Consider the following 144,179-nt stretch of genomic DNA (forward strand, 5'->3'; position numbering starts at 1 on the left):
CCCAGACCACCTCAGAAATCGCCTCAGACAGCACGGATACGCCCTCGACGACCTCACGTAGGATGGACACTACGACCTCATCATCGCCTGGCACGTGTTCGATGGTGCAGGAACGTCCAGAGATGGAATTGGAGACATTGGCAGCGAATTTGGTTCAGCGACGAATCTCGTTTCCAACTTCAAAGACACGATGGTAGGACGAGGGTCTATAGACGGAGAAACGAACGTTACGCCCGTAATTGTGTAGTTGAAGCGGACAGATTTGGAGGGGAAGTGTGGGATGGTATGGGGCCATTTCTTACAACGGAGAAGCGGACTTGGCGCACGTCCGTGGTAACCTGACTGCAATTCGGTTACAGGGATGAAATTCTGCAACGTCATCTTTACCTGTCATCAACCCTCAACGTCACGTGTTTTCCAACAGGACAACGCCAGACCGCACGTGGCTCTCGCATCACGATGGATTACCTGACGAATCAGAACATCACAGTTCTTCCCTGGCCTTCAAAAACCCTGATTTGAACCCAATAGAGCATTCGGTGGGACCAGCTTGGAAACGCGTTCGACGTCGTCAGCCTCAACCCCAAACGTTGCAACAACTGTCTCAAGCCTTGCAGGAGGAATGGAGGAGGATCCCCCAAGCACGGATTCAAAGACTGATCATGTCCATGGACAGGAGGTGCCAAGCTGTGTTGCAAGCTCGAGGTGGTCACAACAGGTACTCGACCTCCACGCCATCTGTACGCCCGGTGCAATGGTTTCAGAGACAATGATAGCTGCATGTTGTAAAGCTGACTCTTGACAACATCCATGTGAAATTTTACGTTCGTGCGATCATTAGTTAAAGTTTTACCTGGAAACAAAATAAAGCGTTTACATTCCTGAGTTTTCACCTGTGCGTTTTTTTTTTGCAGAGTATAGATATGCTACTTCTGCGACCGCGTGGTACATGACGATATATATTTATACATCATCATTACTGTATCTCTAGATCTCTGTAGGGCTTCTGTGACAGGTGGAGCTGTACAACCCATGTCAAAGAAAGATAACTACGGAAATGAATACAGTTGTTTTATTTCTTTGGATATTTTTGATGAAAGTTAACCATTCATACATATATGTCTGTCTCGATGTTTAGAGTCGTTACAAGTTGTTGGATGACCGTAATGTACACCTGATAGTGGAGCAACATCATACCTTACAATTTATCGTTTAGCATGCACTTCGCTCTTCCAAAGTTCCGATCATGCGTAATAAGATGTTCCTGTTTGCTCTAAACGAACGACAACCATTGAAAGTATACTTAGTTCTTGGAGTAATGATAAGTGGTATCGTGTAGCGAATGGCGGGATTTGTGCACATATTATGACGCTGTCATTGTCATTAATGCCAAATATTGGGTTGAATTTCTAAAGGTCACGAGATACAAACAAATTCGATCATCGATTTCTACTTGTGTAGAGAATCAATTTAAAGCCTTGACGGAAAGTCACCTTCAATACACGAGGAATATATAGTTGTTTTTCAAGACTGAAGCATACTTCGTTTTCTGGACAGAGCCGTCTTTTCGGTATTTGTGTCCTTCTAGACTTCAATTTAGATTCGTTATTCCAATGTCAAAATGTTAACACTTTGCATAATAAGTGTCCTTACACAGTCACACACATACAGCCTCCCACAGCCTTGGCAGTTTGATCTGGCAAGACGAGTAGCAAGAAATCAGCGAAGATATTAGATCGGCGGCCATTTTGAAATTGTTTTCTTGCAAAGCGGACAGCTAAGCAGCGATGTTAGGGGAACAGGTGGAAGGTGTTACTGGATGCAGCCTATGCACCGTCCTCCATTTGTTCGGTGTTCTAGGATTGTATCGGAAAAAAAATCCATAAAGGGAATTATAACTTTAAGACAATATGCCCCGCAGCAAGACAACGAAGTTTTTACAAACCAGATTTATTCATTGAAGAACTCACGAATCGATGTAAAGGTATACAGGGAGCACAACGCAGTGGCGAAACGGATGATCATATCCTGACTAATCTTCGGCTTCCTTTTTCCATGATCATGGTCAAGGTCGGGACACGACTGCTAAAAAAATCGCATTTCGTTGTTCAGAGCAGAATAATTTAACCGTGACAGGATCCGCTGATTATCACTGATTCGCTTTGATCCTAGGTCTCAATGCCTATGAGTTTGGCCAAAGGTCCTCAACCTGCTTCAATTAGGACAATTCATAGGCTTACCCTGGCATGTCTTGTAGAAATGCATATTCTGCTTCAATATAAAAATACAAAAAAAAAAAAATCCGAAATAAAAATCACAAACTAAACTTCCCGACAGTGATCGGTAGAAATGTGTGTATGTGTATAGCAACGTTATAAAAACGTTGCAAGGTTGAAAACTCGTTCCGAAACACTGCAGTGTTAAAAGAACACTAGATAGGTGTAACTTTGATCAAACACAACTGATAACTGAAGCTCTCTTTCTACCACCAACACAAATCAGATAAAAGAATAAACATCGTTGTAAGTGCCCTGCAACACTTGCCGAGGCGTTTGTTACAACTGTACACATCATATCACATCACATCACATCAATGATGATTCGCTCCTTAACGTCTTGTTCCTCGCATACAAACCGTCAATCAGATTGACTTTCACAGCACTCCTGCTAGGTAGTTTCTATGTTTGCATTCTAAAAGAACAAGTAATCATATAATCATTGTCGATAGCAGATGCTACTGTTACGTCTTTTCCACCTAGCAGACAGGTATGGTACCACTACAGTGGTATTTCACATCTCAATCTAATTTACATTAAAAAACCCCATCTTCTTGCAGCAGCTGAACCCCCCTTTTTTTAATCACGAACAAACTGTAGCGAAAATAGGGTGAGTTGCAAGCAAATATACTCATGTCAATAATGGTTGTCACCCCCCTCAATTTTTTTTATTGGTGTGGGGTGTGTGGGGGGTTGGGGTGGAGAGGGGGGTGACAACCATTATTGGCATGAGTATATATGAGTTTCAAGCAAACTGTAAAATGTAGCGCCTATAGGAAGACTGGTCATTTTCCTCTGTTGCACAACCCTATTTGCGCTACAGTTTACAATTTGCTTGAAACTCACACATAGGAAGACTGGTACTTTTTCTCTCTGTTACACAACCCTATTTGCGCTACAGTTTGCAATTTGCTTGAAACTCACACATAGGAAGACTGGTCATTTTCCTCTGTTGCACAACCCTATTTGCGCTACAGTTTGCAATTTGCTTGAAACTCACACATAGGAAGACTGGTCATTTTCCTCTGTTGCACAACCCTATTTGCGCTACAGTTTACAATTTGCTTGAAACTCACACATAGGAAGACTGGTACTTTTTCTCTCTGTTACACAACCCTATTTGCGCTACAGTTTACAATTTGCTTGAAACTCACACATAGGAAGACTGGTACTTTTTCTCTCTGTTACACAACCCTATTTGCGCTACAGTTTACAATTTGCTTGAAACGCGCATATAGGAAGACTGGTACTTTTTCTCTCTGTTACACAACCCTATTTGCGCTACAGTTTACAATTTGCTTGAAACCCACACATAGGAAGACTGGTCATTTTTCTCTCTGTTACACAACCCCATTTGCGCTACAGTTTACAATTTGCTTGAAACCCACATATAGGAAGACTGGTAATTTTTCTCTCTGTTACACAACCCTATTTGCGCTACATTTTACAGTTTGCATGAAACTGAAATATAGGAAGACTGGTTATTTTTCTCTCTGTTGCACAACCCTATTTGCGCTACAGTTTACAATTTGCTTGAAACTCTCACACATAGGAAGACTGGTACTTTTTCTCTCTGTTACACAACCCTATTTGCGCTACAGTTTACAATTTGCTGTTTGAAACTCACACACATAGGAAGACTGGTACTTTTTCTCTCTGTTACACAACCCTATTTGCGCTACAGTTTACAATTTGCTTGAAACGCGCATATAGGAAGACTGGTACTTTTTCTCTCTGTTACACAACCCTATTTGCGCTACAGTTTACAATTTGCTTGAAACCCACACATAGGAAGACTGGTCATTTTTCTCTCTGTTACACAACCCCATTTGCGCTACAGTTTACAATTTGCTTGAAACCCACATATAGGAAGACTGGTAATTTTTCTCTCTGTTACACAACCCTATTTGCGCTACATTTTACAGTTTGCATGAAACTGAAATATAGGAAGACTGGTCATTTTTCTCTCTGTTGCACAACCCTATTTGCGCTACAGTTTACAGTTGCTTAAAAACTTGCATATCAAACATTATTATTGACCAAGCAGGTCACAAGACACACGTTTTATACACTGTTAACGTCTACCCGAAAACAGAAAATCGTTATAACATATTGTTGTACAGTCTACACCAGCCACACAATACCTACATCACAAATAGGTGGTCAAGGAATAACCCCATCGTTCAGTGTCAAAGAGTTAAAATCAGCCCAACAATACCCTTATCAGAAATTCCTATGTAGTCCTGTCCTACTGCCCATTATCCTTATCTAGCTGGGATATTGCTAACTAAGCACTATCCTTATCACACATTATTATAATGACTTCCCCGAACTGAAGTCCACATCAGCAAAAATAACTGAGTTGATATTAAATGTACGGATTTTTTTTGTTTTGTTTTGTATGTTTCATAACGAGCTTTCCAATTGCAGGTCGCCATATAAAAAGGGCGATAACTCTAAAACATCATCGCGTTTATTCTAATTTATATTGCTGGAAAAATGAAAAATGAATTTGAAGATTATTGGGATTTTCATTCTTGAAAAACAGACTGTCTTGTGGTCGTGAGTTGGTTCACTATGTGTGATGAATATACACAACAATGTTCACAATCTCCCTCACGTCATTAAATGTGATCATCCAGTCCTCTCAAGCGCTGATAAATATGAATGAGTTGGTATTGTTTTACGCCGCTTGTATGAGACTCTTGAAAACCGGGGTTAGCATTGGTCTTAGGCAATCCATACTTGTCATTCTCCGTCGTATCTGATGTGCGTATCGTGCTTGTAAATTTGGGAACAATAAAAAATGTTTTTAGAAAAAGAAGAAAATTCATACTTATTGTAAGGGGCTATATAAACGGGTGGTCTGACTCGCTTACTTGTTTGATGTCATCGCAATTGCGCACATTGATGCTCATGATGTCGATCACTTGATTCTCGAGACTCGAATAATGACAGACCGCCGTCATGTGACTTGATTATGCAGCGTTAATCACCAAACAATGAAACAAAAAGGTTAACATAATTTACGCCATAAGCATTATAGGTAAATGCAACCTATAGCGAATTATAAATGGACCTTTAATGGTGTATGTTTTTGTACCTCAATCGACACTATTTACTTGTATTGCACTTCTCTTCATAAGACGTTGCACTTACTGTTTCTCCATATGTGTCTTGTAGGTCAAACATGGTCAAGTACATGTATAGACTACCCTTTTGTTTTGCACTGTGTACAACCAATGAAACAGCCCTACCCCTCCCCTTATCGAGGCGATATGTTTTGCATAAGATGGGTGCGTCACATGTTGAAAAATATCCCTGCATATCCATAGTCACACAGAGCACATACTGAGCTTTAATGATTTATTACTGAGAAAACCATTTTGAACAGAGAGTTTTCAGACCTGGCAAGTTTCACAGTACGACATTCTGCGTGATTTTAAGGCGCTTCAAATAATTTCGGACAGGTTTTGGACACCGGTCAGTAAAATCAGTAAGAGATATCGCGAACTTGCCTCTGACGACCTGAAGCATGGTGATGCGATGATCTAAAGTACGTAATATGATGTAAAGAGGATATTAGCATTTAAGCATGAGTAGTTTCTAAACTTCCTCAAGAGGAGATGTTGCGTTTAGACAATCTTGCCATAAATTAGAATGGTGGAATGCTTTGTGACGTACATACTGGAGGAAAATAATTTTACAAAAGATCGCTACATACTGGATCGCTACAAATGGCATCTGACCTCGGTAACACTTGATACAAACAACTCTATCAATGCTTTAGAGTTAGGTGTCATCATGATAGCATGATGATATTGTTAGAGATGTAGATTGCAAATGTTCGTTATTGTTGAATTGTTATCCTGGAGTATGTGAATATTAAAATCGCCAGTAACAATAACGAATTAATTCATAAAGATCAATAGCATTGCGTATTGATTGATTTATTCAATTCCAATATTGAGTGTTTTCATCGGTAATATGTTCCAGATTTGCATTTAACCTGTATCCATATGGCCTCAAGCCCGACACTATTTACATCAGTTATTACTTTTGCACAGGTGTTATTTTAACAGACTGTGGTGATGGAGTAAGGTAATTCACACTCCAGGACAGGAAATGGTTTTCAACAGATATTATATCCATAATATTTCCAGCCGGGAGCGTTGGTCAGTTGCTCCACAGAGGGTTTTAGCTTATATATCATCTCGCAGGTTCCCGTTGACATCTCGTAGTTCAAGCCGAGACAGCGGATGTTCCGGTGGCAGTCACTCGCGCATTCAGCAGGTGAAAGTACGGTGACGAACTTGCTGGCGTTGTCAGTCATGAACCGTTTTCCTACTTCCGCTTTGAGACACTGTGGACCACAGTCTGAAACATTGTGTGTTGTACAAATAAGTAATTAATCGAATCTACACTTTTCTTTTCTCCTATTATTTGCCCAACTTTAGATAGTTTTTGTGTCCTAAGAAACAATTTTTCATGTAGCTCAACGGCTTGTTTCTGGAATATTATCCTATCAGACATTTGTTTAATGGTATTCAAGAATGCTTAAACATTAACGTTTAAACCTTCAAAAAAGGGAGACCATAGTACCATAGATAAAACAGTTCCTTAAAATCGAAATTGTACTGGCACATTTTAGAGTGAGTTAAGTTTTACGCCGCTTTTAGCTATATTCCAGGACTACCAAGGCGGGGGACTCCAGAAATGACCTTCATACATTTGTACCCATGTGGGGAATCAAACCCGGGTCTTCGGCGTGACAAGCGAACGATTTAAGCACTAATCTACCCCACCACCCCAGTACATTTAGGGGCGCCATAGGACACGAATAATAATTCAGCTTGAGATAGAGGCTAACTACAATTAGCAAGATAGAAGGGGCTATTTGTTCTGTACAAATGTAGGGTAAAAGTGGCGTAAAACCTCACTCACTCACTCACTCAAATTAATACACACCTGATTTTATTAAATTCCCTCTGACAGCAACTTCACACATTGTCAGATATTCATCTGTCCCGGACACATGGACTTTTCGGACTATGAAAAATCGACCAATCACAGGTGCGTCACAGGTCAAGGTCACCTGCGCACCAACTGTTCCAGGAAAGGCCGTACAGAGTTCCGCTTGAGGGATTGGTAAAACAACCGGCAGTTGGCTTCCCACTTGAAGAACTAGGTTTTGAAGACGATCAGCTGTTGGGGATGAAATAAATTATTACGTTAAAAGTAGAGAATATATTATCTACTTTAACTCGAATCAGGGCGCAGGAAAACCCGGGTTCGACACCCCATAGTACGATGTGTGAAGGCCATTTCCGAAGCTTAAAACAAGATGTATATAAAAGAGATTCCTGTTTTTAACAAACACAACAATACTTTTTATGTAACATTAGTGCGCACAAAGCAAATGTGTATGGTGTTAGTTAGGCTAGTGATTCGAATGTCGTTCGTAAGAGTTCGCTTGAGTGTTAGATTCCCCAAATAAGTTCAATATTCGTGATACGGTTGGAATATTTATAAAAACGTCCTGAAACAGAATTTGGACCCGAAAGTTTGTTTGAGACGGAATGAAAACTGGAATGTAAAAACAGAGAAATTTCGAAAAAACATAATCCAACGATACTACAGTCTATAGTTTGAAAACAGTTCGTTAACAGTTTAAGGTAAATGTCCAAAACACAACCGAAATAGCAAAATACACGAGAACACCATCGAATATTCATTTCATTTCCAGATTGTTTTGGGGATGTAGATTAACCCAGTGGTTAAATCGCATGTGCCCTTCACAAACCCCGGGTTCGATTCCCCTACATGGGGACAATGTGTGAAGCCCATTTCTGGTGTCCCCCGTCGTGATATTGCTGAAATATTGCTAAAAGCGGCGTAACTTACTCACTCACTCACTAGTTTGCTTTACATAGGTATGTGCTCTATTTACCCCGGCAAATTAGTAGATCTAGGGCTGCTCCTCTTCTTCCCCAACCCCCTCCTTCTCCTCCCCGCCCCCACACACCTTCGCCCCTTACCCCAGGCTCAAAAGTATGTGGTCTGTCTTTAAGTCACTGCTCACCGACAAGGTCTCTGTTCCACAGTGTTACATTGGTGACATCGTAGACATCTACAAACTTCGTCCCCCTTCCCCAACACCCTGCTCAAAGTATGTGGTCTGTCTTTAAGTCACTGCTCACCGACAAGGTCTCTGTTCCACAGTGTTACATTGGTGACCTCGTAGACCTCTACAAACTTCGTCCCCCTTCCCCAACACCCTGCTCAAAGTATGTGGTCTGTCTTTAAGTCACTGCTCACCGACAATGGCTCTGTTCCACAGTGTTACATTGGTGACATCGTAGACATCTACAAACTTCGTCCCCCTTCCCCAACACCCTGCTCAAAGTATGTGGTCTGTCCTTAAGTCACTGCTCACCGACAATGTCTCTGTTCCACAGTGTTACATTGGTGACCTCTGTACACATCTAGTAAGTCCACCAACCACCACGTGTTCACGTTGCTAAAAAAGCGGCGTAACTTACTCACTCACTCACTAGTTTGCTTTACATAGGTATGTGTGCTCTATTTACCCCGGCAGTTTAGTAGATCTAGGGCTGCTCCTCTTCTTCCCTGACCCCTCCTTCTCTCCCCGCCCCACACACCTTCACCCCTTACCCCAGGCTCAAAAGTATGTGGTCTGTCTTTAAGTCACTGCTCACCGACAAGGTCTCTGTTCCACAGTGTTACATTGGTGACCTCGTAGACCTCTACAAACTTCGTCCCCCTTCCCCAACACCCTGCTCAAAGTATGTGGTCTGTCTTTAAGTCACTGCTCACCGACAATGGCTCTGTTCCACAGTGTTACATTGGTGACATCGTAGACATCTACAAACTTCGTCCCCCTTCCCCAACACCCTGCTCAAAGTATGTGGTCTGTCCTTAAGTCACTGCTCACCGACAATGTCTCTGTTCCACAGTGTTACATTGGTGACCTCGTACACATCTAGTAAGTCCACCAACCACCACGTGTTCACGTCGCCGGTGATGGTATGTGTGCAGGAGTTGTCTTCTAGTCTACTGTTGGTGTTGCCGTCAACTGCATTTCCCGCACTGGTGTCGTAGTTGAGGTAAACGTATGTAGAACTCTGGTAGGCCACCTTGTGTAAGGCCACGTTTGAACCGGTAGCACCTGCAACAGAGTGATGTCTGATTCAGTTTGCTACAGGTGAGGTGAGGTGAGGTGAGGTGAGGTGATACTTCTTCTTCCCCTCATTTGCCATTTTTGAATGATAACAATAAATGCTGGACAGCTTCTTTATTACAGTGGGGGCGACGTTTCGGTATTTGTTCTAACGCAATGCCTCTCAAAGATGCCCTTTTCCTTCACCCGTGGTTTCTAGATATTGGGGACATTTCAACAATCAGACAGATTTGAATGTGGTACGTTTATATGGGTAACCAATCAGGGCCCGGTTGTTCAAAACTCGGTTATCTTTTAACCAGCCGTTAAGTACATTTAACTGACTGTTACCTAATTACAGAGGGTTGTCTTGTTGTTCAAAACTCTGTTAACTTTTAACAGGCTGTTAACGTGACGTTAAGTTAACACACCTAAGGACCGCCGCTAACTTTTTAACAGTGTGGTTAACTAGCAAATGGCGTTCATGGCTAACACTGCTTTCATGAGGCCAGTTCAGCAAAGAAAGGATAGGGTGTATCGTGGACTGGACTTGGATATTGGAAATTATTCTGACGAAGAGTTACATACGAAACTGTAACTATGCACATCATAGGAACTAAAAACATGTACAAGTACATGATGCCTACGTTTCATTTTTAACACTTGTGGAAAGGTTTATATGTGCTTTACCACACTAAATGTGTGAATTTCTTCTGTAAATATTATTCAAACAAACACTTTCAAAGAATATAACATGTACACCCTTTAACCACGTATGATATGATATTGAACAAGGCTAAATGTAGATAAATTAAATTAGTTTCATGAAAAAAATATCCAAACGATTACATTATGATACTGAAAGTGTAATGGGCGGGATATGGTGATTGTGTATACTCTTATTCTACCGACCTTCACCTCAGAGAAATTGCCAAATACACTCCCATTTTAAGAAAGAGAAGAAGCCAGAAATGCCGATTATTACCGCTGTCGTTCTGCGTGATTTTGCGTCAGTCATGGCGTCACGCAGCACAGAAACTTGACAGTTTCGTGTAAACACATCACATTCCTGTATTGTATCTATTTTTAATTTCCTAATTCTTGCTACTATGCTCTTTCCATGCAAATGGGTGTCTGAAAATTTGAGAAAATGCTACACAGTGTAAAGTCTGAAATTTTCTTTGTTACATTTCAAACAGGTGTTGTCTTTCGAGCACAGCATTTCTTTCCACCCCCAATATCTTTCGTTTCAATTTATCTAGACACTTGGTATTGGTGACAAAGACCAGTTGTAATTAGATTCTAAAATGTATGAGGAATTCAGTAGGGCTGGGACGAGTAGAAAAAGTGGAATCGAGTACCCGCATGTACTTACCCGAATCAGAATCGAGTATACCGGAAATGTAAGAAATACATTCGGGTCAACTTTCTGAATATTCAAACACGATTTGACAGAGATTATTATAGAAAACTTGAACAGTTGGTAATAAGACATTAAAACTGACCTCAAGCTATTTAATTTACGTCTGTTTAACCAATATAGAGAGTAACACCATTACTTACATTCCTCGTTATAACAACGAACGTTTCGTTCCTGCTGCTACTGTAACTTAACTACTCACTGCTCATGCACAGATAAATTACAGTCATTAAAACTATGCTCCATTAATCGGACAATACCAATGATGTAAAAACCCGTGAATTTCCGGGTTAGAATATTGATCTTCAGTAACCCATGCTTGTCGTAAGAGGCAACTAACGGGATCGGGTGGTCAGACTCGCTGACTTGGTTGACAAATGTCATCGGTTCCAAATTTCGCACATCGAGGCTCATGTTGTTGATCACTGGATTGTCTGGTCCAGACTTGATTATTTACACACCGCCGCCATATAGCTGGAATATTGCTGAGTGCGGAGTAAAACTAAACTCACTCACTCACTCAATGATGTAAATGTGTGTTACGTCAAAAATGAAAAAGACAAGCTATTGTCTGCCCTTGTCATTACAGAGCTCTCTCCCTTTCCGGATACTCGATTCCTAGAAATAGGACTCGATTCCAGCTGTACCCGACCCGGATTCGAGTCGCCGCTGAATATGAAATATAAGTGATGTAATTGGCGTTTCAATACCGGCCTTCGCGAAACGTGATTTTGTAAACACTATCCAAAAGGGCGCAAAGTGCACTTGGGCGTTCGTGTGAGTGTATTATGAAAACATCTGAACACGATTCCGGGTTTATCGGCAACGTTTCAGAATTATTAGTGATTTTATGAAAAAACTGATATCATTGTTAATTAATATGCTATTTTTGAAAGTCTATACTCCAAGTAATTATCCGATTTTGTTTGGATATGTCCGCCTGGCAACCCTTCCCATAGATAGATCTTAATTATATTTTTACTAATCATTTCGGCAATAGGCCTAATTTCTTTTTCATTCTTCGAATGTTTTAATTGAAGCAAATCATCTTTAATGCTATATAAATTGACGAAAACTCGCAACTGATGTGTAGGAAAATAAACAAAACATTATTATGTATCTATTTCTGTTGTGAGTGATATGCAGGCCTACTTCGTTGTCACTTTGATTAAATGTTATATTTAAAAATCGATACCTTTTTCTCACAGCGAACACAGTTCTATCTCTTGTCATATTACACGATAATATTTCGAATTTTTAACTTATTTTATAACAATATCTGAATGCTAATGTTATACACTGATAGGTTCATAGAAGGAATACAATGGCACAATAGTATTTCTCTGCCGAATCGTTGCAGCGTTCTATAATACACTTATGAAATATAATACGTGTTTTCCGTCCTTGAAGACATTGGAAGGAACTATCTATGCATTAAATGGAGGTTCACCTGATTAATGAGTATCGAGGAAATTATGTTCATCTACTACAGCGTTCCATATACATAGGCGGATCCAGAGGGGGGGGGGGGGGGTGCAGGGGTGCGCACCCCCCTTTTGTCCTGAAAGTTATTAAATGACCATTGAAACTCTCGTGAAAACGGGGGTGCACCCCCCGCCCTTTCCAAAGTTTGTGGTGGACCTATGATCGATATCTCACACTAAGATGATTATGAAAAGAAAGTCTTTAAAACCGCCAATCCATCTCAACAGTTAACTGTAATTTCTGAATACAACAGTCTATAACATTGATATCAAAGGGACAGCAGTGCCATATCTCTTCACGACAATAATCATTCAACAATATTTGGCGCATACCCTAGAGTTTTCAGCTAGTCAGGTGGCTGGTTTGCCCTTACACCAAATCGCTTGGTCTGACTTGGTCCATGTCCAGGTGTTGTGCATGCACCAAAAGGTTCACAGTCCAAAGCAGGCATTGTCACTTCTCGCTCGCCTTTCGTTCTGACCAGACGCACCAACACATCGCTGCTGCGAATAGTAATAACTGGCTGCATTCTTTATAACTGGTCTTTCATCTCGGTTCTCGAGCAGTATAGACCTTTGACAATTGTTTCTAGGATTTCTCATCCCAGTGTTGCTAGTTCATAATTTCATGATAAATCAATCATTTTTGGATTAAATTTAATTTTCCATTTTCTAGTTACGTTTCCAAAATAGGGCTTCATAGTTCGTTTTCATAGTTGTCATTTTGTTTCATATAAATTTAGTTTCAGCTTACAGATGGTCAATGTGCTATTGTGTTCAGTCCATAGGTTTTTTCCGATTTGCAATAATTTTTGTGTACCTGTTGGTTTTAAATTTATCTTGTTGACTAAGTAAGATTGTTACATGTAGAAAACATTTTATTATGGACGACCAGAAGCGTGTGGTACATTACCAGCGGCTGCATTCAGCATTAGTTAGTGCAGCCAAACAAGGCTGGGAATGTTTGAGGTTTCAGTTTTCTCTGAGGTCGCAGAGTATCAAACAGTTCTATTTACCTGATCAAGTACCAAAGTGTATAAAGTTTGCTCGCGATTCCGTGGCTGTCGGTCTTTATCCAGCTGATGTTCCGACATCTCGACATCCAGTTGCATGCATTGGTGATGGAAATTGTCTCCTTCGAGCCTTCTCCCAACAACTTTTGGGTGATGAAACTCACCATCTCGAATGCCGGGTGCGTATCATAAATGAACTTGTCGTGAACGAGAAGCTATACATCAACCAGTCATCACTTGCTTCTATGTCAGGTGGGAAAGCCAAGGAAAAGCAGAACTTGTTACAGTATGTCGTTGTTACCTCAGCAGCTGATGAATCACTTGTGACTTCATCTATGCAACAAACCTTTCGGAAAGAGGTACTTAACACTGTAAACAATGGACGGTATTCCTCTCTTATACACATATACGCGGAAAGCAATGCTTTTCAGCGCAAGGTCATATCGGTTTATCCCAATATTCGGAGTGTAGCAATTGATCGACAGGTCATGCACCAAACCATCACACCACTCGTTGGGGAAATAAAGACCCCACCTATCTGTATCATGTGGACCCACATGACCAGCACAGACACAGCGGGATGGAAACCTAACCATTTTGTGGCCTGTATTGAAACTGGAGAGATGGAAAGTAAGTGTGCTTTGCCAGATACAGAGTTTTCCGAAGTGAAAAGTGTGAATCTTGGTAACACATACTCAGCTGATAGTGTATTGGAAAAGGCACCCGAAAAAGGCTTCACAATGTCTGGTTCCTCACAATCCGATACCAGGGATATGAAGGACAGCAGCAGTGAACCAGCTAACAAGAAGCCGAAAATGTCGGTGCCTGGCATTGATCCAGTTGAGACGAAGAGCACGTCTGTAAGGTATGACGGCATTGACGTTGGGGATATTGTTTCAGGGAAACTTAACCTCAGTACTTTGAGAACAGATCAAAAGTACAAATACCTGAAACATCACTTTCATCCCACTTCAGAATATAATGGGTTTGTTTCGCAAACAAGAGCTCGACCACAACAGAAACGAGTAACACGTCTTGTATTCCAGCACAGCTGGTTGAATAAGTACAGTTGGCTAGTGTACAGTCCAGCAGCAGGTGGAGGCTTATGTAAAATGTGTGTTCTGTTTCCAAACCTGGGTGATGAGCGAAAGTGCGCAGGGTCTTTAGTAAAGTATCCTTTCACAAATTTGTCTAAAGCAACTGGGGAAAATGGTGCATTTGAGACTCACCAGAATACCTTTTTTCACAAACAAGCTGTTCTTGCGGCGTTGGACTTCCTACACATTTACAAAGAACCTGAAAGGTCGTTACCTTATCGGATATCTCAACAGAATAAGGAGATGTACGACTTGAACTGCCACATTCTGAAACAAATAGTTGACACAGTGATACTCTGTGGCAGACAAGGTTTGTCTCTGAGGGGGCACAGAGATGACAGGACAACAGAACAGCCAAACAAGGGAAACTTTCTGGCCATATTAAATCTACTGGCAGATAGAGATGACAAACTACGTCATCATTTAGAGTTTGGCAGAAGAAACACCCAATATACGAACAAAACAGTTCAAAATGAACTCATTGAAGTAGTTGGTGACCACATTCGCTCAGAGGTGGTCACTCAGCTTCAAAAAGAAGGGGCTGTGTTTTCTGTGATTGCAGATGAAGTCACAGATACGTTTTCCAATGTTGAGGTTCTTGGTCTTTGCCTGAGATATGTTGATCAAAATACAATGACTATCAAAGAGACATTCTGTGATTATGTACATTTAGAAAGAACAACAGGTCAGCATATTGCAGAGGCTATTTCAAAGTCACTGAAAGACCAAGGCATTGATATCACCAAGTGTCGAGGACAAAGCTATGATGGTGCATCCTGCATGTCTTCATCTCGAGTTGACGTTCAGGCTCATGTCAAAACATTGGCACCTACGGCTTTGTACACGCATTGCAACAGCCATGTTCTGAATCTGAGTGTTGCGGCTTCATGCAAACTCCCTCCAATCAGAAACATGATGGACAACATCAACCAAGTTTTTCTTTTCTTTGACAATTCACCAAAACGCCAGAGGTTTTTAGAGAGAGTTCTGAAAGCGTTTTGCACTGATACGAAAAGAACTCGTCTTTTTGGATTTTGCAAGACTAGATGGGTTGAGAGGCATGTGTGCTTTGACGTCTTTCAAACGTTGTAAAGCCATATTTGCACATGTTTTGAGGCCATCCAATATCCTCGAAACCATGCAGACATTTATCGTGATGAGAACTGGGCATGGGACAAAGAGACAACCATAAAAGCACAAGGGCTTTTGACCATTCTGAGAGATTCGCAACACATTATGGCGTTTGTTGTTTGCCCATAATGCACTTGAAGTTGTTAAACCACTGGCAGTCAAACTTCAAAAAAAGGGACAATGACATCTGCATGGCTTACAAACTTATTGACGAAAGGGTATCAATGATTAAAACCATGAGGGCTGATGTGGATCAAAGGAGTCATGATTGGTATGTGGAAGCTTGTGCTATTGCAGAACAGCTAGATGCTGAAATACGTCTTCCTCGGATTGTGAAGAGGATGACACAGAAAGCGAATGCACCATCCCAATCTCCCGAAGAACACTTCAAGCTCAATTTGATCATTCCTTTCCTTGACCACCTGCAAGAAGAGATGAACACAAGGTTCAGTCCAGAGAACCGTCCTGGAATTGAACTGTTTGGTCTTCTGCCATGTGCTGTTGTTCAGATCTACTACAGTTGGAAGCAAACCTAATGTTCTGGGAGAATGACTTGCCAATGGTGTCTTCTCTTCTGGCAGAACTCCGAAGTTGGCGCCTTCATTGGTTGTCACAGGAATACCACCCTGAAGGTGCAATCGAAAGCTTGAAATCTGCTGATGAGGATGTTTTCCCTAACATCCGTCAGCTGCTCACAATTGCCGTTACACTTCCAGTTACAAGCACTGAAGCAGAAAGGACATTTTCTGGCCTTAAAAGGCTGAAGATGCATCTGAGGAGTACCATGGGTCAGGAGCGCTTGACTGGACTGACACTGATCCACCTGAACCAGGACAAGAAAATAGTTTCTGATGAGATAGTTCACAAATATGTGAAAAAGCATCGCAGACGTATGTTTGAGAAATGCATCCTCTATCAGTAGCTTTCTGTGACACAAGTCTTTGTGTAGAGGTAACATACAAGTAACTAGTTAATGCACCTGGCTGTAACAAACTGTAGCACAATCTTATGCAGATTAATGTCTGCAACTAACCATTGGGTCACAAAGCCACAAGAGGCGTCGTGGAAGGCTGTGTATATTTGCCACCTTATCCAAAATACACATTCTAAGCTTGCCATTTGGTCTCGGGCAAAAATGAACTATGCACCCCCCCTTTTTCAAAAAGCTGTATCCGCCCCTGATATAAACCTGAAGGCTGCTTCTCACTATATATTACACATGGCTTCTTTTCCCAGAATAACCGCATTTGAGGTTTTTATTTGCTGCCAGGTTTTACTTTTCGTAAGTAAGACCTATTCCCCGGTTTTACTTTTCGTAAGTAAGACCTCTTCCCAGGTTTTACTTTTTCCTATCTCTATATTAACATCAGCATTCAAATTCAGATGATATGTTAGTGTTTGGAATCAACTGAAAAATATCCTCAAAGATCAACTTAAATGTGCAAATGTTTTCCTAGCAGGATTGGACCCGCATATTTCAGATTCAAAGGCAGACGCTCTACCTCACAGCCACTCGGCCGACAAAGAGCGGGGGTTGAATTATCTTTTTATAGTTAGGCCTCTGTCATTCAATTGATTTTACTAGCGCTTCAGTTACTGTTATGTAGCTTCATTACATGATCATCAAATTATCCATCATTGTTGGTTTATATGTATAATAAAGCAATCCTCCTCGGTTATGGTTGGGAAAGTAAGCCCTCGACCATCGGGTGGGGAGAAGTAAGACCGAGAGCGCGTCTTACTTTCCCAACCATAACCTCGGAGTCGTGCTTTATCCTACACATGATACACCTATGAAATATAATACATGTTTTCCGACCGTGAAGTCATTAAAAAGAATTATGCATTTTCTGCAGTCACTTGTGAATTGAACAAAATGAAGGTTCATCTGATTAATGAGTATCGAGGAAATTATGTTCATCTATAAATTAGACGCAGCTTCATGTTTTTCAAGACATCTTTCCGGAATATGCGTCTGTGAAGGCGTTCAGATAATGACGATATTGCACAGTATTATTCATGAGATTCCTGTCAACAGTAAGGTCGGATAATAGATCGATTTTATTCAGTAGTGTTGGCCCTGGGGCCTATAGTACAATAACAGTTTGATTACTTGCACTTTGTGCTAGTCACATATTCAGTTTCTATTGGCATTGAATGCATATTTAAGATAAAAGCTATGGTATTAATTTCACAACATCTATATTGTTTGATGTTAAAAGATTTGGCAATGTTTTGACAGACTTGGCAAATAATTAATAAATGATATTGATAGCATTTTCACGACTTGGCAGTAATGACAATTTAAGGAGTGAAAAGTGAGCGATAGGTGTTGTGGGAATTCAAAGATTCATTAAGACTGTAGCCGTCTAAGCGTAACTCTGTGTGTAATATTTATACATTTTCTATCCACGGACAACATGCTTCTAATATTAATATTATTTTCATGGATTCATCATATTTTATCTATAGCTGTGCTATTGTTTTTTCATTAAAATGTCTTTTCTGTTGTTGGAATTGAAGTAAGTACCACACAGAGCCATTCTCTTCCCACAGAGGTTACTTGTCATATCTTCCTACGAACCTCTGTTCTAATACGGCCATATTTCCCGGTTTTCGTAAAATCCCCTAGCGGCAAAAGATCGCAACACAAATTATCTCCCTTCTTTCTATCCAATCAGAACACGTGTTACATCGACTTAGATTCAACTTGACTAACACAAGCATATGTGAGGCCACAAATATCCCCCATCTGCCGGGGACTTGTGTTGATGTTACACACAAGACGTTTAATGGCTAGCTTGTCCGTTGTCAACGAGGGCGATGGAGACGCCACTGATCCGCCATAACATGACTGAGTTCTGTCTAGTAGAAACGTTTGCGCATCGCGCAAGGGAAGAGGGTTTAGTTTTCTCGAAGTATACGGAAATTACCGAGGCCTTGCGAATGATCACTTTTGAAACAACGTCGCTGATTGCACAGCTAAATCTGATTGCCTCCAATCACGAGTCTTGAACGCTCACACCATGAAAGGGCCGTATTAGAACAGAGGTTACGTAGGAAGATATGATAGGAGTAACCTCTGTGGGAAGAGAATGACACAGAGCTGGGATCATATGTCTTTGAAATATAAATTATGCAAACGGCTGGAACCTTGTGTTCCAATACAAAACGTTCGTAGCGCTACGACATTCGCATGCCTATGATAAACTATAGAGTTGGCCTCAACCATTGACTGGATTACATTCTCTTCGTCAGCAGAGAAATTTCGACTTCTCTTTTTCCTTGGGGTGCAGGCGACATTTTGCGTTTCCATTTTTCGTAAACCGGAAGTAAACAGAAAACGGAATTATGGGATATATGGAAGCTAACCAGTGACGTTAACCACACTGTTAAACTTTGACGGCGACGTTAGCTAACGGCATGACTAACCATGTTTACAACAACGCATATTTAACGTTCGGTTACCTAACGACCGGTTAAGGATTTAACCGGCCATTAGGAGTTAACCGGCGGTTACGAAAACCGAGTATTAAACAACCGGGCCCTGAACTATTTCAACGAGAAACCAACATGATTTGGAAGAATATTTCATCAATATACCAATTAGTCATACCTGTTTGTAACGGATTCCCTCTTACATCCACTTCACAGAGGGCTAGGTACTCGCTAGTCCCGTGCACGTGAATCTTACTGATTCTTACAAATCGGCCAATCAGAGGGGAGTCACAAGTCAGGTTCTCTTGGGTTCCGGCAATTCCTGGAAATCTACTGCAGAGTTTTCTGTATGCGGCCGGGTACGTTACGGGGTTGAAGCTTGTTACCTCCACAACAAGGTTCCTCAGACGTTCCGCTGTAGAAGGCAACGAGGCACTTGTATATATAAATACTGTTATTTATAACAGAAAGGTAAAATATTCCAGCTACAGTCAAGTCTTGTTAATCCGACATCGTCCGTTGCACAGCAAATTGTCGCATTAACGAGAATGTCAGATTATCGAATTCTGAGTACAAACCACGTTCATGGTCAAAAACAGGTCATGATTTATGTTAAGTGTGTGTGTAAATAAAACTAAAACAATAATTTATTCAGAGTTAGGGTACTGTATTAGCCAAGTAAGCCTGTTCAGCGATCCCGAACAAAAAATATAACTGCTGTACAGTGTGCGAAATAATCAAAATCCAGTCGGGCCTGTAAATCTCCAGTTATTGGCCCGACTGCCTTGTGAATTTTAATGGCGTCATTTTTTAAATATATCACTCTCTCCGACTTGTTAAGTTATAATACACTTTTAAATCATGCAAGATTATGACATGATAAATTATCATGGTATTTTACATTTGTAATCTTTTGCTAAATTTCTACATTCAGGTTTTGTGGACTATTAACCTTCTGGCATAGCTAGCCCGACTGGCAAGCAAAATTTGGAAACTACTTACATGAGTTCAGGACGTTCTCCCCACAACTAGTATCATTGTTTATAAACTAGTGCTGAAAAGAAAGTATACAGTGTGTTTGACCAAACCTGAAAAGAAAACAAACGGCTTCAATACACGCCCAAATACGCCGCCACATTGATGACTTAAGACGACGAATGACGTTGCCATTCCCGTAGGAGCCATTGTCCTAGGCCATTGGCAGGTGGCGCTGGTCGTCTTCTGATTTGCCGATTTAGGTAGTCCGATAAGGTTTCTATCGGATTCATGTCTGGAGAACATGCTGGTCCAGGCAAAATAACCTCGTAAGTCGTTTGTCAGTCTTGCTGTATGAGGCCTTGCGTCACGAGCCCGGCAGTCATTACTGTATAGGCAAAACCTACTCACTTCGGTGAAAATCACACGTCGCCAATTACGCATCTGCCAACCTCGCATGGCCCATGTCAATCGACGACGTCGTTTTAAAGAGTCAGATACACTCCACGGAAGGGTGGACGTGCTCGAATACCCTGTTCTCTTAGTTGCCGGTACCTTGTATGTAGACTGATACGGTGTCATTGCTGCCGTTGACGTCGCCGTTACAAAACGATTTCTCAGAAGAATTATCCGGATGTGGCGATCATCACCGGGCGTTGTCACACGTGGTCGACCACTCCTAGGCCTGTCTGACGTATTGCCTGTTTGTCTTAGTCGTTGCATCAGTCTGATGACAGTTGCTCGGGTGCAGCCGAAGGTTCTGGCAATGATGGTGTGGTTTGCTTCTTGTCTGACAGCTCTCTCTCTCTTTCGATTTGCCTCAAACGTGGCATATTTGTTGTGTTCTTTTTTACTGCTGTGTTGCTCACGTGTCACGTAGGCTGTTGTATATCGTCAGTATGCACGTGCATTCCGTGTTACATGAAAAAGTTTTGGATTTTTTGCGACGTTTTGGTGATTCGTTTACCTGTTTCACCGTTTGTTCCCGGAAAGGATTGGCCTGTACGTGTGTGGTAGTGCTCATTAGGGTTTTATGTCTTCATTTTGCATGTGAATTTTTATGAACTATTTTGCAGTGTATAGTTTCTTTTGAGCACAAGTTTATGTCAGGAAAACGTTTTATATCGGCTGAGGATAGATTAATAGAAACTATTTATCTGAGGTGATTTCATCATATGTTTGATTTTCAATTGAAAATATATTATGTTATCAATATTACATAAAAATTAACTGCACTAGCGCTGAGTCAGCATTTTAAAAATATGTCAACATGATTTTATTTCTATCTCGATTAAACACCTAATTAAACAAAAGTATAAAACACAATTGCTGATACATATCTGAGACATCATATATATTCTTGAAACTTTGCCCGTTTTGGCACAATTTCACAACATTTAAAATGGTTGGGATCATATGATTGTCAACTGATATCTTACGTACCTCAGCCTTCGTTGTACCAATATATTTTTACATAAAACTGCTCATTTTACAGGTAATTTTAACAAATAGTGAATGAGCACCGACATAATCACACTTAACAACAGTCCTTTCAATTATAAATAAACATGAGCTCGGTATACTTTCTTTTACCCTCAGTATATATAACAAGAATTAATTATCATCATAATAGCCCTCTTGTAACATCTGTTTTAGTATATGAGTCATTGTGTGTAATAAAACATCCCATCAGCAATATTATGTCCGAAAAATGCAAACATGAATTCTTAATATAGAACAAGTTTTATGGATAACAACTTCTTTATTTCGTGAGTGCGACGTTTCGATACAGATTCTTGTACCGTTGTCAAGCAAGAGTGATACATGAAGTGTAGGAGCTGCATATATATACTGTATATAACAATGAAACAACATAATAGACAAAGGAAACAACATAATTGCCATGATTGGCTAAGCAGTAAGCTGAAGAAGCCAGTGAGTACACAAAGGATAGTGAATGGAAGCCAGAGATGTAGTTACAATGAGATGTGTGAACAATAGATGCGATGTTTATACAATAGATTGGGCTTGGTGGAGGAGTGGAATGAAGTATCCTTGGTCGCGGTTGATGGTGGGCTTGTGGCGTTTGATGTGAATGGCTTCTGTGAGCTTGCGTTTAGTGAAGTCCGTTTGGTTGTTGGCGAGAATGGTGATGTCGGACCACTCTATTTGATGATTGGGGTTAGCTTTGATGTGGTCAGAGATAGCTGACTTGGTGTCGGAATTAGCAACAGAGGTGCGATGTTCTTTGACTCGGGTGTTGATGGGTCGGGATGTTTCACCTATGTAGCATTGTCCACAATCACAGTTTATTTTGTAAATAACACATTTCGGGTTGTTGTTGTCGACGGTGAGTTGTTTTCTTCCGTTGGCATGGAGGAGGTTGTTGAGGCTGGAGGACGCTGAGAAGGTTGTGTCTATGCCTGCCTGTTGTTTCAGGAGTCGGCTGATTTGGTGTGATGGTTTGCCAATGTAGGGAATGGATATCTTGATGGGGGCTGATTCTGGTTTAGATCTTTTGGCAGGAGGTGAAAGCGTTGCTTCGATGGTTCTGCTGACTATTTCAGGTGGGTAGTGGTTGCGTTCTACAAAGACTTTCCTCAGGTGTTCAATTTCTTCCTGTAGGTTTGTAGAGCAGATGTTTTTGGCTCTTCTGGTCAATGTAGAGATGACGCCGGTCTTGACTTTAGGGGGGTGGTTGGAGTTGTAGTGGATGTATTGATCCGTATGAGTAGGTTTTCTGTACACGGAGGTCTGGAGTTGGTTGCTGGAGGTGCGGGACACAAGGACATCAAGGAAAGGTAGTTGGTTGTTCTGCTCTGTTTCGATGGTGAATTTGATGCGGGGATGTTGGCTGTTGAGATGGGCGAGGAGCTGCTTTGGATCTTGCTGAGGTTGGAGGATGACGAAGGTGTCATCCACTTTGCGGTACCAGCAGGACGGTTTGAAAGGTTCAGTTTCAAGGGCCTTCTCTTCCAGGTCGGCCATGTAAATTTCTGTTAGGATGGGGGATAGTGGGGAGCCCATGGGAAGTCCGTGGATTTGCTCATAGATGGCATCGCCCCAGGTGAAGTAGGTGGAGTTGATGCAGGCGGAGGTGAGGCTGATGATAGAGTCGGTAGAGAGGCTGGTGTTGAGGGGTTGTTGGAGGTTGTCAATTCTGTGGCGTAGTGCTTGAAGGGCTTCTTCCCGAGGTACATTGGTGAATAGGTCCACAACGTCATAGCTGATGATGGGACATGGGTTGGTGATGTCACGGATCTTGCAGCAGAAGTCAGTTGAATCATTGATGAAGGAGTTGGCAGATTTACCTAATGGGGAGAGTACTTGGGTAAGGTACTGGGCAGTACTGTAGAATACAGTGTCACGGGAACAGACTAGTAGACGAGTTTTAACGGGGTTCTTGTGGATTTTGACTGTTGCTCTGGCATAAGGTGGCTGGGGGTGAGATACTGTGAGTTTACGATACAGATCTGTTGAGAGTTCATATTTATCATGCAGCGTTTTTAGCGTGGCCTTATGCTGACGGTTGAGCTTTGTAGTCGGATCCCTCTTCATCATTTGGTAGGTTGAGGTGTCATCTAGGAGGTTATCCACCATGGAGTGGAAGTGGTCCTTGTCTAAGACAACAGTGGCTCTGCCCTTGTCGGCTGGGGCGATGACAATATCAGGATGTTGTTTAAGTTGTCTGATGGCTTGTTTGTCAGCTGGTGTGATGTTTGGTTTCTGAGGCTGGGCTTTGTGGAGAATACTGGTGATCTGGTGTCGGAGGAAGTCAACCTTTCCACCGGGTGCAAGTTGTTGGAGACCCTTTTCAATGTTGGCGATAAACATGTCCGAGTTGATTTTGGGTGGTGTAGGGGCAAATTTGAGACCTTTGGCAAGGGCACTGACCTGTTGGTTGGTGAGTTGTTTATTGCTGAGGTTGACAACTGTGTTGTGGATAGTTGGTGCTGTGGATTTCTTGCGTTTGGTTCCTGAGGCAGTGAGTTCTTGTAGTTTCTTGATGTGTCCGGTCTTAGTTGAGGTGTCTAGTTTGTTGTTGGCGGTAGTTTGGGCAGTTCGTAAGGAAAGAGAAGAGTTCTGGGTCAAGGGTGGAGCTGAGGGAGGTGTGGAGGTCATTGCTGGCTGACGTGGAGGTGGCCTTGATTTTGCGATGATGTCGGATGCGTTCAGTGAGGAGTTTTGTGGAAGCTAGGTGAAGGATGGCTTTGGCTGCTGCAGACTGGATGGGAGATCGGAGCTGTAGGCCTTTAGGGATTATTTGTTGGTCACGACATCTCATCAGGAAGGTGAGGTGGTTACTTGAGAGGATGTGCTTCTTCTCAAGACGAGACAGGGAGTTGATAGTATGAACTGCCACGTCTCCATGTAGACGGTGGATAACTTGTTTGAGTGGCATTTTAGAAGTTGAGACGTACAATATAGAACAAGTTTTTATGGATAACAACTTCTTTATTTCGTGAGTGCGACGTTTCGATACAGATTCTTGTACCGTTGTCAAGCAAGAGTGATACATGAAGTGTAGGAGCTGCATATATAATGTGTACAGCTACCTCTCTTGCAACAACCGTTTTAGTATATAAGCCATTGTGTGAAGTCTATGTCCGAAGAGAGCAAATATGAATTCTTATAATTTAATTATTGAACAGTGAGTGTTAATGCGCTTTGAGCAGTATTTCGATTACATATAAACAAAAACTTAATTGAGCACCCCATGTATTTTTGCAATCATACATTTTCAACACGTCCATAAAACTTCTCGTGGTGACCATGATGGGAAACATAAGTTTTTCTGACCCGTATGACCCTTTAACTCATACAAAATGACAAAATGATTGGAATCTATGTTGATTTTATGATGATAATTGCTCATTTAAAAGAAACAGCACTGATTTTCATACAAAACCATGTCTGAACAAGTATGGCCCTGGAATGTTTAATGTTGAATTTATTGATGGGACAGTCTACACCATTCCTCGTGTGAAGCAGCTTCCAATTGGCCCAGGTTCTGTACAGGAGGATCCCTTTGTTGCCCACGTCGATCAATCATGTCCCTGATATGCTCCAAAGGGTTAAGATCGGAGGTCATTCAATCGTGACACATGTCAGGGGCCGGGGTGTTTAACTAAGTTCTTTGTGTATAGTAGCTAGATGTTGAAGGAAAACTTGATGCAACCGTCAAGTGCTTTCCCCTATAGTACCATGGAAGAGTATAGCTGCAATCCAAGAATCACAATAACAGCGACCTGTGAAGGTCCGGGTTAACATGAACCTTCAGTAACCCATGCTTGTCGTAAGAGGCGACTAACGGGATCGGGTGGTCAAGCTCGCTGGCTTGGTTGATACATGTCATGGGTTCCCAATTGCGCAGATCGATGCTCATGCTGTTGATCACTGGATTGTCTGGTCCAGACTCGATTATTTACAGACCGCAGCCATATAGCTGGAATATTGCTGAGTGCGGCGTAAAACTAAACTCACTCACTCACTCACAATAACAGCCCATTTGGGAATCGATATCATGGATTCCGGCACGGACGGGAGCAAATGACATATATTTTAGAAATGATGTGTTACAGTGAAAAATGTAAACAAAAATGTTGCATGATAATTTTGTGAAAGTCATCAAATACATGAACATTCTCCACTCACGATAATTAGCTCTATTCCAGAGTATCACCTGGGTGACTTCATACGCTGCCCGCAGGTCCACAAACCACCAGGTGTTAGTGTCATTTGTGGCGGTGGCTGTACACGAGGTGGCGTTTGTGTTACCGTCCACGGCGTTTTCAGCGCCCGTCACAGCTGGGTCCCCATACTCAGAACTTTGAAAAGCAGGCTTGTTTAGTGCCAGATTTGTTTCTGCGGAATCTGAAACTGGAAACTGGAAATTTCTGCAAATTGCAGGGTTGGTTTTTCACGTTACTGTGACATGTTCCTACTACACTTTTTTTGCGTCAATCATGAGCTTTACATAAGTGTTGCTCGATATCAATTGTGAACCCTATTTCTTTTAACAATGGTCCTCTTACGCAAACCTATCTTGGTGCTATGATAAACTCGAACACATGAGATTTAACACTTACGTGAGTGAGTGAGTATGGGTTTCCGCCGCTTTTAGCAATATTCCAACAATAGCAACATCCTTGCTGGTTGGAAGTTGAGGATTGATGGTTAGATCCTCAGCCGCGTCATAAAACTCCGCAAGTATAATGCCAAAATACTCTTCCTTACATGTACTGTTCTTTTACAGTGTAACGTCATTTTAACAAATATGATGCTATCATCGGAAATGTCGCGAGGGCAGACAATTACATATGCACACAGGGGGTAGGATAGTTGCTAAAGCGTTCGTTCGTCAAGTCGAAAATCCGGGATCGATTCCCCACGTGGGTACATTGTGTGAAGCCCATTTGTGGTGTCCCCCGCCGTGATATTGCTGGAATATTGCTAAAAGCGGCGTAAAGCTAAAGTCACTCACTCACTCAACCTATTTATGACACGTTCAGCATCATATCATTAATTTTTCACCAGCGTTCAGACCTGGTTGAAAAATGTTTACGACATCTATCTCTTTCTTGCGAAATTAACTTTTTGAAAAAAGTTCATTTTCTAAACCGATCTCTCCGATGTCTCCTGTCAATTATAGGCTCTGCGCATTCGGATCTCTTATGCCTGATTCACATTTGGCCTGCGATGGGTATACGGCGCCCGTTAACTACCCGTAGCTCCATTTCTACGTCGTAGCCTCTACGATTTTGTCAAACAGCAAAGTTTGACAAATTTGAAAAAGTCGTAAGTCCGTAGCCCGTAGGTGGCATCGCACGGGCACTGCACGATTTTTTAGTTTAAAAATATCGTACGGCGATCGTGGGATATCCGCACGGCCATCGCACGGCTACCGCACGATCAGCGTGCGGCCTCCGTACGGTGCCCGTGAAATCGCACGGACATTGTGTAGTGGTCGCACGGCAGCCGCGTAATGGCCGTGCGGCAGCCTTGCGATGCATATGGAGCAATCATATTTACTATTGGCATGTATGTGACAGGAAATATGTATAATCAGTAAATATGTATAATTACTGAAAATGTCAGTAATTATGTATAATGTCTGATTCACTCAGAAATTATATATATTATTGAAATTTTCAGTAATTATACATAGTTCCTGAAATTTAAGAAACAAAATTATACATATTTACTGAAATCATTTAAATTACTGAAATACTGATGTTACTTTTAAAGTCAGTCTGGTTTTCATAGATATGTTTTCATTTTTAGGAACAAGGTACAGCACACTGTTTTTCATGAATTTCTATTTCATTCTGTTCATGAATTTTTATTTGAACACGGGAGTGTTGAGTGACATATACAAATACACTGAATCTTTGCATTGTAGCACTTGCAGCGATTTAAGAAACAAAATTATGCATATTTACTGAAATCATTTGAATTACTGAAATATTGATATTACAAAACCAGACAGATACATGCAACTAACATAGGATTCCGTTCTATTTATTTATTTATTATTATAGGATATTTATATAGCGCATATATCCAGGCAACTAATGCATGCTCAAGGCGCTGGTATTTTTCCCCCTCGATTATTGAATGTCAATCTCAACGGCACTTCGTATCATCAATCTCTCGTATCACGTATCACCACTAGGCGCACCGAGTTATTGTGGCTTTCTAACGAGGTACCCATTCACAGCTGAGTGGACATAGACACAGTACTTTGTCCAAGTTCACTACACGTTGCTGTACCCACAACTAGATGTTTGCACGTATGCATGTGGCCACCAGCTGGTCATATACTAACGGATTCGTGGGTTCTTTTAAGTGCACAGTGCTGTGTACTGTACACTAGGGGTTGTGACAACACTGAAAGTATCTGCACACAAAGTTGACTCCAAGGTTTTTACACCCGGTCACAGGTGGGCTCGATCCGGACACCTCAACCTCGCTGGATCACTACCCTGGCGCCTTAATCAGCTCGCCCACCGCGCCCAATTCCGTTGTGTCGTGAGGCCAGGAGCAAGGAGGGTCGAGCCATGTAAGCAGCGGATAAAGTCGACTGGGCCAGAATCGGGGTATGGGCGTAACGTAAGTGAAATACAGGGCCACCAATTTTCACCAGAGAGTGATAACATACCGCTGTCCATGGATAATCGTCTTGTGTACGGAGGATGGTCATCAACATGTGGTACAACAACCCTCTCTAGGATGTCAGTGATGTTCCGTGGATACTGGTCGGATACTGGTCTTGTGTACAGAAGATGGTCATCCACATGTGGTACAACAACCCTCGCTAGGATGTCACTGATGTACCGTGGATACTGGTCGGATACTGGTCTTGTGTACAGAGGACGGTCATCCACATGTGGTACAACAACCCTCGCTAGGATGTCACTGATGTACCGTGGATACTGGTCTTGTGTACGGAGGATGGTCATCGACATGTGGTACAACAACCCTCTCTAGGATGTCAGTGATGTTCCGTGGATACTGGTCGGACACAGGTCTTTTGTACAGAGGATGGTCATGGACATGTGATACAACAACCGTCTCTAGGATGTCACTGATGTTCCGTTGATACTGGTCTTGTGTACAGAGGATGGTCACAGGCATGTGGTACAACAACCCTCTCTAGGATGTCACTGATGTACCGTGGATACTGGTCGGATACAGGTCTTGTGTACAGAGGATGATCATGGACATGTGGTACAACAACCCTCTCTAGGATGTCACTGATGTTCCGTGGATACTGGTCGGATACTGGTCTTGTGTACAGAGGGTGGTCATGGACATGTGGTACAACAACCCTGTCTAGGACGTCAGTGATGTACAGTGGAAACTAGTCTTGTGTACTGAGGATGTTCACGGACATGTGGTACAGCAACCCTCTCTAGGATGTCACTGATGTACCGTGGATACTGGTCTTGTGTACTGAGGATGTTCACGGACATGTGGTACAGCAACCCTCTCTAGGATGTCACTGATGTACCGTGGAAACTGGTCTTGTGTACTGAGGATGTTCACGGACATGTGGTACAACAACCCTCTCTAGGATGTCACTGATGTTCCGTGGATACTGGTCGGATACAGGTCTTGTGTACAGAGGATGATCATGGACATGTGGTACAACAACCCTCTCTAGGATGTCACTGATGTACCGTGGAAACTGGTCTTGTGTACTGAGGATGTTCACGGACATGTGGTACAACAACCCTCTCTAGGATGTCACTGATGTACCGTGGATACTGGTCGGATACAGGTCTTGTGTTCAGAGGATGGTCCTGTACAACAACCCTCGCTAGGATGTCAGTGATGAACCGTGGATACTGGTCGGATACAGGTCTTGTGTACAGAGGATGATCATGGACATGTGGTACAACAACCCTCTCTAGGATGTCACTGATGTTCCGTGGATACTTGTAGGATACTGGTCCTGTGTACAGAGGATGATCATCGACATTTGGTACAACAACCCTGTCTAGGACGTCAGTGATGTACCGTGGATACTGGTCTTGTGTACAGAAGATGGTCATGGACATGTGGTACAACAACCCTCTCTAGGATGTCAGTGATGCACCGTGGATACTGATCGGATATTGGTCTTGTGTACAGAGGATGGTCATGGACATGTGGTACAGCAACAATCTCTAGGATGTCACTGATGTACCGCGGATACTGGTCAGATACTGGTCTTGTGTACAGAGGATGGTCCTGTACATGTGGTACAACAACCCTCTCTAGGATGTCACTGATGTACCGTGGATACTGGTCGGATACAGGTCTTGTGTTCAGAGGATGGTCCTGTACAACAACCCTCGCTAGGATGTCAGTGATGAACCGTGGATACTGGTCGGATACAGGTCTTGTGTACAGAGGATGATCATGGACATGTGGTACAACAACCCTCTCTAGGATGTCACTGATGTTCCGTGGATACTTGTAGGATACTGGTCCTGTGTACAGAGGATGATCATCGACATGTGGTACAACAACCCTGTCTAGGACGTCAGTGATGTACCGTGGATACTGGTCTTGTGTACAGAAGATGGTCATGGACATGTGGTACAACAACCCTCTCTAGGATGTCAGTGATGCACCGTGGATACTGATCGGATATTGGTCTTGTGGAAAGAGGATGGTCATGGACATGTGGTACAACAACCCTGTCTAGGACGTCAGTGATGTACAGTGGAAACTGGTCTTGTGTACAGAGGATGGTGACGGGCATGAAGTACAACAACCGTCTCTAGGATGTCACTGATGTACCGCGGGTACTGGTCGGATACAGGTCTTGTGTTCAGAGGATGGTCCTGTACAACAACCCTCGCTAGGATGTCAGTGATGAACCGTGGATACTGGTCTTGTGAAGAAGAAGAAGAAGAAGAAGAAGAAGAAGAAGAAGAAGAAGAAGAAGAAGAAGAAGAAGAAGAAGAAGAAGAAGAAGAAGAAGAAGAAGAAGACATAAAAACAGATCAGCAAAGGTCGGAACAAGTGGTGACGTGAGAATGTCTAATTCTTGCCTAAAAAGCCACCCTACCCTCCAGATTGCACATTGGCGTATTGTTACGAGATTGTGTTTTTTGTAATTTGTATTATCATTGATTAAGTGATAGTTGTTATTGGGTCACAATGTTTAAAGTTTTGAGTGTGGGTTGTGGGTAACATTTCGTATCATATATATGTTCAATGGCAATAGTATTTTAGCGGCACGCCTTTTGAGATAGCGCTCCAGAGTTGCCTCCCTTGGCTTTACTTTCGTTTTGACAGGTCGAATGTTCGAGAAAATCGCATGAAGTTCTGAGGGGATAATGATGCTGCCCACCTTTACTAGAATGCTCGAGAACTGTGTAAGAGCTATATAAAGGCTGGTTGTTGTGTTGACACACACACACACGGACTAACACATGGACTAACACGTCATATCACTGGGATCGTGTACATCTGTCTGCCGCCATCTGCCTACCGTCGTCGTCTGTCTGTCAACATCGTCAAGACCGATTGTCTACTGACATTGTAAACAACCTTCAGTTAGTATATCTGCTCTCAATGTAAATGTCCAGACTCTGGTGAGTTAATATTTTATATTTGTGGCCCATTACTTTAGATTTGTGACTCAATTGCATTGTAACTTGCTCATTGTTTGCTCAATATATAGACCCGTGAAGATCCGGGGTAGAATAGGTCTTCAGCAACCCATGTGCTTGCCATAAAAAGGCGACTATCTTGTCGTAAGAGGCGACTAACGGGATCGGGTGGTCAGTTTCGCTAACTTGGTTGACATATGTCATCGGTTCCCAACTGCGCAGATCGATGCTCATGCTGTTGATCACTGGATTGTCTGGTCCAGACTGGATTATTTACAGACCGCCGCCATATAGCTGGAATAATGCTGAGTGCGGCGTAAAGCTAAACTCACTCACTCACTCACTCAATATATAATTGAATATTTTAGACTTGTCTGTGTTATATTTTGCTGGTTCAAATGGGATTCTTAAACCTTTTGACAAGGCAATTTATTTACCGTAACAGTATTTATGATTCAAGAATTCCAGATATCAGAGGACATTTATTTTCACTTTTGAAAAATTGACCCCAAGCTATGGTACACATGAAAAACTTTATAGAATTGACTGAAAACAAGCGTACTACTGGTCGGAAGCTAAGTGTTGTTCACTAACACAACAAAAGAACATCCGTTACAGTAAAGAGTCTACTTCTTGTCAAATCCTGAAAAAGATTTAAGCATAGTTTCGGAATGATTCATTTCGAACTAATAAAGAGGAATGAATGAATTATGCAAAGAAAATCAATTTCCAGCTTTTTAGCTCCGCCTCTTGATTGGTCTACTTAATAGGATTTGTTTAATAAATAGTCAGGAAATCAGATGGACTGTATGAAAGTGCTTTGTGAAACCATCAGTTTGTTTGCACCCCATTACTTCAGTAAAGGTGGCCGCAGCAACAACAAACAGATGTCTGCCAAATAATAATTCTTTGCTTTGTTCTTAAATGATATACATCATCACAGAAGAGACGTATTGATCTAGATTCATATAATGTGTGGATAGAATGTAACAAGAAAATCCTGTCAATCATTTATGAAACTCTTCCCGTGGATATTTCATTATCCTGCTTTTAGATCTAAATGACAATGCAAACTTTCTTTCACGTCAGATACGCTACTATCTATATAATTTGGTATTATAGCATGTAGAAAGAGTATTCACTTAAATCGCCTTTAAGTCAGAAAAGCTATGATCCATATTATCTGGTATTAAAACATGTGAAAACAGTGCACTATATGTTCGAAACAAGAAGAGTTGGTGCTGTAGCCTGGTGGTTAAAGCGTTTGCTCGTCACGCTGAAGACTCGGGTTCGATTCCCCACATGGGTACAATGTGTGAAGGCCCTTTCTGGTCCCCGCTGTGATGTGTCTGGAATATTGTTAAAAGCGGCGTAAAACTACAACTCACTCACTCACTCTTTCATTCAGCTAAAAAATGCCAATGACCATCTAAAAGCAAAACGGCCTTAAACGGGCAATGTCCCTGCTCACGATTCCTCAAAACCGGTCGTGTATATTGAGAACCACTTTTTCTCCATGACATGTTCATGCAAGTTCACAGCTAGGAACATAGTTTTTAAATTTCCCGACGATATGTTTTGACGATGTACATTCGGTCCACGTACACAAACAAGCATTAGAATGCCGAAATTATAACAATCAAACACTAATTTTTTTAAAAAATATTTGAAATTTCAAAGGTCAATAACACGCGTGCGTTTCGATTTAAGGAGAGTATATTTAGATTTTACCAGATTTAGGCAGAATGATCTGGAAAGGACTACAAGGGCCTTACTCCAGAAACATCTGCCTAGTGGGTAACTCTTGCCTCTTGTCACATTTCACCTCAAGCCTCTAGAAGACCGGCATTTTGTGTTCTCACACTTTGCTATACCCTGGTACACTCTATCTAGCCCTTTCTTCCAAGATGAATTATTGTTACTGCGAGGTGAATAATACCATCATTGTCTTTATTGCAGTGATTTATTGCTGTTATACTGTCGTTGTACTTGTACTGCCTCTTTAGTTTGTACTGCCCTAGTGATTTCTATTGATTTGTGAATTTGGGAATACAATAATTTCTTTATTACAGCATTGTTTGTGTTGTTTGTTCTTTTACGGATATCGTTTCACTTTCAACTTGGGAATCAACCCATAACAAAACATACAGTCGTTAAAATACTGGTGTTTGAAGTCAAAGTCGAGTTCTTATGTCTACCCGCTGTTTCTAATGCTTCAATGCTTAAAGCTTTTTTGATGATAGACATTTGTGTGTGTCTTTTTGTTTGAATTGAACTGTACTCAGGACAGCCACATCAGAATAACAATTCAAGTATTCACTATACAAACTGTATGCTCATAGAAACAATGCTATTAGCATCTGTTATAAGCAGTCTGGGGGCGGTGGGAAAGTCTAGAGGTTAAAGCGTTGGCTCGTCACACCGAAGACCAGGGTTCGATTCCCCCACGTGGGGACAATGTGTGAAGCCCATTTCTTGAGTCCCCCGCCATGATATTGCTGGAATATTGCTAAAAGCGGCGTAAAACCATGCTCACTCACTCGAAGCAATCTGATAACGGCTTGCCCATTATTGTCGACTTTACTAATTTCTTTACAAGGATTCTGCTATTCAGTAACAAGGCCATAGGCCCAAATACATTTCATAAGAAGAATATACGCATATAACGTGGTGGAGGTGGTTAGAAGGCTGTACAAATAATAGATATACTACAATGTTATTGAGGAACGTATAGATAGGGCATCTATAACATGTTTAGGACACTTAATTGAGGTCCTTCAATCTTTGGAATTGAGTGTATACATATGCGTTTCCTTTGTTTTCTACTATATTCATGGAAAATATTCATGTCTCAAATCACGAATCGGGCATTTAAAACAAAATGAAAGTAATCTTCAATGACCTTTGATGAGAAAACACACAAATCCTGAAAATTTCTACCAATACTCTCTCTCCTACCAATATTATTTGTATTTTTCCTATTATTATCAATGTCAATATGAGCCCTATATCTATTTAATGTACTTTCAATTAACATGGTTCCACGGAGAAGTAAGATACATAAAATATCCTAATTCGAGTGATGATCTCAGAAACCCATGCCTGGATATAGCATTGTTAAATGAAACTCTACATCTCCTTTATTGATTTAAGAAAGGCATTCGGCTCTGTTAAGAATAGTAAGCTCTGTACTTGGTTGTGCGCTCGTGGTTTAAGCGGGAAAACGTTAAGAGTCCTTGAGCCATCTGTATCAATGATCCAAACACGTGTGAGATGCAGCGATGGTGTGTGTGGTGGAAAGTGGAGACTGACCTCTTGGTGTTAAACAAGGCTGCATATTAAGTCCTCTGTTATTCCTATTCTGTATCAATGAATCATTTCTGGATATTTTAGATAATTGTAAACATGGTGTTATTCGCCACTATTGTTGATGTTTGCAGATGATGTTATACTTGTCTCTGATGCCGATACCCTTTATATATATACTCTCCCAAAAAAGAAACGCATCATGAAAATAGCAATTTCATGTAGCAATGAATTAAAACGTGATTCATTTTACAAAAGGTTTTGCTCTGTTTATGAGTCCTATGGTGTTTATGTTTTGAAACATCACAACAAAAGCACCATCCGTAAAATACCCGTCTTTAACAGCATGATTTTCAATTTCGGCGTGTAGTGTCACAGAATACACAATTCACATGCAATGCACGTGAAAGTTGGGAATCAGATAGTCTCAATGATGGGTATAAAAGGTTGATCGCTTTGTGTCGATTATTCACTGTATTTGGAATATTGTTGACGAACGCAAAATGCCACTTCTAAGTGAAGCCATCCGTCATATCGCCATTAGTTTGCTTGAAGCTGGCCAGTCTCAACGTGCAGTTGCCCGACGCATGAAGTGTTATGATGTGGGGAGCGATCACCTGCCGTAGGAGAAGTGATTTGGTGATGATCCAGTGCAACCTGACAGCTCAACGTTACTGTGACGAAATCCTACTCCCACACCTCCTTCCAATCATTGATCGCCAGAGGGAGTTGTTTCAACAGGACAATGCCAGGCCCCACACAGCACGTCACACTAGAGACTTCCTCCAGAACTACAACACCAATGTGCTCCCCTGGCCCTCAAGATCAACGGACTTAAACCCGATCGAACAACTGTGGGATGCCCTGGACAGACAGGTGCGACGCCGTAACACTCATGCCCAGACACTTCAGCAACTCGCACTGACATCGATTTCAATGGTGCACCAACGTTCAGGCCTGAAACCTACCGAATTGGCGTAGGATCAGGGTCAGTGATGAATCACGATTTCTATTGGAACGACGCGATGGAAGAATGCGGGTGTACAGAGAGACGTCGACGTGAACGTTTCGCCGACGCTTGCGTTCCCCAGGTCGACAGATTCGGCAGGGGGTAGTGTTATGATGGGGAGCGATCACACCTGCCGTAGGAGAAGTGATTTGGTGATGATCCAGGGTAACCTGACAGCTCAACGGTACTGTGACGAAATCCTACTCCCACACCTCCTTCCAATCACTTATCGCCAGAGGGAGTTGTTTCAACAGGACAATGCCAGGCCCCACACAGCACGTCATCACAGTAGAGACTTCCTCCAGAACTACAACATCAGTGTGCTCCCCTGGCCCCTCAAGATCAACGGACTTAAACCCGATCGAACAACTGTAGGATGCCCTGGACAGACAGGTGCGACGCCGTAACACTCATGCCCAGACACTTCAGCAACTCGCACTGACATCGATTTCAACGGTGCACCAACGTTCAGGCCTGGAACCTACCGAATTGGCGTAGGATCAGGGTCAGTGATGAATCCACGATTTCATTGGAACGACGCGATGGAAGAATGCGGGTGTACAGACGTCGACGTGAACGTTTCGCCGACGCTTGCGTTCCCAGGTGGACAGATTCGGCCAGGGTAGGTGTTATGATGTGGGGAGCGATCACCTGCCGTAGGAGAAGTGATTTGGTGATGATCCAGTGCAACCCTGACAGCTCAACGTTACTGTGACGAAATCCTACGCCCACACCTCCTTCCAATCATTGATCGCCAGAGGGAGTTGTTTCAACAGGACAATGCCAGGCCCCACACAGCACGTCACACTAGAGACTTCCTCCAGAACTACAACACCAATGTGCTCCCCTGGCCCTCAAGATCAACGGACTTAAACCCGATCGAACAACTGTGGGATGCCCTGGACAGACAGGTGCGACGCCGTAACACTCATGCCCAGACACTTCAGCAACTCGCACTGACATCGATTTCAATGGTGCACCAACGTTCAGGCCTGAAACCTACCGAATTGGCGTAGGATCAGGGTCAGTGATGAATCACGATTTCTATTGGAACGACGCGATGGAAGAATGCGGGTGTACAGACGTCGACGTGAACGTTTCGCCGACGCTTGCGTTCCCCCAGGTCGACAGATTCGGCAGGGGTAGTGTTATGATGTGGGGAGCGATCACCTGCCGTAGGAGAAGTGATTTGGTGATGATCCAGGGTAACCTGACAGCTCAACGGTACTGTGACGAAATCCTACTCCCACACCTCCTTCCAATCACTTATCGCCAGAGGGAGTTGTTTCAACAGGACAATGCCAGGCCCCACACAGCACGTCACAGTAGAGACTTCCTCCAGAACTACAACATCAGTGTGCTCCCCTGGCCCTCAAGATCAACGGACTTAAACCCGATCGAACAACTGTGGGATGCCCTGGACAGACAGGTGCGACGCCGTAACACTCATGCCCAGACACTTCAGCAACTCGCACTGACATCGATTTCAATGGTGCACCAACGTTCAGGCCTGGAACCTACCGAATTGGCGTAGGATCAGGGTCAGTGATGAATCACGATTTCTATTGGAACGACGCGATGGAAGAATGCGGGTGTACAGACGTCGACGTGAACGTTTCGCCGACGCTTGCGTTCCCCCAGGTGGACAGATTCGGCCGGGGTGGTGTTATGATGTGGGGAGAGATCACCTGCCGTAGGTGAAGTGATTTGGTGATGATCCAGTGCAACCTGACAGCTCAACGTTACTGTGACGAAATCCTACGGCCACACCGCCTTCCAATCATTGATCGCCAGAGGGAGTTGTTTCAACAGGACAATGCCAGGCCCCACACAGCACGTCACACTAGATACTTCCTCCAGAACTACAACATCAATGTGCTCCCCTGGCCCTCAAGATCACCGGACTTAAACCCGATCGAACATCTGTGCGATGCCCTGGACAGACAGGTGCGACGCACAGGCACTACAGGCAGAGTGGGCTGCGATTGGGCAATATGAGATTCTGAGACTTATTCGTTCGATGCCGAGGCGATGCCGTGCAGTTCTGGATGCCCACGGTGGTCACACGAGGTATTGACTTCAGCGCCACCACACGTCTCCATGTGACACTCAAACTGACTTTCCTCGAGTTGGTGCCAAAGACGGATAAGTCTGCATTCCCAGTGTGCAATTTCGCTATATTTCATTGACTCATAAAGCCTACACGATGTTTCTAAAATATACTTAAAAATACAGTTGAAATTCCTATATGCGTTTGTTTTTGGGGAGAGTATACATGCTGTATGTCTTTGTATAAAATACTTAAACTTATCGAAATGCACAGAGATAGAAACCCTAAGCGTGAGTGAGTTTAGTTTTACACCGCACTCAGCATTATTCCAGCTATATGGCTGCGGTCTGCAAATAACCGAGACTGGACCAGACAATCCAGTGATCAACAGCATGAGCATCGATCGTCGCAGCTGGGAACCGATGACACGTGTCATCCAAGTCAGCGAGCCTGACCACCCGATCCCGTTAGTCGCCTCTTACGACAAGCATGGGTTACTGAAGATCAATTCTAACCCGGACCTTCATAGGTAAGAATTCCGAAGCAGACATATTACAATCTTATGTACGATGATATGTATGTTAGTCTTTGAAAACATGATTACAAATACTGAGAAAGCGTAATACCGAAAATACAATATATGTTGTATTTAGCCAGTTTTTAAAAGGCATTGTGTATTCAAATCTGGTGAAGATATTTCTAGGCCTATGAAAAGTTCCAGTGTAAGCTGACCTAGAGATTTAGAGAAAGTTCAGGAAACGTTTCGTACATAGAAGGTGCGGAGTTGTGTGGAGATCACGCTTTACCCTGGATACTCTGTCGAGGCCTATTTTGGAAGCTTGACCACTGTTACAGCGAGGCTAGTACCATTATTGTCTTTGTTGCTGTCATCACTGCTTTTATATTACACAGACTTAATTTGTACACCATCTCTATTTTGCACCTGCTTTGTACTGATATATAATGATTTGTAAACTTAGTAATTTTTAGAATAAAATTGTTAATTATACTATATTTCTTTGTTGTTTGTTGGTTTCATTCATGGTTTAACTAGGGAATGGACATGCAACACAATTTAAACTGCGACATGGTACAAATCATCATAGTCGTCGTGATCATCATCATCATCATCAGCAGCAGCAAAGGACTGTCAGAGCTCCAGATAAGATTTAGCTCATGTGGGTACTGTACCCACTGTAATTTTTTTGGGGTGGGTATTATGAATGTTGAGTGGGTATTTCATTTTCCGTTACCCACTACTTTCAAATATGAGCGTATTTCAGTCATATTACTCACCTAAGTATTATGTCATTGAGTAAGTTTACTAAGCAGGTATGGTCTGCCTTATCTAATCAAAACCAAGTTAAACATAATGGACATGATTTCATAAAAAAGCACTCATCCCATACTGACAGTACAGCACTTGTCCTATACTAACAGTACCACTTGATAGCAATCGATGTCTTTTTCATTACGCAAGCGATTTTTATAAATATATTCCGTACGCATTTGTTTTAAACTTTTTTGCGTATCCAACATTTTAAATGCGTAATTGGCACGCAACAATTATTTTTCAATGTGTAAATGGAAATTTTCTATGCGTATTTTACCCGGATACGCAGCTAATCTGGGCCTCTGGTCATCACTATCACTTTTCGCACCTGTCTCTGATGTAGGTTTACTTAGTCTTATGCGAATGTATGAGTGACGAGAACTAACAGCAGAACGGAACAAGCCGTTTTGCGAACACGTGATGTGACTATGGTCCATTAAAATAATTCCCAAATCCGTCCAATGGAATCTAATTCTGCAGATAATCGAGACTTTCGTTGACTTTTACATGTCACTAAAGTTAACCAATTAGAAAACGACCTTTTTCTTGTCATTGCTTTCTTAAACTTGGAACCAGTATAGTCGCCTTACTGCTCCACTAATCATAACAAGTCTTTAAGGAATATACTTACAAGGGCACAGAAGAGGTACAACAAACAGTAACGCCAAGCTCGTCATCTCAGTAGGTTCCGCCAGCAGTGTTAAACGTTGCTCAACTTGCGTGGTCTGTCTGAATGATTCATTTGTCTCCTTGGAGGTATTGGGTGCGTCTCGCGATCGATCGAGAGCTCTGCGTGGATCCATCCAGTGCATTGCAGCTAACTTGATCACAGATTTGTTTGGTTGCGCCTGTGTCCGTGAATGTGAGTGCGTGCGTGCGGGTGCGAGGGCGTGCATGCGTGGGTGTGTGGAGGGGGGTGGGAGCGCCAATGTTCCATCCATATCACGACAAACAAATCAGTGATTCTGGGTCATCAGTAAAACAGGGAACAATCTACACGAACCTTACTGTGCCAGTGGATCAAATACTGTAAACCGGAAATATTCTGCGTCAAATACAAACGGTTCTCTTATGGTGTTAATCCCTGCAAATAATACAATGCTCAGCAAAAAACAACTTAGAACTGAGTTTATACTTTTGAAATCAAAGGGATTAATAAGAAACCTGTCATCCTGTATCCCTGAAACCTGTCATCCCTTTAGTTAACAATGTTGTTTTGCAAAGCCTACTACTCTCGCAAAAATAATACAGAACAGGCTGGAGGTACACTGACGCTATATTTTCAAGGCGCAGAATATTTCCGGTTTACAGTATAGTCGCACGTTACCACATGTTAGGGGCCTCTCCTGAACCGGATAAACAGAGCGAAATGTCCACCACAAGGTGAAATATGTGGTTTGAGTAAAGTAAAGGTTTTGGTGAAAAAAACCACAAAATTCGTTGTGAAAAATTAATTTCCATGAGGACACCAGAGTACGTTCTCGCTGAAAATTCAAAAGTAAAGTGGTGTCCTGGTTGATCCTGGATCACTTCATCTATGTTCAAGCTTAATCGACTTATGTACACTTCAATACGTTTAATACATTAAATTTTCCATTTTCTTGGCCTGTGCGTTCATGTTTCATTATCAATAAAACGCTTTAAATAATTCGTGAGGTCATTTACCTTAGATGCCAAAACATCCGATTCAAGAGTTGGCACTGTAATTATTCAATGAAAAAGATGATTTTCTAGGAGAGTGTATACTTGCATCATTTTAATAATATAATGATACTTGGTGTGAACTCTTGAAAAAGGACGCTATCTCCTCAAATCTGTCCAAATGTCGAACGCAGTTTGGCGCAAAGCGTTGCTGTCGACGTCGATGGACACCTTGTCTCTCATCCCAATTCAGTAGGAAACGAGATTCATCGCTTAAGCAAACGCCCATCTCGATGTTTAGAGTCGTCAAAAATGAAACAAATGAAAAACATCTGTACAACATATTGAGTAATGAGTCGTGACAAGGTGCTGGATGGCCGTAATGAACTCCTGATAAGGGAGCAACATCATAGCTGCAGTCATAATTTACGGTTTAGCATGCACTTCGCTCTTCCATAGCTCCGATCATGCGTAATAATGTGCTCCTGTTTGCACTAAACGAACTACAATCATTCAAAGTACTTAGTTCTTGGAATAATGGTAAGTGGTCTAGTCTAGCGAATGGCGGGATTTGTGCACATATTATCACTCTTTCATTTTCATTAATGCCAAATGTTGGTTTGAATGTTTAAAGTGCACTCGATACAACCAAAATCGATCATCGATTTCTACTTGTGTATTTGTACTTCTGTAAGATTGTGGCTGTGAAGCACATGTATACTACCGTTTGTAACTGATTTTATTTTATTGTTGAATGAATTGAAAGCATTGACGGAAAGTCACCTTCAACTGTTTTTCAAGATAGAAGCATACTGCGTTTCCTGGACAGAGCCGTCTTTTCGGTATTTGTGTCCTTCTATACTTCAATTTAGATTCGTTATTCCAATGTCAAAATGGTAACACTTTGCATAATAAGTGGCCTTAAAAACAGTCACACAAATACAGCCTCACTGAGCCTTGGCACTTTGATGCGGCAAAACGAGTATCAAGAAATCAACGAAGATATTCGATCGGCGGCCATTTTGAAATTTCCCACTTCTTGCATACAGGCAACTAAGCAGTGTTGTAAGGGGACCAGGTGGAACGTGGTTTACAGGATACTGCCTATGCACTGCCCTCCATTTGTTGGGTGTACAATTGTATTAGGATTGTATCAGAAAAAATGCATGAAGTGAATTATAAGTTTAAGACAATATGTCCTGCAGCAAGACAAGGAAGACAAACCGGATCTACTCATCTACTCACTCAGATTATCACTGTAGATATCAGATGCTACTGTAACATCTTTTCCATCTACAAGATAACTATGGCAACACTGATGCATTGTTTAACATCTCAGTTTAATTTACGTTAAAATTAAACCCCTCTTCATGCAGCACCTGAGGTGGTGGGGTAGCCTAATGGTTAAAGCGTTGCCCCGTCACGTCGAAGACCCGGGTTTGAATGGGTAAAATGTGTGAAGCCAATTTCTGGTGTCCCCCGCAGTGATGTGGCTGGAATATTGCTATAAGCGGCGTAAAACCAAACTCAGTCAGCCAGTCCGTCATGCTGCACCTGAAAAACGTTTGTTTTAAAGATAACGATATACGCCATTAGTAATAATAGCAACTATCATTACTAATGGCATATATTATTATATTCAAAACAAAGGTTTTTAGTATAACAGAGTATCAATCAAAACTTTATTTCCGTACAAAGGCTATCGCCCATATACATACAGTTTGATCAATTATAATACAATTTGCATATATGTATACACGCCCATTTGCATACATGTATACAGGTAATCAGAACAGACGATACAGGTTAATATGGAAAAAGTAGATAAACATATGATATGATAATACAAACGTATAATATGGTATTAAATATACTCTCCCAAAAAGAAACGCATCATGAAAATAGCAATTTCATGTAGCAATGAATTAAAACGTGATTCATTTTACAAAAGGTTTTGCTCTGTTTATGAGTCCTATGGTGTTTATGTTTTGAAACATCACATCAAAACGCACCATCCGTAAAATACCCGTATTTAACAGCATGATTTTCAATTTCGGCGTGTAGTGTCACAGAATACACAATTCACATGCAATGCACGTGAAAGTTTGGGATCAGATAGTCTCAATGATGGGTATAAAAGGTTGATCGCTTCGTGTCGATTATTCACTGTATTTGGATTATTGTTGACGAACGCAAAATGCCACGTCTAAGTGAAGCCAACCGTCATATCGCCATTGGTTTGCTTGAAGCTGGCCAGTCTCAACGTGCAGTTGCCCGACGCATGAATGTTCACCAAAGCACCATTTCACGGCTCTGGGAGAGATATCGCAGGCAGAATGCGGTAGCAGATGCCCCTCGTAGTGGAGCGACCTCGAGCGACCACTGCGGCGCAGGATCGCTACATCCGGGTACATCACCTGCTTCATCGAACAGCTACGGCGACCAGTACCGCTCGACAAATACCCGGATTGAGGAGGCTTTCTGCACAGACCGTCAGGAACAGGTTGAGAGAGGCTGGTTTACGTGCCAGAAGACCTTATTTTGGCCCTGTGCTTCGACAACAACATCGTCGACATTGAGTTCAATGGTGCACCAACGTTCAGGCCTGGAACCTACCGAATTGGCATAGAATCTGGTTCAGTGATGAATCACGATTTCTATTGGAACGACGCGATTGAAGAATGTGGGTGTACAGACGTCGACGTGAACGTTTCGCCGACACTTGCGTTCCCGAGGTGGACAGATTCGGCCGGGGTAGTGTTATGATGTGGGGGGCGATCACCTGCCGTAGGAGAAGTGATTTGGTGATGATCCAGGGTAACCTGACAGCTCAACGGTACTGTGACGAAATCCTACGCCCACACCTCCTTCCAATCACTTATCGCCAGAGGGAGTTGTTTCAACAGGACAATGCCAGCCCCCACACAGCACGTCACAGTAGAGACTTCCTCCAGAACCACAACATCAATGTGCTCCCCTGGCCCTCAAGATCACCGGACTTAAACCCGATCGAACATCTGTGGGATGCCCTGGACAGACAGGTGCGACGCCGTAACCCTCAGCCCCAAACACTTCAGCAACTCGCACAGGCACTGCAGGCAGAGTGGGACGCGATTGGGCAACACGAGACTCTGAGACTTATTCGTTCGATGCCGAGGCGATGCCGTGCAGTTCTGGATGCCCACGGTGGTCACACGAGGTATTGACTTCAGCGCCACCACACGTCTCCATGTGACACTCAAACTGACTTTCCTCGAGTTGGTGCCAAAGACGGATAAGTCTGCATTCCCAGTGTGCAATTTCGCTATATTTCATTGACTCATAAAGCCTACAAGATGTTTCAAAATAATCATAAAAATACAGTTGAAATTCATATATGCGTTTCTTTTTGGGAGAGTATATTTACGAAGTAGGTCATCATATCTAGGACACATGAAAGTAAAATGGTATTCGTCTTCTAGACCTCCGTAACAGATAGGACATGTTCTAAAATTTGCTTTAATTTTACACCATCGTCTTTTATTAAATTTTAACCTTGGTAATCCCGCTCTAAATCTAACTAAATATTTACTTAATTTATAGTCTGCAATTTCAAAAAGGTATTTCTCAGGGTTCAATAAGCTTTTGAATTCTCTATACAAAACATAACGTGTGCTATTGTCAAGATCGGATCTCCAGTTTTGTTTAAAAACATCCACTAAACGCGTTTTAAAGATTCCAATAAAACCGATTTCCAACAGTTTGTGATAACGAAACAAATCAAAATGTATAAGAAAAGAGCAAATAGCGAATTTTTGAAGTCCATGTCTCATAGCCAAGGTTATCGAGATTAAGTAACATTTCATAAGCTTTCTTTGGTATGCGATCTTCGTGCATTGTTATTATTTTAATCCAGTAGTTAAGACAAAGAACAGCTGCATTTACAAAAACAGGGAAACGGCCACATCCACCATACACAATAGCGTTAGGTGTCTGAGGTCCAACGTTTAAGTATAATTTGCAAGCCGAAACATGAACTTTCAAAATACATTCATATTTTTTATATCCTCACGTTTCTGAAGCATATAATAGGATAGATTGTATTTGACAATCAAATATTTTGAAAAAGATATCCGGTGATAATGAACCGATTTTCCTAAGGTTGCCATTTAATTCCATTAATGCTTTTTTACCACGCAAGGAGAGATCGGATAACGATTTGCCCAGGCAACATTACACGTCAATACGAAAACCGAGATACTTATAGCTATTGACTATCTATAAGTTATTACCTTGAAAGTACCATGCGTCAGTACTTACAAGTCTACCTCCCCTCCTGAATACAACAATATTAGATTTATCAAGGTTAACGTTTAAACCCCACTTATCCGAATACAATGATAAAATATGTAATTAATTTTGAAGACCACATTTAATATCTGAAGCTAAAAAATACCATCATCAGCGAAAAGTAGCATCAAAATTTCTATCATATCGGGAAATAACTGGATGCCATGTTTTCCATTTTGTGAAATTTCAATAGAAAGCTCATTTATGAACAGAGAAAAGAGTATAGGACTCAGCATGCAACCTTGTTTTAGACCAAAAGGACAGTTAAAGTAGTCTGTTAAATGTGAACTACATCTCACACATGATTTAACGGAAGAGTAAATACCTTTTAGCGCTAGCGTCATTTTCCCACCCAAACCGTAGCTTGATAACAAGCTCCATAATTTACATTTGTCTATTGAATCAAAAGCCTTTTTAAAATCTATGAAAACAACAAACAATTTTTTTCTTTTTACATAAGCATTTTTTAATAAGTGCATTCAACGTGAAATTGTGATCTATGGTAGAATAACCTCCTCTAAAACCCGCTTGAGTTTCTGATATCTTATTCATGAGAATTGTCCATTGTGTTAAACGAGTGTTTAATATGCTCTAATATAATTTTCTTAAAATACTTAACATTGAAATGCCCCTGTAGTAAATAGTTCCATCTACGCGTAGAATCTAGTAATTATCACGCGTTCTTATTTTTGTGGGACAAGCCATTGTGATACATTGATACTATATCATTGTGATACATTGTGACTTGTACAGATCGATCATGCTAAGGCTATATGCTTTACAATCGGAGAGCCATTTTACACAGTCATTGTTATATACTATTAGTCAAAACAGGCCAAGGCACGTTGTTACATAATCCAGGCTGGCCATGGTATAACCTGTTCCACAGGTTGTCATTCAGTCGACATGATGATAAACTTATCACACCTTGTATTGGCCCATTTTCTTCATGATTTGCCTGTAATTTACACAGTTCTATGGTCTACACCGGCCACACAATACACTTATCAACCATTGATATATAGTCTACACCGGCCGCACAATACACTTATCAAACATTGTTATTGACCAAGGAGGCCACGGAACATGTTTTATACACTATTAACGTCTACTCGGAAACAAAACTGTTATTAAACATTGTTATATAGTCTACACCGGCCACACAATACACTTATCAACCATTGTTATATAGACTACACCGGCCACACAATACACTTATGAAACATTGTTTTTGGCCAAGGAGGTCACGGAACATGTTTTAAACACTGTTAACGTCTACTCGGAAACAGAACTGTTATTACATATTGTTATATAGTCTACATCGGCCACACAATACACTTATCAATCATTGTTATTAACCAAGGAGGCCACGGAGAAAGTTTTATACACTGATGTATGTCTACCCGGAAACACTAAACAGATATTATATATTGTTATATAGTCTACATCGGCCACACAATACACTTATCAAACATTGTTATATAGTCTACACCGGCCACGCAATACACTTATCAAACATTGTAATTGACAAGCAGGTCACAGGACACACGTTTTATACACTGTTATATGTCTACCCGGAACCACAAAACCGTTATAACATATTGTTATATAGTCTACACCGGCCACACAATACACTTATCAAACATTGTTATTGACCAAGCAGGTCACAGGACACACGTTTTATACACTGTAAACGTCTACCCGAAAACACAAAACCGTTATAACATATTGTTGTACAGTCTACACCAGCCACACAATACCCACATCACAAAAGGTGGTCAAGGAATAACCCCATCGTTCAGTGTCAAAGAGTTAAAATCAGCCCAACAATACCCTTATCAGAAATTCCTATGTAGTCCTGTCCTACTGCCCATTATCCTTATATAGCTGGAATATTGCTAACTAAGCACTATCCTTATCACACATTGCCATAATGACTTCCCCGGACTGAAGTCCACATCAGCAAAAATAACTGAGTTGATATTAAATGTAACGTATTCGGATTTGTTTTGTTTGTTTGTTTCATAATGAGCTTTCCGGGGCGGTGGGGGAGCCTAGTGGTTAAAGCGTTGGCTCGTCACGCCGAAGACCCGGGTTCGAATCCCCACAAGGGTACAATGTGCAGAGCCAATTTCTGGTGTTCCCCGCCGTGATGTTGCTGGAATATTGCTAAAAGCGGCGTAAAACCAAACTCAGTCAGTCAGTCAGTCATAACGAGCTTTCCAATTGCTCGTCGCCATATAACAAAGGGCAGTAACTCTAAAACATCATCGCGTTTATTGTAATTTATATTGCTGGAAAAATGAAAACTGAATTTGAAGATTATTGGAATTTTCATTCTTGAAAAACTGAGACTGATCTTGTGGTCGTGGGTTGGTTCACTATGTATGCTGAATATAAATAACAATGTTCACAATCTCTCTCACACGTCACTAAATGTGATCATCCAGTCCCCTCAAGCTCTGATAAATATGAATGAGTTGGTATTGTTTTACGCCGCTTGTATGAGACTCTTGAAACCCGGGGGTAGCATTGATCTTAGGCAATCCATACTAGTCATTCTCTGTCGTATCTGATGTGTGTATCATGCTTGTAAATTTGGGAACATTAAAAAATGTTTTTAATAAAAGAAGGAAATTCATACTTATCGTAAGGGGCTATTAACGGGTGATCTGACTCGCTTACTTGTTTGATGTCATCGCAGTTGCGCACATTGATGCTCATGATGTCAATCACTTGTTTCTCGAGACTCGAATAATTACAGACCGCCGTCATGTGACTTGATTATGCAGCGTTAATCACCAAACAATGAAACATAAAGGTTAATATAATTTACGCCATAAGCATTATAGGTAAATGCAACCTATAGCCTTTAATGGTGTATGTTTTTGTACCTCAGTCGACACTATTTACTTGTATTGCATTTCTCTTCATAAGACGTTGCACTTACTGTTTCTCCAAGTGTGTCTTGTAGGTCAAACATGGTCAAGTACATGTATAGACTACCCTTTTGTTTTGCACTGTGTACAACCAATGAAACAGCCCTACCCCTCCCCTTCTCGAGGCGATATGTTTTGCATAAGATGGGTGCGTCACATGTTGAAAAATATTCCTGCATATCCATAGTCACACAGAGCACATACTGAGCTTTAATGATTTATTACTGAGAAAACCATTTTGAACAGAGAGTTTTCAGACCTGGCAAGTTTCACAGTACGACATGCTGCGTGATTTTAAGGCGCTTCAAATAATTTCGGACAGGTTTTGGACACCGGTCAGTAAAATCAGTAAGAGATATCGCGAACTTGCCTCTGACGACCTGAAGCATGGTGATGCGATGATCTAAAGTACGTAATATGATATAAAGAGGATATTAGCATTTAAACATGAGTTTCTAAACTTCCTCAAGAGGAGATGTTGCGTTTAAACAATCTTGCCATAAATTAGAATGCTGGAATGCTTTGTGACTTACATACTGGAGGAAAATAATTTTACAAAAGATCACTACATACTGGATCGCTACAAATGACATCTGACCTCGGTAACACTTGATACAAACAACTCTATCAATATTTTAGAGTTAGGGGTTATCATGATAGCATGATGATATTGTTAAAGATGTAGATTGCAAATGTTCGTTATTGTTGAATTGTTATCCTGGAGTATGTGAATATTAAAATCGCCAGTAACAATAATGAATTAATTCATAAAGATCTACTGAACTGTGCATTGATTGATTTATTCAATTCCAATATTGAGTGTTTTCATCGGATTTGTTTTTCTAGATTTGCATTTAACCTGTATCCATATGGCCTCAAGCCCGACACTATTTACATCAGTTATTACTTTTGCACAGGTGTTATTCTAACAGACTGTGGTGATGGAGTAAGGTAATTCATACCCCAGGAAAGGAAATGGTTTTCAATAGATATTATATCCATAATATTTCCAGCCGGGAGCGTTGATCAACTGATCCACGGACGTTTTTAACTTATATATCATCTCGCAGGTTCCCGTTGACATCTCGTAGTTCAAGCCGAGACACCGGATGTTCCGGTGGCAGTCACATGCGCATTCAGCAGGTGAAAGTACGGTGACGAACTTGCTGGCGTTGTCAGTCATGAACCGTTTTCCTACTTCCGCTTTGAGACACCGTGAACCACAGTCTGAAACATTATGTGTTGTACAAATATGTAATTAATCGAATCTACACTTTTCTTTCTTTGACTTCTTATTCATTGATAACTTTGGATAGATTTTGTTTCTGGAAAATATCATATCAGATATTTGTGTAATGGTAATGAAGAACGTGAAAACACTAACATGTATACCTTCAACAAAAAGGGAGACTACGGTAATTTAAATATAACAGTAACCCAATATTAATTTGAGGTGGTTTTTGTGACAAATTTCAAAATACATATGAAAAATGTGTCACCGTAAAGCTCAAACTTTATGATATCAAAATGACACGCGCAAAAGTATCCTAGTGGTGGCTAGTATGACGTCATAGCATCGCATTATGCTGGATCAGAGTTGGATCGGAATTTTATGAGCACATTTTAGAGTGAGTTTTTCCGGTCCGCAGTGGGGACCTATGCTGGTGTCATTACCAAACTGGGGTCTGGTTAAAACGTGATATTGCTGGAATATTGCTAAAAGCGGCGCAAAAACCTCTCTCACTCACTTTTATACACACCTGATTTTATCAAATTCCCACTAACAGCAACTTCACACATTGTCAGATGTTCATCTATCCCGGACACATTGACTTTTCGGACTATGAAAAATCGACCAATCACAGGTGCGTCACAGGGCAAGGTCACCTGCGCACCAACTGTTGCCGGAAAGGCCGTACACAGTTCCGCTTGAGGGATTGGTAAAACAACCGGCAGTTGGCTTCGCACTTCAAGAACCAGGTTTTGAAGACGATCAGCTGTTGGGGATGAAATATATACATTAAAAGGAGAGAATATATCATCTACTTTAACTCGAATTCGGGCGCCGGAAAACTTCTTTCACAGTATTTTTCTCAGTCAACCTTCATGTTTCATTGTAAACAGAAAATCAAAAGAAAGTGTACACTTGAAAACGGATCAGACCAAAACATTATGAACATTATCAAACGCTACTTGTCAGAAGCCAGTTTTCGTAACATTGCAAGGTTTATATTCCCATCGCACCAAACACGTTCTCAGTACGTTTTTGTAAAATGTTCGGATCGGGCTCGAACTGTGTGCAAACGGACTGGACGTAGTGGCACCTGTTTACGGTCTGTTTAAGAACTGTACGGACGGGCTCGGTCGGACTAGGGAACGTTGAACATGTCCAACGTCCTACCCGTTCTAAAATTGGACGGAGTGACTGCGTACTTAAAACGAGATTGCCCTAACTAAGAACGGAATTGCCGTACCACGAACAAAATTGTCGTACTTTAATCTTACTGGTCCGTGTGCGGACGTAGAGCAGTCGGGCATCATTTGCAATACATTTGTACACAGCTTCCACCACGTCCATTCCGTTCCCAGACAGATCTAACTCGACCGCATTACGTCAAATAGTTAGTTGCTACAATGAGCTGGTAGTGCAAGAAAGGAGGAGAGAAACAAGAACTTTTTGGGTGAGGAACTGGCTTAAACCTGAGGGGAATAGGAGTGGGACATTATCATCAACTGATGGAGGAGCTCCGTCTTCTTGGTCCACCCTTCCACTTCCTTGGAGGCATGGTGATGTCGGTGTTTCCACCTTGAAACTGAGAACGGTGAATGAGAACGGCCAAGAACGTGTGAGAACGGAGTGAGAACGTAGTGCAAATGGGAAGAACTGCCTGAAAATGAGTTTTGCGTATTAACAACGGGATACGTCTAGTTCAGAATAGATACAAACTGATTAAGGACGGGATTGAACTGCTTGAAAACGTTGTCCACACGGGACCATCGGAGTAGACGTACGGATAACTGTTTATGATCGACCAGGTATCGTAATATTTACAACAGTTACACGTTCTATGCCGTTCGAGCCTGTTTTACAATAAATGTTTGGACGGAGCAGGACGTACTAAGAACTACCTTGGTGTGACCCAGACTAAAGGTCCAAAACACAATGTAGACAACAAAATACATAAGAGCACAATCGATTATTCATTAAATTCATTTTTTGTTTGTTTCGAGGATGTAGGGTAGCCCAGTTGTTACATCGTTCGCTCGTCACGTCGAAGGCCCGGGTTCGACTCTCTACAATGGGTACAATGTGTGAAGCCCATTTTAGTGTCCCCCGCCGTGATATTGCTGGAATATTGCTGAAAGCGGCGTAAAACTCAACTAAAGCACTCACTAGTTTGTTTCACATAGGTACGTACCCTATTTACTCAGGCAGAATCGTAGATCTAGAGCTGCTCCTCCCCACCCCCTCACACAACCTTCGTCCCCCTACCCCCACCCTGGTCAAAGTATGTGGTCTGTCCTTAAGTCACTGCTCACCTAACATGTCTCTGTTCCACAGTGTTACATTGGTGACATCGTACACATCTACAACCTTCGTCCCCCTACCCCACACCCTGCACAAAGTATGTGGTCTGCCCTTAAGTCGCTGCTCACCTAACATGTCTCTGTTCCACAGTGTTACATTGGTGACATCGTACACATCTACAACCTTCGTCCCCCTACCCCCCACCATGCTCAAAGTATGTGGTCTGCCCTTAAGTCGCTGCTCACCGGCAATGTCTCTGTTCCACAGTGTTACATTGGTGACATCGTACACATCTACAACGTTCGTCCCCCTTCCCGACATCCTGCTCAAAGGTCTGCCCTTAAGTCGCTGCTCGCCTAACATGTCTCTGTTCCACAGTGTTACATTGGTGACATCGTACACATCTACAACCTTCGTCCCCCTACCCCCCACCCTGGTCAAAGTATGTGGTTCTGCCCTTAAGTCGCTGCTCACCGGCAATGTCTCTGTTCCACAGTGTTACATTGGTGACATCGTACACATCTACAACCTTCGTCCCCCTACCCCCACCCTGCTCAAAGTATGTGGTTTGCCCTTAAGTCGCTGCTCACCTAACATGTCTCTGTTCCACAGTGTTACATTGGTGACATCGTACACATCTACAACCTTCGTCCCCCTACCCCCCACCATGCTCAACGTATGTGGTCTGCCCTTAAGTAGCTGCTCACCTAACATGTCTCTGTTCCACAGTGTTACATTGGTGACATCGTACACATCTACAACCTTCGTCCCCCTAACCCCCACCCTGCTCAAAGTATGTGGTCTGCCCTTAAGTCGCTGCTAACCGGCAATTTCTCTGTTCCACAGTGTTACGTTGGTGACATCGTACACATCTACAACCTTCGTCCCCCTACCCCCACCCTGCTCAAAGGTCTGCCCTTAAGTCGCTGCTCACCGACAATGTCTCTGTTCCACAGTGTTACATTGGTGACCTCGTATACATCTACAACCTTCGTCCCCCTACCCCACACCCTGCTCAAAGTATGTGGTCTGCCCTTAAGTCGCTGCTCACCGCCAATGTCTCTGTTCCACAGTGTTACGTTGGTGACCTCGTACACATCTAGTAAGTCCACCAGCCACCACGCGTTCATGTCGCCGTCAGCGGTGCTTGTGCAGGAGTTTCCACCTATGGCTCCGTCGGTGTTGCCGTCAACTGCATTTCCCGCACCGGTGTCGGGGTTGGGGTAATCAGAACTCTGGTAGGCCACCTTGTGTAAGGCCACGTTTGACTCGGTGACATCTGCAACAGTGATGTATGATTCAATTTGCTACAGGTGAGATGAGGGGAGGTGATAAAACCGATATGGAAGGATTTTTCTTTTAGTCATTTGCCATTTTTGAAGGGTAACAATGATTATGATGGACAGATTCCTTATTACAGTGAGAACGACGGTGTAGGTTCTAGCACCATTATCAAACAATGCTTCTCAAAGAAGTCATGCTTTTTTCTTCAGCCGTAGTTTCAGGATATTGGGGACATTTCCAAGCTCAGATAGATTTTATGTGTTACGCTTACAACAAGTGCAACCGAACTGAAATATTTCAACGTGAACAGAACACGATTTAGAAGAATATTTCATCAATATACCAATTGGTCATACCTATTTGTAACAGATTCCCTCTTACATCCACTTCACAGAGGGTTAGGAACGGGATAGTCCCGTGCACGTGAATCTTACTGATTCTTACAAATCGGCCAATCACAGGGGAGTTACAAGTCAGGTTCTCTTGGGCTCCGGCAATTCCTGGAAATCTACTGCAGAGTTTTCTGTATGCAGAAGGGTACGTTGCAGGGTTGACGCTAGATACCTCCACAACCAGGTTTCTCAGACGTCCCGCTGTAGAAGGCAACGAGGCACTATTATATACTGAACCACAAAAGAAATGTCGCACCAATAGCGGTTTCTTAAAGCACAAACTTTAATTCACTCTAATGAACAATTTAAACGGAGGACTGAGTTCAAACTGGACAATTAGGAGATAAACATCATGTGTTGGCCAATTTCCGGGTGTTATTGAGTATTTGAAGCACGGGAATTCATTTGGAACCGACGGCTTCAGCCGGAGGTTTTAAAAGGAATATTTCCGTGCTTCAAATACTCAATAACATCCGGAAATTGGCCAACACATCATGTTTATCGACATTGTAAACACAAAAGTAAACCAAAAGGTCTACACACGTTTTTTGTGTCTGCACTCATTGACATCTAGTACGGGTACAGCAGTGCAATGTCATCAGCCGGCCGTTTCGGCTGTCTCCCATGGTAGCATCTGGAACTGCTCATTTGTGACGTCATTCGGACTTTACGTCACAGTATGATTTGAATGACGTCATCTCAGCTGACGATGTTACAATACAATGGTGTGAGCGATGTTTGTATACAGAGAATACTAGACGAGGTCTCATTACATACGAATTATACGAAACGAGTGTCCTTCCTATGGTATCTGACCGAGCGAAAGCGAGGTCAGATAACATAGGAAGGTCACGAGTTTCGTATAATTCGTATATAATGAGACCGAGTGTGGTATTCGATTTATTACCCACTTCTTACATGCATTAAATTGACAAAATAGCGTATTTTTGTTATTTTTTGGTTTCAAACCGAAACCGGTTTCATAAAGAGGTTGCGGAAGAGTTTTGTACTGTAGTGCAATATTTGCATGACGTCACACTGTAATGATGTCACTGCCTTGGTAACCGACGTCAGGATGCATGCCAGTTGTCATCGCCTCGTACAGCCTCGTACAGTAAACTACTCCGTAGCACCCCGTTTCTTGGTTTGCAGTTGCTTCATTCGGCTAACATCACTGGTGGAAACATTGTGTTTATGTTTTTCGACGGATATATTGTCTCAGTTCGACTCACAATTAATCAGCGACACGGCAACGTTCGCGATGTTTACATTCCCACAATGCATTTAAGTTGTAGAATGAATAAATTCACGTCTTTGTTATGAATGAAAGAATAGTTACATCAGAATGTGACCTAATGTAGAGGGCATCGGTTATCCAATCAAATTGTTAGAATCTCAGGTCAAGTCGTTACGACCTGCTGTTTCCGTCGCTCTGCAGAAGTGATGCTGCAGATGGTGTCGGTCTTGACGTTGTGATTCTACTGAAGGTCGTCCATTGTGATGAACGGTCTTGGATGCTGTTAGTAGCCTGATATCATTCCTGCAGTCGGTAGATTGACCTAACATGAACATTTAAATGATTGGCTACCCTCCGTGCAGTCTGGCTAACTTGCAATCGTCCCAAGACTTGGTTCCTCTGATTTCTCGTAAGTCGTGACATGGTGACTGTGTCAAAACAAAAATGATTTCAGGCGAGTTTGGGACTCGCTCTCATTGGTAGGGTTGTAACAACATGCACATGCTTTTTTATTTTCACGAATGTCATACGGAACTTTTTACCATGTCTACCTGTATCGGTGCGTTTGGTCGATATGCTTTTTTATCAGAAAACACACTGGTGTTGGTAATAACTGTCAATTTGGATTGAACAACATGTTTACAAATCAGTACAATCATAATATAAAACACCACCTTGTAAGAACAAAATTTTGCATTTGGTTTTGAATGGCGACGTTTTTTTGTGGTTCATTATATATAAATCGTCTGCCTTACGTCCTAGAAAAGTCATATCACACCTTCATTGATGTCTCTGCAGCGGTTGCCTGTCAAATTCCTGATTGACTTCAAAATTCTATCTGTCACCTTTAAAGCTCTACATGGACAAACACCTGAATTCCCTATCCAGTCTTCTGTGTCAGTACATCCCAACCTGACTATTACGATCCCAGAATCACCAACTACTTGTCATGCCTAAAGTTCGACTCATCAAATGGGAAAAGATCATTCCAACACGCTGCCACTAGTCTCTGGAACAGCCTGCCCACTCACATCAAGAATGTTGAATTTATGGACACATTTGAATCTTTTCTAAAACCCCACTTTTTCCGTCTTGCCTATCATTAGACTTTCTTTATTCAGGTGTCTCTCTTAGTCTGTTGTATATAGTTGTAACTACTTTCTCCTATGGTATTTTAGCGCCAAGAGCAGGTACTAGTACCTGGATGTAGCGCTAGATACAAATACACACATTATTACTACAACAAATACATTTCATACAGAAACCTGGAAGGGTCAGTCGAGTGTGATTTAAGGAGTTCAAGACATTCACCCTACAACTAGTCACATTGTTTATATGATAGGAAGATAATTTATAACAGCTTAGGATCAATAGAAACTATTTATCTTAGATGATGTTATCAGAAGTTTGCAATTGATTTGCAATTGAAAATATATCATGTTATCCATATTACATAAAAAATGAACTGTACTAGCGCTGAGTCAGCATTTTAAAAATATGCGAACGTGGTTTTATTTCTATCTCGATTTAACACCTAATGAAACAAAAGTATGAAACACAATTGCTGATACATGTGATGTGATACATCATGTATATTTTTTAAAATTTGCCCTTTTCGGCACAATTTCAATAAGTTAACAATTTCATGTTAAGGATCATATAACTGTCAGTTGATATCTTACCTAAGCCTTCGTTCACCCAATATATTTTACAGAAAATTGCTCCAGGTTAATTAAAAAAGTGATGTATGAATGAGCACCGACATAATCACATTTAACAACAGTCCCTTCAATTATAAAATTGAATAAACATGAACTGCGTTTACTTTTTATTGCTCCTCCGTGTATACTACAAGAATGAATTATTATCAAAATGTGTACAGACAAGCTTTCTTGAAGTATCTTGCAATATCTGCTTTAGTATATGAATCATCGTGTGTAATTAAACAACATCCCACCAACAATGTTTTGCTGGGAGAAAGCAAAGATTAATTCTTATAATTTAATTATTGATTAGTGAGTGTCAATGGCGTTTTGAACAGCATTTCGGTTACATAGTAACAAGATGTTGAAGGAAAGCTTGATGCAAACGTCAATTGTTTTCTTCTTTAATACCATTTAAGGGTATAGCTACAATCCAAGAATCGCAATAACAAGCCATTTGGGATTCGATCATGGATTACGGCACGGACGGGAGCTAATGATATATATTTTTAAAAAAAATGTGTAACGGTGAAAACTGTAAACAATGTTGCATGATTATTTGGCTGAAAGTAATCAAATAAATGAATTTTCCACTCACAATGATTAACTCTGTTCCACATTATCACCTGGGTGACTTCATACGCCTCCAGCAAGTCCACAAACCACCAGGTGCTTGTGTCATGACTGGCGGTGGTTGTACACGAGTTGGCATACCAATCGCCGTTTGTGTTGCCGTCCACGGCGTTCTCAGCGCCCGTGTCTACAGCTGAGTCCCCATACTCAGAACTTTGAAAAGCATGCTTGTTTAGTGCCAGGTTTGTTTCTGCGGAATCTGAAACTGGAAACTGTAAATTTCTGCAAACTGCAGATTTGGTTTTTCATTGGATGTATATTACTCTGCCATCTTAATCATGTAATTGTTTGCAAGGATTAGAAGGAGCGTAGTGTTGCAATGAACAAGTGATTAGATGTATCACATAATGCTGATTAATATATATATATATGATATATGATATATATATATATATATATATCCAGTTGAATGAGTTGGGCTCAAAATTCTGGACTGGTTATTGTACAAAGTTGCGCAATAGGACGGAACCCAGTCAGCAGGAATCAATGTTTTGACTTGCTCACTCGTCTACGTCACTGTGACATATTTCTACTACATTTTTTGGCGTCAATGATGAACCTTACATAAGTGTTGCTCCTTATCAGATTGTGAACCCTATTTCTATTGACAAGGGTCCACGTACGCAATTCGATCATGCGCAACAATCAACTCAAACACAGATTTAACACTGGAGTGTTTTTTCGCCACTTTTAGCAATATTCCAACAATATCACGGCGGGGAACACCAGAATATGGCTCCACACACTATCCCCACGTGGCAATCGAAACCGATACCACTAAAGTACTGTGGGAAATTTTTAAAAACCTGTTTTTTTTCACGTTTATATCTACAATTAATGTAGTTAACATGTGAAAGTGTAAAGTATCTGTTAAACTAAGTTCGGCCTAACTACAGTTTCAGTGGTAGGGAGATAAGAAAGGTACAAAATGGACTGTACTGAGGACAGATTAGTGCAGAAATGAGCAATGCGGATTTTTTTCGAAGTCCAAAGCGACTCTTTTGGAACAGACGATGGCATCATGCAAATCAGTGTGCGATGATATTGTATTACAAAGGACACTTTTAAATGTCCATTTTGAAATTAGACTTAGCTTCATTTTAAACGATAGCTGAGGTAAAATGATAACATTAATACTGAAACTATTAAGGGTGTAGCTATATCCGGGAGTCTCACTGTCACTATAAAAAGAAACAGGTAGGAGGGGTCGTCTCAAAAGCAAAAACCAGGACGGGTGTGGCAGACAGTGGTTGGGGTCGGCCCGGGTAGATATTTGGATAGAGATACCAGTTAAGATAAGATAACCCTGTAGGGGAATTAAACTGGGGAGGTAAACGGCATATCATAACAATTTACAAATAATATCCAGGCCTGTGATGCTACCTATAAATTTTGAGACATTTAAAACGATGGCTGGTTTAAGCTTTTCTGTTGGTATCATACTCTTTCACATAAACCTTATTAAATAAAGACACGCAAGATGTTTATCAATAGATGAGACATATTCAACACACATGAAAAAGCATAAGTATCTTTGAGATGGCCCCTTGTACCTCATGTATTTCATGCCATGTGAGTCGACGGTCCGTCGTCAGATCTGCCTGAGCGACCTAATTGCCTTCTATAGTCTGATCTGTTGTTTTCAGCAGCTACACGTATTTTTTTCTACGATTTGGCCGATTTTACGAGTAAACATGCTCTTCTTGATATCCTGTTAAGCATCTGACTGAACGCCAAGTTAGGCCGATGTGGGTTATTTCAACATACGCTACAGTATAATCCGAAATCTGAATTATCCGACAATTTGTGAATTCCGACATATTTTTGTGGTCCCGGCAGCGTTCTTCTACATTATCATCATTTAAACATTGAATTATCTGACATCTGTACATTCCGTATTCCGACAACATTTTCTGGTCCCCATGTCACTATTAATCTGTACAATCCGACATCTTCTCTCCATATTGGACTAAAATAGCCAATCAACCTGTCATTAGCCAGTTGACAACTAACATCCTTTTACTGTTGCTGTTACTGGTAATCTTTTTGGTCCCAGCAATAATAAACATATTATTGTACTGAATATAATAAATCCAATGATATACATGTACATGTAAATACATAATTTGTTTTTCCCCCTTTATTTACCTAGAAAATAGCTATTAAGCATTGATTTTTATTATATATGATATAAGCCAGTTACAATGTATTTAATTGTGTAAATTTTAGGGACACAGCGAAATAGCCTAACAACAGGTTTTTTTTATTTCCAACAGTACTTTAGGCTGCCTTACAGCTCCTTAAGACAAACCAGGACATACGATAACCGTGGCGCTTAGACCATTTTGTGTATTTGTCCCAGAAGAAAGTTATCAAAATCGCAGGTAAAGTTGTATGGAAGATATGTATTGTTTTTAGTATTGTTTGGTTGTTAGATCCTCAGCCGCGTCCTAAAACCCGCAAGTATAGTGCCAAAATACTATTCTTCACATGCATCGTTCTTTTACAATGTAAGATCATTATAATAATATGACGTTATGACCGGACATGACACGAGGGCATGAAATTACATATAGTCAATAATTTGACTACATTAGATAAAGCATCATATCATTGCTAATCTAGTCCTGGTTAAAAAATGTTTACGACCTTTGTCCTTTTTCTCGCGAAATATACTTTCGGAAAAGAGTATCATTTTCTAAACAGATCTATGTGCCATGTCAGTTTTTAAGCACTGTGCATTCAGATATCTTTTCTGTATTCATGTAGAGTAACGAAGACTTTTAATTCTATTCCTGTGTCGCTAATGTTTTTGGCACCACTACATACATTCCATTTTCGCTGGTCATGGACATGTGGTACAACAACCCTGTCTAGGACGTCAGTGATGTACAGTGGAAACTGGACTTGTGTACAGAGGATGGTCATGGACATTTGGTACAGCAACCTTCGCTAGGATGTCACTGATGTACCGTGGATACTGGTCTTGTGTACAGAGGATGGTCACGGGCATGTGATACAACAACCCTCTCTAGGATGTCACTGATGTACCGTGGATACTGGTCGGATACAGATCTTGTGTACAGAGGATGGTCATGGACATGTGGTACAACAACCCTCTCTAGGATGTCAGTAATGTACCGTGGATACTGGTCGGATACAGGTCTTGTGTACAGAGGATGGTCACGGGCATGTGATACAGCAACCCTCTCTAGGATGTCACTGATGTACCGTGGATACTGGTCGGATACAGATCTTGTGTACAGAGGATGGTCATGGACATGTGGTACAACAACCCTGTCTAGGACGTCAGTGATGTTCAGTGGAAACTGGTCGGATACAGGTCTTGTGGAAAGAGGATGGTCATGGACATGTGGTACAACAACCCTGTCTAGGACATCAGTGATGTACAGTGGAAACTGGTCTTGTGTACAGAGGATGGTCACGGGCATGAAGTACAACAACCCTCTCTAGAATGTCACTGATGTACCGCGGGTACTGGTCGGATACAGGGCTTGTGTTCAGAGGATGGTCATGGACATGTGGTACAACAACCCTCGCTAGGATGTCAGTGATGTACCGTGGATACTGGTCTTGTGAAGAAGAAGAAGAAGACGACATAGAAAAGATCAGCAAAGGTCGGAACAAGTGGTGACGTGAGAATGTCTAATTCTTGCCTAAAAAGCCACCCTACCCTCCAGATTGCACATTGGCGTATTGTTACGAGATTGTGTTTTTTGGAAAAAGTAATATCATTGATTAAGTGATAGTTGCTATTGGGTCACAATGTTTAAAGTTTTGAGTGTGGGTTGTGGGTTACATTTCGTATCATATATATGTTCAATGGCAATAGTATTTTAGCGGCACGCCTTTTGAGATAGCGCTCCAGAGTTGCCTCCCTTGGCTTTAGTTTCATTTTGACAGGTCTATGTTCGAGAAAATCGCATAAAGTTCTGAGTGGATAATGATACTGTGTAAGAGCTATATAAAGGCTGGTTGTTGTGTTGACACACACACACACACACACACACGGACTAACACATCATATCACTGGGATCGTGTACATCTGTCTGCCGTCATCTGCCTACCGTCGTCGTCGTCTGTCTGTCAACATCGTCAAGACCGATTGTCACTGACATTGTAAACAACCTTCAGTTAGTATATCTTCTCTCATTGTAAATGTCCAGACTCTGGTGAGTTAATATTTTATATTTGTGGCCCATTACTTTAGATTTGTGACTCAATTGCATTGTACTAAATATCTGTATTGTGATTCATTGTAACTTGCTCATTGTGTGCTCAATATATTATTGAATATTTTAGACTTGTCTGTTCTATTTTGCTGGTTCAAATGGGATTCTTAAACCTTTTGACAAGGCAATTTATTAACCGTAACAGTATTTATGATTCAAGAATTCCAGATATTGTGTTCTCAGTAAAGATCAGACGACATTTGTTTTCACTTTTGAAAGATTGACCCCAAGCTATTGTACACATGAAAACCTTTATAGAATTGACTGAAAACAAGCGTACTACCAGCCGGAAGCTAAGTGCTGTTCACTAACACAACAAAAGAACATCCATTACAGTAAAGAGTCTACTTCTTGTCAAATCCTGAAATAGATTTAAGCATAGTTTCGGAATGATTCATTTACTGATAAAGAGGAATGAATGAATTATGCAAAGAAAATCAATTTCCAGCTTTTTAGCCCCGCCTCTTGATTGTTCTGCTTAATGGGATTTGTTTAATAAATAGTCAGGAAATCAGAAGGACAGTTTGAAATTGCTTTGTGAAACCATCAGTTTGTTTGCACCCCATTACTTCTGTAAAGGTGGCCGCGGCAACAACAAAGAGATGTCTGCCAAACAAAATTCCGATCGGATTATGGATATAAATGTTTTCCTAAGTACTATTATTTTAAAATACAGAATACAATAAAATGGTATGCTTTGGGATGTTATTGAAAACGGTTCTCCGGTTGTATATAGCTGAATAAATATGACCCGTAACACTCCATTTCATCTCTGATGTATTGATCGATATGTCTTTAACATGGATACAGGTATGATGGAAATAAGGTCCATTTAGGGGCAGGAATGAACATCTACTTGTTAATGTTTACTTTGCACAATTACTAGTATCACAGGCCTCAGCAGATTAGTGTATTTATTTTAAACATTTAATAATTCTTTGCTTTGTTGTTAAATGATATACATCATCACAGAAGAGACGTATTGATCTAGATTCATATAATGTGTGGATAGAATGTAGCAAGGAAATCCTGTCAATCAGTTATGAAATTCTTCCCGTGGATATTTCATTATCTTGTTTTTGAATCTAAATGACAATGCAAACTCTCTTTCACGTCAGATACGCTACTATCTATATAATCTGGTATTATAGCATGTAGAAAGAGTATTCACTTAATTCGCCTTTAAGTCAGAAAAGCTATGATCCATATTATCTGGTATTAAAACATGTGAAAACAGTGTACTAATTGTTCGAAACAAGAAGAGTTGGTGCTGTAGGGTGGTGGTTAAAGCGTTTGCTCGTCACGCTGAAGACTCGGGTTCGATTCCCCACATGGGTACAAAGTGTGAAGGCCCTTTCTGGTCCCCGATGTGATGTGTTTGGAATATTGTTAAAAGCGGCGTAAAACTACAACTCACTCACTCACTCATTCATTCAGCTAAAACATGCCAATGACCGTCTAAAATCAAAACGGCCTTAAACGGGCAATGTCCCTGCTCACGATTCCTCAAAACCGGTCGTGTATATTGCGAACCACTTTTCTCCATGACATGTTCATGCAAGTTCACAGCTAAGGAACACAGTCTTCAAAGTTCCCGACGATAAGTTTTGACGCTGTACATTCGGTCCACGTACACAAACAAGCATTAGAATGTCAAAATTATAACAATAAAACACCAATTTTGAAAAAGATATTTGAAATTTCAAAGGTCAATATCACCCGTGCGTTTCGATTTAAGGAGAGTATATTTAGATTTTACCAGATTTAGGTAGAATGATCTGGAAAGGACTACAAGGACCTTACTCCAGAAACATCTGCCTAATGGGTAGCTCATGCCTCCTGTCACATTTCACCTCAAGCCTCTAGAAGACCGGCATTTTGTGTTATCACACTTTGCTATACCCTAGTACACTCTATCTAGCCCTTTCTTCCAAGATGAATTATTGTTACTGAGAGATGAATAATATCATCATTGTCTTTATTGCAGTGATTTATTGCTGTTATACTGTCGTTGTACTTGTACTTCCTCTCTAGTTTGTACTGCCCTAGTGATTTCTATTGATTTGTGAATTTGGGAATACAATAATTTCTTAATTACAGCATTGCTTGTGTTGTTTGTTCTTTTACGGATATCGTTTCACTTTCAACTTGGGAATCAATCCATAACAAAAGATATAGTCGTTTAAATACTGGTGTCTGCAGTCAAAGTCGAGTTCTTATGTCTACCCGCTGTTTCTAATGCTTCAATGCTTAAAGCTTTTTGTAAGATATATTATTTTAAAGACATTTTTGTGTGTCTTTTTGTTTGAATTGAGCTGTACTCACCTCACCTCACATCAGAAGAACAATTCAAGTATTGATTATACAAACTGTATGTTCATAGAAACAATACTATTAGCATCTGTTCTAAGCAGTCTGGGGGCGGTGGTGTAGTCTAGTGGTTAAAGAGTTGGCTCGTCACACCGAATTCCGAAGACCCGGGTTCGATTCCCCACGTGGGGACAGTGTGAAGCCCATTTCTGGCGTCCCCCGCCGTGATATTGCTGGAATATTGCTAAAAGCGGGTAAAACCATGCTCACTCACTCGAAGCAGTCTGATCACGGCTTGACCATTATTGTCGACTTTACTAATTTCTTTACAAGGATTCTGCTTTTCAGTAACAAGGCCATTGGCCCAAATACATTTCATAAGAAGAATAAATGCATATAACGTGGTGGAGGTGGTTAGAAGGCTGTACAAATAATAGATATACTACAATGTTATTGAGGAACGTATAGATAGGGCATTAATAACATGTTTAGGACACTTAATTGAGGTCCTTCAGTCTTTGAGAAGTAAGATACATAAAATATCCTACTTTTGGAATTGAGTGTATACATATGCGTTTCCTTTGTTTTCTACTATATTCATGGAAAATATTCATGTCTCAAATCATGAATCGGGCATTTAAACACAAAATAAAAGTAATTTTCAATGACCCTATGATGAGAAAACGCACAAATTCTCAAATTTCTGACCAATACCATCTGTATCAATGGTCCAAACACGTGTGAGATGCAGCGATATATCGTCTGGTGTGTGGTGAAAAGTGGAGACTGACCTCTTCAGAAAGGCATTCGGCTCTGTGAAACAAGGCTGAAATCGTTAAGACTATAAGTCCTCTGTTATTCCTTATACATGCTGTCTGTCGCGATGTAATTAAAATACTTATAACTTATACCCGAAATGCACAGCGATAGAATCGAACAGCTACGAAATGCACAGCGATAGAATCCCAAAGAGTGAGTTAGTTTAGTTTTACGCCGCATTCTGCTTTATTCGAACTTTATTGGGGCGGTCTGTAAATAATCGAGTCTGGACCAGACAATCCAGTGATCAACAGCATGAGCATCGATCGTCGCAACTGGGAACCGATGAGATGTGTCAATCAAGTCAGCGAGTCTGACCACTCGATCCCGTTAGTCACCTCTAACGACAATCATGGGTTACTGAAGATCAATTCTAACCCAGAGCTTCACGGGTAAGAATCCCTAAGAAGACATATGACAATCTTATGTACGATGATATGTATGTTAGTCTTTGAAAAACGATTACAAATACTGAGAAAGCGTAATACCGAAACTACAATATATGTTGTATTTGGCCAGTTTCTAAAAGGCATTGTGTATTCAAGTCTGGTGTAGAAATTTCTAGGCCTATGAAAAGTTCCAGTGTAAGCTGACCTAGAGATTTATTGAAAGTTCAGGAAACGTTTCGTACATAGAAGGTGCGGAACTATCTCACATCATATTTCACGTTACATGAAGATCGGCAGGTGTGTGGAGATCACTCTTTACCCTGGATACTCTGTCGAGGCCTATTTTGGAAGCTAGACCACTGTTACAGCGAGGCTAGTACCATTATTGTCTTTTGTTGCTGTCACCACTGCTTTTATATTACACAGACTGAATTTGTACACCATCTCTATTTTGCACCTGCTTTGTACTGCTATATAATGATTTGTAAACTTAGTAATTTTTAGAATAAAATCGTTAATTATACCATATTTCTTTGTTGTTTGTTGGTTTCATTCATGGTTTAACTAGGGAATGGACATGTAAAATATTTAAACTGCGACATGGTACAAATCATCATAGTCGTCGTGATCATCATCATCATCATCATCATCAGCAGCAGCAGCAGCATCACTATCACTTTTCGCACCCGTCTCTGATGTAGGTTTACTTAGTCTTATGCGAATGCATGAGTGACGAGAACTAACAGGAGAACGGAACAAGCCGTTTTGCGAACACGTGATGTGACTATGTTCCATTCAAATAATTCCCGAATCCGTCCAATATAATCGAGACTTTCGTTGACTTTTACATGTCACTAAAGTTAACAAATTAGAAAACGATTTTTTCTTGTCATTGCTTTCTTAAACTTGGAACCAGTTTAGTCGCCTTACTGCTCCACTAATCATAACAAGTCTTTAAGGAATATACTTACGACACAGAAGAGGTACAACATACAGTAACGCCAAGCTCGTCATCTCAGTAGGTTCCGCCAGCAGTGTTCAACGTCGCTCAACTTGCGTGGTCTGTCTGAATGATTCATTTGTCTCCTTGGAGGTACTGGGTGCGTCTCGCGATCGATCGAGAGGTCTGTGTGGATCCATCCAGTGTATTGCAGCTAACGTGATCACTGATTTGTTTGGTTGTGCGTGTGTCCGTGTATGTGAGTGAGTGCGTGCGTGCGTGGGTGTGTGAAGGGGGTAGGGGCGCCAATGTTCCATCCATATCACGACAAACAAATCAGTGATTCTGGGTCATCAGTAAAACAGGGAACCATCTTCACGAATCTTACTGTGCCATGGATCAAGTACTGTAAACCGAAAATACTCTGCGTCAAATCCCTGCAAATAATACAATGCTCAGCAAAAACAACTTAGAACTGAGTTTATACTTTTGAGATCAAAGGGATTAATAAGAAACCTGTCATCCTGTATCCCTGAAACCTGTATACCTTTGATGTCAGAAGCAATGTAGTTTTAGTTAACAATGTTGTTTTGCAAAGCCTACTACTCTCGCAAAAATAATACAGAACAGGCTGGAGGTACACTGACGCTATATTTTCAAGGCGCAGAATATTTCCGGTTTACAGTATAGTCGCACGTTACCACATGTTAGGGGCCTCTCCTGAACCGGATAAACAGAGCGAAATGTCCACCACCAGGTGAAATATGTGGTTTGAGTAAAGTTAAGGTTTTGGTGAAAACCCCCACAAAATTCGTTGTAAAAAATGAATTTCCATGAGGACACCAGAGTACGTTCTCACTGCAAAGTAAAGTGGTGTCCTGGGTGATCCTGGGTGACTTCATCTATGTTCAAGCTTAATCGACTTATGTACACTTCAATACGTTTAATACATTAATTTTCTTGGCCTGTGCGTTCATGTTTCATTATCAATAAAACTCTTTGAATAATTCGTGAAAGGTCATTTACCTTAGATGCCAAAACTTCCGATTCAAGAGTTGGCACTGTAATTATTCAATGAAAAACATGATTCACTAGGAGAGTGTATACTTGCATCACTTTAATAATATAATGATACTTGGTGTAAACTCTTGAAAAAGGAAACGCAGAGGCCAAAAATAAGGAAATGTATTAAACGTAAGTGTACATAAGTCGATTAACTTTGAACATAGATTACAGTATTGTTGTCATTGTCAGCATTAAGTCGTCGGAGTTTTGCTTGGAGAATTCTTCTTCTTGAAATGCGTTAGCAAGTTCTGCAAGTGGTTCCGCAAGAGGACGATGATGACGTTTACGGACGCGTCGATCGAGTTCAACCCATAAATGCTCGATCGGGTTCAGATCAGGCAATTTGGAAGGCCAGGGAAGGACACTGGCGAGATAGACACCTGTTACACGAGCTGTGTGGGGTCGAGCGTTGTCGTGTTGAAACAGCTCCCTCTGGTGGTTAAAAAGTGGGAGGACGTGAGGTGGCAGGATTTGGTCGATGTGATGCCTTGAACCGCCACTAGCTCTGATCTGCCCGTGTAGGACATGTCTCCCCACACCACGACGCTCTCTCCTCAAATCTGTCCAAATGTCGAACGCAGTTCGGCGCAAAGCGTTCCTGTCGACGTCGATAGACACCTTGTCTCTCATCCCATTGCAGGAGGAAACGAGATTCATCGCTGAAGCAAACGCCTATCTCGATGTTTAGAGTCGTCAAAAATGAAACAAATGAAAAATATCTGTACAACATATTGAATAATGAGTCGTGACAAGGTGCTGGATGGCCGTAATGAACTCCTGATAAGGGAGCAACATCATACCTACAGTCTTAATTTATCGTTTAGCATGCACTTCGCTCTTCCATAGCTCCGATCATGCGTAATAATGTGCTCCTGTTTGCACTAAACGAACTACAATCATTCAAAGTACTTAGTTCTTGGAGTAATGGTAAGTGGTCTAGTCTAGCGAATGGCGGGATTTGTGCACACATTATCACTCTTTCGTTTTCATTAATGCCAAATGTTGGTGTGGATTTTTAAAGTGCACGCGATACAAACAAAATCGATCATCGATTTCTACTTGTGTATTTCTACTTCTGTAAGATTGTGGCTGTGAAGCACATGTATATTACAGATCGTAAATATGATTTTATTGTTGAATGAATTGAAAGCCTTGAATACACGGGGAAAATATAACTGTTTTTCAAGATAGAAGCATACTGCGTTTTCTGGACAGAGCCGTCTTTTCGGTATTTGTGTCCTTCTATACTTCAATTTAGATTCGTTATTCCAATGTCAAAATGGTAACACTTTGCATAATAAGTGGCCTTAAAAACAGTCACACAAATACAGCCTCACTGAGCCTTGGCACTTTGATGCGGCAAAACGAGAATCAAGAAATCAACGAAGATATTAGATCGGCGGCCATTTTGAAATTTCCCACTTCTTGCATACGGGCAACTAAGCAGTGTTGTAAGGGGACCAGGTGGAACGTGTTTTACAGGATGCAGCCTATGCACTGCCCTCCATTTGTTCGGTGTACAATTGTATTAGGATTGTATCAGAAAAAATGCATGAAGTGAATTATAAGTTTAAGACAATATGCCCCGCAGCAAGACAAGGAACACAAACCGGGTCTACTCATCTACTCACTCAGATTATCACTGTAGATATCAGATGCTACTGTAACATCTTTTCCATCTACAAGATAGTTATGGCAACACTGATGCAGTGTTTAACATCTCAGTTTAATTTACGTTAAAATTAAACCCCTCTTCATGCAGCACCTAAAAAACGTTTGTTTTAAAGAAAACAATATACGCCATTAGTAATAATAGTAACTATCATTACTAATGGCATATATTATTATATTTAAAACAAAGGTTTTTAGTATAACATAGTATCAATCAAAACTGTATTTCCGTACAAAGGCCATCGCCCATATCAGAGACCATATACATACAGTTTGATCCATTATAATACAATTTGCATATATGTATACACGCCCATTTGCATACATGTATACAGGTAATCAGAACATACGATACAGGTTAATATGGATAAAGTAGATAAACATATGATATGATAATACAAAAGTATAATATGGTATTAAATATACTCTCCCCAAAAAAAGAAACGCATCATGAAAATAGCAATTTCATGTAGCAATGAATTAAAACGTGATTCGTTTTACAAAAGGTTTTGCTCTGTTTATGAGTCCTATGGTGTTATGTTTTGAAACATCCGGGTACATCACCTGCTTCATCGAACAGCTACGGCGACCAGTACCGCTCGACAAATACCCGGATTGAGGAGGCTTTCTGCACAGACCGTCAGGAACAGGTTGAGAGAGGCTGGTTTACGTGCCAGAAGACCTTATTTTGGCCCTGTGCTTCGACAACAACATCGTCGACATCGAGTTCAATGGTGCACCAACGTTCAGGCCTGGAACCTACCGAATTGGCGTAGAATCTGGTTCAGTGATGAATCACGATTTCTATTGGAACGACGCGATGGAAGAATGTGGGTGTACAGACGTCGACGTGAACGTTTCGCCGACGCTTGCGTTCCCCAGGTGGACCGGTTTTGGCCGGGGAAGTGTTATGATGTGGGGAGAGATCACCTACCGTAGGCAGAGGGGGAAGTGATTTGGTGATGATCCAGGGCAGCCCTGACGGCTCAACGGTACTGTGACGAAATCCTACGCCCATACCTCCTTCCAATTCTTGATCGCCAGAGGGAGTTGTTTCAACAGGACAATGCCAGGCCCGACACAGCACGTCACACTAGAGACTTCCTCCAGAACCACAACATCAATGTGCTCCCCTGGCCCTCAAGATCACCGGACTTAAACCCCGATCGAACATCTGCGGGATGCCCTGGACAGACGGGTGCGACGCCGTAACCCTCAGCCCCAGACACTTCAGCAACTTGCACAGGCACTACAGGCAGAGTGGAACGCGATTGGGCAACACGAGATTCTGAGACTTATTCGTTCGATGCCGAGGCGATGCCGTGCAGTTCTGGATGCCCACTGTGGTCACACGAGGTATTGACTTCAGCACCACCACACGTCTCCATGTGACACTCAAACTGACTTTCCTCGAGTTGGTGCCAAAGACGGATAAGTCTGCATTCCCAGTGTGCAATTTCGCTATATTTCATTGACTCATAAAGCCTACAAGATGTTTCAAAATAAACATAAAAATACAGTTGAAATTCCTATATGCGTTTCTTTTTTGGGAGAGTATATTTACGAAGTAGGTCATCATATCTAGGACACATGAAAGTAAAATGGTATTCGTCTTCTAGACATCCGTAACGGATAGGACATGTTCTAAAATTTGCGTTAATTTTACACCATCGTCCTTAATTAAATTTTAACCTTGGTAATCCCGCTCTAAATCTAGCTAAATATTTACGTAATTTATAATCTGCAATTTCAAAAAGGTATTTTTCAGGGTTTAATAAGCTTTTGAATTCTCTATACATAACATAACGTGTGCTATTGTCAAGATCGGATCTCCAGTTTTGTTTAAAAACATCCACTAAACGCGTTTTAAAGATTCCTATAAAACTTACACGATTTCCAACAGTTTGTGATAACGAAACAAATCAAAATCTATAAGAAAAGAGCAAATAGCGAATTTTTGAAGTCCATGTCTCATAGCCAAGGTTATCGAGATAAAGTAACATTTAATAAGCTTTCTTTGGTATGCGATCTTTGTGCATTGTTATTATTTTAATCCTGTAGTTAAGACAACGAACAGCTGCATTTACAAAAACAGGGAAACGGACACATTCACCATACACAATAGCGTTAGGTGTCTGAGGTAGGAAACGGCCACATTCACCATACACAATAGCGTTAGGTGTCACGAGGTCCAACGTTTAGGTATAATTTGCAAGCCGAAAGATGAACTTTCTCAATACATTCATATTTTTTATATCCCCACATTTCTGAAGCATATAATAGGATGGCTGTAGCATTCAACAGAATCATTGTATTTGACAATCAAATATTTTGAAAAAGATGTCCGGTGATAATGAACCGATTTTTCTAAGGTTGCCATTTAATTCCATTAATGCTTTTAACCACGCAAAGGAGAGATCGGATAACGATATGCCCAGGCTAACATTACACGTCAATACAAAACCGAGATACTTATGGCTATTGACTATCTTTAAGTTATTACCTTGCTTATCAATCATTGTTATATAGTCTACATCGGCCACACAATACACTTATCAATCATTGTTATATAGTCTACATCGGCCACACAATACACTTATCAATCATTGTTATATAGTCTACACCGGCCACACAATACACTTATCAATCATTGTTATTGACCAAGGAGGCCACGGAACATGTTTTATACACTGTTAACGTCTACTCGGAAACAAAACTGTTATTACATATTGTTATATAGACTACACCGGCCACACAATACACTTATCAATCATTGTTATTGACCAAGGAGGCCACGGAACATGTTTTATACACTGTTAACGTCTACTCGGAAACAAAACTGTTATTACATATTGTTATATAGACTACACCGGCCACACAATACACTTATCAATCATTGTTATATAGTCTACATCGGCCACACAATACACTTATCAATCATTGTTATATAGTCTACATCGGCCACACATTACAATACACTTATCAATCATTGTTATATAGTCTACATCGGCCACACAATACACTTATCAATCATTGACCAAGGAGGCCACGGAACATGTTTTATACACTGTTAATACACATAATACTCTTATCAATCATTGTTATAGTCTACACCGGCCACACAATACACTTATCAACCATTGTCATATAGTCTACATCGGCCACACAATACACTTATCAATCATTGTTATATAGTCTACACCGGCCACACAATACACTTATCAATCATTGTCATATAGTCTATATCGGCCACACAATACACTTATCAATCATTGTTATTGACCAAGGAGGCCACGGAACATGTTTTATACACTGTTAACGTCTACTCGGAAACATAAAACTGTTATTACATATTGTCATATAGTCTACACCGGCCACACAATACACTTATCAATCATCATTGTTATATAGTCTACACGGAAACACACCAATCATTGTCATATAGTCTACATCGGCCTACACACTTATCAATCATTGTTATATAGTCTACACCGGCCACACAATACACTTATCAATCATTGTTATTGACCAAGGAGGCCACGGAACATGTTTTATACACTGTTAACGTCTACTCGGAAACAAAACTGTTATTACATATTGTTATATAGTCTACACCGGCCACACAATACACTTATCAATCATTGTTATTGACCAAGGAGGCCACGGAACATGTTTTATACACTGTTAACGTCTACTCGGAAACAAAACTGTTATTACATATTGTTATATAGACTACACCGGCCACACATTACCTACATCATAAATTGCTGTACTATCCAGGCTGGTCTTGGAATAGCAATATCATTACCACAAACCCCAGTGGTCCTGTCCGGGCCTTTCATTACCCTTATCTTCGCTCGTCACACCGAAGACCCGGGTTCGATTCCCCACATGGGTACAATGTGTGAAGCCCGTTTCTGGTGTCCCCCGCCGTGATATTGCTTGAATACTGCTAAAAGCGGCGTAAAGCCATACTCACTCACTCACTCACCCATTACACTTATCACACATTGTCATACTGTCTTCACCGTACCTTCACATGAGCAAACATAACTGGCAGTGACAGCATGGGATGGACGCTAGGGGTAACTATTGAGGGTGAAACAACCATTGCGATAGCGATAGTCTATGCAACATACTATTGCGACCAACTATTGCAATACTATTGCAATACTATTGCAATAGTTTTTTTCTCCTTGAATTGTCTCATTTGAAGTCATTCCCAATTGAACATATAGTTTATATGAAATAAAAACAAGTTAAAGTAGTTTCAGTCAATTTAATAACTGACAAGAAACTTGAAACCCAGATCAGGTAAACAGTTAAAACATAAACTCAGTGAAGCTGCAAATCTGCACTCTAAATCAAGTGAACGAATCTGATACATCCTGTAATTTCGCTGCACATTTATCATCGGAAGTCAATTACTAAACTATCGATAGTCACACATACTATCGATGCAACGATAGTTTTTCGTTTCTACCATCGATTAATTGCTATCGGAGACTCAACAACTGCAATGCATCGATAGTTCGATGCATCGTTACAGCCCTAATGGACGCATCATATGTTGGAGAATATCCATGTTGTAGTCACAAAGCAAACAATGAGCTTTGATGATGAGCTGTATAGTGTGTTTTGAACACTGTTTTCAGACATTGCAATTTAGACAGTTCGAGATGATCAATGATTTTAAGGCGCTTCAGTTGATCTTGGCAAGGAATATACCACCTGCCAAAGCAAGTATGGTAATGCGCTAATGTAAACTACGACTGAGGTGAGGTGAGGTGAGGTGAGGTGAGGTGAGGTGAGGTGAGGTGAGGTGAAATGGGGTTTAACGTCGTATACGTACTTGAGAATATTTCGCTCATATGACGACGTGGATGCGTGTGTATGTGCATGTGCGGCTGCTTGTACTGACTGACTGAGTTTTGGTTTTACGCCGCTTTTAGCAATATTCCAGCAACATCACGGCGGGGGACACCAGAAATGGGCTTCACACATTGTACTCATGTGGGGATTCGAACCCGGGTCTTCGGCGTAACGAGCCAACGCTTTAACCACTAGGCTACCCCACCGCCTGCTTGTACTAGCCCAGACTTAAGCTGGTTTTATAGTGCTAGCTCACTGAGATACCATGCCGCAGTTAAGCATGAATACCCCACTCAGACACATACAGACTCCGAGCCGACCAGTTCTTGTTGTACCCATTGATGTCGAGCGCCAGGCAGCGACCAACAAGTACCACATTTTAAAGTCTTTTGGTATGACGCGGCCGGGATGGAACCCGCGACCTTCCGCTCCCTGGGCGGACGTTCTAACCACTACACCACGGAGGCGGTCCCACTACGACTGAGAATATAAAGGAATTAGATAACAATCACGAGTAATTTCATGTCGATTGGGGTTGTATACGGATTGATGTTGTGTCTACATGTTGGTGGAGTATCGGGTTGAAGATGACAGCTTATTTCATGCTGTGTATGAATACATCACACCTTTATGGATAACAACAACGTTTCAGAGCTAATTCTTGCCCCTTCATGAGGTAAATGGAAAGACTGACTGACTGACTGAGTTTTGGTTTTACGCCGCTTTTAGCAATATTCCAGCAACATCACGGCGGGGGACACCAGAAATGGGCTTCACACATTGTACCCATGTGGGGATTCGAACCCGGGTCTTCGGAGTGACGAGCCAACGCTTTAACCACTAGGCTACCCCACCGCCCCTGAATGAAAAGAACAAAAAGAAGTTTTTATCCATAAAACGGATCACGTATCCATGTCCAACTTCTAAATGCCTTTCAAGAACACCACTGTGTATGTTACTGTACCAGCCTACACTTACGATGTACCCTATCCTTCCAGTATCATATCTATTATGTTGATCCTGGTAAAACAAGCACAATGTAAACTAAAATATCCATAAAAGCACGATTTATGGGGAGTCCTTATTCCTTTCAGCAAGTTAATGCCCAGAAATTATTACCACTCCTTGCATATTTTCAGCTCCCAGGGAGAAGCTGGTTAGAGCGTCCGCCCGGAGAGCGGGAGGTCGCGGGTTCGATCCCCGACCGCGTCATACCAAAAGACGTTAAAATATGGTACTTGTTGGTCCCTGCCTGGCGCTCGGCATTAATGGGTACAACAAGGACTGGTCGGCTCGGAGTCAGTATAATGTGTCTGAGTGGGGTATTCATGCTTCACTGCGGCATGGTATCTCAGTGGGCTAGCACTATAAAACCAGCTTAAATCTGGGCTAGTACAAGAAGCCGCACATACACATACACACGCATTCACGTCGTCATATGAGCGAAATATTCTCAAGCACGACGATAAACCTAATTTCACCTCACCTCCCAGGGAGAAGCTGCCAGTAAAGCGCTAGGAGGTAAACAATCACACACCCTCTCATCCTGTCTGGTCCCATTCACTACTGGGCGAAGAGGTAGAAAATACATGAAATGTGTCAACATATAGAAATATTTCACCATGTGTACCATGGTTTGCAAATATGATGGTTTTGAAATAGCAGTGGATGAATATTTCATAAAATCAGACTGAGTCATCTTCAAGGAATTAATACCCAGCCACGTAATATTAACACTGAAACAATGGTGGAAGTCATAAGAAGTCTGGTAAAGAGTTTACGTGCTAGTATGCATGTTTGTTGCAGTTCAGGCTGTTTTTGCAATGTATCGAATTAAAGTGTAGCATTAGAAGGTCAAGTATCAAGCATACTTTAAACCCACGCAAAGGATACCAGATTCAAAGAGTGACCAACGAACACCAGCTACACGTGTGAGAGATAGCCAAAGTTAGCCCTATCTGGCACAAGTATTACGTTGTAACTATGACGATTGTAAAATCTGACAATTAAGTTCAAATATCCGAATGGTAAGGCGGTGGACTGGTCTGACTGTGAAACGTTCGTCAGCCATGATGCCAAAATGGATAATTCTCAATATGCGAAGCTGTGTTAAATACATATCTGGATTTGTTTCTTGAAGTGACATAAACATATATGTCTTTACTCTCATACTATTTAATACACATCTACCCTATAATTATATTACATAAGCCTTAACTGCGTATCAACAGTTGACCTACTTGACCATCACGGGTCATGATGGCACCAACACATGACACGGGCATGTCGTCCTAACTTTCTGTCACTCTGTGTGGGATTGTCGTATACTTTACCAGGCCTTGAATATTCCACTGTTTATACATCACAACAGGCAGGAGTTTACGATTCAAATGACATAAACACCTGCCAACAGAATAGATGAGGTTTACTGCTGTGCCCTTGTGCTCTAACCTTGGGCAACATGTACAGATTGCATGTCTTAATGTCTCTTGTTGGTTAGTTGGTTTGTTTGTTGTTTAACGCCGCAAATGTTGTTTAATTTACGGCTGTATGACGGTGATCTGCAAATATTCGTGTCTGGACCAGAAAATCCAGTGATTGAAAAAAGGAGCATCGATCTTCGCATTTGAGATAGGATGACAAGCATCAACCAAGTCAGCGAGCCTGACCACCCGACCATGTTGGTCGCCTCTTAGGACAAGCCAGGGTTGCTGAAGACCAATTCTAACCCGGATCGTCACGGGTCTTAGTGCATACTTGTACTTACTGTTGACTGTGTGTATTTGAGTACCTGGGTATTGACTGTGTTCTCCCTGAGTACCTGGGTATGTGGGTATTGACTACATTGTAAAAGTGAGTGAGTGAGTTTGGTTTAACGCCGCTTTTAGCAATATTCCAGCAATATCACGGCGGGGGACACCAGAAATGAGCTTCACACAATGTACCCATGTGGGGATTCGAACCCGGGTCTTCGGCGTGACGAGCTAACGCTTTAACCACTAGGCTACCCCACCGCCCACATTGTAAAATGGCACTTTGATACTAGATACTGTCTGTGGGTACCTTTGTATTGAATATGTTGTCTGTGGGTACCTTGGTATTCATTACGTTCTCTTTGGGTACCGCAGTGCTGCTAATGGTAAAGTGGCACCGGGGTATTTTGTCTCCTGGTACATGGGTACTGAATGTGTTGTTCTTCGTTACTTTGGGACTGCGTGTTTTATCTTTCGGTACCTAGGTATTGGTTGTGTTGCGCAGGGTACCTAGCTATTAGAAAATGGTCTGCTGTATCGGTAGCACCCGCCATTTATACTATTTTTCACTGTCGTCATTATTTGTGTATAAAAAAGTATGAAAAGTACATACTTTGACATACACAAGAATGCCACACCTGTTATTTTGGGGTTAAAGTAATTATTTTGAAAAACGTTTTATTGTGACTTACTAGTCACCATTGTTTACGTGTTGACAAAACACCACAGATATCTTTCATAGTGTCGTGTGGATAATACCGTGAAAAGTTTGGTTTTGTTGAATCTACACTTTTAAAAATATTTACTACTACTTTAACTAGTACTATTCTATTGGTAATATTCCTATCGCTATCATTCCCATTTGTGAGAGAGAACGAGAGAAACAAGAAACGACACTTTTCCTTGAAGGAAACGACCAAAACTCGGTAATAGGTTATGTATCTATTATATCTTCCATTGTGTTATTTACGTGAGAAAATTTGATTTAAAATAAAAATACTACCAAGTACGTGTTTGCATGCGTGTCACAAGCGAACCGGTTTCCAGTGTACCGATGCATTGTGGCACATGCGATAGGTTTCTCTGTCAAAAGACAGGATTTTAATAACCTCGATTGTAAACATACACAACCTTGAGATATTTCTCATAATACGCGAACAAAATGACCGGGCATTCCACGTTTCTGTGAACACCCACTACCGCCATCCCACCACCGCCGCCAGCTAACTATCAAACACAGCATCTGCAACATAATCTTCACTTATCTATGAAGTTGACATTTTCTCAGCAGCTGCGCAGAAAATGCACTTATATGTGCGTGCAGCACGTGCATCCGGGAAGTCTGCGATTTAAGGCGCATCGTGTTGGGCTTATAGGGCCACGGACACGGCAACTTGTTGACGTAAATCACGCTTGCTATGTCGAGCTTGTAGTGACTAAGGGCCTGGTCGATTATTGCGAAACTGGTTTTGGTTTCTGAAACTGGTTTCTCCTGTTATAAATGAGTGTCTAGTTTCATGGTTTCAAAGTGAAACCAGTTTCTAGTTTTATAAAGGAGTGGATTGTTTCACCATCCGGTTTCAAAATGGATAGAAAATAGATGTCTCAGCTACTATATATGTGGAACGAATCGAATGACAGCATTGCCGAGGGTAATATTTTTTGTCATTTTATCAGGAAATTAACAAATAATAAAGAGATGAGATGCTTTTGGAGGTAAATATTTGCGTATATGTAATTATACTGTTACAAGTAATTATATGTATACAAGTTACATAAAATAGACATGTTCAATAGACTGGGGTTTTAAATAATATTTTCCCAGTTCTCAGTTGATTTTTATCATTATTTTGGTTACAGAAATTGCTGCTCTATTTTGCCACCAAGATCAGCTGAACTTCGTTTCCGCCATGTTTGTTGTGAGAGAACGCAAAACCGAAACTGCGAAACCTGCCTCGGAGATGGTTTCGAAGTTACAGAACCCAGTTTTAGGTTTCGACAAAATTTTGAGTGCATGGTTTTCCAGAAACCCAAACCGGTTTAGCATAATCGAGTAGGCCCTAAGTTAGTCATTTGTGGTTAGTGCTGTATGAATTGTATTGTAGTTACATCATTGCGTGTAAGCTCTTTTTCGGAGGAAAGCTTGAGTGAGTGAGTGTGTTTTGATTTTACGCCAATTTAGCAATATTCCAGCAATATCACTGGCGGGGGACACCAGAAATGGACTTCACACATTGTACCCAAGCGGGGAATCGAACCCGTGTTTTCGGCGTGACGACCGAACACTTTAACCACTAGGCTACCCCACCGCCTCAGGAAAGCTTGAAGTGTGTAATGCGTCAGTCACGTCGGTGAAACTTACTCGTTACGGTGAAGATAAACATAGAATGAGTGAGTGAGTATGGTTGTAAGCCGCTTTTAGCAATATTCCAGCAATATCACGGCAGGGGACACCAGAAATGGGCTTCACACATTGTACCCACGCGGAGAATCGAACTCGGGTCTTCCGCGTGACGAACGGACGCTTTAACCACAAGGCAGCCCCACCGCCTCCGATGAGCATAGAAACATAATCTGGACTTACCGGGATTCGAACCCATGATCGTACGGGCAAAGTATGCATGAAGAATTGAGAATAGAGAACTATACTAGGCACATAAAAAACTGTGCATACACAAATTTAAAATCTAAATTTATCAAACCTGTGTAGACACATAAGGATTTAAACTCAGAGATTAGTGACATGTATCCAACATGCATGCACGTGCCACGTTCCGTGACGTCAGTGGGTTCGTCCTTGAGACGTGCAATACGTTGTTGCACGTGCATTCCGGGAAAGAGAAACAGAGCAAATGAATGCCACACAATACTGTCACTTTGGAAAGCTCAACCCCTGCCCTTGCGATCGTTCAAAAAATTAAACGGCCATTGAAACGCATAGCATGACAAGGCTCAACAACAAGTGGCTGCACATTTCCACTGCCACCGGAACACCATTTCTGCATTGGTGAGACGCTACCAGAACACAAATGACGTCATCGATCGGCCACGTTCTGGACGTCCACGTGTAACAATGCCAAGACAGGACAGATGGATAAGGGTGACCCATCTTCGCCACAGGTTTCAGACTGCAGTGATGACTGCCCGAACCATCCCAGGACTTCGCCGTATCCACCCCAACACAGTTCGACAACGTTTACGTCATCACGGGATCAGACCACGACGTCCCGCCATCAGCCTATCCTGACACAACGTCATCGACAAGCTCGCCGAATGTGGTACCGAAATCATGTCCGCAGACCCTTGTTTTGGTGGAGAAATGTTGTTTTTTACAGATGAGTCAAGGTTTAATATTTCCAATAGTAATGGACGTCAACGTGCCTATTAGACGCGTGGGAGAACGTGATGCACAGGCCTGTGTCTTGGAGAGGAATAGCCTTGGTGGTGGTTCCGTGATGATTTGGGGTGGAATAACAGCACGCCAAAGAACTCCTTTGGTGATTGTTCAGGGCAACTTAACTGGTGTGGGCTACAGGGATCAGATTCTTCGACCTGTGGCAATTCCTTTTCTGCAAAGTCATGGCCCTGGGTTAACATTCCAACGGGACAATGACCGACCTCATACGGCAAGGGTTGCTATGGATTTCTTGCAACACCACAACGTTGACTTACTGCCTTGGCCTGCAAATTCACCGGATCTCTCCCCGATAGAGCATGTTTGGGACGAGATGGATCAACGTCTACGCCGTCTTCCTCATCCGCCAGATAACGTCCTTGACCTTGCAACAGAACTTGAGAGAATCTGGCGTGACATCCCACAAGCCTTCCTTGCACGTTTGATAGGCTCTATGCGTCGTCGATGCACTGCTGTTCTCAATGCCGATGGTTGACATACCCGTTATTGAGCTTGTGACATGGTCGTTTGACCCCTGTCCCGCTTGTGGACTCGTGAAGTCATTGTGATTGACTTTTCAATTGAAATTCTCCCGACTTGTTATTGTCTCATGATCCCTCCATTAAAGTTTATATGTACCTTTGACATTGTTATCGTACTTATCAACTGGGATAATATTTTGACAATGCACAGTTTCTTTATGTGGCTAGTATATTTTGTCCTCTTATGTTCAACTTAAATCGACAAAATGTAAACTCGAGATGTCTTGGTGTAAAACATTAAGGAGTGACTGGGTGAGTGTAGTTTTATGCCGTTTTGTATATCATGGAGGGAAACAGCAGACATCGGATTCATACTTTGTTCCCATGTAAGGAATATGACCCAGGTCTTTGGCGTGACGGTCGACGCTAGAATTGATCTTCTGTAACCCATGCTTGTCATAAGAGGCGATTAACTGGATCGGGTGGTCAAGCTCGTTGACTTGGTTGACACATGTCATCGTATCCCAATTGCGTAGATCGATGTTCATGCAGTCAAACACCAGAACATCTGGTCTAGAAACTGTTATTTACACTCCATGATTGTGTATGAAATATTACTCATTGCGGTGTCAAATGACGAACAAACATGAAGAAACGAAGGGATATATACTACTCACACTTTGTTAAGGATCACAAAAATTCCCAACTTTACTTAAACATAGATTTATAATTTGATATTGTATCCAATAAAACTTACATAAATAATAACATGGTACCCCTCTTAGGCAAACGGCCACTTTCATCTTATCTTATACACTTGATACATGAGTAACCACAAAAATGGTTTTCATGGCACCATTTTGCAAATCATGGAACGAGTCATTGACAAGTACACAACACCTGTGAATAGCAGGTATGGGATCCACAAGATGCAGTGACATACTAAAACCTAGGGTCCATGCTTACAATAAGCTGAGATATTTAAACCAAATTAGACCCCACATCACAGTTTTCTGTTGAATCAATGATATAACCGGATACACTAAGCAGCATCACATTGGTCAATCTGCAGTGGATGTTTCATCTTCACTCAAGAACTTGGGTGTTCATATTGACTGCAAACTTTCTATGGAAACTCAAGTTTCACAGTTGTGTAAATGCTGCTATTTCCATTTGAGAAACATTGGATCCATTCGCAATCTGTTGACACAAGATGCTACCGCATGTCTCATGAGAACTTTAGTCTCTCTCGCCTAGATTATTGTAACAGTCAATTGTTTGGAGTTTCCAACGAGCTGATCAACAAGTTACAAAATATTCAGAACATTGCTGCCCGTATTATTACAAGAAGCAAACCATCTTGTCACATATCACCCATTCTCCAATCTCTCCACTGGCTTCACATTCCTGAACGTATCAAATTTAAAACACTGATACTCACTTATCAGGCAATTCACAAAATGGGACCTGTCTATCTTCAAGAACTCATGACATTGTACACTCCCTCCAGAACTATCCGCCCCCATCATCAGTTTCTCCTGTCCACGCCTACTTATAAACTCAAATCGTTTGGTGCAAAGTCGTTTCAGTATGCAGCTGCTACCCTTTGGAACTCTCTGCCTCTCGATCTAAAACTAGTACCAACTCTGCCACTCTTCAAAAACAGACTCAAAACTCACCTCTTTCAACAATATGTTTCATAAATCCATGCATTTTCTTGTACATATGAACTGTGACTTGTCAGCGCTTTGAGCATTGCCTTTGTGTGGTGGAAGTCAGCGCTATATAAATACCCTTATTATTATTATTATTATTATTATTAATTAAGGGAGTATTTCCAGCAACATCAGAGCGAGTTAGACAAGAAATGGGCTTTACACAATGTACCTTTGAAACAAAATGGAAATCGGAGGAACGATTTAACAACACAGCCTTCTTTTCAACAAAAAAAGGAAAAAGAAATCGAAACAGCGAAAATTCCCCATCGAGCCTTATAACGAAGCAAGCACTATTAAATCCATGCATTTGACCTGTCGTCATAACTTTGGAAATAAATACTTATAGAGGCAAAATCCGGATTCTCTTGAACATTGGTATCACCTGAAGTTGCCAACATCACATCTCCCCCTGCATGCAAGATTCTCAAAGAAGACTCTTTGAGATTACTCAGAAGCGTGTTTGTGTTTCTTCCCATTGCGATGACTAATTCAATGAACACGAAGCCCACATGACTCACGGACTACACATATATGTATCCCACAAATAGCTCATGTTACTTTACGTGTTGTATATGAATGTCTATCTTTCTCTCTTAACTTTAAATGTTCCCCCGCCGTGATATTGCTGGAATATTGCTAAAAGCGGCGTAAAACCCAACTCACTCACTCACTCTTACTTTCCATCAATGTATACATGTAGGTTATCAATCTACATGTAAATCTCTCTGTACATTTTTAATATCAGCCTCCATGTGTTTGTGGATATGCCCTGCCACGTTATGCCAAAAGACTTTAAGGTACTTGATGTTACCCTGCCTGGCGTTAAGGGGATCAAACCAGGACTGGTTTGTTTAGAGCCAGTATCTAAGTGAATCAGAAACATGGTGTCTTAGTATACTAACAGTATGAACTCCCAACAAATACAACAGACGGGCAGACGGACAGACAAGGGCTCAGGGCGGCGGGGTAGCCTAGTGGTTAAATCCTTCGCTCGTCACGCTGAAGACCTGGGTTCAATTCTCCATATGTGTGAAACCCATTTCTGGTGTCCCCGCCTAGATATTGACGGAATATTGCAATAAGAAGCGTAAAACCAAACTCACTCACTCACTCAAACCCCAGCTAATCTGACCCGTTAATCTACCGTATATGTTTGTTATCCCATACAGTCGAGGCCGTGGACATTGTAGTATGTCACAGAACTGCACCGTAGGTTTCAATTTAGACTTGCACAAGCCTCTAGAAAAATAACTATTTGTTTAAATCGTAATTTCTACATTGCATAAATAATGACCGTAGGTTTCAGTCTAGACTTGCACAAGCCTCTAGAAAAATAACTATTTGTTTAAATCACAATTTCTACATTGTATAAATAATGACCGTAGGTTTCAGTCTAGACTTGCACAAGCCTCTAGAAAAATAACTATTTGTTTAAATCACAATTTCTACATTGCATAGATAATGACAAGTTTTTCCTACAAAATACTGACGTCCTGTGAATTTATTTATTATATTTCCGACCTAGCCTGTCTTTTTAAGGACAGAATAATTACACAACCACAGACTCACCATTCAGTACAGACATGGAGCAAGGCTAGATCACCGGTCTGTGGTCAGTGGAGCGATTACACCCCTGTGTCCAGAAACAGGAGACTCCTGGATTAAAAGAATTCATTCGTAAAAAAATGTCTTACTGAGAGGAGTTGAACGATAGGTCACTGTGAGGTCAAACTGAAAAACAAGCTATTTCACACCTTCGTTCATGGACAACCCATTGATCTCCGTCAAGCTGCCATGTCACAGTAGGTCCCAAGCAGGCTATACTTATAGGCGACTGAATGGATAGGCGTTCAGGCTCTGTGATCTGATTGTGTTTCATCCACACCTGGGGCGGTGGGGTAGCCTAGTGGTTCGCGTTCGCTCGTCACGCTGAAGACCCGGGTTCGATTCTCCATGGGTACAATGTGAAACCCATTTCTGGTGTCCCCGCCGTGACGTTGACGGAATATTGCAAAAGAAGCGTAAAACCAAACTCACTCTCACTCAAACCCCAGCTAATCTGACCCGTTAATCTACCGTATATGTTTGTTATCCCATACAGTCGAGGCCGTGGTCATTGTAGTATGTCACAGAACTGCACCGTAGGTTTCAATTTAGACTTGCACAAGCCTCTAGAAAAATAACTATTTGTTTAAATCGTAATTTCTACATTGCATAAATAATGACCGTAGGTTTCAGTCTAGACTTGCACAAGCCTCTAGAAAAATAACTATTTGTTTAAATCACAATTTCTACATTGTATAAATAATGACCGTAGGTTTCAGTCTAGACTTGCACAAGCCTCTAGAAAAATAACTATTTGTTTAAATCACAATTTCTACATTGCATAGATAATGACAAGTTTTTCCTACAAAATACTGACGTCCTGTGAATTTATTTATTATATTTCCGACCTAGCCTGTCTTTTTAAGGACAGAATAATTACACAACCACAGACTCACCATTCAGTACAGACATGGAGCAAGGCTAGATCACCGGTCTGTGGTCAGTGGAGCGATTACACCCCTGTGTCCAGAAACAGGAGACTCCTGGATTAAAAGAATTCATTCGTAAAAAATGTCTTACTGAGAGGAGTTGAACGATAGGTCACTGTGAGGTCAAACTGAAAAACAAGCTATTTCACACCTTCGTTCATGGACAACCCATTGATCTCCGTCAAGCTGCCATGTCACAGTAGGTCCCAAGCAGGCTATACTTATAGGCGACTGAATGGATAGGCGTTCAGGCTCTGTGATCTGATTGTGTTTCATCCACACCTGGGGCGCTGGGGTAGCCTAGTGGTTCGCGTTCGCTCGTCACGCCGAAGACCCGGGTTCGATTCCCCCATGGGTACAATGTGTGAAGCCCATTTCTGCTGTCCCCCGCCGTGACGTTGCTGGAATATTGCTAAAAGCGGCGTAAAACTAAACTCACTCATTCATCTACACCTGACATGGAGGTCAGTACAGAAAATACCAACCATTGGATTGTCTGGTCCAGGCACGATTAATGACAGACAGCGGTCCCATGAAATAAAGATCTGCGTTATGCAACCAACAATCAACACAACATATCATACCGCATTGATTGCATTGGATTGAATTCGAATCCATACCATGAGTTCCTGTCCTAAAACTACATTCACTCAAGACAGTTAACCTCAAGCGCATACGTTGCAGCTTGAGGTGTATACGTTATAGACTAACACTTAATTCATGAAATATATATCCTTGATGCTTGATTGGCATTTTAGAAGATGATATTTGATGAACATAGAGATTTTTTCTGGGTTACAGTTACTGTTCAGTTTTACCTGATGATGGGGCCAGAACAAGCCCTGAAACGTTGTACTCGAGAATAAAAAGAAGATGTAACCCAGAAGAAATCTCTGTGTTCATATATCCTTGAGTTAGTGAGTATGGGTTTACGCCGCCTTCAGCAATATTCCAGCACTGACTGCCTGAGTTTGGTTTTACGCCGCTTTTAGCAATATTCCAGCAATATATCACGTCGGTGTACCCATGTAGGGGATTCGAACCCGGGTCTTCGGCGTGGAGGACTAGACTACCCCACCGCCCCCAATATTCCAGCAATATCACGGCGGGCTTCACACATTGTACCTATGTGGGGAATCGAACCCGGGTGTTCGACGTGATGAGCGAACGCTTTAACCACTAGGCTACCCCATCGCCCATATATATCCCTGACACAAAGAGCTCCATTTAAACTGAAAAGAAGCCCCGGTGAGACTTGCTTTAGTGAGAGCATTTGTATTATAGGCAGTGCTGTGTTGAAGGAACGCAGTATTGTTCCAGGACTGTGAGACAAAGTACTTTACTGAGAGCACACTGATCCCGTTACCAGTAAATTATGAAACCATCTTGAGCATTCACTCAATGAATCGGCGCATTATAAGAGCTTTTTTTCATATACTTTAAACGATGTCTCGAAATTCGAAATATACTCGTGTAACTAAATGGAAATTTGATGTCATCCGCCCTCTTATCTTTTCGTCAGTTTTGTAAATATTTACAGTCGCTCATCAACCAGTAATCATTTCGTTAATATTATTTTCTCGCTGTATTTCAAAACATAGCATAACCGAGGAAACTAAAAATAGACTTCTCAAAACTTCGCATTAATATAATAATAAGTGCTGGTTTGGACCCCGATTAGGCGTGGTAGGAGGGGGTTCAAATCAATGCCAAGCCCTCGAATGCACATATATATAAGTCGAAATCCTCTAAAATGAGAAGGGGAGGTGGGTTACGTAGCCTTCTGGTTAAACCACACCTATAGTCATTTGTTTAATTCGGATCGTCACGCTGACGACCATGGGTTCGAATCCCCACATGGGCACAATGTGTGAAGCCCATTTATGGTGTCCCCCGCCGTGATATTGCTTGAATATTGCTAAAAGCGACGTAAACCCCAACTCACTCACTCACTCATTTGTTTAATAACGTTTTAACTAGTATATCAGTTTCAATACCGTGCAAAACCTTAATGAGGGAGGGGTGTGTGGAGTTGCGTCCCTTAGGTGTGACAGAAATCTATGACCGTCTCTTCAAATCCTACATTCTCTTAGATGTTAATAGGTTTTTTCCAGCGCTACAACCGTGCTCGTTGGTTTCCCTGTGTTGAAAACGTCTGAAACCTTCATCACTTCGGGTTTTACTCCCATATTAAACAGACAGGCCCTGATATAACAGAAATACTTTTTGAGTTAAAGTCCGAGGAAAACCAAACATGATGTGGTATATGTCTACTTGTTTGGTCAAATGCATGAATTCACGAATGGACAGACCAGGGATGATAAGTGGGTAGAATATGTGGTTTGCTTTAACAATACGTCAAAGTCCTTACAAATCAGAATAATTGCTGCATCAATAGAATTGTATTTAGTTGACGTTGATTGGAGGAACCGTCTCCGTGGCGTGGCATATACAGCGTCTGACGGAGAGCGGAATTTCAGGGGTTGCTCAGCCGCTAAAGGATGGCACTTGCAGGGAAGCAGCAAGTGCCATCCCTTTAAAGGGATAAAACAAGGGCTAGCTGAGTCATTACATTGCGGCATGAAATATCAGTAAGTAAGAGAGGGCTATAAATGTGGCACGAGGTCAGAACACTAACGCACACACGCACACGCGCACGCACAAAAGTACACACCTACTAAAGAAATTACTATTCGTAAAAAAACCCTTACAGATAACTATTGGTCTACACGTTTTTACATGAGTTGTCTTTGATATCGACGGAGTTAAAAACTCTTTAATATCTACTGAGTTAAAACTCGTTTTAACAGCATATTCTATAACCTTGACAAAAGCCAAACTGTTTCTACCTGTGCAGTTAACTACCAAGAGTTTTGAATGCTGAACAGATTAATATTGGCTTTACAATACACGTTACAATTTCTGATGTCAGCTGAAGACAATATGGTATGGTTGGAGAACCGTTATATGATCTGGTGTAAAAACACTTACATCCACACTTTGAAAACTAGTTTGTACCGTGGGACGATCACTTCACACTACAGGAACAACGAAGCCAAGCCGGTGGTTCAGAGCGCTGTGCCCGGTAACGGAAATGTTTAACATTGTTGACGTTCATGAAGACAATGACACCGTGGTTGCAGTCACGCCATTTTATTTTTTACCATCCTAGCATATTTGAATCAGAGAATTGCGTCTTTAATAAGAAACGAAAATAAAGTATTTTTGTGGCATTCTGTGATGTTATGAAAAACAGCTGTGGACGGAGTCAGGCAGGGCGCGCTTCTAGTCCCCTGGGTTTTGTGCGCGCGTTTTCTTATACATACAAATAAACATTAGTCCTGCCTACACCAGCCACAACTGTAATGATCTCATGCAATTACTCGCACCTGCCTTTCTAACCTTTTTTCTTTCACCATATTTGTTAAGGGAAAATGCTATCTGGCGTATGCGTCACCTGGGGTTTTGACTTGGGTGAAAAGGTATTTACTACGCGGGGTTCAACTTTGATGTTTTGTATTGTCACAGTTTGTCGAGAAGAGGATGTAAATAAAGTACTCACATAACACGGTAACAGAAGGAGTGAATAAGTATGGTTTTACGCCGCTTTAAGCAATATTTCAGCAATATCACAGCGGGAGACACCAGAAATGGGCTTCACACATTGTACCCTATCGCCTTTTAATCTATGATTCATATTTCAGAACGGACAAAGACTATAAGGACTTAGTATACTATCAGTTAGTTACTACAGACCCTGAAGCAAATATATCCAAGAAAGCCCACGCAAGTCTAGAAAATGTGGCAAATGAAGAAAGTCTCAGGGCTCCTTTTCATTATATTATATTTTTTTTTACTATGAACTTTTTTCAGTAAAATATGTTCATTTCTGAGACTAGTTGTTAGTCTAACTATCAGTATACCAACCATACTGCGACCTGTGTTGTCTGTTTCCTTGTTCCTTCTTTCAAAGTACAAGCCGCACTTCTCCTAATGAACACAAACCTCTTGTATAACCTCTTGTATAACAGATTCAGTGACCTGAATCGCACCTTAAGTAAGTCATGGACAGAGAACTGTGCTGGTATTCAGAACTTTGAGCCCTGAGATTCGGTGGGCGTTTATCCGTAAAGAGCATCATCCTAACAACTACTGTTTTGGGAACTTACATGAATATGTATGCAAAGTGGCACTATTCCGGTAGGGACTTGAACCATTTGAAATATATAAAGGGAGTAGAGGTGAAGATAGTATTGCGGTGGAATTTTATCGAAAAAAGTAAAATTTCCCCAAGAATGGCTATTGACGCAAAAAGAAGTTTACTAACACAAAGTAAAGTATTACTGAAAAAAAGGATGTTTACCAAATGTTTATGAAGGCTTATTGTCAAATTCATAACAAACTAAATCTGGGTTTTCTGTTGTAGCTGAATATGGGTGTGTTTCGGATTTCGGATTGGATTTTTTGGATTATGTGTATATATATAATATCTCCATTCACAATCCTAGCTTCTCTCCCCAACCCAAACCACCCATCCCCACCCCGAAAATCTTATGGTCGGCTCCATACAGTGATTCGTTTGTCAAGACATATGGACAGTACGGTCCAGAGTAACGGGGTTTCGCTTTATATGGCATGGTAGTGCACTCTTATAAAGGTCTAACAGAATAACGATGAAATGTACAATAGGAAATAAACCAAATCCGTTAAAAAGTCAACTATCAGTATAAGTTGGTGAGTTGGGTGCACAGCTACTCCACCAAACATCTATGAATGGGTCTCGTTATATTTTTACGACATTCTGTCTAAACAGAGCCATATCCGACCTTTCTGAATATTGAATTCATCATTCAAAACAATGTATGATATAGGATAGGGCGTGGCTGGGTGTCTCGGTCCACAAACCTGTTTATCATCCCTCACAGTTGAGCACCGTTGGATACTTTCTTGTATAAGAATGTCTTAGCAAATCCGTTCTCGTATAACCCATAATACGGGAGGGAGTATGCGGGCCTACCACAAATGCAAGGCATCTAAATTTAGTGTGGTGCTGAGCGGCGAGGGGAGGAAAGTGGTCGCAGGAATGTCATGGAGAGCACACCGAGATACTAGCTGGACCATCGTATCATGAAAACGCTGCTTACGTAACGGAGGTGTGTCCAGATCGTAATTACTTTCATTGAAAAGATTTTTTTCATTGAAACCTACCCAACCCCAGCCAAACGTCTGCTCGGTTCAGTTGAAGAACGCGCGTCAACGTATCGTCTGCTACTCTGCTGTCGTCTGCTTTCTGTACTGTCGTCTGTTAGCCATTACTGGAAATACCCGAGATTTGACTGAATCAGCGGGAAAATGAATCTATACAACTGTTTATTTTCCTGCGTGTGTTTTCTGGTGGCAATATGTGTTACCTTGGGGCGACGACGGGGACCACGATTCAGGAGTGGCGACGTCCGGCTTGTCGGAGGCCAAGAAAATCATGAAGGGACAGTGCTCATTTACCACAGACATACTTGGGGCGCCATCTGTGACAAGGAATGGGACTTCAAGGACGCTGATGTAGTCTGCAAACAACTTGGGTTTTTGGAGGCATACAAGGCTGCATATGGCAGTCAGTTCGGAAGAGGCGCAAGTAGGTCATTTCTGATTATTATTATCATTATTATCATCATTAATAATTATCATTAGTAGTAGCAGTAATAGTAGTTATAGCGCCAGCAGTAGCAGTAGTACATGTAGTACTAGCAGTAGGCTGTCTCACAGTCCCTGAACCATATTATTTTCCCTACTGCCAAGCCCTCTCTGCAGTGCTAAAGCCCTAAATAAAGCAAGTCTAGATTTCCTCAGGTTCTGAATCTCTGGTCTCCCTGGGGCTCCTTTTCAATTTAAATGTACGTGTTTGTTTACTATCAAAAGTATATATATTCAGAGACTAAGCATTAGTCTATCTGGGTAGTAGCAGAAGTCACAAAACGTATTCATGGTATCATTGCACTTTACCTGTTTACCTATATGTTTACCTGTTTATATATATCACCACATAATCACATAGTTTTGGGCTACTACTAGCCACATGTATTAACAAAATTCCCTCCCAGTCAGAACCATTGTCACGGCGGACGACATCAGTTTTGCGTTTCGTACTGTTATCAGCACTCAGTAATCTCTGCAGTAAAGATTTAGTTCCCGATTATCAAATTTTCAGTATCACCAAGATTACTAGCAACAAGTTTAGCGTACGCACAAAAACCCATGCCAAAAAAGGATAATTAACCCTGTGGAACATTTCACGGATCATATTCATATTCAAAGCCCATCGCAAATTAATAAAGATGATATCTTTCGTGAAACATCATTAGCATTGACGATCTCAGTGAGCCTTTTACGACTTTCTCTGATAATGGAAAGGCGTTTGTTGATTCTTATTGTTAATCTACTAGAACATGTCAACATTAATAACATATGGGGCTACATGCCAAACAACCAAATATTTATATTTTTCTGAAACCATATGTACTTTTTCCTTGAGATTTTTGTGAGATGAAAATGAGTGAAAAGACGGAGCATTTCTCTGAGGTGTTAGTAATTCATTTATCCCCACAACAATTTCTGGTTTTATCTAAATAGAGGCGACAAAGCCCTTTCCACTTTCAGAAGAAATCCCCGCTAAAAGCAGAGTCGATTGTAAAATTGTTACAATATCATGAATATATGTTCGTTTCAGTAGTATTAAAGCTGTACGATGTTGAAAAAATCGACATTATATTCTTAGGGTATTTTGTAGATGCGCCATAAATGTTCCAAACAAATCTGGGACATCGCAACCACCGTCAAAGTGCAACATCATAAGCATAACCACCAGCAGCATCAACATTACAAAACGAAAACGTCAAAACAATCCGGGGTATTAATAGTGGTATATCAGTCAGACATGATTATAAAATCAAAAGGCCAGTTCATCGTTGAACTGGCCTTTTAACGCCCACTCGGCGGTTCAAATTGTAGCGGATCATACACACCAGTCTGACGAAACTCCGTAAGCTTGTATTCAGGCGTGAATGATGAGGTGAGGTGAAATTGGGTTTTACGTCGTGCTTGAGAATATTTCGCTCATATGACGACGTGCATGCGTGTGTATGTGTAGGTGCGGCTGCTTGTACTAGCCCAGACTGAAGCTGGTTATAGTGCTAGCCCACAGAGATACCATGCCGCAGTGAAGCATGAATACACCACTCAGACACATTATACTGACTCCGAGCCGACCAGTCCTTGTTGCACCCATTAATGCCGAGCGCCAGGTAGGGACCAACAAGTACCATATTTTAACGTCTTTTGGTATGACGCGGTCGGGGATCGAACCCGCGACCTTCCGCTCTCCGGGCGGACGCTCTAACCACTACGCCATGGAGGCGGTCGTGAATGATGAGGACTTGCTCCAAGTCTATACTAAGGGTTATCTCCCAAAACTTAGACCCAAAACATATCTTAGACAGCCATATCTTAGACAGCCATATCTTAGACCGCCATATCTTAGACCGCCATAACTTAGACAGCCATATCTTAGACAGCCATATCTTAGACAGCCATATCTTAGACAGCCATATCTTAGACCGCCATATCTTAGACAGCCATATCTTAGACAGCCATATCTTAGACAGCCATATCTTAGACAGCCATATCTTTAGACAGCCAGCCATATCTTAGACAGCCATATCTTAGACAGCCATATCTTAGACAGCCATATCTTAGACAGCCATATCTTAGACAGCCATATCTTAGACAGCCATATCTTAGACAGCCATATCTTAGACAGCCATAACTTAGACAGCCATATCTTAGACAGCCATATCTTAGACAGCCATATCTTAGACAGCCATATCTTAGACAGCCATATCTTAGACAGCCATATCTTAGACAGCCATATCTTAGACAGCCCTTATCCTTAGACAGCCCATATCTTAGACAGCCATATCTTAGACAGCCATATCTTAGACAGCCATATCTTAGACAGCCATATCTTAGACAGCCATATCTTAGACAGCCATATCTTAGACAGCCATATCTTAGACAGCCATATCTTAGACAGCCATAGCCTTAGACAGCCATATCTTAGACAGCCATATCTTAGACAGCCATATCTTAGACAGCCATATCTTAGACAGCCATATCTTAGACAGCCATATCATAGACAGCCACAGCCATATCTTAGACAGCCATATCTTAGACAGCCATATCTTAGACAGCCATATCTTAGACAGCCATATCTTAGACAGCCATATCTTAGACAGCCATATCTTAGACAGCCATATCATAGACAGCCATATCTTAGACAGCCATATTAGACAGCCATATCTTAGACAGCCATATCTTAGACAGCCATATCTTAGACAGCCATATCTTAGACAGCCATATCTTAGACAGCCATATCTTAGACAGCCATATCTTAGACATCCTTATATCATAGACAGCCATATCTTAGACCTCCATATCTTAGACAGCCATATCTTAGACCTCCATATCATAGACCTCCATATCTTAGACAGCCATATCTTAGACCTCCATATCTTAGACAGCCATATCTTAGACCTCCATATCATAGACAGCCATATCTTAGACCTCCATATCTTAGACAGCCATATCTTAGACAGCCATATCTTAGATCATAGAGCCATAGACAGCCATATTAGACAGCCATATCTTAGACAGCCATATCTTCTTAGACAGCCATATCTTAGACAGCCATATCTTAGACCTCCATATCTTATCTTAGACCTCCATATCAGCCATATCTTAGACCATATCATAGACATATATCAGACAGCCATATCTTAGACCTCCATATCATAGACAGCCATATCTTAGACTTAGAGCCATATCTTAGACAGCCATATCTTAGACAGCCATATCTTAGACAGCCATATCTTAGACAGCCATATCTTAGACAGCCATATCTTAGACAGCCATATCTTAGACAGCCATATCTTAGACAGCCATATCTTAGACAGCCATATCTTAGACAGCCATATCTTAGACAGCCATATCTTAGACAGCCATATCTTAGACAGCCATATCTTAGACCAGCCATATCTTAGACAGCCATATCTTAGACAGCCATATCTTAGACAGCCATATCTTAGACAGCCATATCTTAGACAGCCATATCTTAGACAGCCATATCTTAGACAGCCATATCTTAGACAGCCATATCTTAGACAGCCATATCTTAGACAGCCATATCTTAGACAGCCATATCTTAGACAGCCATAACTTAGACAGCCATATCTTAGACAGCCATAACTTAGACCGCCATATCTTAGACAGCCATAACTTAGACACTAATGAAGGGGATTAATTAAGACAACACCCATGGCTGAAATGGAACAGTCCTAATTAGTGTTCCCTGCTGAGTAGACCTAGCTTGTATTCAGAAGTAAATGATATGAACTGTACAAGCGGAATTAAGTTTAAAGATGCATGCTATGTTTTCATTTGAATATCTCCTCACAAGATGAAAGCATTACATGTTATGTGCAAATGAAATGTTATGTTATGTACAAATATTATATTTTAAGGAAATTATAAGAAATAGGTATCAGCTTGAGGATTAGTTGTGCACTGAACCAGAAATGTTGTTGTTTTAAGCTGTCTAAGATATGGCGGTCTAAGTTTTGGGAGGTTACCTTACCGAGTGATAAAACCCATGCCTGTGAAGTAATTCATATCCTTGTTATGGGCATGTTTAGGTTAGCGTACAGTGTGGAGTAGATGCCAGTCTTCTCTGGGACTATCTTGTTTATATTGTGTACATAATCATGAAATTACGGTTTAAACAACAATTAATACTCTAGAGACTTGTGCAAGTCTAGGGACTTCATCCTCTAATATACGTCTCTGTAAAACGATGAAACACGCTGAAAAGAACACTGGTTGATTATGAGAGCCTTTTTAAAACAAAACTTGTCTTTGATTGCCTGTGACCATATGAGGGTTATGTATAATTATAGTTAGGGGTGGGTATTGCAGAAAATTTTCATATTGCGATATATTGCGATGCGGAAACATATATTGCGATATGTATTGCAATATATTGCAAGAATTATTGTTTTAACAAAAACTATTTATAATCGAGTTAAAGCTTGATTATAAAGCAAAAACACAACAAAATCACTATGATTGATTAACCTTTAATAAAAACTTTTAATCATGACAAAATAAAAATGTAAGTAACATTTGGCACTAATGAAACAGGGAAAAGAACAATTAAAAAAACGGAAATATCCGAAGATTTCCGAGTGTTACGAAGTTTTCCGAATGCATGTCAAAATACCGGTTTTCGATCAGCGTATAGCAATACGTATCGTTTTCATGTCTGAACCGGTTATATTGCGCAGCCCTAATTATAGTGCTGTGGAGGCGAATGATATAGTCCCAGATGGCATATAACCAAGCATTCCATAATAGAACAGCGTTAAGAGGATAGAACAGCTTTAAGAGAATGGTCCAGTCTGTGAACCATCAGGCCTAAAATTAAAACTCTCTGTTCTAGTTTATGGGCGCTGCAAGATTATGCATACGTGCTTGATACACAGTCATTTTGAACATGACCTCGTGATGAATTTAATAAATCTGTAAGCACATCGATCCCCATTTCAAATAAAAAAATCCCGATGAGAATGCAATCCAAACTATTCACACTTGTACAACCGGCATGTTTCTTGGGTCACGTGGTCCGTCGTTTGTCTCTGGCTATGTCAACACCGTCAGTGAACGTAATGACGTCACTTCACAGGTGGCCGTCTATGGTGACGTTGTACTTCCACGTGGGTCACATTATTCCCCGGGCCCACTCCCCCTCGGTAATGCACGGAATGTTGGAGGCCACGTGCGTTTTGACATCTATCAAAGAACATGTTGTAGATTTCACAGGAGGGATCTGTTATATAACTGATTTGACCCGCGTGGGTACGTCACTTTGCAATAATGTCAACAGGAAAAATTAATCGGCTATAAACGTTCCTGTTTTCCATTATTTTTCATAACGAAAAAATTACACAAAACCAAAGAGAATTAGAATTTATTTCAAGAAACCTACTCAAATGTTAAGCATAGTCTGCATTTTCATTTTATGCCATCTATGCACATTTTCCGGTTTCATTGAGTGTGAATATAAACAAGATAATATCATATTTCATCAGTGATCCATGAAAGGGACAATATCACCAACAAACATGAGTGAGTGACTGTCCATATGTAGCGGGATCGCCCGAAATGACACCGGTATTGTACGCTTACCCAGGGAAAGAAACCTTTCAAAATTTCCCACTAGAATTCGCTGGCCACCAGGACCACTGCAAACGTAGTATTTAGTGGTCCTGATGAATTTTTACTAGTCACGGACCACAGGACCTGCGTAAATTTCGCACACTGATTTCTCAGTGTGGTGAAACCCACGATCAAGTGTGTCTCACTCCCTGAAGCATATTATTTCTCCCACCACCCATCCCTCGCAGTAAAACAGAATCTCTAAATGAAGCAAGTCTAGATTTTCCTCAGGTTCAGGATCTGAATCTCACATCTTTTTATGGCTCCTTTTCCATTTAAATGTTTTTTAATGTTTGATGTTTGTATCCATTAAGGGATAATCTTCCCACACGCATTAACAGATAGTAACGAAGATGGGGTATAAAAACCATAAACATTACAAGACAATAAAAGGTAATCATGAAGACATCTGATCATCTGATCCATATGGTATTGCCAAGTGGAAACGATATGGTCATATCTAAAGGAGAGGAGGCGATCACATCTAATGGTTCTAATCGTTAGGTGTAGAATAGCAACTAGTCTCTGAAATGAACATATTTTACAGAAAACACAGTCCATAATAAAACATATAATTAAATATAATGAAAAGTATCCTTGAGACTTTCTTCATTTTCAGAGGAAATCTAGACTTGCCACATATTCTTGACTTGCATAGGCTTTCTTGGATATATTTGTTTCAGGGTCTGTATGACAGACTAGGTTAGGGGTTGGTGGCGTACTAAAAAGATCGGCGAAACTTGCATATTATGGCAAATGGCATGGATATTAGGTAAAAATGTGTTGGTGAGATGCACGAATTCGTCAAGGCATGCTTCTGATAGGTTACACAATAATATCATCGTGGCTTTTGTGGTTCCCCTCATCAGACACGGTATCACCGAGTTCGTTGAAAATGGTGACGTTGACGTACACGTCTGCCAATGTCGTTCCTTGAATGTTCAATGGTAGAAGGACCCGATCACTGCTGACCATGGTCAGACATGGATGTTTTGCTGTTGGAGGGAAATGGGAAACACTCCTGTCACTATGAGCTGCTACCTTATCTTGAAAAATGAAATGTTCAACACGTTCTGCAAGTGGCACCATGAGATGTGCAATGATGTTGATCCTATTGTATCTACCTGTGACTGCCTTGGACAATATGGAATGCACCGTTTGGACATGTTCTCTGACACCAGCTGCGTGTTGCACCACGTCCTTTATCAGAGTAGTACTTTGCAACATATTTCTTAATGCCATTCTTCATAACGATTCTATCCTCGGCCGGAGTAGTTGCCCTTGTGCATGAGAACGACGTCGAAAATCAGCGTTATGTGTTTATTGGTATCGGGCCCACACTCTGCTGATGATGGAGTATGAAACCTGCAGATTTTGGGCAACAATAATCTGACAAGTGCCAAACTGCCGATCGCTCGTATACGTTAAGCACGTTGCTAACGTCGTGTGTTCAGTACTGTTACCTTAAACGAAAAACAAGGCCTCTTTGAGCGTTTGGTTCACAACACAGTCGAGTCTGAGTGACAGTTTCAATGGCCAGTCGTGCATATAAGCCTTGTACTTGAGCTTGAAAGTTTCTCCGCAAATGTTCTACTACATAAATCACTAACCTTCAAGGCCAGATGCTGATGTACGAACGATAACAAAATATCCCCTATATATTATTTTGCATATATATGAATCAGTATATACATATTTATTCGTATTTATGCAAACTAAAAGCATGTATTTGGAGGCTGGATCTGAGTGTTACCCTACGGTGGCCATAAAATCCACTACAACAAGGAGTCTTACAGTGCAATCCTTAGGCAGTCAGTTAGAGCACAAAGATCTATAGCTCTCTTCTACACCGAATCTTAATCTCAATTTACATGCTTATTTTGGTCATTGTTTACTAAGATCTAACACACCGACAAAAATAGTAGGAAAAGAATGTAATTAAATAAAATGCCAAAAAAAAGTTCGTCTGTCTGAATTACACTCAGCTGTTGTGAAACGAGCACACGAAACATAATATTGTCTTTATGCAAACCAAGAGTGTTTTACAGCACTTAGCGGAACCACCCATCGATAACGATAACACGAGGTGGTTGTTGGCTTATGGAACCTTTGATTAAATACCAGGGGAAGGGTTTCCCATGAGCCACGGTGTTAAATTTTAAAAATGACTGAAAAAAACTACGAAGGAATGTCGTCCAAAAGTACAGCCATTGAACCAAGGGGATTTTCCCACCCATCCCTGTGACGTGTTCTGTTGCACACGACATGTGGATCAAATACTAGCAGCATGTACACAGCGACCGTATCTGGTCTAATAGACTAACACGTAGTCTCTGAAAGTATATAATTTGGATGAAAAAATTAACTCTGTTTATATCAGAAAAGAGCCCCAGTGAAGAGGTAGATCATTTCTTTGAATATACATAACTTGGGTGGCGTATTGATGACAAAAGTAAGTGTTCCTAAAAATGCTTGAAAACATATTTATCCTCTCAGTCCTCATTAATAATTATCAGCTTTTTCAGTGGCAAAAATATGTATTCTCAGCACAAAACCCGTCCCAGACAAGTATCGTTCCCTTTACCTAAATATTCCGGGAGTATATGTTTTGGCTAAAGAATCATAAGAATTTCATGATGCCGACATCATAATTTCAAGGTCATGTCTATCAGTCTGCAAGTACACAATCTGCGTCAAGTAAAACACAACACAGCAATAGGATATAATAACGACAGCATACGACCTGCTACAACATGTGGCACTATTATGATATATTCTGAAACCCCTTCAGTCCAAATTGAACACAATATATACAGGGACTTATCCCTAAATAAAAAATCTGTTTTGCTTAAACGGACAATTTCATTTGGAAATATGCCTTATGGGCTAACAGGGTTTCTGTAATGCACACTGGGGGCACCTTCCATCGTTGTGCTCAAGAATACTCTCTTACTTACTATCAAATATGGCGATCACCATTACCTAAATTTCTTGCATTCCATAAACCTGGGCCCACGTGTGAAAAGTGAGTTAATCGTGTTTCTCGACTTAAACACAGGCTTGCAGTCACTGTAACGCTGACATTATTTTGTGCCTTAAATGCAGGGTCGTAGCTACCATTATAACAAAAAGCCCATGCTTACACATGATCGTTGCTAAAAAGGTTGTGTAAGCCATCAATACTATCTGAATATAAAGCTTTGCAACATATCGGGCTTACACGAAGAAAATGGGTTGCTACTGACTTAGTCTTTGCTGCACTGCTCTCTCCCTTTTCCCGCCTTTGTCATGAACATATGTTTTGGCAAGCCACATATGTATTGATTATATTGTTTCTTCTGAATGAGGTTACGCATATACACCCATGATCCAAACTGAAGTATGATACTGTTTATGGCTATTGTGGCGACTTTCATAGCCTGCTTTGTGGATATACCTGGCCATAACAGGGTCCTTGTAGCACATGCTTAGCGTGAGAAATGACTGAAAAAAAAATATCCATCCATTCATCCAGCCATATTATTGCGTAAAACCAATAAACATATGGGCTTCACACATTGTACCCATGTGGGGATTCGAACCCGGGTCTTCGGCGTGACGAGCCAACGCTTTAACCATTAGGCTACCCCACCGCCCCGTATCCTGAAATGAACTAAGTTAACAATTGAATACAAATCACAACATATGTATTCAAGTGGCTGTACAAATTCAAAGGCAGTATGATGCAAAAGCAGTGATCATAACAATATAGACAATTATGGTAATATTCACTTCACTGCAACTATGGTCAAGTTTCCAAAATAGGCTGAGTATCCAGGGTATAGTGATAATCTTTTAACTTGAGATGCCATGTGAGGTGAGAGGTAAGAGATAGCTCCCTTTATATACCTAAGTATAAGACCAGAAGATTCTGAAACTCCCTTGGTCAGCATATAGCGGAAAGGCCCACAAGATTGTAGTGCCCTGTAGTAACTTCCAGAAGTTTGTCCAAATATAGCACAATTCTAAAAATAACACACCACTTACTGAATGTCAACAGGTACAATATATTACACTTGCACATTGTTACACATTGAATAACACTGCAACATAACAATATGAACGTATTGTTGAATTTAGAGATGGTTGGTATAATGACCTTTGGATTGGTGGATGACAAATGGACAGATGAGTCATGAGCACCCCGACAACAGACGATCAGTTAGACTCACAACTCTCTGCAAAGAACATATTTTACAGAAAAAACAGCTACATAATACAAAAACATAATATAATGAAACGGAGCCCTGAGACGTTCTTCATTTTGGAAATCTAGACTTGCCACATAATCTAGACTTGCATGGGCTTTCTCGGATATATTTGATTCAGGGTCTGTAGTGAGTGACTGAGTTTAGTTTTACTCCGCAATATTCCAGCTATATGGCGGCGGTCTATAGATAATCGAGTCTGGACCAGACAGTCCAGTGATCAACAGTATGAGCATCGATTTGCGCAATTGGGAACCGATGACATATGTGTCAACCAAGTCAGCGAGCCTGACTACCTGATCCCGTTAGTCGCCTCTTACGACAATCATGGGTTACTGAAGATCAATATTCAGGGACTGTATGACAGACTAATGATCAGTTTCGGATGTTTCGATCGAAGAATCGATATGTCTCAGAGGGAGGATAGTGCAGCTAGGTGATGGATGAACAGATAAATGGACTGATGCTCTGTGGATGGTTGGGTGGATTCGTGGGTCACTTACGGACGGTATGAGAACAGAAGACAGTAAGACTCATGTACTTTAATGCAAGACGTATCAATATACACGGCCTCTTTCAACTGTTTCCTATTAACTTGTGGCAGAGCTTGTCAGCATGACAGCCCCGTGACACGGTTATACACCCTTGGATGTTTGTTTGGAAATTTGTATAAAACAGACGTACGGAAATATTGCGAAGGCGTCTGCACCCTTGCCTAGGAAAACAGATAACCAACTGAGCACTTCAAGAACTACTGTTTTATTTCAACAAGCCTTATATTTCTCACAAGCTGTGGCAATGATACGACCGTAGGCAGGTTTTGAATGATCAAATGACCCACTTCGAGCGCGTTTCTTGAGACCTGTTTTCTTTGTGGTCATCAATGCCATCATTACCATAATCTTCATAATGACGGGCTTTTTGATTGGTTCCTTTCGCAACACCCGGTGTCATCGCTGATTTCTTTTGATACATTCGCTCAGATATACTGCCATGTAATAAAAAAATAGTAATAGTTATAGTCCGCTTATATGGCGCTCACATCCAGGCACATTGCCTGCTCACGGCGCTACGTACATTACTATCCCCGGTCATAGGACACTATGTTATTTTTAGCATTGCCAGCAGAGACCATATAATATAGATATTACATGGTCTCTGATGTCAGCAATGTGTACATTCTACGGTGGTCCCTCCCACCCACTCACTCACCCACTCACTCACCCAGACATCAACTACTCGGCGACTCACCATGTACGAGACATAATGGTTGACACGGTTACACGAAAACCGCTTACTCAGGACCTACGTGTTGCCAAGCGCGTAAAGCAATTACAACGTTTCTCATACAACGTCTCAAGTTTCAATACATAACGAGAACTCTTACGTAACCTCGCCATAGGGGGAACCTGTAAACGAGACTAACTGTCAAAGACGATACGGTCTAGTGCACTCAAAGGAGTCTGAGGATGCAGGCACAACGCTTCCATCAGTAGCTCTGAGAATGCTTGGATTGTAGTTTTACCACATGACCGGATTACCGTATTTACGTTTACAATCCAGATGTTTACATTACAATGAATTAGTCCTCTCCGACCAGGGCGTTCCTGTTTCACTCTGTTTATTTGTTTATTCATGTTTGATAGTCGTTAAAGTTTTGTTGATGAACTAGCTAAATGTAGCATATATCTATCACCCACATACATGTCTGGTGACATATTTACACAGCGGTATGATCACCCACAGTGACCCACTGCGTCCAAAACCTGGACTAACATATAGTCTCTAAAATTAACATATTTTACGGAAATAAGATTTTATAAATTATATTCTTAAAACAAAATCAAAAGGAGACTTTCTTCATTACCCTAATCTGGGGTTATCTAGACTTGCTACATATTCTAGATTTGCATAGGCTGTGTTGGGTATTGTTTCAAAGTCTGTATGACAGATTAAGCAATGCCTTGCATTTCGGTTTGTTGCTTAACTTAGCTTTTAGCAGGGATTTCTTATGGACGTGGAATGGGTTTTGTCGCTTTTATTTATAAAGTACCTGGAATATTGTCATGAGTGTGTGAGTGAGTTTAACCCCTTTAACGGTATTCCAGTCATACCATGGCGTGTCATCTTCGTGTTGGTGGAAAGTGATGCAGGTGTTCACCATTTTGGCGAAACCAAGACGAGTATGGTGCTGACAAATCTGGATGTTAGATACATAATCGAAGTGAATCGTGAGTGAGTGAGTTTAGTTTTACGCCGCAATATTCCAGCTATATGGCGGCGGTCTGTAAATAATAGAGTCTGGACCAGACAATCCAGTGATCAACAGTATGAGCATCGATCTGCGCAATTGGGAACCGATGTGTCAACCAAGCCAGCGAGCATGGCCACCCGATCCCGTTAATCGCCTCTTACGACAAGCATAGTCGCCTTTGGTGGCAAGCATGGGTTGCTGAAGACCTATTCTACCCCGGGATCTTCACTAAAGTGAAGAGGCAGGTTATAGCTGGTCTTCAGCAGCTGATGCTTGTAAGTGGGGACTAATGGGATCAAGTGGCCTTCACGGGTCCAAGTGAATCGATCTCTGCATATCTAACTGCAGCTCACAAGACGATTAGCCAATCTGTATTTCCAATATAAAGTCCCGAATACAGAAACGTCAGTATTAGGGAATACCCAAGCTTAAAAGTACATGAGTATGGGCAGCTATGGCTGCAGGTGTTTGATGAAGGAACCTTTGATGTTCTCAGAAAATGCTAAAATCTATTTACGATTCCAGCTGTTGAAACAATACAAGTATTTGTCTTCCACAAACCCATTTTCGCAAGATGTTTGTATCTGTTTATTTAGACTTACAGTTTTAATTTGAAATGTTATCTGGTTTTGAAATTGAAGCAGGTAACGATGTCCAGTCTCGTGACAAAATCGAAGGACCATCACTTCCCCCGAATATCAAATATCCGGTCTTATTATTTTGTCTCTTCAAGGAACTTGTAAGGGAGACTACTTTTTCCCCATGTCCAAGTACCGCATGTGGTATAGCTTTGATGACATATCTGTATTCAGATGTTCGGGATATTCAAACCTTGATTAAATGCCACTCAAAGTCCATAGAGTCGAGAGATGAAGAGATCGACTTACCTTTGTGCGGATGGTTCACTGAAATATAAAGAGAGTAATTGTTTGTGGCCACATGAACGGAACACCGTCCCCTGTGTCACGCTGAGCCCAGGCGGCAGTAGGAGGGTAGTTTAATACAGACGCTCTTAAGGCGTAGTCTACATACATGACTTGATACAATACTACCTCTGTTGATACCCCATGAACGTCCAAGTTTTAATTACCCGATTGTCAGATTCTTACTCTGATTAACATTTAGTCCTCAACATAATGTCATCTTATTCAAATATCTTAGACTACAAAGAAGATTCCAAAGGACCCCAGTACAATGCTTGGTTTCATAATCTAGACAATCTAGACTTGCCAAATCACTCTTGATTTGATTTCGATTCGTCTCCAGAATCTCTGACCGACCGGGGCGGTGGGGTAGCCTAGTGGTTAAAGCGTTTGCTCGTCACGCCGAAGACTCGGGTTCGATTCCCACATTGGTACAATGTGTGAAGCCCATTTCTGGTGACCCCGCAGTGATGTTGCTGGAATATTGCTAAAAGCGGCGTAAAACCATACTCGCTCACTCTGACCGACGATTCCTTGCTGTACTTGAGTCTTTCTCTTTCATTGTAAACGTCATATTCTTTAATATTTATTATAATTGATTTAATAAATACATGACAAACTATAGTGAAATACTACGCTGCACCTTACATACAGCATCTCAGTTTTGTCCATGGCTAGTGTCCTTATGGAAACGTTTCCGGTTCTGATACAGAACATGTCTCAAGAAACCAATGTGCTTGTCTAGATTACTGAAATTGTGATCGGGGGGTTACGATGTGTGGCCGGTCATCACTTGCTCTATCGTTGCTCAATCGTTGAACCATTCGTTTTACCTATACCGGATTACTTCATTGGTGATAAAGCTTCTAAAATGCGTGATATAACATCCTTCACACACATATAACAGTAATTTAATAGAAGTTTATGACCATCTGATTACGTATATTACTATATGTAACCTATCACGGGACATGAGTGAGTGAGTGAGTTTACGCCGCTTTTAGCAATATTCCAGCAATATCACGGCGGGGGACACCGGAAATGGGCTTCACCCATTATCGAACCCGGGTCTTCAGCGTGACGAGTGAATGCTTAAAACCACTAGGCTACCCCACCGCCCCTCATAGCACATGAGGGAAAGTGACTCGACTCTATATAAACCAAAGGTTCTGCATGGTCACGTCCGTCACCCAACCGTGGGACATGTCTGTGTCACGGTTCCTTAGTCCGTGACATAGTTCTCAGCAGGAAAGGTAATCCATCTGGTTTGTACTTTAGACACATTTTATGCACGGTCAATGACCTGGCATGTTTTCAGGCTGTCGACGAGACATTCTACACACCACTGTATGGTAGGCGTGAGGTGTTGGCGTTAGTGTTGTTTCAACTTGTACCTATATTCCCTGGTGGCGAGGAGTTATGTATAGAATTGGCATACAACACTGTTTTAGATTCCGAACAATGGCGTAACACTGTTTTCTTCTCAAGTCCCGAACAAGAGCAGCGCATTTTTCTCTTTTCTTTCTCTTTTCCTTATCAACTCAATAGGGCGTACCCTTTTTCTTTGCCCTAGCTATGATAAGATAATGCTCACTGTTTGATCGGCATTCTAGAAGCTGGTGAGTCAAAAATGACTAACACGTCTAGCTTGATTACGATGTAAAAGTCTAAATCGAAACGTCGCTCTATGCTATAAACAAAAAGTTGTATGTTTCATTTTCAAGATAATACTCCCTCTCCCCGAACGCGGTATAAAATATTGCCTACCTTTTCTCATGAAATATATAAAGGTTTTATTGTTGACTTATTTAGTGGCAAGAATTGGACTTCAGGATTTATTTGAAAGCTAACATAAGTAAATCGTTGTTTTTGTGACACACACTGCTCATAAGTTTTCAAAGGTTGACAGTCGTTGGCTGATTCACGACATTATAAATAAGTCTTCCCCAGTGTTTGTTTTGTTTTCGTTTCAGTTCAATCAGTTAGAAATTCCAACTTTTTCATGTCTCCACCCAAAAATGTATAGCCATTCCAATATTTGCCCGTTCCATCAAATAAAGCGCCATATTTTAAAGGTGTATGACCAGACATGAACTGGTTCAATTAGATCAACGCCCTCTAGCGGAAATGACCTACTTTTAGAACGGACAGCCACCCAAGCGATATACAGAACTGGCTCCGATATAATTGAAAATTTTAAGGTAATGATTGCTTGTCAACTAAGCTTTTTGTCAGTAAAGGTATTCTGCAGAGAAATTCCATCAACGTGCCATTGTGTGACTTGCCCCACGCGGCGTAGTGATATGAGAGACAAATATCACAGACCGGACTTCTTATGCATGCGCAAATAGTCCCCAGCTGTGGCAACACGCCTCTACATGGAGTCACTTCCGGTAAGGTGTATGCTGGTTACATAAGCAGTTCGTATTCTCGTAGACGTTTCTCTCTCTACGTGAGCAGGTGACACGTAAATATGTAAACCGGAAATAAGAATGGAATGCGGACCATGTGAAAACATTTTGGGAGGAAGCAGATGGAATTTCAGACGGAATCAAAGAATAGGGCAGAAGTAGCACTAACGGGCTTCCTGGGGTAGAAAGTATAAATGTGAAGTAGCAAAATAAGAAGATTAAAAGTAAACTTTCAAGCAATCAAAACACGCATAGAGGTATCAAAATACAACAATAACACATAGTGACGTCACAGGTCGACGACAAGTCTGACATTTCAAACATCAAAAAAGAACCGTTTGGCGTTTGACCGGAGGAGCAGTATGTTTTATTTCAGCTGCAATGTATTTTCTATCTTGTAAAATGTATTTTATATACGGAAGCCGGTGTTACATCATTACGGTTTTCTGCCCCGCTTCTTACATCCAGGGGAAAGGTTTTCCAGTACATCACAGCCACTCTCATTCATGATGTGTGAAGCTAAGGGAGCGAACCCATAGTGTGTTTGCAGAGTCAGCAACGACTCCTACATCCACATAATCAACAACAGCTTCATCATATATATATTAGTTATCTTTGAGGTCTGGCCTTTTTCGTGGGATGGAAAATTGTTAGAATATCAGAATATTAGAATTGTTAGAATTGTTAAATATAAGACCTAGTGCACTAAAGACAAATATGAGGTAAAAAGAGTTGTCAAAGAAGCCGTTGTAAGGCTAAGGGGCCGTTCATAATTTATGGCAAGGGGAAGGGGTGATGATGATTTCTATGGAGAAGCAGGTACAATGTGAATAACACCCCCTAAAATTAATGTACAGAGTAAGTGAACCCCCATGCATGGCATGTACAACATCAATGACCCCCTCCCCATCCCATAATTTTTAAGCATATTTTTTATTATTTTTATGTACAAAATTGTTGACCCCCTAGTACATTGCCTCTTCATTGTTCCATAACCACCATGTTGAAAGCCTTTATGATGATATCCAACAAAACTTGAAAAAGGGATTATTTGGAATAAACTCAAATGGAATGAACCCTTGCCATGAATGAAGCATTCACGGAGCCGCCCCTGGGAACAGGAAGTGCAGTAAGTTTAGGATACATTCCTGCATTATAATGTCATCGAGCTCCCGTACAGGCTCATTACACAACGCACTGTAGAGAGTTCCCACAACGTGATCTCCGCCATTTGAGATATGGCTGACGCCTTACCCTCTACACCCACAAGATTACTTTTTTAAACGAAACATTCCTGAGACGGTATCCAATTATGGTGTTATTTACTTGACGTGCTCAATCACATCGTGCTGCAACTAATTATCTGCCCCAAAAGACACATCGTGATGTAGAAAGTGAACAGCTGTTTTCTCATTACTAGAATCACACACACAGCTCCTTGGAACTGTTGTTATGTAAATAGTTTGTTGTCAAACTGTTTCTAGAAAGGTTTTGGTTTAGTTTGTTGAACTTTCGTCCCAATTTGGTTTGAAATGTAGACACTCGTTTTTTTATTAATCTTTTTTCTATTTTTCCTGCCGACACCTACGAGACACATAAGTCATGTCAACCAGTAATTTAAGTCGTAAGGGAAATGCGATGTAATATCTGTACACGCATGATGTTGTTTTTAGTAAGTTATATGCTCCATATCTCGAACTAAAGGTATATTCTTCAGCTTTGCATAAATGACTGAAAGAAAGTACAAAATATATTTGTCAGCTCTGGCGTGTGTGTTTATTATTTTAGCTCCAGGTTGAATTGCTAAGTAGACCTAAGAACAGTGGTATTGCTAAAACGGAATACAATCACACTCAGTCATATCACTTGGTTAGAATGGCCATATCCTGTCGCCCAATGAGTAACTGTTCTCTCGGCGAAAGTGAAACCCAAGACAAATGCCTTGTCCCATACAATATATAATATTTGTCAGAAACAGAGAACTGAATAGGGCGCCTCAGAACCTGAGAAAAATCTACATTTGCGTTTGGATTTCAGTAAGGGCGAATGATATCTATGGAAAAATGGTACACCTACAGAATACCGGATACCTACCAACCCTAACGCTAACGCTAACCCTAACCCTAAACCTTACCCTAACCCTAACCAAAAGTAAACTTGCGTGCTTTCAAAGATGGCGGAAGGTATCCGGTATTCTGTAATCTTACCGGAAAAATATATGATTCAGGGATTGTGAGTGAGACTAGTGAAACCCCTCTCGCACAAACGGCAGTGTCATGCTCAATGGGAAATGGACACCCCCAAACAACAGTCCGTTTGATGACCAATATGAAATAGCCTATCCCCTATCTTTTACTAAAATGATAAAACATCGACTTGGGGGCTATTTCTTGCAATGTAGATATAGATTTTGTTAAATGTATTTACAATTTGCACGTATTATCACTGATTTCAAATACGATCCTTTTCAGGCAGAAAATGGATGACAAATGTGAGATGCAGCGGATACGAGGACAAACTGAAATACTGTATGTTTCCGGGCTGGGGGCGCATGCGCCGCGGTTGCTATGGAAGCAGTCGTTCAGCTGGTGTCGTGTGTAGGCCACACCCAACGACCCCAGCGTCTACGACAACCACTACTGGGGCCACCACCACAACAACAAAAGAGATTATCGCGCCGAAAAAACAGAAAGATCTTAAAAAACACCAACAGTATTTAATCGACAGAGATTATCGCCTACAGCAACAGTCCCAGTTCCAGGGCGATGACCCAGCAGCGTCGGTGAGTCTGGGACAGAGTTTATAGATAATGTTCTTGAATACTGAATCCATATAATGGATTTATGTTTTTGCTGTCACCATACGATTGCAAACACAGCCTTTTGGAAAAAGAGTGAGTGAGTTTAGTTTTTAGCCGCTTTTAGCAATATTCCAGCAATATTTCGAGAGTCACCAGAAATGGGCTTCACACATGGTACCCATGTTAAGAATCGAACCCGCGTCTTCGACGTCACTTTGGAAAATGATGGGTGCATTTTGTGATCCCGATGAGGATTTAGGATTTTCAGCAACCTGTGCTGGGCGTAAGCCCATCCATGTTTTCGTTATGTTTCTACCAGCAAGAGAGCGGGTGAGAAGCTGTATTTATAATTTTGGAAAAGAAATACACGTTTTTCTTTAATTGTTAAGCTTTTTGCGACGTATTAAGGTCTAGAAACTTTCGTGCGAGTCTGTAAATGCATTTGATATGTACATGAAGTCCGAAAACGAATCTCTCGAGGAAAGGTCAAGCTGATCAGGACTTATGGTTGTGCAGTGACATGAGTACTGATCATACGGGGCATACGTGTTTAAAAACATAAAGATCAAAACATATTTTACGTAGGAAAGAAATGTCAGGTCGGAGATGGGAAACACAGATATATTAACCTGAGACGACCAATGGATCGGGTGGTAAAGCACAGTCACCTACTGAATAGCCTGACATGGTGTTTCTGATCTTTGCTCGCAGCCCCAACCACTAGGTTATCTGTCGTAGACTTGAATATTCACAGGCCGCTGCCATGTTTTGCGAATATTGTGTGCGGCATTCATAAGAATTCCATAAGAATATTAAATAGAAACCAGCTTGCGTTATCGAAACAGTAATAAAGCGCCATCTATGTACAGAATGCGGATCAGTTAGTTTGTCTCACAGTCCCTGAACCACATTATTTTCCCTATTGCCTAGCCCTCTCTGTAGTGCTAAAGCCCTAAATAAAGCAAGTCTAGATTTCCTCAGGTTCAGAATGTCCCAACTCACAGGGGCTCCTTTTCAATTTAAATGGGCTTGTTTGTTACTATCAAAATTATATATATTCAGAGACTAAGCATTAGCCTACGGATCAGTAAGCGTCGTGTGGGAGTGGGTTGCACGCATCTTTATTACTGCTCTGGCTCCGCTCACTACAGGGAGAATGACACTCTGTCAGGACATGTATTTTGACATGTATGTAAGTGCAAAAAAAATTCTTTCAGCGAGTGAGTGAGATGGGTTTTAACGCCGCTTTGTAATGGTGCCGGCAAACCTAGAAACGTAATTAGGGCGAATCGGAATTCGCGTCAAAGGTGGCTCGTGTACCCAGGGAGGTAACTCTGCAGGGCCATTGCGGCACTGTTGGCGACTGGATCACCCACGACCGAGAGCTGTTTTTATGATTATTTGTAATGGTTACTTCTGATGAATTGGTTCTGATGCCTTTCATTGTTTACACCAGATATTTGTATTATTATGCTTGGTACCGTGAAAATGATGATTGTATATTTTACTTGAAATGATGTCAGGATATTATCGTGTGTTAAATATATGATGGTTGATATTTTGCACTTAAAGTTTGATAGGTCTTACTTTTTATGACTGTTATTGCTATCATGTGATGATCCGTGTTATCTGTCCATTTAGAGCAACTCCTCAGAGCCCAGTCTGCTCCTGCGCATGGTCGGTGGCAGATACGATTGGGAAGGTCGCATTGAGGTCAAAGAAGAGCACAGCGAGTGGGGCGCCGTCTGTGGGGAGAAATGGTCAATCAAGGAGGCCATGGTCGCGTGCAGGGAAATCGGGCAGCCGTACGCCAAGCAAGCACTACAGGTCATGATGGACGTGGACTGTGTTTCTTAGGGCCTATTCGATTATGCTAAACCGGTTTTGGTTTCGGGAAAACCATGCACTCGATTATGTCGAAACCTAAAACTGGTTTCTGAAACTTCGAAACCATCTCCGAGGCAGGTTTCGCAGTTTCAGTTCGCGTTCTCTTACAACAAACATGGCGGAAACGAAAGCGCCAAGGTCAGCTGATCTTGGTGGCAAAATAGAGCAGCATTTTTGAAACCAAAATAATGATAAAAATCAACTGAGAACTAGGACTAGTCTATTGAACATGACTATTTTATGTAACTTGTATATATATCATTACTTGTAACAGTATAATTACATATATACGCAAATATTTACCTCCAAAAGCATCTCATCTCTTTATTATTTGTTAATTCTCTGATAAAATGAAAAACATATGCTGTCATCCAATTCGTTCCACATATACAGTAGCTGAGACATTTTTTTGGTATCCATTTTGAAACCGGATGGTGAAACCATCCACTCGTTTATAAAACTAGAAACTAGTTTCACTTTGAAACCATGTATCCGAAACTAGACACTCGTTTATAACAGGAGAAACCAGTTTCAAAAACCAAAACCAGTTTCGCAATAATCGAACAGGCCCTTAGGACCTTCGAGCATATATTTTATACACTCCCACCCCGTTTCACTGTTACCCTCTTCTCAAATCTAGTAGCACATCCTATCACCCTTTCGTCCCTAATGAACGAAGGAGATCTGAAGGTTCCTTTAAACTAAGAATATTTCTTAAGTGGTCCCTTTTGGAACCAAGAACATATATTTTATAGAGCACCATCCTGTTTCAACAAGATCCTTTTCTTAGATCTGGCACCATCTTCCATCACAATTTTAGCTCTATGAAATTAGAAGATTTGAAGGTTTCCTTTAGCTCGAAGCATAAAGAATATTTAGTGGTCTCTTGTAGGATCCCCGAGCATATATTTTACAGACCACCACCCTATTTCACCATCACCTTCTTCTCAGATCTAGCAGCATATTCCATCACCCTTTCGGCTGTAATGAAATTGGTGAGTTAGTGAGTATCTATAGTTACGCCATTTTTAGCAATAACCAAGCAGTATCACGGCGCCAGTACCGGAAATGGTCTCCAAACAAGGGGTTGTTTTTAGGCAAAATAAGCAAACGCTTCAGTCACTAGTTTTTTCAAAGAATTATGTTTATTAAACTTTTTGACAATTCTTTTTTATGACATCATATCTGCCTCGCGGTAAAGTTTGGTAACCCAAAATACGAATGAGGTTATCTTGACGTGACAAGCTGATGATGTCGTACATAGCGACGTTGACGTTATGATACCCATGCAGGTTCGGTCACTGACCAGTGGGATAATTGGATGTATAATACCAATGATTTATGCCACCATTCCTGATTTCATTCATACGAACGAAAAAGAGTGTTACCAATTTCAGGGAAACTTCCTCCATTGTATGCTGGCATGCTGGACATTGTTAAAGTTCAATCAAGGTGTCGATCAATGATCCGTTCACAATGTGAGACCACTGTTTTTGTACATTATACAGGTGAACTATTTCGGCGGGGAACATTTACACAAGCACTACTATCAGATCAAGTGTAAAGGACGGGAAAGTCGCCTGGATCAGTGTGAAAAGATTCGGACAAACGTCGGGGTCACCTGCTCCAAATCCATTCTTGTCGCTGGCATCGTGTGTACTCACCGTAAGTGAAAAGCACTCCAACATGATCTAACCGTAGTTCCGACATAAAACGGGCCAGACGAAGCGGAAAAGGCAGAAACTATAACCACTCATTCAATAGTTTATCATGCTGTCTTGCAGGTCTTCCTGACCTTATCCCTGACCTTGAGATCCTGGAGGAGTCTGTGAGACTGGCAGACCGACCCCTGTACTACCTACAGTGTGCCATGGAAGAGAACTGTCTGGCGTCCTCAGCCGTTGTGATCAGGAACACAAGCAAAAGTAAGAAACCTGATTATGTCGCCGTTATTCAAAACATCAAGAAAGTGTAGTAATGTAGTATCCATAGGTGCACCCCCATCCTTCGATATGATAAATATCAACACAGCGCAATCAAAATATATAACTCAGAGGGTTGCAAGGAAGTTTGAACTGTTTGTCGACTGACTGCCATATATCTAATTTAGAAGGGCACGATGGGAGGTTCTATTAACCGTTCAAAAATTATTATTCCAACGTGTTCGGTTTGTAAACAGTAATAACTAGTCTCACGAGGGTTAAAAGTACCACTTTCTTAAGAGTGACCATTGATGTTGATAGTTGTGACGATGGCAACCGATGGCGCCAAAATGGTGCTGCAAGTTCATTGTAGAGATATATAGAACATACTCCTTGATCTCATATAATGGTAAATAATGGATGATAGATGTACATTTCAGCGTTAGAAACGAATGTCACCAGTTTGAGTGGTTTAAGAAGCTGATGTTCAGGCGACCCGTTCTTACTTTGCCTCAAACGGCATTAAAAATAAAGAGAGGCACAAATATTGATGCAATAAATACCAAGTATTAAAAACGATTCCGCTGGCAGAATTGTTTGGAAAAGTGATTTTGGCAAGATCTGTTTCTGTGTGAATGGCTCAAAGAACAGTGTTTAGTCAGGCCGAGGCGCTACAATGTAAATAAACTCAACAAGATGCACATGAACAAAACTCGCCGGAAGAAGTGCAGCAGTGATGTTGTCGCTTTGATGGTGGAATGCCTCAGTTGATGCGCCGTTTGAACAATGCACGAATTGCATCTCTGTTCCATGTCAAGCGTAACCATGGATATCTTGCATCTGCAGACTGGCACGCTCACAACAGACGTCTGCTGCGCTTCTCCACAGTCGTCCACAACGAGGGTCTAGAGGACTTCCGCCCATACAGAGCCAAGTCAGCATGGGAGTGGCATGAATGTCACATGTAAGTTATGTCGTAAATATCGTTTAGTGGTTCCAATGTCACATGTAAGTCATGTCGTAAATATCGTTGAGTGGTTCCAATGTCACATGTAAGTCATGTGATGCATATATTTGAGGGGCCTTAATGTAACAGTAAGTCACGTGGTACATATCGTTGAGGGGCATGAATGTCACATGTAAGTCATGTCGAAAATATTATGGGATGGTTCGAATGCCGCATGTAAGTAAACGGTTAACGGAAATTGGCTTCACACATTGGACAATGTATACGGAAACGAGCCAGTCTGTCGCTAGATGAGAGTGTACAAAAACTATTTACTATTATTGTATTGTGAGGATTGGTTGATTGTGTGGTACTATACCGCTGCTCAAGACGTCAGCCACATATAGTCGGACCCACAATAGTGTTTTACAAGAGGTTTCACTTGAAGTCTTTACATGCCGTTACATGAGTGAGTTGGATTTTAATGCCGCTTTTAACAACATGCTATATTCATGGAAAAGGGTATCGAAACACAAAAGATTTTAACCTCCATGAAGCCGTTTGTATTCATAATTATGTTTAAAATATTTTGAAACAAGATTGATTTTAGATATACAAAGGCGAGCATCACGTGCAATACGCTAGTCATTTAGCAAATATCAAATTTCAGAGAACTGTTCTGAAAGCTCGATAACTTGGAAAATCAAATGATTTCTTTGATGGTAAGCAAACATGGGGCATCCTCCAATGACAACTGTTCAAAGATAAAGTTATTGGTATACGGAATGCTGGCAAGTCATTGAGGGCTATTGCAAAAACTGTTAGTTGTCATCCACGGACTATCAGCCAACTGGCAATAAAATGTCATCAAACTAATGTTGTTAAGCGTTCGACCGCTAGTGACAACTCCGACTGAGGTGTTGATAAGTTCGTTTGATAATGTTAATGGTAACATATTTTATTTTTTAAAAATCTAGGGTGTTGCGATACTTTTTTCCATGTGTATAGTTATGGCCGCACAATGTAGGAGGAAGTTACGAAACGATGCAGGTCTCAGATGTTTATCATTTAGGTGAACAACACAAGCACTAAAGTGGTTCTGAAAAATCCTTAAAGCCAAAGAATTCCTGCACAATTGACGCTTTGGTCACTCGTGTCCCCGTACGTGTCTCCCGTATGAGGCAATTGCGTAGATCGATGCTCATGATGTTGATCACTGGATGGTCTGGTCCATACTCGATTATTTACAGACCACCGCCATATAGCTGGGATATTGCTGAGTGTGGCGTTAAACAACCAACCAACCGATGACACTTCTGTATAATATATAGCTGGGATATTGCTGAGTGTGGCGTTAAACAACCAACCAACCGATGACACTTCTGTATAATATATAGGCTGTCATGTCCAATTTGCATTCAAATATGTTGACACCTTTTGCCTTGTGGTGATTCAAAATTGCAGATAAGAATGTGTAAAAGTACAAAATGTACCCTTACACCCGACCTTGATGGAACTCAAACCCACAATCTTCGGCTCCGGAGGCCGACGCCTTATCCATTAGGCCACAAGGCCGACATGCGATTACAGTAGTTGCATTTAGTTGCATATACCAATATAATATACTCTCCCAAAAACAAGCGCATATAGGAATTTCAACTGTATTTTTATGTTTATTTTGAAACATCTTGTAGGCTTTATGAGTCAATGAAATATAGCGAAATTGCACACTGGGAATGCAGACTTATCCGTCTTTGGCACCAACTCGAGGAAAGTCAGTTTGTGTGTCACATGGAGACGTGTGGTGGCGCTGAAGTCAATACCTCGTGTGACTCACCGTGGTCATCCAGAAATACAGGGGGCATCGCCTCGGCATTGAACGAATAAGTCTCAGAATCTCGTGTTGCCTAATCGCAGCCCACTCTGCCTGTAGTGCCTGTGCGAGTTGCTTAAATTAATCTTGAGCTGGGGGTAACGGCGTCGCACACGTCTGTCAGGGCATCCCACAGATGTTCGATCGGGTTTTAAGTCCGGTGATCTTGAGGGCCAGGGGGAGCACATTGATGTTGTGGTTCTGGAGGAAGTCTCTGGAGTGTGACGTGCTGTGTGGGGCCTGGCACATCCTGCTGAAACAACTCCCTCTGGCGATCAATGATTGGAGAGGTGTGGGCGTAGGATTTCGTCACAGTACCGTTGAGGCTGTCAGGTTACCCTGGATCATCACCAAATCACTTCTCCTACGGCTGGTGATCGCTCCCCATATCATAACAACTCCCGGGCCGAATCTGTCCACCTGGGGAACGCAGGGGTCGGCGAAACGTTCACGTCGACGTCTGTACACCCGCATTCTTCCATCGCGTCGTTCCAAAAGAAATCGTGATTCATCACTGAACCAGATTCTACGCCAATTCGGTAGGTTCCAGGCCTGAACGTTGGTGCACCATTGAACTCGATGTCGACGATGTTGTTGTCGAAGCACAGGGCCAAAATAAGGTCTTCTGGCACGTAAACCAGCCTCTCTCAACCTGTTCCTGACGGTCTGTGCAGAAAGCCTCCTCAATCCGGGTATTTGTCGAGCGGTACTGGTCGCCGTAGCTGTTCGATGACGCAGGTGATGTACCCGGATGTAGCGATTCAAGTACAGTGAATAATCGACAGACAGCGATCAACCTTTTATACCCATCATTGAGACTATCTGATCCCCAACTTTCACGTGCATTGCATGTGAATTGTGTATTCTGTGACACTACACGCCGAAATTGAAAATCATGCTGTTAAATACGGGTATTTTACGGATGGTGCGTTTTGTTGTGATGTTTCAAAACATAAACACCATAGGACTCATAAACAGAGCAAAACCTTTTGTAAAATGAATCACGTTTTAATTCAATGCTACATGAAATTGCTATTTTCATGATGCGTTTCTTTTGGAGAGTATATATCTTGCACGAGTGTGATTGTTGTCATAACTGTCATCATTATTATTTTTAGAGAAAATATCTACTTGAGTGGTTATTAATATGTAACTGCGAGTGTTATTGTTATCGATATGTGGCTTCAATATTGCTGAGTGTGGCGTTATACAACCAACCAACTGATGACACTTCTGTATAATATATAGCTGGGATATTGCTGAGTGTGGCGTTAAACAACCAACCAACCGATGACACTTCTGTATAATATATAGCTTGATATTGCTGAGTGTGGCGTTAAACAACCAACCAACTGATGACACTTCTGTATAATATATAGCTGATATTGCTGAGTGTGGCGTTAAACAACCAACCAACCGATGACACTTCTGTATAATATATAGCTGGGATATTGCTGAGTGTGGCGTTAAACAACCAACCAACCGATGACACTTCTGTATAACATATAGCTGGGATATTGCTGAGTGTGGCGTTAAACAACCAACCAACCGATGATGACTGGGATATTGCTGAGTGTCTGATATAATATATAGCTGGGATATTGCTGAGTGTGGCGTTAAACAACCAACCAACCGATGACACTTCTGTATAATATATAGCTTGGATATTGCTGAGTGTGGCGTTAAACAACCAACCAACCGATGACACTTCTGTATAATATATAGCTGGGATATTGCTGAGTGTGGCGTTATACAACCAACCAACCGATGACACTTCTGTATAATATATAGCTGGGATATTGCTGAGTGTGGCGTTAAACAACCAACCAACCGATGACACTTCTGTATAATATATAGCTGGGATATTGCTGAGTGTGGCGTTATACAACCAACCAACCGATGACACTTCTGCATATAATATATAGCTGGGATATTGCTGAGTGTGGCGTTACAACCAACCAACCAACTGATAATATATAGCTGACAGCTGGAAGTGTGGCTTCTGTATAATATATAGCTGGGATATTGCTGAGTGTGGCGTTATACAACCAACCAACCGATGACACTACTTGCATAATATATAGCTGGGATATTGCTGAGTGTGGCGTTAAACAACCAACCAACCTGATGACACTTCTGTATAATATATAGCTGGGATATTGCTGAGTGTGGCGTTAAACAACCAACCAACCGATGACACTTCTGTATAATATATAGCTGGGATATTGCTGAGTGTGGCGTTAAACAACCAACCAACCGATGACACTTCTGCATATATATAGCTGGGATATTGCTGAGTGTGGCGTTAAACAACCAACCAACCGATGACACTTCTGTATAATATATAGCTGGGATATTGCTGAGTGTGGCGTTATACAACCAACCAACCGATGACACTTCTGTATAATATGATAGGTTAATCTGCTTCTTCAGGGCGGATACAGCTTTTGAGAAAGGAGGGTGCACTATTGAAAGGAGGGTGCACACTATTGAGAAAGATTGGGGTGCACACTATTATTGAAAGGTGGTGCACACTATTGAGAAAGGTGGGGTGCACACTATTGAAAGAAGGAGGGTGCATATTGAAAGGAGGGGTGCGCTATTTGAAAGAGTGGGGTGCACTAATGTGAGAAGATTAAGGTGCACTATTGAGAAAGGAGGGGTGCGCACTATTGAGGAAAGGAGGGTGCGCACTATTGAAGATTGGGGTGCGCACTATTGAGAAAGGAGGGGTGCGCACTATTGAAGAAAGGTGGGATGCACACTATTGAAAGTGGGGTGCACTTCATTTTTCACGAGAGTTCAATGGTCATTTAATAAAATTTCAGGACAAAGGGTGGGTGCGCACCCCTGCACCCATATCTGGATCACCTATGTTATTCTGGCTGAAAACAGATTGATGAGCCTTTTATATTGCTGAGTGTGGCGTTAAACAACCAACCAACTGATGACACTTCTGTATAATATATAGCTGGGATATTGCTGAGTGTGGCGTTAAACAACCAACCAACTGATGACACTTCTGTATAATATATAGCTGGGATATTGCTGAGTGTGGCGTTAAACAACCAACCAACCGATGACACTTCTGTATAATATATAGCTGGGATATTGCTGAGTGTGGCGTTAAACAACCAACCAACCGATGACACTTCTGTATAATATATAGCTGGGATATTGCTGAGTGTGGCGTTAAACAACCAACCAACCGATGACACTTCTGTATAATATAGTTTAAGATACAAATACCATCATACATAATTATCTTGTACCAATGTCACGATTGTCATGAGATCCACCGATCTCTTTGGTAGTCTCTCACGACCGTCGATGGCCAGCTGTGTTGAGAAACAGGTGTACGTGAACTCACGTTCCAGAATTGCCACCAGATCTATCAGTCCGTGTTCCAGATGTACCGAATAAAATGTTACAGTTCGTATTGTGTCGCCACGAGTAGTTCTAACCCACCATAACGTCCGCCTGAGGTCGAATTCCGTCGCTAACACTACTTCTGCACATGCGCCGTGACCTAGCAGCTTCCGCCAACCTTTTCCGACACATGGCCAGAATCGTACTCCGGTAGTTAAGGGTTATTATTGCACAAAGAAGTATCTAAGTGTTATATAGGGTCTGCAAGGAAACGTCCTTTATCCCCAGCGCCAGATTGAACACATTGCTAGAAGTTTGTAGCCGGTCACAGTGCTCCCACCTTGGCCCAATAGTTTTCTTATCACATTTGGGCCACCGATATCTAAAACCATGCAGTGCTCAGTATATAGGGCGATAGGTTAATCTGCTTATTCTAGCTGAAAACAGATTGATGAGCCTTTTTACTAACTTATCCTTACCCATTTCGTCTTGTCTGAAATTTTTCATCTCGTTTCAGTAAAATATTTCGATATAATGATTTTTTCTCTTTCCGGCAGTCCAGAATAGCTGTCATGTCCATTTCGTTTTTCGTCTGAAGTTTAAACATTTTACATTCAGATATGTCGACACCTTTTGCCGTGTGGTGATTCAAAATTGCAGATGTCCATCATTGGTGGTGGTGGTGGTGGAATTTGGTTTAACGCCGTGCTTGAGAATATTTCGCTCATATGACGACGTGCATGCGTGTGTATGTGTAGGTGCGGCTGCTTATACTAGCCCAGACTGAAGCTGGTTTTATAGTGCTAGCCCACTGAGATACCATGCCGCAGTGAAGCATGAATACCCCACTCAGACACATTATACTGACTCTGAGCCGACAAGTCCTTGTTGTACCCAGTAATGCCGAGCGCCAGGCAGAGAACAACAAGTAGCATATTTTAACGTCTTTTGGTATGACGCGGTCGGGGATCGAACCCGCGACCTTCCGCACTCCGGGCGGACGCTCTAACCACTACACCACAGAGGCGGTCACTGATTATTGGTACCAGTGTTGGTTCCAGTGTGCGAAATAGATTCCAGTTTTTTTCTAGCCAGTCGGACTAGCTATGCCTGAAAGTTACTAGCCCACAAAATAACTCACTAGCCCGAAATTTGAATGTCGACACGGGTTTCATCATTAAGCTGCTGATACGATGAACATTTTTATTAGGCCATAATCTTGCATGATTTACATGGGTATTATAACCTAACAAGTCGGAGAGAGTGATATATTTACAAAATGACCCCATGAACATTCACTAGTCAGATTGTGCAGATTTACTGGCCCGACTGGATTTTTACTAGCCACGGGCTAGCGGGTCAGTGTCTATTTCGCGCACTAGTTGGTACTGTGTGGCACCTGACATTTATTCAATGTCTTCACATATCTATGTTTGACTGTTTCAACAGATGCTCGGTATAGTTATATTTATAGTTATCCTTAGCAAACTTTGAGTAGCATAGGCTGAGAGCGTTTTCCCGGAGAGCGAAAGGTCGGCGGTTCAATCCCTTGGAAGCGTCAAAACAACAGAGGTTTTGTCTTGCCTCCCGCTCCAATTTAAGAGATAAAAGGACTGGTCGGTCTACAGTTTGTTGTTGTTGTTGTTTTATTTATCATGATTATTATTGTATAGGCACTATCACAGTATGGAAATATTTGCGCACTACGACATCATCGACGATAACGGCAACAGGTTGGCTGAGGGAAGCAAGGCCAGCTTCTGTCTGGAGGACTCGGCCTGTCAGGATGGAGTGGTCCCTAAGTTTGATTGTGTGGGCTTCAGAGACCAAGGTGGGTAGAGAGAGGGCCACAGGGGCTTGTAACGCTAAAAACTGCCATCAAGGTATATACTGTCACTGACGGGGCCTTAGTACTATATAAAAGGATCCTTTTATATAGTACTAAGGCCCCGTCAGTGACTGTATATACCTTGATGGCAGTTTTTAGCGTTACAAGCCCCTGTGGAGAGGGCATGGGTATGGTTGGTGCACAAATTCCACTGCGAAGTCTTCAGAGACTATTGTAGAGTGTAGAGAGGGCAGATGTCAGTGTCTCCGGCTTGTATTGTTAGTAGCAGTGATGCTTTTACGGCGCTTCAGCTCCTTTTTGACAAATATGTATTCTGTACTTCGGCTCCAATTCACTAAAGAGCTGAAGAATACGTTTGTTTTAAAAAATTTACATAAATACGTTGCACTTATCAGCGTCACGTGGGATGGAAACTGCTAATTAACACCTTATCCCACAAGAAATTGTTCTGACAGACCTGGGGCTCGTTTCACAAAGCGATCGTATCGCTACGACAGTCGTAAGTCTATGTTCAAGTATGGGAGTTACGATCACCTTAGCGCTACGGTCGCTTTTTTAAACGGGCCCCTGGAGCCCTGATCTGGGATTGGTAGAATTTCAAGACAAGCAGAACTTTGTATTGCAACGTGACGCACATTGCAGTGCTGTAGATGAGTGCTGATGCAACGATAGAAAACGTTTATTGCTATCGCAACATGTTCCCATGATGTTGCATCGTTTGTCTTCAGGATTGTCCGTCAACTGCTCCGACAACTACATGTATGACATCGACTGCCAGTGGATCGACATCACCGACATCAAACCCGGACAGTACACGTTTAAGGTGAGCGGTCATTCACAAAACCTCCAAAGCGAGTTATACGAACAGCTGGTGTCTTTTTCATGCACAATACCGCTGTTGTATTCCATGTTGTTGGGACAGTAGGGTAGCCAGGCGGCTGGAGTGTTAGCTCGCCACGCCGAAAGCCCGGGTTCGATTTCCCACATGGGTGTAAACCAGTGTCTCCGCTATAATGTTGCAGGAACATTGTCCTCACTCATTCCATAATCTAATATTTGTCGATTTAACATAAATATATGTTATTGAATTTTTACAACGCACTCACATAATCGAGTGTGACCAGTGGTTAATACCATGAGCATAACCATTGGGTACTATACAACGCAATGAACCAAGTCATCAAGCCTGACCATCCGTCTCCCGTCAAATTCAGTTGCATAAGACATAATTTGTTGGGGGACCTAATCCATCCAGTAATCTCAAGGACATTTGAAATACAATTTAATGAATAGGTGAAATGTTAAGCTATATTAATATATGTACCTCACAAATAAATTTCGACCTCAAAAGGCAATTACAAATAAGCTTTCGAAGATAAAACCTTTCACCTCAACGTATCCCATTACGTAAGCTACCCGTGAAGATCCGGGTTAGAATTGGTCTTCAGCAACCCATGCTTGTCGTAAGGGCGACTAATGGGACCGGGTGGTCAGGCTCGCTGACTTGGGTGACACATGTCATCTTATCCCAATTGCGTAGATCGATGCTCATGATGTTGACCACTGGATTGTCTGGTCCAGACTCGACTATTTACAGCTCAACCGCCATATAGCTGGAATATTGCTGAATGCGGCGTTAAACAACAAACCAACCATTATGCAAACAAGGTAAATGTCTTTATCCGACGCCAGATATCTGTCTTTCCTTACTGTATATCATAATTCATTACAATCATGTGACACTGTCTCTCAAAGACACCCTTATTTTATTCCCAGTTATATGTATAATGCCTTATTGACAAGCGCGCGCACACGATCAAATCACAGGACCTCGTGTCTTTGCGAAGATTAAAGATTTAATTTTTTTTTTTTTTTACATGACCCCGACTCGAAATGCTACACAGTACAATATCTTCTCTACTATCAAATTTAGTGTACTTTGGACATATTCTCTACCATCAAACATAGTGTACTTTCGACATATTCTAACCATCAAGCATAGTGTACTTTGGACATATTCTAACCATCAAGCATAGTGTTCTTTGGACATATTCTCTACCACCAAGCATAGTCTACTTTGGACATATTCTCTACCACCAAGCATAGTGAACTTTGGACATATTCTGTACCACCAAGTATAGTGTACTTTGGACATATTCTAACCTTTAAGCATAGTGTACTTTGGACATATTCTGTACCACCAGGCATAGTGTACTTTGGACATATTCTGTACCACCAAGCATAGTGTACTTTGGACATATTCTCTACCACCAAGCATAGTGTACTTTGGACATATTCTCTACCACAAAGCATAGTGTACTTTGAACATATTCTCTAACATCAAACTTAGTGTATTTTGGACATTTTCTCTACCCTCAAACATAGTGTACTTTGGACATATTTTAACCATCAAACATAGTGTACTTTTGACATATTGTTACCACCAAGCACCGTGTACTTTGGACATATTCTCTACCATCAAACATAGTGTACTTTGGACATATTCTCTACCACCAAGCATAGTGTACTTTGGACATATTTTAACCATCAAACATAGTGTACTTTGGACATATTGTCTACCACCAAGCATAGTGTATTATGGACATATTCTGTACCACCAAGCATACTGTGTTTTGGACATATTCTAACCATCAAGGACTGTATACTTTAGACATATTGTAACCATCATGCATAGTGTATTGTGGACCTATTTTAACCATCAAACATAATGTACTTAGGACATATTCTCTACCATCAAGCATAGTGTACTTTGGACATATTCTGTACCACCAGGCATAGTGTACTTCTCTACTATCGGACACTTCGGTGTACCCTACCCGCCTGCCATGCCGATCGCTACGCTACCATCGCTTGTAGTCGATTAAAACTTCACGTAAACATCATCACGGATGGTTGACCTATCGATCACCACTCATGACACCTACCAATTCTTTATTGTTATTTTTGTAAGTCGTTTGAAACCCGATTTTGACCCTCAACTAAACGATCTTGACACAAATGGATGACGTATGTCCGCACAAAACGGGGTGTGCACCGAAGTGTCCGGCCTTGTCAAGATGTATTATACTGTGAAGCATTTCGAGTCGGGGGTCATCTCAAATGTTTTATGTTTTCTTAACATCTTTAATCTTCGCAAAGACACGAGGGCATGTGGATCAAATTACCGAGAAAGCGTGGTAGAACAACTACCCCCTCCCTGTTACTTTGCCCATACAAAACTTATGTATTAATTTTAGCACCATCGGCAATAATAGTGAACGAAGCGCACCTACAATATCACCGTTCACCCTCCGTCGATACGTTAACATGTTATCTTCATCTCGCTTTGGGATTTGATTACTCTGAAAACCCTCACTGAATTATCTAACCAAGCCTAATTCATTCATAACCCCTCCTCCAACACACACACACACACAGTCACCCAAAACAACAACGAAAACCCTCCAAAACCCCCGCCCCCATCCCAAACAAAGCAAAATTACCAACAGCTTAGAACATACTTAGTGTTCATTCTCAGGAATTTCGGTTTCAAACTACAATTTGAGATTATGCTTTCAGTGCTAAGTACTACTTCCAGTACATCTTGAGTCCTATCAGGTATTCGAACCCACATGTATTCACACTTGGTGAAAGAAGGAGATACCATGACTGCCCTTTTTCACACACGCTGTTTGGGGTTTCCTCGCGGACTGTTCGTGCTTAGCGACCGTATAATTACTTCCAGGCAACAGAAAAAATATATAATAACCGTTATTGTCATTACTTAACCCACTCGACCTCAATTTGTCTTAAAATGCTGAAAAAAGGAATATGCTATTTCGCTGTCTTTGTTTATGAAACTTCGAGATAAGAAACAGGTGTTTTTACTGCACTTTACTTTGAGAAATCTATTGTTCAGTTGCTAGGCGATGGCCGCCTGATAAGGAGGCTTACGCGCTGTTTAAACTTTATTTATTAGACAGTAAGATAAAACACATGTTGCCCCAATGTCAGCTTAAATGAAATAGTGCAACAATGTTCTTGTTTTAATCTTCCTTAAAATGAAGTTCTTGTCACTGTCGGAGCGATAAGATATTTGGATGAATAATATGACTTCCTTTATAACGGGGCTAGAACCTACACCGGAAACGTCGCTTCTAATCGTCATAGGAACGTCGTTCATATATATCTTATATTAGATATACAATGGTGGATCTTATCCTTCCTTAGCACTCCAACTAATAAATGCCTCTCAAAGAAGTTACTTCTCACGTTCGACCCACACCATTCTACTTATCATTATTTTGAAAATCGAATCCCCGTTTAGAATACCTTCGGCAAATGCCCCTAATATTATGTTGTGTAGAAATGATTTCAAAACTATTATGTGGTGAACCTGATACGTGTTTTCAGAAAGTTGAGGTTCTACTCTTGGTTCACTAAAGAGATCAGGGGCGGTGGGGTAGCCTAGTGGTTAAAGCATTTGCTCGTTACGCCGAAGACCCGGGTTCGATTCCCCACATGGGTACAATGTGTGAAGCCCATTTCTGGTGTCCCTCGCTGGAATATTGCTAAAAGCGGTGTAAAATCATACTCACTCACTCACGAGATCAACCCATTAAGTTTTTGTTGTCTTATATTTGTGTTTACCTCCGTACTCAACACTATTTCAGCTATATTACATCGATCAGTTAATAACCGAGGCTTGACCAGACAACATCAGTGATACGATGTTACACAATCAACAAAGTCATCCAGACTGACAACCTGATCCACTGATCACTTATAACCAGCAGCGGTTACTAGATGCGTATTATAACCATAAAAGGGTTACTTACATATGTTGGGTCATTTACTGACCAAGCATAGTGAGTGATCAGCGTTGCTAATCATAAATGCTAATAGGACATATTCTAAGCTTCAAACATGTAGGTTCCTTTGGAAATATTCTAAACATCAAGCGTATTTTACTTGAGACATATTCTAACCACCAAGCATAGTGTACTTTGGACATATTCTCTACCATCAAGCATAGTGTATTTTGGACATATTCTAACCATCAAACATAGTGTACTTTGGACATATTCTAACCATCAAACATAGTGTACTTTGGACATATTTTAACCATCAAACATAGTGTACTTTGGACATATTCTCTCCCATCAAGCATAGTGTACTTTGGACATATTCTCTACCATCAAGCATAGTGTACTTTGGACATATTCTCTACCATCAAACATAGTGTACTTTGGATATATTCTAACCTTCAAGCATCGAGTACTTTGGACATATTCTAACCTTCAAGCAAAGTGTACTTGAGACATATTCTAACCTTCAAGCATAGTGTACTTGAGACATATTTAAACCATCAAGGTTACATTACTGAAGATCATTAGTAACCATATGTTACTCAGGATCTTTTGTAACTATCAAGCATAGATTACTCTAGATAGGTTTACTGGGGATCTATTTTAGCAAACAAGCGAAGGTTACATGGGAACTAATCTAACCGTTAGACTTGGTTTACTAGTGACCTATTCCAACCTAAAAGCCCAGGTTACTGGACACATATTCCAGCCACCAAGCATCGCTTACTGAGGATCTTTTATAACCATTCAGCATAGGTTGCACGGGGCCTGTTCTAACCCAGAGCCCCAGGCCAGATATGACTGAATGTATATTCCAACTTTCACGAATCATTAATATTTAACTCAACTTCATTCCAACAGATGGCAGTAAACCCAACCCTTCTCGTGGCTGAATCCGACTTCGACAACAACGTTGCCTCCTGCGAACTGTGGTACTCCGGCTACAACGCCCGAATACACAACTGCGAGTTTGCAAGTTTACTCTCAGACTGATAACGTCACTTCCGCTCATGCGCACTGTGATTCTTCCGGCGACAGCGTTTGTAGACGAATAACTTTAGGTATATCCGGTTCAGGTAGATGTTGTTTAATGATTAAATCCATTGTATTTGTTTCACATGTATCATTTCGTGTTGATGTATAAATGCAATTGTAATTGATAGAACGATTTTGTTAACCTACTCATTGAAGAATTTAGTTATTGACGTGTACAGAGTGTGTATGTTAATCATCCACTGAATAAACTTTACTGCAAACTGGCATTAAATGCTGATTTGTGTATGTATGCGTTGTAAAAGTATACTCAGCTGAATAAACAACGAAACGCTTTTACGTGTTTCATCCATTTATGCAATACATCCAACTGAAATACGTTTTAAAAACTGAAATACGTTCCCTGCAAAGAACCCGTGAAGATCCGGGTTAGAATTGGTCTTCAGTAACCTATGGTTGTCGTAAGAGGCGACTAACGACATCGGGTAGTCAGGTTCGCTGACCTGGTTGACACATGTCATCGTATCCCAATTGCGTGGCTTGATGCTCATGCTGTTGATCACTGGATTGTCTGGTTCAGACTCGATTATTTACAGGCCGCCGCCATATAGCTGGAATATTGCTGAGAGGGGCGTTAAACAACAAACCAACCAACCGAATCTTTGCAAACAAATATGCCGACATTCTATAAGAACAAATATATATATATGATGACTATAGGACCCCTGTTGAACTGAATTGTCATACTCGTCGCTGAAGAAAACTTCGAAGTAACGTAAAACGTGATGCATTCACATTGAAGACTGTCATTGTCGTCAGGTTTTGGATAAGTGGTATCATCTCAGGTATCAGTGTTAATCTGTCAGAAGGAACTGTTTTTGAGATTTCAGAGGTTATTGCTGAAAGCAAGTATATTGGATTACATGTGAGAGTTTCATTTTCGGTGAACAGCTTGTCGGAGTTGGAAAATCGACCTTTGTTTTGACTATATTATTAGTCCGAACATTACAGGTATTTAAAAAAAAAGTTATTATATAATGGATAGTTTTATCAGAGAGATATCTATGCAAACGAGGTCATCTTGAAGGAACTAATTTATGCTCTACACATCGCTCTACAAACGTCTGTTTGATCAGCATATACATGACTACAGCTCCGAACCTAGCTGCAAATTATTTGTTACTGTATGATATACGGGCAGTTCACTCAGACAGTATATTCATACACTGTTCTTAAAGGTACCTTACTTCTACACCCTCTTAAACGACTCTTTTAAGAGTTACATAATATAATGAACTGAATATTAATTAGAATTATCAAAATATGTATTATATGCTAGACGCATTCAGTATATATTTTGAAACCTAATATTTTGATTATCTCTATTCATCATATTCATCACAATGTGTTTAGCATTTTAAGTAAGTAGAACGACTCATAATACCAAGCCATTTAGTATTTTCATTTACTTCAAAGTTTATGCAATTCATGCCTTAGATGTTCTCTACTTGACAGACCGCCTCCGTGATGTAGTGGTTAGAGCGTCCGCCCGGAGAGCGGGTTCGATCCCCGACCGCGTCATACCAAAAGACGTTAAAATATGGTACTTGTTGGTCCCTGCCTGGCGCTCGGCATTAATGGGTACAACAAGGACTGGTCGGCTCGGAGTCAGTATAATGTGTCTGAGTGGGGTATTCATGCTTCACTGAGGCATGGTATCTCAGTGAGCTAGCACTATAAAACCAGCTTGAGTCTGGGCTAGTACAAGCAGCCGCACATACACATACACATGCATGCACGTCGTCATATGAGCGAAATGTCCTCAAGCACGACGTTAAACCCAATTTCACCTCACCTCTCTACTTGACATAGGTTGTACATTTGTACATACATAGGTTGTATTTTAGTCCAGATAAAAGAGAATGTTCAATGGTGTTTAGACTAATGCTTAGCCTCTGAATAGATATGTTTGATAGTAACAAACAAACGTATTATAAATTGAAAAGGAGCCCCAGGGAGACCAGAGATTCAGAACCTGGGGAAATCTAGACTTGCTTCATTTAGGGCTTTAGCACTGCAGGGAAGGCTGGGCTGTGGGGAAAATAATGTGGTTCAGGGACTGTGAGACAGACTAAATGATGTTGTGTACATGCAGCCTTTTTTCATATCAACCTCCAACAGAAGCCTCGCTGTTCCAAGAGAACCGCATCTGTTACAGTGACATATCAGTGTTTTGTTTATGAGGCTGGTAGATCGTAAATAATCCAATGAGGACAGCGTTGTACAACCAGTGTCATGTATTAGATTCCCAGATTTGTATAATCAAACCCCCCACACACACACACACACACAAGCTCTCACAATTATTGGTAATTACATCTAACTGCCATTACAGAGCAGCCTACGTAATATTCGCCAAGTGTGAATTATTACTCATCAGTCAGAGTTACCCAAGTGCAATTCCCCTAACTCCCCACCCCCAGCATTTTTTAGTTAGACGAAATCGCCACAGCTGTCATTAAAAAATACGCTTTCAGTCCCCTTGTGCTTCCATACCATGTATTCTAATCTTAGATTACTCTTGAAGCCAGGGGATGGTACAATGATAATGAAAAGAAAGAAAATGTGCTTTTTGGATGGCATGCGGGTTGGATTGTGTTGGAAATCAGTTGCTACCGGCTTACTACTGTACATGTGAATAACCCATCGTTATTAAATATCACATATCATATTTAATGTCATGTGATTTGAAGCTCAAACTGCATTACGTAAACTGGAACACGGCGTTAAATGTCATGAATGTGAATTAACATGTTAATGATGTGTGCATTTCCCTGTGACGCCGATTGATTTATGAGCATAGATTGTCTCCTTCTTCGACCTCAGCATGACAGGTGCGCCCTCGGTGCCTAGTTACGTAGAACTACTGGTGTGGTTGTCAGTTATGTATTTGTACGATTAACCCACATGTCAAACTTCCCTTCGTCGATCGCACTTATAATAAGAAGACAAAGTGATCAATATCCCCCACAATGGCAACACACACACACACACACACACACACACACACACACACACACACACACACACACACACACACACACACACATTTCCAAACGTTATATATTAATTGCTTGGCAAAAGAAAAGTGAAAGTTGGATTTGAAGAAACAAGTCTGTTAACGTTATAACCCGTTACTATGCTGAGATAGTCCCCTATTCACTGCAAACGAAAGGTCCAAGACACGACTGCGATGACCGTATCAAATACACATCACTATTGATAAAAACTCATTCCGTCAAACATAGTCGTGCAAGTAATTAAACAAACCCCTGAACTAAACATTTTACTGGGTGGATCACAGGTAAATTCAAGCATTACTTTGGAATTATTTTCACCGCCAGTCCAAGACACGACTGCGATTTCATACACCACATCAAAACTAGGTGATCCTTCATTTTACTGGTGGATCTCAGGTATATTGCATTCCTTTATTATTTTCCAGTTTTCATCACCACATCAAAACTGGTGATCCTTCATCTGTTTCTCTCAGTATATTGTTCCTTACAAAGCCCTCCCTGGAATGCCAAAGCTCTAAATGAAGCAAGTCTAGATTTCCCCAGGTTCTGGGTCTGTTAACATCTGCAAGAAAACTAACTCACTTTTGGGTCTGAATCTCTGGTCTCCCTGGAGCTCCTTTTCAATGTATATGGGTTTATTTGTTACAATCAAAATTATATACACTTAACGCCAAAAGAAACGTTAGCCTCCTACATTTCTGAACTACTTAAAAACTATCAAAGATATGTTGGAAGGTATTAGTTTACAAGAAAGCTTAACAACACAGCTTTATGCAAATCACGAAACAAAATTCTCAAATGCATTCATATTTAGGTGAAATGCATCTTTTTCAGAAGAGTTAAATTGTCCTATTTTCGTCCATGCCGAAATAAGCCTAAAAACAGAGATTTAGATGTCCAAAAGAAAGGTTGAAATACAATTCTGGTTTGAGACAAAGATAAACCATTTAAAGTAACCATTTTTCAACTATTAAAACAAGAAGCAACTGTTGTAGAGTGTGTAAAATTGTAAAATAATCAGTCCTATGATTTCAGTCTTTTAAAACATTTTCTGCTGATTTGTATTAGAGAAAACAAGTAAAACGTGTCTTTGATATTGTGAAAAAAATGTTTAGGAACATTTAAAATGATCTTTGTTAACATTTTTGCTTGCAAAGTAACATTTTTCCATTTTCTGTTTGCACATAGCAGCAATATTCAAGCAGTATTTGCATCCATTTCACATGTAGAATAATTCTATAGGGTATAAAGAGAGCATAGAATGCATGATATGATACACAAGTACGAGAAATATGCCACGATTAACAGCTGAAGAGAGAGAAAGAGCCATTGTAACTGTGTAGATGGGGTCGACATACAATGCTGTTGCCAACGCCCTCGGATGCCATCGTATCACGGTTATAAGACTTATTCAGGGCTTCAGACAGACTGGGGTCACCGTAGACAGACCAAGAAGTGGACGTCCACGCATCACAACGCCAGCTGAAGATAGGTACCTCCGTCATTAAGGAAGGAGGGTAACGTTTCTTTTGGCGTTTAGTGTATATTGAGAGACTAAGTGTTAGTCTCAATCAAACACTGATGCATGCTTTCCTCTGCCCGGCAGGTTTTATCTTAATCCATGTATTTCTAACCCTTATGATTATCAAAATATTTGCACCCCAGGGATCACTAAGACTGTTTCTTGGTCTCATCTTAAAATAAATTGATAAATCATATCACATAAAAATATTTCATATGGCTAATGTCGTTTCAATACAAAAAATATTATCACAAAAACAACACCAAGTATGAGCTCAAGTACTTTTTCAGACGTCATCCACGACGATATCCAGAGACATCTTGGCATTGCGGCACCGTGGTGACCAAACATGAACATTTATTTTTCTCGAAAAGGCAATTTTGTTGTTTATCGACACTGATAGTCACGGTACGGCAGCATGGCGGTCGCGTGTGATGATAGCGCCACCAGCTGTGGAAAGTTATCAACCAGATTTGACGTCTTCATACAGCACAGCATTGACACAGCTGGTCTGGAGAGCCACGCCCCCTTACTTCAGCCCCACTCGGGTACCTCTGCAGTCGGTTTGCATGTAATGCAGCTGAGGTGTTCGATATGCCAAAAACTATTCATTATCAAGTACCATCAATGTCTATCATCCTCATGCATGTTTCCATTGGTATGGTTACATATTTTTTTTCTAAATATTCATAAGTTGTCAGGTCAATTTGTGATGAAAGCGGTCTTTGAATAATCGAGTCTGTACCAAACCATTCAGTGATTGACATACATTGTTTGGGATATTATGGTATTAAGATTGTTTTGCATAAGTGATGTTGAGAATAGGTGACAGTTGAGTGGTGATTTGTTTGTTTGTTTGTTTGTTGTTTACCGCCGCACTCAGCAATATTCCAGCTACATGACGGCTGTCTGTAAATAATCGACTCTGGAGCAAACAATCCAGTGATCAATATCATTAGCATTGATCTACAATGGCATGTGTCAACCAGGCCAGCGAGCTTGACCACCCGATTCCGTTAGTCGCGATCGGTCCTTACGACAAGCATGGGTTGCTAAAAGGGCCTAACTCCGATCTTTACGGATATTTTTTTGAAACTAAATAAACGTCAAGACATCGAATCTATAGGTAGTAAGGGACTCTGAAGCACCAACCGTTCCATCTATGCGACGTCATGCAGGACAACGTTACAATTTGACAAGTCAATTGTGACGTAACAGATGGTCGCCTCTCCAACGCACTGAATGTGTTTATTATTCTAAGATACTTCGCTAACCGATCAAAGGTGCCGGCTTACTTTATCCTGCTCCCTCCCGGTGTTGAGACGAATCATTAACATGATTTCCTAATTAATACTTTAAGATGACATTCGTAAATAAACAAAATGCCGCCTCCTGTCGATTTATTACGAGGTTGTCGAGGCTTGTCGTTAGCAGAGACATCAACCTCGAGGCCACCTTCGAAGTTCTACTTTAATCGACTTATGTCAACAAAATGCAAGGGGTCGAAAGCCCGAGTGTGAAGGGTGCTCTGTCAGGTTAGAATGTACGTATGTACGCTATGTCGGGGAAGCGTTAGCCTAACGCTTAGTCTCTGAATATATATAATTTTGATAGTAACACGTAAACCTATTTAGATTGAAAAGGAGCCCCAGGGAGACCAGAGACCTGAACCTAGCCTAGGAAATCTAGACTTGCTTCATTTAGGGCTTTAAGCACTGCAGAGGGCTTGACTGTAGGAAAAATAATATGGTTCAGGGACTGTGAGACAGACTGGGGAAAAGTATGCGTGCAGAGCTATGTCTGATGGGAGTGTGTTTAGGGTAATACTATTATATCAGTGCTTGTGTGCGGTTGGTCATGGAAAACGTATGCGTAGGGTGATATATAAGGGTAGATTATGTGCGTGATGCTTCACCAGGGTAGACTGCGTCCTGCTTTATACCCGGGTAAACTGTGTGTACGGCACAGTATCAGGGTAGAGTGTACTATGTCAAGGCAAAGTTTGAAGAACAGCGCTATGTCAGTGCATGTGCGGTGATATGTTAAGGTAAGTGAGTGAGTGAGTATGGTTTTACACCGCTTTTAGCAATATTCCAGCAATATCATGGCATGGACTTCACACATTGTACCCATGTGGGGAATTGATCCGGGGCCTTCGGCGTGACGAGCGAACGCTTTAACCACTAGGCTCCCCACCGCCCCTGATAAGGTAAGTAATACACAGGGCACTATGTTAGATGTGCAGAGTGATGTGTCAAGGTAAGTGAGTGAGTGAGTTTAGTTTTACGCCGCACTCACCAATATTCCAGCTATATGGCGGCGGTCTGTAAATAATCGAGTCTGGACTAGACAATCCAGTGATCAACAGCATGAGCATCGATCTGCGCAATTGGGAACCGATGACATGTGTCAATCAAGTCAACCTGCCTGCCCACCCGATCCCGTTAGTCGCCTCTTACGACAAGCATGGGTTACTGAAGATCAATATTCTAACCCGCACCTTCACGGGTATCAAGGTAAGTAAATGAGCAGGGCGATATGTCAGTGTGTGTACAAAAACCGCAGGATACTATGCCAGGGTAAAGTTTCATTGAGAGCACCGAATGGTAATATCAATATTAAAATTTTATACTGACAGACAAAGGAAACATTACTATAGTTTTAAATCAATCTAGTCTAAAATTACAGATGCATGGAGTAGAATGTATTGAAAAAAATCAAAATATCAAAACAATGAACATTCAAAATGACAGTCATGCAGCAGCCGATGTCGGTATAACAGCGTAATAAAAAAACAACCAAACCAAAACAAAACAAAAAACCAAACAAACAAAATTGCGTAATGTGGGAAACGTTTGGACCAGTGCTTGTCATCGTTTGCGTTATCATGCTGATAAAGGACACGCACCTGCTGCAGAAGTGGGAGGACAGTTTTACGAAGAATGTCATCCAAGTAACGCTTAGCTGTGACCTCTCCTGTCCACACGTTTCTCCCCACACCATAACACCTCTTCCACCACACAGCATGACCTTAGCATAACGTACCGCTGTTCGATCTCTCCTTTGGTGTACACATGTTGTCTTCCATCAACTCTGAACAGACAGAACCAGCTTTCATCAGTGAAGACGACCCTATGCCAGCCACGTCGCTGCCAATGACATATATAGGGTAAATCTGTCAATAACGATACTCGTCGTTGATGACGTCACTGTCAGGAATCGATTCCAGATATGCAAAGTAAGCTGGGACCAGTCTTCACTGGGCGTAGTGTTTATCCTGGCCTGGTCTTGGATTGTCTGATGTCTACCGGGTCTGTTGACCAGTAACAGCAACATGGGGCAGCATGCCAGCAACCAAAAGTTCTTGCAATGGGAGCGTGGGTGGCTCCAATCTGCACCAAACACAGGGCGCGCTCTTGTTGTTCGTGTGCCAGTCTTGGTATTTCAGTAATCTTTTCTAATATCAGTGTAATTGTCTCACATGCCGTCCGTATCGTTCATACATACACTGATTGCAGGTGGAGTTTCGACTGCTTCAGCGACATGTATTTTCACTTTTCCGTATCGTCTACAGAAAATACAATGTGCCGTGGATGTCTATCAGTTTCTGCAAAGAGCATCGCTGTGCTTGGACGATATTAGGCTGTCATACAAACCTTGAAGCAAATATATTCAAGAAAGCCCAGGCTTATCTTGGATATATTTGCTTCAGGATTTGTATGACAGAAAGTCTAGAAAATGTGGCAAGTCTAGATTGCCACAACTTCTTTTCATACCTTTTTTTTTACTATGAACTTTTTTTCTGTAAAATGTGTTCATTTCAGAGACTAATTGTTAGTCTAGTACGATTTGTTTTGAATTCATTTAGTTTTTGTGTTATTCCACACTTGCAATTTCATTTTAAATAAACTTTCCTTTTGGCCGTCAGTTCCGATTTGCATCGCACCCCCTTATCCAGCAACTCACAGCTCAAGAGCCCTCAGTGAGAGTTTGAAGAGGGATGGTCTTGAGGATTGACCGGAAGCTACTGGCGTCCTCGACATCCTGTTAAACACTGCAGATGGAAGGTCATACCACGGAGCAGCATGTGTCTTTGGTGTCCTTGCAGGTGACACCCCCTTCTGCTGTTGGCATGCACTCGTAATGACCTGGACAAACCTTGTAAGTTTTTGTGGGTACACTGGAACCTTATAATGGAATGATTTGATGACACGTGGCATGTCTGTCTCACTGGTAGCAAATGCGGTTCCTTGTACACTTGTCTTATAATGTCGTACATTCGAGCCTTATACAAATTGGATGATCAAGATCCAGATCAGAATGTATGCAAAATACATTTATGAATTCCATACGAAACCGAAATGTAAAACCTGCCTATTCGACAAAATCAGGACAAATCCTCGCAGAAGGTTATCTAATGTTACCTGGGCGAGGATGTTCTCTTGACTTCCACCTGTATCAGTAAAGACATTACATGCTTCGTCTGTCACGTTATCGGACGATTCCGTGTATCGATATCTACTAGGGAGGGAACTAAGATATCCCTCAATTAGTCACGTAGTTGGTCGGAGGTTGTTGCAGTCGCCAAGTTAATGGAGTTACACATTCCAGCTTTTGGGCACTGACGCTTTATTTTATTAGGTTTTACTTCATTTAAACACGTTTAACTCATGCGTCGACGTTGGTGACACTCGGATGTTGACGTGTGGCGTTATGTCATCACAATAGAGTGTTATTGTACAGGCAGGCAACTACTTGTGTACTTGGCTCACAGACTTCACTCACTAACTCAAGTAACACCTTGGGACACGATTTACTTACAGAGGCTGATGACGACAACCTGTGGCTACTGGATCATGTATATTGTTAGGAATATACTACTATTGCCTTTTATTTTCCATTAATGTGCAGAAGTCCAATTCTCGGGGTATCCCGCAGTTAGTGAAATTAGCCCTCACCCACCCACCTATCTATACTTTATAATTATGCCAAATCTTTATTCATAAGCTTCTATCCACACTGTTTACATCGTGTTAATAAAACAAATACAAAGGCTGGCTTGTGACTTTGTTTACAAACACAAAACAGAAATATGCACACGAATGCTAATTCCATATCATCTCTTAACACAATCGTACGGCCACTCATAATTTCCGCACTATCACAATGACAAATGAATATGGCAAGATTGCCAGCTTGCAATGTCTCCTTCATCTAAATCACAGTCGGAAAACAAGAATTAAAGACACTTAAAATATTCACTATGATGCATGGCAAATGCTCTTAGAATCATTTCAAAGTTTGCAGTGCTCTTTCTCGAGGCTATATCTCACTGCCCCACGATCTCGACCAATTAATTAACACTGCCCCACAGTATTGCGATAGATGTTAGTTTATAAGATAAGGCCCAGACTTGGCTGGTTGACTTGGTCCGTCCTATCTCGGGTTGGCTACTTGAAGTCAAGAGCTGCCAGGTTTGATTACACTGATAGCGTTATGGCGGCACTCCACTCCATATTGCCGTTACGTTTACCGCCCTAATTGCACAGGTTTATGACAAAGGAGACTTTATCATAATACACGGAACCAGGTCGTGTTTACATCGTGGTGGGGGCCACGTGACGGAGTGTATTTGTTCAGCTGATTCGATCCTTTCGTAATGATTCGCTGCTTTAATATAATTTTACCTCCTTAATATAGGGCGATAGAGAAACAGTATTTAAATTAAATTATTTAATGATGTCGAATATGTATTTGTAATTCTGTTATACAATGTTATTTACCGTTTGTTGATTAAGACTGACTGAGTTTGGTTTTACGTCGCTTCTAGCAATATTCCAGCAAAATCACGGCTGGGGATACAAGAAATGGGCTTCACACATTGTACCCATGTGGGGATTCGAACCCGGGTCTTCGGCGTGACGAGCCAGCGCTTTAACCATTAGGCTACCCCACCGCCCTTGTTGATTAAGACACAGTATGTATGTATGTATGTATGTATGTATGTATGTATGTATGTATGTATGTATGTATGTATGTATGTATGTATGTGTGTGTGTATGTGTGTGCGCGTGCGTGCGTGCGTATGTGCTTTTGTGTGTGTTCCTATATACAGATATCAAAAAAGACCTATGATTTTAATCCATATAGAATGTTATTATTCATAACATTTATACTTATGTTTGTATGATTATTTCGAGACTTCGTGGACAACAATGCAAGGCCACATAGTGCACGTGCCGTTGGGGATGTCATACGTCAAGGCGGTACGAACTCCACCTTGGCCTATAAAAGTTTTGACTTAACTTAAAGTTTCTTAAAATTGACTTAGCCAAGTCAAAAACTGAAGTTGGTATTCACAAAGGGGCTAAATCTCAAACTTAGTTAATTCCGCCGACGGAAACTAAGTCGATTTCGCCGATCCCATAGAGCATTATATGCCAGGGATCTAACTCATTACCCTCGCGTCATGGGTTTCCGTGGTATTACGAAATTTACGACTATGAATATGATCGCTCATATTGCCAAGTCATATAAACATAACATAGTGTTAGACGACATACCTTTGTGTCATTTAATGTCAATAAAACACTTTTGTCATTCTGAAGTTCATAGTTGTCCGTATCGGACAACAGGCGGCCATTGTGCACAAAATCTTGTGACGTCATATTTCGTGGTATTTCCTACAGATCAAATTACGGGCGCACAGCACATGTCACAATCTCACACGTTGTCAACAGCCAATCCGTGGGTGTCAATGTAGGTTTACAGTAATAACGAAGTTGATAAATTGTAATACAGTAAACGCTTTTATAGAATTCACACAATAGTCACATTTCTTCAGCATAAATTTCCAGTTCATAAAATATGTAGAGTTGATCAACGGGATACGTGAAATGAAAAGTGAAAAAACAACTTAAGAGATGACCCTATCGGGATTTCATAGTCTCAAAAATAGAGCTGGGATCCCCCCCCTTAGGTCACGTGATTGTTTTTATTGATGACATCAGCTAGCAGACGAGCGATGTTTGGGTAACTTTGAAGCTGAATAAGTTTATAGAAAATGTTTGTAAAGTTCACACAAAAAGTGCATTACGTGCTAGACATAAAGTTGAATTAGTTTTTGATGGTAGATGACTGTACGTACGCAAATTGATGAAAGTCTGAACATTTTTTGCTCAGAGCCAATCGATAGGTGGCGCGATTTGGTGAGTGGCTCGTGAGAAATTATGTCATTAGAAAGTACCACGGAAACGTAAGTACCACGGAATCATATGACGGCATGATTCAAAGTCTGATTCAGCCAATGAGGAGGAAGATCAGGAACGTTATCGCGGTTGACGGAGGTTAAACCAGATATTGACTTTGTAATCTGCTTCTGATACTTATGTGATTTCTTGAGGATTGTATGCCAAACTTGAAACTGACCACAATTGTTAACGTCATATGACCATAGTTATCAGCACTACAAAATGAATAAATTTGTTGCCATGTTTGCTTCTCTGAATAAACTTCATGTACCTTGGTTTTTCATTCATTTTGCGTTTAACTTGGCTATCTTTTTATTTCTGTAGCAAACCGAAACATGAGTCTCATTAACCAATTCAGACATGACCTACTTTTCAGTCGATCCGACTTTCCTCGTGTGAAAGTGAAAAGAGACACTACAAACAACCCTGGTTACACTCAGTTCCAATTCCTTGTTACATAAGAAAATGGTATTTACAAAATAATTTTCATTTCAAAGGTTAATAAAATCGTATCTCTATATTTTATCTCTAGGTGTAGGCAGCATGTCGTTAACAAGACGTCACAGACTGCCCCTGTTTGAAGAGGTCATACAAAATTCACAACTCATCTGGCTCACTGGTTACTCCTTTCATGTGTTCTTTGTGCTTATTAAGTGTATTTGTGTAACGTACAATGTGATTGATATAATATCAAGTCCGTACCAGACCCCCAAACTTTTCTAGCGGCCGAGCCTCGTTTTGAGATTTCCAGGATTTCCAGATTCCCGTTTGTCAGAGCACCCTGTTCCGTGTACGACAGAGCACGCTGCACGGCGTGTTTGTAATGATTAGAAGGAGCGTAGTGTTGCAATATACAAGTGATTAGATGTATCAAATAATATTGAGTAATATTTATATATCCAGTTGAATGAGTTGGTCACAAAATTCTGGACTGGTTATTGTACTAAGTTGCACATTAGGACGGAACCCAGTCAGAAGGAAACGAGACTGTTGTGTAATCAATGTTTTGACTTGGTTAGTTCATTCAAAGAATAAATTAAATTGAGGTTTACATAAGTTCCTTTGCTATGGTTAATGGTAACATATCGATATTCAGAAAAATGTGTGCTGAGATACTTTTCTTCATTGGTATGTAATACATTTTAGTTGCAATATTTGGTGGACTTGGTTCTAAAACCACGGGGCATAGTGAGTGTGAGTGAGTGTGTTTACTTTTACGCCGCACTCAGCAATATTCCAGCTATATGGCGGCGGTCTGTAAATAATCGAGGATCAACAGCATGAACATCGATCTATGGAATTGATAACCGATGACATGTGTCAACCAAGTCAGCGAGCCTGACTACCCGATCCCGTTAGTCGCCTCTTACGACAAACATGGGTTACTGAAGATCAATATTCTAACATGGACCTTCACGAGTCATGGGGCAAAGTACAAATTCGTATCATATTCACCAAATGCATTCTCCAGGGCCTAAATACCAGTGTAAATGAGTAAGAGAGTGAGTTTAGTTTTACGCCGCTTTTAACAATATTCCAGCAATATCACGGCGGTGGACACAATGAGCTTCACACATTGTATCCATGTGGGGAATCGAACCCGGGTCTTCTTCGCGACGAGCGAACGCTTTAACCACTAGGCTACCCAATCGCCCCAAGTATAAATGATATAGTCTCTCATGTGAAGCCATGAGTATGCAGTTAACCTTTTGCTATTTCCTTCACCTTTAATCAGTTAGTTAAGACAGTTGATGAATAGTAGTGTTGGGAAATATTTGCTGTGCCGAGGCCCTTTCTCTATACCAGGATCCTGTGGTCTTGGGTTCGAATCCCAGATTCATATTTGTTTTATATAACCGCCTTTTGACTTATTGGTTTGATTACATTCCATCATATTTACACCTGAGACAGCTGGAAACGTTTTATATATTATTAAATTTTCAAAGCCATGTGTGATGAGAAATTGAACTCGACCTGATATACAACGTAAAGACTGTTCGACCAGATCGATCCCAACCTTCTTGAACACCTGGTTTAAAGAAGTGACCATCTTTGTCCGCTTGATCTTTCAATGGCCAAAACAGTATCCGTAAGTATTATTAATGGCGCCGATTATGTAATATATGATCTCACTGTATAAATGCACTAATTGATGCAGCCACGGTGAAACATGATCAGGATTAACTCTAAGTAAATAATCCAGCCTGAATGGCATCGGGATTAACTCCAAGTAAATAGTCTTGATTGGATGTTCTTACATGTTATAACACGTGTTGAAGTGAAAGATTGTTGCACAACGTACACCACTGCCCCACAACGCTGTGGCATTCTTAGGATTAACAAGGGCAGTAACTGTCAATCATCCCACTAAACAGGGATTCTGGTTGTGTCATGGGAGGATGTGGACTGTGTAACGGGAAACGTGGTCTCACCAGGGCATCGTGTACAACACATGATAACGTTCTGAGGCCACCTTATCTGTTATAATCTTCATTGTTAGTTGATGTTAGTAGATAGTTAGGAATGGAGATTGACAATAGCTTTATGTGGTCATATGTGGTCTTTCCATTTCCGATATGTTCCAAGACTTCTGTTTTGAAAATAAATGGTTTTTCATAACCTGTATGGTAGACATGTGGCAGAAATCATCGCATCACTGACTAAAAATTTGACTTGTACCGTAATGTTAAGAAAATATTTCCCGTGAACATTTGACATGCCTGTGCATGTGTTTGTATCGTGACTATTCACGATTATATGCGCATGCTATTATAAGATTCGTGCAATTGAGTGTATTTTCTGCAGATATGAATACATATGAATAAATATTGAAAGGGTTTTGTCGTTTTGTATTAGGGCCTTCAGTGAAATCATATTTCAACAGTAAACCAAGATATTTGTGTTCTACTTATGTTAACCAGCTCGATAACTATCAACATTTATAAAGTTACCCAATTTGTTTTTCTTTGTTTTCATTAAAGAAATGAGAACACTGTTTTGAATTTGTGATTTTCTACTTGTTTCATCCTTCTGCGAAGACAGGTGCAGGTAAAATATTTTCACACAAAAACTTTCGACTGTGTACCATTGTGAGTTTTACTCTCCTCTTTCATACGCGTACTACCGCCTCCGTGGTGTAGTGGTTAGAGCGTCCGCCCGGAGAGCGGAAGGTCGCGGGTTCGATCCCCGACCGCGTCATACCAAAAGACGTTAAAATATGGTACTTGTTGGTCCCTGCCTGGCGCTCGGCATTAATGGGTACAACAAGGACTGTTCGGCTCGGAGTCAGTATAATGTGTCTGAGTGGGGTATTCATGCTACACTGCGGCATGGTATCTCAGTGGGCTAGCACTATAAAACCAGCTTAAGTCTGGGCTAGTACAAGCAGCTGCACATACACATACACACGCATGCACGTCGTCATATGAACGAAATATTCTCAAGCACGACGTAAAACCCAATTTCACCTCACCTCATACGCGGTCATGATATTCCGTTTATTTCTACGTAATTGTGAGTTAATAAAACCGGTGGGTTCAAAGATCCTCGAACAGTGAAACACTATGTTTGAGATAGTTGTGTCTTCTTTATTGATATATCATTACTTTTGGTAAGAATATTGTTATTATTTCATGGTATATCAAACGTGCTGTAGGCTAAAGTCTTTTACCCAGACAGGTATCCATATTCTTCTGTCCTTAGCAAAAGTTGAGTAGTAATGTTACAAATTTGAACACTGTTACAACTGCATCTCTCATGTCTAAATATTAATGCTGTATGACAAACAAATGACATTATAATATCAAAGAAAACATATTGTTCAGTATTTACGCTATTTACGAAGGAACGCGAAAGTCATTAAATGCAAAACCAAAGTTTCAGAACATCCGTTTCAGCAGATGGAATAGCTACAGAAAATCGTAGACCTTTATAAAATGCAACCCGACTCTCCTCAATGCCTAACCAATGGCGTTCAATCACCCAGCGTCCAGAAGGTCCTGAGCGTCGTGTTGCAGAGGCTGGCGCCAGCACCTGGATCCTATTGGAAGAGGAAGCGACAGACCAGTTCACATCAGTGCCGGCGATCAGCCACACGTGTTCTACACCTTGGCTGTGACCCGCGTCAAGCGACACACCTTCTGCTGAACGAGTACTGAGCAGGTGTTGATATGGTTCAGTAGAAATGTTCATGAACAGAACACTGGTTCTTGATGCAATGACATGTTGAATTTCCGTATTCTTGGATTTGGATGCAGTTTACTTTGAAGTTTTGTGACTGAGAGACAGCTGGCGTCGAGGTACATCCCAATGCATGAATTTACCAAAGGTGAGGCTTTTATGTAATGACTGTTTATATCGTAGCGCAAAAACCTGAAGGTCTATCTATCTATCTATCTATCTATCTATCTATCTATCTATCTATCCACGCACACACACACTCACGCACACTTACTTACATACACATCTGCTGAGACAGGTGTAAATGTATGGTTACATATGCATTCTCTGTGACAGATATAAACTGATGGTTACATGCATTGTATGCGATAGTTATTAATGATTACATGTATTCTCTGAGACAGATATCAACGGATGTTTACAGGTATTGCCTGCGATAGATGTAAACATATGGTTACATGTGTTCTCTGTGACAGATATAATCAGATGATTACATGTATTGTCTGCGATAGATATAAACAGATTGTCACACGTATTCTCTGAGGTGGATATAGACAGAAGGTTACATGTATATCCAAGACAGATATCAACCGATGGATACGTGTATTCTCTGAGATGGATGGTTACATGTATTCTCTGATATAGATATAATCAGATGATTACATGTATTGTCTGCGATAGATATAAACAGATTGTCACACGTATTCTGAAGGTGGATATAGACAGAAGGTTACATGTATATCAAGACAGATATCAACCGATATGTATCAGATGATTACATGTATTCGATGATATAAACAGATTGTCACACGTATTCTCTGAGATGGATATAAGACTGAGAAGGTTACATGTATATAGATTCTCTGAGATATATACAGAAGGTTACATGTATATCCAAGACAGATATCAACGATGGATACATGTATTCTCTGAGGGTGGATACATGTATTCTCAGAGATGGATGGTTACATGTATTCACTGATATAGATATAATCAGATGATTACATGTATTCTCTGCGAAAAATATAAACAGATGGTTACATGTATTCTCTGAGACAGATATAAACAGATGGTTACATGCATTGTCTGCTATACATATTCTCTGAGACAGATATATAAATATGGTTACATGTTACATCTACATAAAATTAAACAGATGTAGGCAAATACATTTTTCTCGATGTCCAAACGAGCAGGTTTACCCTGAATATATTTGGAAAGAAATGACAAACGAGTATCCTTTTGCAGAAACAAGTATACATGTTTTTGGAACGTTATTCAGAAAAAGACGTGGAGCGTGGAATAAGCATCATGCACGTGTCATTATTTATACGTGACATTTTCTGTTTATTCACGTGACATTTATCTGTGTACTTTTGACACAATTATCTTGTTTAACAGATTGATTAGGTATTAGGCACCACACACGTGACATTATCTTTATACAAGTGACATCATGTTGATACAATTATCTTGACAAAGAGGGTAGGCATCACATACGTGACATTATCTTTATACACGTGACATCATGTTGATACAATTATCTTGACAAAGAGGGTAGGCATCACATACGTGACATTATCTTTATACACGTGACATCATGTTGATACAGTTATCTTGACAAAGAGGGTAGGCATCACATACGTGACATTATCTTTGTAAACGTGACATTATCTATTCACACATGACATTATGCAAATCCGATTATCTTGGCAAAGAGATAGAGCTTTATGTAATCATGATGCACGTGACATTGTGAATACTACATTTATCTATGCTAAGATGTTCAGCAGTAAGTCATCACATAAAAATGGTTTGAGGCGGTGGGGTAGCCTAGTGGTCAAAGCGTTCGCTCGTCACGCCGAAGACCCGGGTTCGATTCCCCACATGGGTACAATGTGTGAAGCGCATTTCTGGTGTCCCCCGCCGTGATATTGCTGGAATATTGCTAAAAGCAGCGTAAAACTTAACTCGCTCACTCAGTCTAGTAAGTCACATCCTATTGGGTATCATTTTCAAGAAAGTACACACACACACACACACACACACACACACACACACACACACACACACACACACACACACAGAAAAAATATTGGACACCATTGCCAAAATATGCACAAATTGATACATTCTGCAGAAACATGTACCAGTTAATAAAAACTTCATCTGCGAAAATGTGCATCCATTATTGTCAGACATCAAAGCGAAACAAAAACATTATGTGTGACTAACTATTGTTTAGGCCTCATTACGAAATACATAATTATATATGAACAATGTGATGAAATTCATGGTCATGTTTCGTCCCTTAAGTCAGGATATGTTCACAAAGGAATCGCCCTTCTTTAAAGCTAATTGGTTATCTGCCTCATGCCTAATGTTTTCAGTTCACATCCGCTCTGTGCCATGTACATTGACCTTAAACAGCATATCACTTCCGCTGTTCATTTTATTTTAATTTTTTTCTTCCTTAGCGACCGTAACTTAATTAACAATTAAAAAAGTAGTTGTGGCGCAGAAGAAATAAACGACCACGTTTGTTTTCCTCATCGTCGATGGCAGTGAACCGGTAAAAAGCATTTAAGCAAAACATGGCTTTGATATTTTGAGGAATCGTCGCGCCGTACAGACAAAACATGCCCTCTGCATATTTTCTTTCTAAACACGTCACCGAGTATTATTTGGAATTGTCCACCAAAAAATCACAATTTTCACGATCCCAGCTATTTCATTTGGTGTCAGGTTTCTGCCTCAGTAAAATATCATCCTTCTTC

At 41.1% G+C, this 144,179-nt stretch overlaps 5 protein-coding genes, 2 long non-coding RNA genes and 1 other non-coding gene across 8 annotated transcripts; 3 read left to right on the forward strand and 5 right to left on the reverse strand.

Moving 5' to 3' along the window:
• Nucleotides 1–5,486: 5,486 nt before the first annotated feature.
• On the reverse strand, nt 5,487–13,540 carry LOC124282854 (fucolectin-like). The gene is made up of 4 exons (XM_046718886.1): nt 13,453–13,540; nt 9,232–9,465; nt 7,245–7,481; nt 5,487–6,653 (listed from the first exon to the last, which is right to left on the reverse strand). Exons 1-4 carry the CDS (start codon nt 13,538–13,540, stop codon nt 6,409–6,411), a joined length of 804 nt encoding a protein of 267 aa, XP_046574842.1. The 3' UTR covers nt 5,487–6,408.
• A 2,596-nt stretch (nt 13,541–16,136) lies between these two features.
• Nucleotides 16,137–16,523, forward strand: LOC124282855 (52 kDa repressor of the inhibitor of the protein kinase-like). The gene has a single exon (XM_046718888.1). It carries the CDS (start codon nt 16,137–16,139, stop codon nt 16,521–16,523), a length of 387 nt encoding a protein of 128 aa, XP_046574844.1.
• A 310-nt stretch (nt 16,524–16,833) lies between these two features.
• On the reverse strand, nt 16,834–16,983 carry LOC124282880. The gene is made up of 2 exons (XR_006900277.1): nt 16,928–16,983; nt 16,834–16,894 (listed from the first exon to the last, which is right to left on the reverse strand). It is a non-coding gene; the product is annotated as an uncharacterized LOC124282880 (long non-coding RNA).
• Nucleotides 16,984–16,992: 9 nt separating this feature from the next.
• Nucleotides 16,993–39,632, reverse strand: LOC124282856 (fucolectin-5-like). The gene is made up of 4 exons (XM_046718889.1): nt 39,452–39,632; nt 25,670–25,894; nt 19,218–19,454; nt 16,993–17,009 (listed from the first exon to the last, which is right to left on the reverse strand). Exons 1-4 carry the CDS (start codon nt 39,630–39,632, stop codon nt 16,993–16,995), a joined length of 660 nt encoding a protein of 219 aa, XP_046574845.1.
• On the forward strand, nt 28,917–29,456 carry LOC124282867. The gene is made up of 3 exons (XR_006900269.1): nt 28,917–28,959; nt 29,129–29,286; nt 29,379–29,456. It is a non-coding gene; the product is annotated as an uncharacterized LOC124282867 (long non-coding RNA).
• Nucleotides 39,633–48,404: 8,772 nt separating the features above from the next.
• Nucleotides 48,405–65,314, reverse strand: LOC124282866. Its single transcript, XM_046718902.1, has 7 exons — nt 65,253–65,314; nt 62,553–62,558; nt 56,473–56,712; nt 52,899–53,135; nt 52,310–52,537; nt 49,490–49,726; nt 48,405–48,956 (listed from the first exon to the last, which is right to left on the reverse strand). Exons 1-7 carry the CDS (start codon nt 65,290–65,292, stop codon nt 48,712–48,714), a joined length of 1,233 nt encoding a protein of 410 aa, XP_046574858.1. The 5' UTR covers nt 65,293–65,314; the 3' UTR covers nt 48,405–48,711.
• A 23,434-nt stretch (nt 65,315–88,748) lies between these two features.
• On the forward strand, nt 88,749–125,707 carry LOC124282868 (lysyl oxidase homolog 2-like). Its single transcript, XM_046718903.1, has 9 exons — nt 88,749–89,339; nt 107,336–107,646; nt 109,306–109,491; nt 111,060–111,216; nt 111,336–111,476; nt 112,320–112,437; nt 119,335–119,492; nt 120,239–120,333; nt 125,240–125,707. Exons 1-9 carry the CDS (start codon nt 89,060–89,062, stop codon nt 125,369–125,371), a joined length of 1,578 nt encoding a protein of 525 aa, XP_046574859.1. The 5' UTR covers nt 88,749–89,059; the 3' UTR covers nt 125,372–125,707.
• Nucleotides 113,922–113,994, reverse strand: Trnar-ccg. Its single transcript has one exon. It is a non-coding gene; the product is annotated as a tRNA-Arg (tRNA).
• Nucleotides 125,708–144,179: the final 18,472 nt, after the last annotated feature.

This window comes from Haliotis rubra, unplaced genomic scaffold (genome assembly GCF_003918875.1).
Source record: "Haliotis rubra isolate DU_JTF1 unplaced genomic scaffold, ASM391887v1 Scf305, whole genome shotgun sequence".
In the NCBI taxonomy this organism is placed as follows: domain Eukaryota; kingdom Metazoa; phylum Mollusca; class Gastropoda; order Lepetellida; family Haliotidae; genus Haliotis; species Haliotis rubra.

Coding starts and splice junctions, on each gene's coding strand:
- LOC124282855 (XM_046718888.1), top strand. CDS start 16,137: ATGTTCTGGGAGAATGACTTGCCAATGGTGTCTTCTCTTCTGGCAGAA.
- LOC124282866 (XM_046718902.1), bottom strand. CDS start 65,292: ATGACGAGCTTGGCGTTACTGTATGTTGTACCTCTTCTGT. Junction 53,136..56,472: donor GTGGAACAGAGTTAATCATT/GTGAGTGGAAAA, acceptor TGCCTTCTACAG/CGGGACGTCTGAGAAACCTG. Junction 52,538..52,898: donor AGGGAATCTGTTACAAATAG/GTATGACCAATT, acceptor TCACTGTTGCAG/ATGTCACCGAGTCAAACGTG.
- LOC124282868 (XM_046718903.1), top strand. CDS start 89,060: ATGAATCTATACAACTGTTTATTTTCCTGCGTGTGTTTTCTGGTGGCA. Junction 111,477..112,319: donor GATCAGGAACACAAGCAAAA/GTAAGAAACCTG, acceptor TTGCATCTGCAG/ACTGGCACGCTCACAACAGA. Junction 119,493..120,238: donor TGTGGGCTTCAGAGACCAAG/GTGGGTAGAGAG, acceptor GTTTGTCTTCAG/GATTGTCCGTCAACTGCTCC.
- LOC124282856 (XM_046718889.1), bottom strand. CDS start 39,632: ATGCACTGGATGGATCCACGCAGAGCTCTCGATCGATCGCGAGACGCA. Junction 25,895..39,451: donor TGTACCTCTTCTGTGCCCTT/GTAAGTATATTC, acceptor TCCAGTTTCCAG/TTTCAGATTCCGCAGAAACA. Junction 19,455..25,669: donor CTGGAATAGAGCTAATTATC/GTGAGTGGAGAA, acceptor TGCCTTCTACAG/CGGAACGTCTGAGGAACCTT.
- LOC124282854 (XM_046718886.1), bottom strand. CDS start 13,540: ATGGTGAGTTTCATCACCCAAAAGTTGTTGGGAGAAGGCTCGAAGGAG. Junction 9,466..13,452: donor ATGCAACTGGATGTCGAGAT/GTCGGAACATCA, acceptor ACTCTGTTGCAG/GTGCTACCGGTTCAAACGTG. Junction 7,482..9,231: donor GTGGAACAGAGACATTGTCG/GTGAGCAGTGAC, acceptor CATCCCCAACAG/CTGATCGTCTTCAAAACCTA.